This window comes from Lonchura striata, chromosome 2, assembly GCF_046129695.1.
Source record: "Lonchura striata isolate bLonStr1 chromosome 2, bLonStr1.mat, whole genome shotgun sequence".
NCBI classification, from domain to species: Eukaryota; Metazoa; Chordata; class Aves; order Passeriformes; family Estrildidae; genus Lonchura; species Lonchura striata.
The window spans coordinates 113,771,652-113,912,360 of NC_134604.1; the positions used below are offsets into that span (position 1 = coordinate 113,771,652).

A 140,709-nucleotide genomic window follows, 5' to 3' on the forward strand; every position below is an offset into this window, starting at 1 on the left:
ATTTTAATTCTTTAAATAAAAATTAAAAGTTTATTGAAGAAGCTTAAAATGAAAAAAGACCATTCCTGTGACAAATAAACATTGTTTCTTTCATCATCAGTGGTCAGAAGTGGGGGAGTGATCTCAGGTTACACCAGAGGAAGAGAAATCATATATTATGACCATTATTAAACACTTCTCAGGATCTTCCTGCTGAAAATATTTACCCTGCTTTTCAGACACAGGCAAGTAAAATGAGATGGATGGATGGATGGATGGATGGATGGATGGATGGATGGATGGATGGATGGATGGATGGAAAGGAAGGAAAGGAAGGAAGGAAGGAAGGAAGGAAGGAAGGAAGGAAGGAAGGAAGGAAGGAAGGAAGGAAGGAAGGAAGGAAGGAAGGAAGGAAGGAAGGAAGGAAGGAAGGAAGGAAGGAATCCTTCTTTTCAAGGTAAAGAAACAATAAATAACACCAAAATAATAAAATCTGTTTTCCTGTCTCTTCCATGCTGGGTGTCAGATCCCCTCAGCTCCCCTTGGGAACAGCTCCACTTTCACTGCTTTTTGGAAAAAAACACTTCACAGAGACATTATAGGCATTCCATGCTGATAACACTGACCTTGCCTGTGCCTGCAGGAAAATCAAACAGCACCACTGCATAAGGGAGGATTTCTGAGCTCCCTTCTCCCTCCTCAGAGCCCTGAAGGATTTTTCAGCATCTGCTGTAAAGAACCGTCTCCTTATCTCTGAAACTTGTAATCATCCCAGAGATTTCATGAGTCTTTGCTTGGGAATGAAATAAGAAATAGGGCTCCCAGCCTGAATGATTACTTGAGCACATTTTCCTATTAGGTCTTGTTCAAAAGAGAAAAATCCTCCTGTCTTCTCCCTCACACACCCAGTTTCTCTTTGGAAAAAGAATGTCTAAATCACTCTAAGTGACTCTAGTTTAGCCTCCGCAAACCATTCACAGCAGCTCTCAGGCAATCAAAGTGAGACACAAATATAAAAGATGTCTCCATGGTCTATTTTAATAGGAAGAGCAGGACACACTGCACTGGCTTCACCACAAATTATTTTCAGCAGGAAGCACACACAAGGAAACAGCTGCAGCAGCTTTTACACCTCCAGCAGGTGACCTGCAGTGCCCAAGGTCGTCTCGAGAGCATTGCATGGGCAAATTCTACCACCTCTGCCAAAAAAATTGGTGTAGACTGAAGGAGGGATCTGTGCCAGGCTGCAGCTCAGCCCACTCAGAGCTGGCTGCAAGGGCAGGGCTGCAGCTTCCCATGCCAGGAGGGAGCATCCTGACAGCTACAAATATCATTCCTCTAAGTGCCTGCACAGATGGGTGCAGTAATTTGTCAAGGGCAACCAGGAAGATGGTGCAGATTTTATTCTCTGAACAAAAGTGCTTCGACTTTTTTGTTTGGCACAGCAGAAATGTTCCCAGGCCTCTGGCAGCAAGATTTGGAGGGTGGGTTAGCAGGCCTGGGTGTTTCAGGAAAAAAATAATAATTGTAATGTTTGTAGAGAAGGGATGCACAGAGGTGGGAGTGAATGGGAGAGAAGGAAGTTTGCATGTTCCTGGGCAGAAATAGGGATTTTTTTTTTCACAGAAAGGGTGGTTAAGCACTGGAAGGAGCTGCCCAGGGAGGTGTTCAAGGAATGACTGGACGTGGCACTCAGTGCTCAGGTGTAGTTAGCAAGGTAGTGTTTAATCAAAGGAAAGATTTAATCAAACTCAATGATCTTGGAGGTCTTTTCCAAACTCAACAATTCTCTGATTCTGTGATTAAAATAACCATTTCTAAAGTCTTTAATGGAGCTGGATGGAGTTAATTGGGAGTGATGGAGCTGGAGTTAATTGGGATTTTGCTGGAGTGGGGAACAGCCCTGTAAAAGCAGAGAATTTCAGTCTGTGAAGTGGAGGAGGGTAGGTGCTAGAGCACTCCTCCTTGAGTTGCTGCCACTAAGTGGTTCCAGTAGCTGAGCTGCTCAGATAGTTTGATTCCATGGCACGTCACGATTTTCCTAAAGCGAGGAACAGAGAACCTGATCCTCTCTGGGAAAAACGTCTGCTCCGAGTGGAGCTCCTCCAGCTGGATTTTTAATTTGTCGAGGCACAGCCCTATGAACACGTCCTCCAGTTTAATGAATGGAACACTCCCAGAAATTTTATAGATCTGGCTGGCTACGTCGCTGGATAAAACATATCCAGTCCCGGAACAAAAGGGTGGGTAGGTGGTTCCTGGATACTCTTCCCTACTCACATACCACTTACTCCCTCTTGTCCTGATGGGGTACTCGTGCAGTTTTAAAAAGCCTGTGAAGAATCCAGTGCTCTTCTTTTTCCTCAGGAGCAGCTCAGTGAGGTAAAAAACGTTGACAAACACGTCCGTGTCGGTTTTCATCACGAAGCTGGACTGGGGGCAAAACCTGTGGATCCACTCCATTCCCATCATGGTCTTCAGGGTCAGGTTGTAATAGGTGTCTGTGAAGTTCTTCTGGATGATGTCTCTGTAGCTCTGGCTCTCAGCAGCCATGTCAGCCTGCTGGCTGGCATTCCCAGGGCTGCCCAGGAGGAACAAGGTCACCAGGCGCTTCCCAGCCACTGTCCTCTCCTTGCCCCAGGTGTGCCGGATGACCATCCTGGCATCCAGCTGCTGGAATGAGCACGCCACCAGCAGGACAAGGAAAGGAGGGTTCTTGTGGCAGTCAACATCTGGGAGCTGGGAGAAGTTCCCTTCCATCCTCCTGAAAGTCTCCGTGGGGAATAGGTCACCCTGGCTGCTCTCACAGAACATGCAGAATTCGGTCCAGGCGTGGAAAACCCAGAGGCTGGCACTGCTGAGCCCCACCAGGCAGACAAACAGCCTGAACTTTCTGCAATCCACCTGAAAGGAACAAGAAGGAGCAGCACATCCATAAAAATAATCTCTGGTTCTTCCTCTCAGCACTCCAGTGCCAGCTCCCTGCTCAGGGATTTGAAGCCAGGTCAGCTCTAATAGAAAGCTGCCTCTTTGAGGGCACTCAGCCACGTGCATTTCTCCTCCTGTCATCCCCACGAGATGTTCTGCTGGCAGATTCACACTTGGGCTTAACTTGAATCTGCCCTCCAAGCCAGTGTGTCCTCAGAAATCCACACAACCGTGCCCACTGACACCAGCTCACCCAGCTTTGATGCTTCAAACCTCCTCCCCATTTTCAGCATCCTAAAAAACAAGTTGAGACCCACCAGGGCCAGAGAAGGAGCAGATTTATGTATCCATTTCAGAGGGCTGAGAATAACAATGATAGTCTTTTTGTTTCTTTGGTTTGTTTTGTGTTTTTTTTTTTTTTTAAATACCATGTTTCTCCATTTGTGCCCGTGTCCCAGAGCCAGCAGGTGTCCCAGGGACACACCCAGCCAGGTTCCTCTCATCTTCATCATTTTTGTGTCCTGTGGGGCTCTTGCACCAACCCAGAAACTGCTCCTGATCCTTTTGCTGGAGGGGACATGAGTCACATTTTTTAAGTTGGGTTAGCTGCTCTGAAAAAAAAGAAAATAACCAAAACAGCAGTGGGTCACATTATTTGGATGTTTTACCTTGTGCAGAGTTTGAGTGACTCACCAGGACACGCTGGGGTGAGAAGGGGCTTCTCCTATTCCCCTCCCCTTTTTAGGTGAGAAAGATCCAAACAACAACAATGCTACAATGCTCACTCATTTAACCTCCTAAGAGATTAATGAGCTGGACATGTGGTTATAAATCTAACAGAAATTCTGAGTGAGAGAAAAACTATCAAAGCAAACCCCAAATCCTTACAGTGCCAGAAGTATTAACATCTTCATAAATTAACCTGGTGAGAGGAGTTTAAGGCTTGAGTTGCTCATTCCATAAGCCACAGGCTCTCCTACTGCTATTTTAGAGCACTAGGATGGAGCAATTTTTACCAGGGGAAGGGCAACCCTTCCACCTTCCCCTTTTTTAACAAAGAATTGTATCTGGCTCCCCAGCTACAGCACAGCAAACCAAGTTAACCATGCCCAGAGCTGCAGATTTCAGGGAAATTTGATCTCTGCCTTCTGACCAGGAATATTCTGTGCAGACTCCCCCAAATCACTTTAGTGCCTTCCTTTTGCTCAATTTCCTCTTTCCAGGCAACCAGAGGTTTTGCATTGCAGGATTTAAGCTCATTTGAAAGTCCAGCCAGGTGTCCCTTGAACCAAATTCAGCTCATTTTACCCCCAAGAATAGTCCCATTGGCTTCAGTGGGAATTCTCAAAAACATGAAATGAGTAGAACTGGAGTCTTGGTTTACTGGAATTGCTCCCATGGTGAAATGCATTTTTGCAATGATTCACTAATGAATTTTGAAAATATTTCAGAAGTTCACATTTCTTCTGGCACTTATATTTAAATTCGCTTTATCCTTAAATAAAGTATTCTTCAGATCTGTTTTTTTTTTTTTCTTGTATTTATAGCTCACAGTAGTCTTGTAATTAACTTTACAACTGCTTTAGTTAAATACGTATGTAAAATTGTGTAAGATTATACCTATGCAGTTATATTATATGTATACACAAAAGATTAAACAAAAGTTTGCTCTGCACCTTCTCACATTCTTCAATGGCCTGGGAGGAAGAACGTGAATAACCTGAATTGTGTTTTCAGGACAGGAAGGTGTTTTGAGCTGGACAATGGAGATGTACAGAGGTTTTTCCTGTTGCCAGCTCACAAAGACTGTTTGAAAGTCTGATATTTCTCTGTTACAGAAATTCCAGAACATGTACAAACCAGACGCTGAACTAAGAAAACAATGGAGATTAATATGCTGTTAAAACTTTTCCACAAATATCCAAGTGCAAGGTGCCATAACACACAACAACCGTTTTACAAGATTTCTGTAGAATCAGACCAATGTAACGTGGCCATTATTTACTTTTGTTTCCAAAAATGGTAACAGATCTAAAAAAATCTTTTAAAATGTCCTTGTTTTGGACAGCTGGGTGAGCAGCCTCCCACCTTTACCATTTTTTCTTTCCAAAGCCAGATTCCTTCCCCTTTCAGCCCACGTGTGAAGGAGTGGAGCTTGTACACAGACATAAACACGCACAGCTGGGAAATGCAAATGATTTGCAAATGCATGCAAATTGTAAACAGCATTTTAGAAGTTCTGCAATTGGCACACATGGCCACGTATCCTCTCCCTGTGTAAGGACCAAGGGGTGGGCAGTGGCCTTGATAAGAGGAACCACGGAATGGTTTGGGTTGAAAAGGACACTAAAGCCCACCCAGTGCCACCCCTGCCATGGCAGGGACACCTTCCACTCTGCCAAGCCCAGTGTCCAACCTGAGAGAACTCCAAGGGAAAGGGGGGACAGACACACAGGCTGCTTCCTCTTGCCAAGGCCATTTTTCTTCAAAAAAACATCCATTCAATCCTTGTTTTCAGATGAACAGGGAGCATTCTGAACACTGAAACCACTTTACACTAATGCAGGCAGTTCCTTGGAGCACTGAAGTTTCTGTATCAGGGAATTAAATCATCCTGGTATTGTCTCCTTACTCCTGAGATGCTGAGCCCCCCTCCCATCCCCATTGTGCATCAAAACAAATATTTCTCCTTTTATATACAGTCCTTTTGCATGATTAAATATTTTATTTTTCTCTGTGATCTCAGCCAGAAATCATAGTTTTTAATTATCTCAACACTATTCCCATCTCTTGTTGTTCTGACTGCAAAATATTTGATGAAGGGCATTGCCAAAAAATTGCCTGTTTCATATCCTAGAGACTTTTCTTAAACTGACTGGCATTTCATGGGTCTCTGCAGCTGTGGCTTGCATGGAACCCTGGCACCAAACCATGTGGGAGTTGCAGCCTCTTCTCACACTCACCTGAAATGAACACATTAAAAAAAAGACTCTGCTCTCTCCCAGCAGCTTAAAGGGAGCTGAAATGTTTTATTCTCTTTGTTATTTACCAAATCCCTCCTTTTTCTTGAGACTGTCTCGTTTAGGCAAGTCACAAACCTTCATTTTTTCAGCACAAAGTATTACAACAACTCTGACATTGAACACAAACAAGTAAACACTCTGCAGTGGTTACAAATGACTGCCACAAATGCATTTTGTAGCAGTCCCCAGTTTGGTAGCCATGAGTTAAACCAACCTCATCAAAGAGTTTTCTTCTTTCTACCACTCTTCTATTGCTCTTTCTGTCAATTTTTGTCTGCTGGGCTTCAAACTCATCCCTGATGTAAGTGCAACATTCTTATCCTATAATTATCTTTAAGGCCATGTGGTTCTGTGGAGCCTCATTCCTACCAACATGCCTTGAGAACTTATCCAGCAATTAGTTACATTTAATATTTTAGCTACTTGATATTTTCATACACATTTACATGACTAATCCCTCAGTGAAACTCTAAAGGTGTTTTTGGCAAAGATTTTGGTGAACTATTGAGATACATCTTACAGACAATGAGCAATATTTCAGTTGCAAGGTTATTCATTCTTTTTCCTCCATTTTATTCTGCTTGGGGATAATAATTTAAGTTTAATAGGGTAGTTCATTCTTTCTGCCTTTCCACTGGCTTGTGGCCATCATGGAGTGTGTAAATCCCTCTGGATTCCCAAGGCCTTGCACATTTATCCCACTATTCCTCTGGATTCCCATACCCTCTGTCTGATGACATTCCTAGAGGAGTTCCAAAGTATGGAAATAATTGATTCAGAAATATTTTCACTGCTTCTTTTGCCATGTTGGTGCAACAGGGAAATGCTTCAGGCCACGCAGAACAGGGATCCACTAAAAGAAATTTACAGCTGTCTTTGCATGGAAGTTCTGTAAAGTCAATTTGCCAATAATCTCCAGGAGAGTTTCTACATTTGACAGCCTCAATCACTACTTTATTCTCTCAGAAATTATCACTTGTCCAGCAGAGCTGACTGCCCACCCACTAGGGTGAAATTTAGAATATAATGCTCTGATTAATTGACAAATTTTTGTGCTATATTCTGGTTTAATATCTGGTTGTGCAGCTCCATGGCTGGGGCTGCTCACAAACAGCTGGGTCAACCCTGGCATAAGGGAATAATTCAAAAGATTTCACAGGATCAAGGAAGCCCAAAGCTGGAGACCTCATTAGGGCTTTTTAAGTTTGAAAGCACCTGAGTATCATCATCATATAATAAAGTATTTCTGTGTTTAAAAGTATTTATGTATTTAAAAGTATTCATGGCTAGAAACTATATATGGCTATTACTATATAATATATTTAGAATTCCATACAAAGGGTGGACCAATAATCCAAAATTCCTTTAAATCTCTTACAGCGAGCCATTCCAAATTTATTTATTTCTTTGTTTACTTTTTTTTTTTTTTTTTTTTTTTTTTAGTGTGGCTCTTAGTATTTTGGGTAATCTAGCAATTTTTGGGTTAGTTAGCAATTTTATTAATTGCTCTTGAGTCTTGTACTAAATTATAATCTTTATAATTCATATTTTTGTCTGGCAAAATTGGACTTCACCAACAACCTGTACCTTAAAATTTTCTTAATCTTAGGTAATGATCCTTTTCAATGTTTTAATTTTAAAGGATATTGGTTTTGTCTTACCAGGTCTGTGTCTGATTTAATTTGGTTCTCACAGATTCTGCTCTTTCTGATTTTCCAGGAATCTCCCTGGCCCACACAATGGGGATTACTGCATCCTTAATTATCTTTGGGATAGGTTTAGCTTGGGAAGTCAGTGTAATATAAAAATTGAAGTTTACAGGTATTTAGCCTCAGGGATTTTAATTTGAATGTCTCTTCCTGAAACTTGATTTTTGCACTTAATTTTTCCAGTAAGTTTTTTTCCTTAATAATACTTTTGGAGAGTTAGGCAGGGACAAAAATTGATGTGTTATTTATCATTTTTCTACTTTGAACTTAACTGGTTTGAAAAAGAGGCACAGTTCACGAATTCCAGTGGCACCAACAATTGTGATGGAGGCATCCCTAAACTTCCCTTTCATTTAATACTGAATAATTGGTATTTTAATTGGTATTTAAAACTGAATAATGGTTCCTGTGCCTACTAAAACTTCCAGGTTTTCCTTTCTTGTTGTGGCTGTTACCAGAGACTCTGCTATTGCCATGAGAGGCTTTGGTGGAGTCCTGGGTTTTACCTGAGCATACTCCTGCTTCCAATATCTATATTTATTTTGTAATTTTTGTATTGATTAGTTCCCAGTCTTCCTAATGAAGATTGAGGAACTGAACAACTTCCCCTGTTACAAAACTCCTCCCTGGGGGTAAGAATTTTTTGCTGTTTTCTTTCATAATTTGCTATCATTTTATGTTTAGTTTTTTCCTGTTGTTTCTTTTCTTTTCTTTTTTTGGATTTGCACATTTTGATACACTGCCCATGCAACATCAAGCAGTTTACCTGTATTAAAACCACCCATTTCTTGGCTTTTCAGTACTTTTATTCTAATATCATCTGAGGATTGTCCTATGGAAATAGGAGCCAGGCAACTTTTACCTTCCTCCCAAATGCTTTCTTATCTTTATTTCTCTCTTGTCTATGCCTGTAGCTGGCCTTTCAGTTCTCTATGCACAGGACTTTACAGCTACATCTTAAACTTCCTTTTTCCATTGACAATCTGAATTCTAGTAGCTGTTCCACCAAAATATTAGAATACCAGGTTTCAAAATCTCTGTTTTAAACTACCAGGATGCCAAATTTTAAAATACCAAACACATGTTTAAAATTTTCAAATACTAAGTTCCAAAATACCAAAGTAACCCAGTTTCAAAATATTAGAATACCAAGTTCCAAAATACTAAAATAATTCTTCTTCAAAATACCAGAACATCAATCTTCAAAATATCAAAGTAACTCAAGGTATTCAGTATATTAAATTCTAAAGTACCCAATTCTAAAATGCCAATTTCCAGGTGTCTCATGTGGGCAGGATTCCCAAACTCAAGAGAATGCCTCAGTGTCACAGGAGGATCCTACATGTGTCCCAAATGAATGTGGGGGAATCTGTGATTTTCTCCAGGAAAGTCCTGGTGCCAGCATGGAAAATCCCAGAGGCCTCAGGAGAGACCAGTCCTGTGTGGGTTCACCAGAAATGGCACCAAAATTAGCAGGAATAAACTTTTCTGACTTTCTTTCTCTTGCTTCTTTTTACAGAATTTGCCAAAAACCCACTGGAGGCCTCTTTATCTATTTCTCCACTGGTCCCAGACATGTTTATCATCCTCTGGACATGCCTGGACATAATTTTATCTTTTTGTTTGCCAGTTGGTGTTTAAGCTCTATTCAGCAGCCTCATGGGAGGTGGAATTGTTTGTTCTCTACGTTATCAACCACTGGGACCCTCTGAAGAAGGTGGATCCAAGGTCTGGGATCCAAATCCCAAACAGCAGCACTCTCTGTTTTGCAAGTCCCTTATTGTAAATGCAGGTGAACCTGGTGGGAAGAAATGCTGATGTCTGACTCCAGTTCAGAAGGGTGAATGATTTCTTTATTATAACTATACTATAATACATTAATATACTAATTAAATGAGATACTAAAACTACATACCTACTTTTCTAACTCCAATATCTAATTCACAACTCGTGACCCTGAGAGCCCAGCCCCAGGTGGATTGGATTGGCCATCAGGCTCAAACAATCCTCACCAGAATCCCCCCCAAGGGAAACAATTCTCCAACCACATCCCACATGGGAAGAACAAGGAGCAGAAATAGAAATTGTTTTCTCTTTCTTTCCTCTGTGCTGCTCTATGAAAAAATCCTGAGAGAAAGAAGAATGTCTCTGCTAGAGTCCCTACTTCCACCAGTGGCACAAACTCCCTCCTACACCCTGCCATGGGCTGGCTTTAGGATCTCTCTGTTCACACCTCTGACCCTGGTGGAACTCCTTTGTGTTTCCCAGAGATCAAGCCATGGTAACTCCTGTGCCAAAGCCTAATTACTGCATCAAAATTAACCTGGCTTCTCCTTTAATGAGTGGAATTATCTGAACAGTGCCAAGAGATGAGGGCTGTGTGCTGTGCAGTTCAGGGAAAGCAGCCTGGCCTGAGGCACAGACAGGGAAGTAGGTCTGGAGTGCCCCTGAGGAACAGGTTGGAAATATCGATTTAAAGAAGTAAATTTCCTTACCTTTTCTGGGGCAAAGCTGCAGTCAGGTTCAGCGGATGGTTGCTGATGTTTTGCATTGAGGTCACACACAGCAGGGCAGGGAAAAACCCAAACCACAAATGATCAAAGTGCTTTGGGCCACCTGTGTGGGAACCCAGCACATCCCTCTGGCTGCCCTGGCTGTCTCTAGACCCTGGCAGGGGGCTCAGAGACCCTGGAAAAAAGTCAAAAACACCTGTGGCTTCTATTTTAGCCTGTGGAAAAAACTTCCAACTCTGTATGAGGAACTACAAGCCACAAGGGTTTGAGTAGTGTGGTAGTTGAATTAACACAGGGTGAAAAAGTAGAATTTTGGGGCTTTTTAGAAAAAGGTTCAAGGGGACAAGATGGAGGGATTTGGTCATGTCCTGACCTTCTTCTCTTTCTTCTTGCCCTCCATGTCTTGCTGTGATGGTGACAGTTTTCTGTTGGTTTAAGGTGGAGACACACTGTCTAACATAAATTACTCATATTGGCATGTTATTATAAACATAGTACATGTAGTTTTGAGTATAAAACGCAAACACCACCCTAGAGGACAGACAGAATGCCATGGTCTCCTTGCTAGACAGAGCTCAGCAGGTCAGAGAAAGAATGTTATTGATAAAAGAAAATAAAAAACCTTCAGAAGCGAACCCTACTCATTCAGATTTCTTCTTTGGCTGTGCCAGCTGGGAAAAAGGACTTTTATATTCTTGGGGTCACCTCGATCACCAGACCCTGAGACACCTCCAAAATCCTTGCTTTGTAACAAGACTCAAGCAGCTGCAGCCCCAAAATCAGAGGCACGACTTAAGAGTGGGACTAGGAGCTCCTGCACAGTTAAAGTCAGCAGTGTTATTCCCTCTTGCCTTTCCTGATCACTGAATGTAACACATGCCTTGCTGTAAGGACCAGTAAAAGCTGCTAACTCCCAATTTTCCTTGGAATAAAGCCCCTAAATTGCTTTTTCATAAGCTCAGCATGACACAGAGAAGGATTAAGTGCACATAGATAATAAGAAAATGTCAAGAACAGCGGGAAACATTTAATTTTTTTCCTAAATGCAAGAGTTTCAGAGGAGCAGGGGCCAGGAGCAGGAGCTCTCCAAAATGACATCTCTGGTGATGCAAAGGCTTCAGCAGTACCTGGGTTACAAGTTTTATGTATGCTCACCCAACCTAGCAGGCAAAAAGGGTGGAACCCAAAAAAAAGTGCAGGACAAAGGGAAAAACTTTTTGTGCTGTACTCTCTGAACCTTTTCCCTTTGATCCCTGCAAGGTGTCTCCTTGCAGTCCATCAGCAAGACAGAGCAAGGCACTGTTCCTCTTCTCCACACTCACCAGTTTCTATCACTTAGCACTGAGCTGCTGAGGTCATTATTTATGGCCAGATCCTCTCCCTTTTTTCCCTTTATTTTTTTCTTCTTTTTTTTTTTCCTTTCCTTTTTTTTTTTTTTTTTTTTTTTTGTTCTGGTTTTTTTGTGGGTGTTTTGGTTTTTTCAGGTTTGTTTTTTTTTTTTTGGCTTTTTTTTTTTAGTTTTTTGGGGTGGGTTTTATTTGTTTTTTGGTGTTTCTTTTGTTTTATTTTGTTTGTTTGGGTTTTTTGTTTGGGGTTTTGCTTGGTTGTTTTATTGCTTTTATTTTTTCTTGTCTCTATTATTTTTGTCTCTTTGTTTTTTCTCCCATTTTTCCCACAGTGTTGGGAAGGGGCTTGCTTCCCTAGTTCCTCCCAGGCCTGCTGTGATGGGATCTGCATGGAAAAAAGGGATCTGAGGGCTGGGCTGTGTTTTAAGCTTTCCATGCTTAAAACGAGCCTGTGGCTCTCCGGAAATGTTTTATGTCCAGGCAGTGACTCTGTCACAGACCCAGAGCAGGAGTCCCTAAGCCATCAATTAGAGAACACATAGAAAAGGAGCATTACTCTTGTGGATTTGCAAATCCTACTGCGTGGCCTGGCTGATGCTCTGTCTTTATGTCACTAATACCCATTTAGCTGATTGACCCTGTGACTCCAACAGCAGATTGAATTTTCTTTGTGAAAGGTTGGGCTGGTTTTTATTTGCCACGTTGGGTTTTAATAAGGAGAGAGTTAAGAATAATTAAAATAAAAAGATGTATAGTAAAACCAATTTTTACTATAGAGGTTTTTCTTTCTAGAGAAAGAAAAATTAGAGCGAGATGTTACAATCTAGATTAATGTAAGCCAAATGAAATACCATTTAACATATATACAGATATATGCATGGCCAGCATGGCCTAAACACTGGCACAGCTATAATAAGAAAAGAAACATTTTTCATAGCAAGTAAAGAAAAACCACGGTCAAAAAAAGGGAGAAACTTTAAAATAGAAATTGCTTAAAAATTCAATATCTGAGCAAGAGTCCCTCCAAGTTTCTCTTCCTTGTCCTATCATGCTATGAGGCTATTTCAGAAGAGCCGCTTGACACACAGTAGTTCCTTAACCTCACCCCTTCAGAGACAATTCTGCATCATTTCCTCCTCTGAATTGTATTTTCTGTGCCATAGAATTACTGCTGGTTAACCACAGTCCCAGCAGATTGTACAAACACAACTCAAACACGGCCACCCTCCCGGGGGCAGAGTACGGGAACAGGGATTGTTCTGCAGGTGACACTCATCCATTTAATAGCTGCCTCTTTGTTTTTACAAGAAAAACAAACATTCCTGGGCCTCATCCGCTCATAAAAGTGTTTCCAGCTCAGGTACAGAGTTGTCACCTCGGATGTGGAAATTCCCATTATTAAAATTGTTGCAATGGCCCAGACCAAGGGTCCTTGGGTTCTGCCTCTGTCTCTACCCAGATGCCTAAAGGAGAATCAGGATCATGGCAGGAGGGAAGGCCTTCGTGGCACAGGAATCTTTTGAACCAGAGGATGCATCTTCCTCCTTATTAAAAACAAATCAAGAGCCATTAGCTCTTAATGCATTGATCTCATCCACCCAATATGAGCACTTGCTCATAACATCTGTTCTGAAAAGCCAAAAAAGCATCCTCAGACCAAAATGCAATTTTGCTCTCAAAGCCAGCAAAAAGTTTGTGTCTTGGAGTGACTTAAACTGAAACAGTTTGGCAAGAGGTGCCACTGCTCTGGTAATGTCACAGGAAATAAGTGCTGCAACTGAGGAGTCAAAAAGAAATATATTCCCAGGGACTTTAGCCAAGCTAAGGAAGCTTGCTTCTATTTTAAAATATCAGCTTGCTTTTCCGAGCCACCTGCAAAATTCTCTGGATGAATCCTGGCCCTTAAACACCCACAAAAATGTTCAATTTGGGTATTTAGTACAGCCAGGTCCTTTTTCAAGGATGGAGAAGATGCTGCAGTGGGGGCTGGAGGTGTCCTGTTGGAGAGCTCAGACCATCAATGCTGGGACACTGTACAGGACACCCAGTGCACTCCAACCCCCACTGCAGGTGCTTTGTGTCCTTTTTAGGAGCATATTTGGACACTTTTGGCTAATTCCCCTTGCACAGGGGATGGAAACACAGCTGGCAGGCAGCCAGCCAAGGGAATCCTCTCTCACAAGCAGGGAAAAGAGCAGTGCCCTGGGGCACTCCCTCCTGCTCTCTCATCTTGGTAGTATTTTTTTCCCAAACATTCAGCCTAAAAGCCTTCTTCTCCTCCTGTCTCTGTCCTCCCTTCACCTGCTGAGTGGCAACCACCCCTCTCTGGATTTCTCTCCAATGCCAATAGACTCTTCTTCTAATGCTCCCTCTATTCCTACAATACCAGCATGTTCCTTTTATCCCTGATGCTAATGGGCAGATTTAACTTATTTCGGAATGGCCTCATGAATCAGCAATTTTATCCTACTTGCTCTATTCCAAACCCCAGATCTCAGCATAGATAAGCAATTGTCCACAACGGGATGAATCAAAGCAACCTGACCCTGTGTAAACCCGTGTGCTTCATTGTGCTGAACAGGAATAAAATCCAACTCTCACTCCTTTTATCTTCACAAACAAAGTAATGAGGAAATTTCTTCCTTAGGCTCTTGTTGCTTCTGCCAGGACTTCAAAAGTCCAGTTCTCTGAGAAATTCTGTGCCCCCCAAACCAAATTATTTATTGCACCTTCATTTACAGGTAGTACTGCAAGTAGTACTGGTTGGTTTTCCTCATCTTAATGCAGAAGGGAAATAAAACTGAAAATGGTATTTCAGATAGAATGAGGATCTTGCTCTTCTCCCTTGGAAACAGTCACAAGATATATGAAAGAAGAAGTAAAATAACACTGAAGAAAAGTGATAATTATGCAAGTTAAAAAAAAAATTCAAAATGGGAAAAATTGCCAGTAAAGGTATTCCAATACCACTCCTAAATCTTTGACTGCTGCTCAGTCCTGATGATATCACTGTAGGATGAGGACCTGTCAGGATGTTACAGTTGCAGATGGTTTTTCCCCCCTTTTTAAGCTGGGGAAGCACTTGGAGCAGGTAAGCCTGGTGCTCATGCTTTGCCCTTTTGTTTCATTCTGCCTCTTGGCACAAGCATTTTTTGGTGTTTGGAACTTTATACTCCTCTAACAGTTAAATTAAGTCTTTGCATTCATGTGTCTTTTCAAGCATCAAGTCTGGTACTTTGGGAGGAAAAAATCTTCCTGGGCAAAGGAGCACAAATCCAACCATTGGGCCCTTATGCTGGCAAATTCTTTGTCAATAACTATTTGGCTTTAAAAAGTGCTGATTATACACAGAAATGTTTGTGGGATCAGGGCCAGTGGCTGCGTTTTTAATTACTTACCTGTGCCTCGTGGATCTTCCATTCTTCAGCATTTTATCCGAGCAGGACAGCGAGGAGAACGCTGCCCTGGTTTTGTCCTAACTGATCCTGCTCTTTATGTGGGGCTGCCAAAATATTCCCCCCATTAAATCTGGCAAATCAGATAACTCATTACCACGTTTTCACCCCCACATCAGTGCACGATACCCGTTTTACCAGGGGAAGGACATCGCAGTCCGGAGCTGGGGACACTCCTGCATTAGGAGGTCTGGATTTTGATCCCGATTTCCAGGCGGGCTCACACCTGCATACCCCTCTCCTCTCCCTCTCCCCACCCACCGGAGAGTTTGGGAACGTCGGAGCGGCGGCTCCGAGGGCACATCCAGGGCTGGAGGCAGCGAAGGTAATCCCTGCTCCCGGTCCTACCTGGAGCTGGCCGAAGGAAGAGGCGCCTCCTCAGCCGGAGCGCCCGCAGCGCATCCTCCGGCGGCTCCGGCTCTTCCCAGCGGGATCGCCGGGATCTGCGGGGCTACAGCCGCCCGGCTGTGCCCCTGTCCCCCCGCAGCCCGGCTGGCCCCAGCCAGGGGCTCATCCCCGGCCGCGGCTCCGGAGCCAGAAGCGAAGGAAGGCGGCGATGCTGCAGCGTAACCTGAACTCTCTGCCTGCCTCTTCCCTCTCTTCCCTCCTCCCTCCCTCCCTCCCTCCTCCCTCTACCCTCAGTGGGTAACCTCAGCGGGAAGGGCACGTTAGGAGCTGGCTGTAGATGGTTTTGTTCGGGGTAATTCGGATGGGAGGTGGGAAGCAGCGTCCTGCCAGGAGCTGGAGCTGGAAATGGTGTCAGAGCAGAGGCGGCTCCTCCCGGCGCTGGCAAAGTTCGGCTGGGCTCTCCCAGTTTCCGACAGCACAGCCTCGGTTCGCTCGTGGGACAGAAATCTGCTCCAAAACCCGCCCTCAGGCACCCTCGGAGGGGTTTTTTCTGATGAGGAATGACTGACAAATGCAAAACCACCACCCCGGGGAAAGGGGAAAGCAAGGGAGCAAAGCTCACCCTGTGCGCGCCGCCGGGGTGATTTGAGCATCCCTGACCGCCCTTCCCCGACCCTCCGTCTGCTTGACCCCCGGGCTGTCCGAGCTCAGGACAGCCCCCAGCCCCGAGCCTTGGCTTCTGGGCAAAGGACGAGCCCAGGCAGGACACCCGATCCCTTCCCAGGGCCGCTTCCAATACTTGGAGCACGTGGAGAACTGCAGCGCTTTTACCTTTATGACCTGTCCTCTGCTGACAGCAGCTTCGCACCACAGCAATTATTGAAGCAAATGGCTCCGGGGGAAAGACATTTCTCTTCTAAACGCTGCAAGCTACAGCAGGGAAAAAAAAAAAAATCCCAGACAAACGTTACGGATAAAGCTGCACATTTAATAGCAAAATACCCAAGGATGATCCAGGGCACTTTGAATTTCTAGCCAGAAAATATTTGCTTCGATTTGTCATTGTAAATTTTTTTTTTTTTTAACAGGTTGTTAGAGCGCAGCATAAGAAAACACGAGACAAATCAATCACTGAGAGCTGCTGGCAGCTCCCTTTCTCCTCCCCCTCCACTCCAAGCTGGAGATGAAGAGATGCAGTTAAGGAGACACACAGAACGCTGTTTGCTTGGTCTACTCTGCAGGAGAAACACAAGTGAGAAGAGAGGTCCAGATCCACTTCCAGATTTGCTGCAGAAAGGACTGCCCCAAAAGCTTTTTCCTTTTAAAATGATTCAAAAAAAACTCTCCCGGGTGGCTTTAGTTTCCTATAATGAGGAAGTATTAGCTAAGGCACCCAAGAATGCCTGTGCCTCGCTCTGCCCGCATTACTCTCTCCTTTGTACTCCAAATTCCTAAAAAAACCTTGCCTTTAGTTTTGGGAAAGTGCTAACATTCCTTTGCCACAGTGTGACCTACAAAGTCCAACAGTTACTGAACACACAAAAGCTTCTGGATGCCAACGATCTGCCCTCCAGCTGGAAATGGGGCATTTTCCCATGGAAAACAGGAACACAGTGTTGGAGCTGGAGCCCCAACCTCTGCCCACATCGCTGCTGAACATCACACTGCTGCTCACTGGCTGCCATCAGGGAGCCCTAAAATGAGAATCATGGAATCACAGATTTGGTTGGGTTGGAAAAGACCTTAAAGCCCACCCAGTGCCACCCATGCCATGGCAGGGACACCTTCCACTGTCCCAGCTGCTCCAAGCCCCAAATCTAACCTGGCCTTGGGCACTGCCAGGGATCAAGGGGCAGCCACAGCTGCTCTGGGAAACCTCTGCCAGGGTCTGCCCACCCTGCCAGGGAACGATTTTTTTTCTCATATCTATTTTAACCTGCCCCACTTCAGCTCAAGACCACTTCCCCTTCTCCTGTTACTCCATGCCCATGTGAAAAGCCCTCTCCAACTGTCTTGCAAAGCATTAACTGAGAGGGGCTCAAAGGTCTCCCTGCAGCCTTCTCTTCTCCAGGCTGAGCAATCCCAGCTCTCCCAGCCTGTCTCTATAGCACAGGTGCTCCATCCTTGTGTCCCTGCTCCATACTCATTCCAGAAGCTCCCTATTTTTCTCATGCTGGGCTCTGGATGCAGCACTGCAGGGGGGGCTTACAGGGGCAGTGTAGAGGGGGAGAATGCATTATCAATCCACATAAAGCAGTTTCCACTCCCTCCAGCCAGGCCAGCCACCTGCAGGTCACTGCTCCCAGCCTGCTCTGTGAGTTTTAGCAATTTGCTTCTCCACGGTTTTTAGGCTGCCCAGCTGTCAGCAAAAGCTCCAGGGCACTCAAAGCACTCACTGCACGGGCAGATTACACAGCCCAGGGTCTGGGAGGGGCACAAGGGGAGAGAAAATAAACTCTGGAATATCAAGCCTTCATGCTGGGGAATAAAAAAAAATCCAACAAGCACAATCTACTCCTCTCTGCCTCTGATTCAGAGCTGTGTTTGCTGTGTGAGTCCACCCCTACCCCAGCATTTCAGCAGAGTAATGCACACATGTGCCTGCATTTCACCAGCAGTAAATTTAAGCCAACATATATCTACATGAAATCAGGCCTCAAAGAGTGAGTCAGGGCCTAAATCAGTGTTGCAATTGAACTAAAATAATCTAAGCCTGCTCTAAATGCACATAGCTTTAACCTGTCACATCAAATGAAAATTATATACTTAAACTGTAATCTTCCTGTTCCCTTAGTCATCAAAAGAGGCCAGATCAAATTAGAAAAAAAAAAAAAAGCAGAAGAGAGTGTGGATGCTGTTCAGAGGATGAGGAGGAGGGGTTCATGGAGCAGGATATTCCCAGAATCATCAAATTTGGAAAAGCCCTCCCAGCCCATGGAGTCCCAGCTGTGCCCACCTTGTCCCCAGTCCAGAGCACTCAGTGCTACCTCCAGGTGCCACCTGCAGGAATGGGCACTCCAAACCTCCCTGGGCAGCCCCTGCCAATGTTTAGTCACACTTTTAGTGAAGAAATTCTTCCTGATGTCCAACCTGACTCTCCCCTGGCAAAACTTGAGGCTATTCCCTCTTGTCCTGTCACTTGGGAGCAGAGGCCACCTGGCTGCTCCCTCCTGTCAGGGAGTCACAGAGAGTGACAAGGTCCTCTCTGAGCCTCCTTTTCTCCAGGCTAAAAAACCCCTAAGCCCCTCCTCATGTGACTTAAAATTCCACTTGAACCAAGGGGTGTTTCTGCCTTCCAAGCCACACTCAGCCCCAAACTCAGCTCCCCCAGCACTCCCATCCATTCTTCAAGCAGAAATCTGCCAGCTTGAATTGCTGGTGGCTCTGTGTTGTCATCTCCTCTGCCAGGTCTGAGTTGCCAGTAAATATTTCCACACCCCAGTTTTTCGGAGTTTGAAGCAGGCAGGGATAAGGTCAGGCTGCAAACACCCACCAAAAGATGTCATTGTTTGGCTGGGGCTGAGGGTTGCTGTGTTTTATTTTTCCAGCAGGATCAAAAGATGTGAGTTGGAGCTGTGTCCTTGGGTTCCTCTGAGCACACGTGCTGCTCAGGCAGCTCTGGGGGCAGGCACACGAGCTCTTGCAGAGGAAGAGGTCACAGATTTACACTCTGCCACTTGGTGTAGGAATGGGATGTTTTGGTGGCTTCACTGTCTGACTGCACTGGAAGCTTTGAGGATATTCACTTTAATGCAAAATCAAACCCAACCTTCATGCAGAGCTTTTCAAGATTTTTTCCTACAGAAATCTACAGAATCACAGAATGCTTTGGGTTGGGGGGACTTTAAAATTAATCTCATTCCACCACCTTCCATGGGCAGGGAACACCTTCCACTAAGCCCAGGTTGCTCCAAGCCCCATCCAACCTGGCCTTGGACACTGATAGGCCAAGAAACACTTATAGTGCATTGTAATTAGGAAAAAGTTGGCTTCTGATTGTGATAACATGAATGGTATCACCTGTATTATCTCACCCTCCAAACGAAACTAAAAATAGAATAAAAATTATTTAAATACCTCTCAGTTGCCCCATCTCTGAGTCAGAAAAGGGCTTAATCCAGCATGCAGAGACAGGGACTGGACACAGCTGAAGGTGTCCATGCCTGGCTGGGTACAGTAACCCCCTGAGCTCCCAGAACTGTCCTCTCTGCCCGCAGGCATGCAGCAGTGCCCTGGCAGTGGTGGAATCAAATCACATGCTCCAGGGCTTCTGCCTGAAGGAATAAGGAAAGCAGATTATTTTTATTGGTCCCTGCCCACTGCACAATGAAGTGTATGGTTGTGAAGGCTTCCTATGTGTTTCTGGGTTTTTTGGTTTTTGTTTTTGGTTTTTTTTTTTCCCTGTTGGCAAAAAAACTTCTTCATTTTGAAGGAAAAAAAAAAAAAGGAAAAGAGGAGGGGAAGGGAAAAGAAGGGGGAAAGGAAAAGGAAAGGGAAGAATAGAAACAGAGGGAAATGGGAAAAGGGAAAGGAAAAAGGGGGAAAGGAAAGGAAAAAATGGAAAGGGGAAAAGGGAGAGGGGAAATGGGAAAGGAAAAGGGGAAAGGGAAAAATGAAAAGGGGAAAAAGTGAAAGGAAGAGAGATAAAGGAAAAGGGGAAAAGAGAAAGGGAAAGAGATAAAGGGGAAAGTGAAATTGGAAAAAAGAAGAAAGGGAAATGGAAAAAAGGCAAGGGAAAATGGAAAAAAGGAGAGGAAAAATGGAAAAGAGGGAAAGAAGAAAGAAAGGAAAAAGGGAAAAGGGAAAAAATAAAAAAAATTTAAAAGGGGGAAAAAGGGAAAGGGAAAGGGAAAGGGAAAGGGAAAGGGAAAGGGAAAGGGAAAGGGAAAGGGAAAGGGAAAGGGAAAGGGAAAGGGAAAGGGAAAGGGAAAGGGAAAGGGAAAGGGAAAGGGAAAGGGAAAGGGAAAGGGAAAGGGAAAGGGAAAGGGAAAGGGAAAGGGAAAGGGAAAGGGCCAGCAGTGATCTCTTCATGAGAAGCCCAGGGAAGGCTGGGGGTCACCCTGGAGCTGTGCAGATCAGAGGATGGAGCCCAGGCGTTGGGATCTGCTGCAGGAGCAGCACGGAGCAATCCATGCCTGGCCCCTCTTTGGGAGCAGGGAATCTGCAGCCTCCCCTGGGGAAAGGGCAGAGCTCTGTCCCCTTAACCCCGAGGAAAGGACAACACCCAGCCAAGGATGTGACCCCCAGGAAATGAGGATTGCAGCCCTGGTTTGGCAAAATTCCCACTCCTTCCCTCCAGCCTCATCTACCTCCAATGTTTTCTCAGCCCTGACTGATCTGAGCATCTTTATCTGGAGCAGGGATGAGATGGAGGTTGTGATGGAGCCTGACTGAAGCACCAAAAAATGTTCATTCAGTTATGCCTCTAACAAATGAATCCTTCTGAGCTGCTGAGTTTAATGTGCTTTTTTTAAATTATTTTTTTTCTCAGCCTCTTCCTGTTCTGGGCCAGCAAGAGAGCAAAAGGTGTCCAAGTGGAATATTTTTTGATCTGGTTCAAAGCAAGGGCTTGTCAGCAGGGAAGTTTCGGGTCATTTGGGTTGAAACCAAGTATGCCAAAGTTTCCAAATTCAAAAAATAAAGCCCACCCTGCCTTGTACAAGTCCTGCAGAGCCCTGTGTAGAGCAGAAGGCTCCAAATCCAGCTGATCATGAGTTCATCTGCTGCTGGGCACGGCACTGGTATAAAATGGGATGCAAAGGAAATGTGACACAGTATTGCCTTCAAAGAAATTGGAAATTCAAAAAAGTTCTACTAAAAGCTCAACAGAAATGAAATATTTTTGATATCATGACTCTTTGAAATGTTTCCAATCTGTTTCAAGATAAATTCCAAAGGAGTGAAACATGCTTTTCACAAAAGGAAAATATGACATTTGGTGAACATTTATTTCTTATTTATATTTATACTATTTATAGTTATATTCTTATTTTATTTCTTATATCCAGAACTAATCTATAACATATTCCCATGTCAGCATCAGAAATAAAATTGTAAATTTTACCCTATTTATTTTTTAGGGGAAACCATGTTTGTTAGTACAGCTGTCCATCCACTTGCCCTACCACACAATTATCTGTTCCCTCAAAGAAATTTTTGCAATGGTTTTGTAAATTGAGTAATAGCCCTGACTCCACAAATACATATCAATGCTTTTTAAATCCTTATATATTAAAACAACCCCTTTTTTTCTGTGTTGGGTTTTAGACTGAGTTTTTTTTTTCATGTGGGTGACAGTGGGTATTGGTCAACCACATGTCCATCTTCTCCATGATTTCCTGGGTGTTTAACTCACACCTCATATCCACTCTGTGGTCAGCTTCTGACATTTTTTCTGTGTTTCTTGAGGGTTTGGCAGGTACCTGGGGCAGGGATGTGGTGGGTGAGGGTCCAGGCTGGAGCAGGGGGTGTGACCCTGAGAGACGGGAGAGGCAGCTCCTGCAGGAGCTGCAGTGCTGAAACCCCCATGCCAAAGGTGCCATCGCTGTGCCCCCACCTGTGGCTAAAACACAGAACCATGGAACCACTGGGGCTGGGAAAGGCCTCCAGGATCATCCAGCCCAAACTTTGATCCCCGTATTGTCCCCAGCCCAGAGCACTCAGTGCCACCTCCAGGGGACACCTTCAGGGATGGGCACTCCAAAGCTCCCTGAGCAGCCCCTGCCAGGGCCTGAGCACCCTTTCCATGGGGAAATTCCTGCTGCTGTCCCAGCTGAGCCTGCCCTGGCCCAGCCTGAGGCCGTTCCCTCTCCTCCTGTCCCTGTTCCCTGGAGCAGAGCCCGACCCCCCGGCTGACCCCTCCTGGCAGGGGCTACAGAAGGATTGTTCCTTTCCTAGGCCCTCTCCTCCTGATCTCTTCTTTCCAAAACTAACAAGGAATCACTGAAGGATGACAAATCCTACATGAATATTTGGGACTGGAGGTTCGCCCATTTCTTGTGTCCAAGTGTCTCCCTCCTCCCTTGCCCCAAATCCAACAGCACAGAGTCTCTGGGCCAGCATTCTCTCTGCGGGAGCAGCAGGATGGAAGTTTGATGACTTTCGACCCACAAGGACCTCTAATTATACCAGCTTAGTATTTACGATGTCTTTTCAAACCAGTGTAGGATAGAACAGTGCAATCAAAAGTGGTTTTCTATCCCAACGAGACTGAAACATTCATTTATTTCTCCCAAGCAGACTAAAGCCTGTGGGTTTAGTGTCCCATCTCACAGAGCTCGGCCCTGGAGCGTTGCTGCCGCGGCCGAGCGCAGCCCCGGGGCCGCTGTGCGGGTGCATTGGACGGGCACGGACACAATGGCAGCGCCGTGTGTCTTTGTGCTCCAGGTTTGCACTGCCCGTGCGGGCGGAGCGGGGCTGGCGGGAGCCGCGCTCCCCTCAGAGCCCCTGAGGGCGGCAGCGATGGCGGCGCCGCTCCCTCAGCGCCCGGCCCCGGCCCCGGCGGGCGGGGAGCCCTCGGCAGCGCCCGGCCGGCAGCAGGGAGCGAGCCCCGGCCCGGCCGCTGTGCCCTGGCGCCGCAGGGCCGAGGGGAGAGCCGCAGGAGCCGCTGCCTCGGGCCCTGCCCCGGGCCGGGGGCAGCGGCCGGGCCCCGGCCCCGCGGCAGCGCAGGAGGCTCTGGCGGTGCCGCTTCTCCAGCTCGGCCCGGTGCCCGGGCACGGCCCCGGCCTCGGGGCTGCCCCTGCCCCGCTCGGCTGCCCGCGCCCTGCCCGGCCGCCGAGGCCGCGCTCGCTGCCCCCGGGTGCCGCTGCTGCGGGCAGGGCCGAGCCCCGGGGCCCGGGCACAGCCCTGAGGGACACCCCTGCTCCCCGGGCTGCCGCGGCTCCTGGAGCCGCTGCCCACGAGCCCCCGGCACGGCCGTGCGGCCAATTCCTCGTGCCCTGGGCAGCGCAGCCCGCACGGCCAGGGCTCGGCACTGCGGGGCCGGGCTGCCGTGGGCCAGCGGGGCCAAAGCCTCGCAGGGCTCGGGGCACAGCAGGGCCCGCCAGGACACCGCTCCGGGGATGCTCCCGGCCGGCTCCTGCCCGAGCCCCCGGAACCCGGGCTGGCTCTGTGCGCTCCGGCAGCCACGGCGGGACCGGCCAACAGCCGGGGACTGGGCTTTGCCCACGGCTGAACCTGCAGAGCTGCGAGCTCTGCCCTGCACGCTGTTACAGCCACGGCAGGGACCAGGCCAGGGAGGAAGGAGGAGCCTCTTTGCCTTCAGCTTCCACGGGGAAAGTTTATTCGAGGTGCAGGGAGCAGGATAACAAAGAGCCCCTCACCCTCGTTTGCAAGGGGTTTTGCTCAGATCCAAGTCAGGCGGTGGGCACAAACAGCGAAGCAACAGGGAATCCTCAGGGCAGGAGTGAGGGGATTGCATCAACACTGTGGGACCATCAGGATCAGGGGAGCAGAGGGAAAGGCACAGGGGCCAATGGGGCATCCTGGATTAGGGGATTTCCAAATGGGGGTTTCAATCAGGGGCTGGCCCAGGGGCTGAGTGGCAGGGAACATTCAGGAAAAAGGGGCAGGGCTACCTGGATAGGCAGGGAAGGGACTGGGACAAATAGAGGGGAATAACTTGAGGGACACCTTTAAAGAGAGTGTACAACTTAGGGAAAAAAACAGCTTGGGGAAAATGTGGGGGGATAACAGAATGAACCATTTAACAATAAATTAATGAAATAAACATAAACCGCAACAGGTTCCTGTCTGCTCCAGTGCCGTTGGGGTGCCGGGGGTGGCCCTTTGTGACACGGCACATGGTGTCACGGCCCTTTGTGATGTGGGCCGTGATGGTGGCCAGAGACCTTTGTGACATCAGGGAGCCCCGCCCGGGCTGAGGCTCTTAAAAGGGCGCAGAGCCCTGGGGTGCCCAGTCCCAGGAGAGCCGCTCTCTGAGGAGGACGCAGCTCCCTGGCTCTGTCTGCGCCAGACGCCGACAGCGACAGCGGCCGACAGCGACAGAGAGTGACAGCAGCGAGGAGAAAGACAACTCCACCTCCTGGTCCCACAGCACCTTGCCCAGCTGGCTGGAAGCACCAGCGAGCCGTGGTCAGGGGCAGTGGGCAGCTCAGTCCTGCCACTGTCACAGACTGAGGAGGAGGAGAGGCCCTTCGCTGAGATGGACTGTGAACTTCCCCGGAGGGAAGATGTGGAAGAGAACCGCCAGAGAGGAGTTCCAGGACACCAAGAAGTGTCCTGGCGGGGAGCCTGGAGCAGCCAAGAGCTGTGCCAAGGCCAGGTACATGTGGGAGTTTGGGAAGTTTCCCAGTACAGAGGTGGGACACACCAAGATCTCTATGAACGGGAAGAAACCATCAGAGCTCTGGAGCTGTCCCAGTGGGAGGAGGACAGTGAGATGTACCAAGAGGGGTGGGAGAGGGAAGAACGTGTGACAACCCAAGATATTTCCCAGTGGGAAATAGATGTGAGTGGGCGGCAGGAGATGGGATGGGGAGAAGACGAGAGGTGCCACGAGCTGTCCCTGCAGAGAGATCTGAGTGTACCAGAGGATTCCCAACGGGATGATGCCCAAGAGCATTCCCAGAGGGAAGGTGAGAGGTACCCAGACCTCTCAGCATGGGGACAAGGTGTGCACTCCCACATGTCCCAGTGGGAAGACAGGAGAGAGCTGGAATTGTCCCAGGTGAGAGACAGCAGTGTCAGGGAGCTGTGCCAAGAACCAGACGCTGCAGCCCAAGAGCTGCCCCAGTGGGACGATGTGAGTGAGCGAAAGCTGTCCCAAAGGGAGGAAGATGTGAGCAGGCAGGAGCTGTCCCAATGGGGACACAACATCAGCTCTGAGATCTGGGACAGACCCTCCTGCCCAGTGAGGGACGAGGAGCCTCAGCCTTGTCCCCCAGAGGGGCCCAGCTCTGCCAGCCCCGTGGGCACAGAGGTGGCAGCAGAGGCAGCGCCTGTCCTAACCAGCCTCTCTCCTGCCCCACAGAGTCCCATGGAGCAGAACATCTACTGGGACATCCTGAGCCAGGTGCTGCAGGAGGTCCAGGCACTGAAGCAGCAGCTGACTGCCCTTCAAGAGGTGTTGGCTGGGAACAAATCCCTAGTCACAGCCAAAAATGAAGAGAGCTCAGTGCTTTCCCCACACAGCACCTCCAGCTCCTTGCCTGCCCAGCTGAGTTCCCAAGCCCCCAGGGAGCAGCAGCAGGAGGGGGCAGCATCAGCATCTGTGCGGGCAGAGCAGGAGAACGAGAACGGGACCTTGTCTGGGGAGGACACAGACTGGGATGATGACATCGATCCAGAGCTTTACCAGTGGGAAAATAAGGAACAGGCGGAGGTGTCCCACGGGGAAATGAACAACTCCCAAGAAGTGTCCCAGGGGCAAGAGTGCCCTGAGCAGGAGCTGTCCCAGGAAGAGCTTTCTGACTGGGAAGTGAGCACAGAGGAAGATCTGCCCCAGGGAGAGGTCACAAGTGAGCGTAAATGCTGCGCCTGTGAAGGATACGTATCTGATGATGACCTGTCCTTCACGGATGTCACCAGCTGCTCAGACCTCTCAGACTGGGGAGAATGCACTGAGAAGGGGATCAGTGGAGGAGAAGGAGGAGTAGAAGAAAGCAGTTGTGAAGATGAAGAAGAGTGGGATGAGCTGAGCCTCCTGGAGCTGCCCCCAGAAGACAGCACAGACCAAAACCGGAAAGTCTGTGTGTCAGAGGGGCTGGCAGTGCCCGTCCCTCGGGAGGCCGGGGCTGAGTGCCCGGCACAGGAGCCGTGCAGCCGAGGGCCGGCGCCTGCCCCGCACAGCCCCCCCAGCCCCCGGCCTGCCCGGCTGGGAGCCCCGGCCCTCCGCGGGCAGCCGGCTGCCCCCAGGAAACGTCCCTCCCGCTTCAGGCGGGCGCTGCGGGCGCTGCGGGGGCTGCTCTGCTGTTCCTGCCTCAGGCCACGCTCTGAGGAGTAAAACAGACACGGAGAAAGGTGAAGGACAGGAAGACAAAGAAGGCGAAGACAGTGAAGAAGATGAAGAAAACTAGGATGAAGAATATGAAGAAGACAACAAAGAGGAAGAAGACAAAGATGAAGACTAAAAAGACAAGACAGAGAACATTTATTTAAGAATAGATAGAAGAAGTATAGTAATAAGTATTTAGAAATACTTAGAAGAAGACTACTAGGAATAGGAATAAGAATTTCAAAATACATAGAAGAAGAAGAATAGGAATAAGAATTTTAAAATATGTAGAAGAAGAAGAAATAGAAGAATAGGAATAGGAATAAGAATATAAAAGTACGTAGAAGTAGCAAAGAAGAAGAAGAATAGTAAGAAAGAGTAGGAAGAAGAAGAACCATAAGAAGAATAAGAATAGAAAATTGAAGGAATAAGTAAAATTAGCAAATAATTTATTTTTATTACATATTGTATATTTCTATTTCAGTCTATGAAATAAAAAACATTAATCTACAGTGTGTTGCAATTACAATATATTTTATTGTCCCCATGCTGTTCCTGTTATTGAAGAATCTGTGTTTTTTTCCCAATAAAGTCTGTAGGGCACCAGAGCAGAGTGCCCGGATCCCATGTCCTGTCTCCCCGAGGTGCCGATGGATTGTCCCAGCCCGAGCCCCGGAGCGCCCCGCGAGCAGCGCGGGCTCAGCCCCGGCGGCAGCGGGAGAGTTCCCGGCCGGGCCGGCGGGGCAGGGCTGTCGCTGCTCTCTGCAGGCAAACGGGAGGCGCAGGCTGAGCCCGGCTGGCAGAGAGCTGTGCCGGGCAGCCCTTTGCAGCAGGGCTGTGCAGCCAGCACAGCGAAGGCAGCAGAGCCCCGCTCTGCCGCTGCCCGTGGCCGGGGAGCCGGGCCGGGGCTGTTCCTGCAGCCCTGCCTGCCTCCAGCAGCCCCGGGCCGGGCGGGAGGGGTTCCCCCGCTGCAGCCCCAGCTGAGGCAGCAGCAGCAGCTCTGTGCTGCTCCTGGCACATCCCTGCGGCAGCAGCTGCACGGGGCTGGGCAGCCGCAGAGCCCAAAGCAGCGCAGCAGCAGCGCAGCAGCAGCGCAGCAGCAGCGCAGCAGCAGCGCAGCAGCAGCGCAGCAGCAGCGCAGCAGCAGCGCAGCAGCAGCGCAGCAGCAGCGCAGCTCTGGGGCTCTGCTGCTGCTGCTGCTGCTGGGCAGCCCCACAGGGCTCAGGGCTGAGCAGCCGTGCCTGGAGCCCGCTCCTGGCTCCTCCAGCCTCGGGGCTGCCCCTCTGCTGCTCCAGGGCAGGGCCTTTCTCCGGGATTGGCTTTTCTTTCTGCTGGGAGAACTCTCACAAACCCCAGGATCCCCGGGGCTGGAAAAGCCCTCCCAGCCCAGGGAGTCCCAGCTGGGCCCCATGCCCACCTTGTCCCCAGCCCAGAGCACTCAGTGCCACCTCCAGGGGACACCTGCAGGGATGGGCACTCCAAAGCTCCCTGGGCAGCCCCTGCCAGGGCCTGAGCACCTTTTCCATGGGGAAATTCCTGCTGCTGTCCCAGCTGAGCCTGCCCTGGCCCAGCCTGAGGCCATTTCCCCTTGTCCTGTCCCTGTTCCTGGAGCAGAGCCCGACCCCCCGGCTGTCCCCTCCTGGCAGGAGCTGTGAGAGCCACAAGGTCCCCCTGAGCCTCCTTTGCTCCAGCTCAGCCCCTTCCCAGCTCCCTCAGGAATTCTCCAGCCCCTTCCCAGCTCCGTTCCCTGCCCTGGACACGCTCCAGCCCCTCCAGGTCTCTCCTGCAGGACCAGAACTGGGCACAGCCCTGGAGGGGCCTCTCCGAGCCAGCCCAGAGGGACAATCCCTGCCCTGCTCCTGCTGGACACACAATTCCTCATCCAGCCCAGCTGCCAGCGGCCTCTTGCCCCCCTGGGCACCCCTGGGCTCGTGTCCAGCCCCTGTCATAGCACCCCCAGGGCCTTTTCCATCTCTCCAGCCCCTCTGCCCAGCCTGGAGCTCCCAGGGGTGTTGTGACCAACATTCCCTCTGTGAAGGATGTCTGGTTCTGGAGAGGATCTCCCTAGTTTCTGCACCTTGGGATGGTGCTGGCAATCCTCACCTTGCACAGGGGGTACCCTGAATAAATTTAAGAGTCACTAAATAAAATAAATGGGTGGTGGAGCCGACCCTACTCAAAGTTGAAGAGCCCTAGTCTTTTCTCCCTGCTCCCTTACAGAGTTCAGGTCGTCTTGCAGCCAGGGTGGCCACAGCTTTTGTGTTTTACTTCATCCCTCTTCTACTCTGCCCCACAAAACAAGACAAATAGGATGAAGAAGGTGAAATAGGTGAAGAAGCTCCAAGGTGTCCACCACAAGGGCAGTGTCCAGCTGAATGTTTATAGATTTATTTCTGGGGGCTTCCTTGCCAAGTGATTTTACATGGATGGCATTTCTTAAACATGAAAAATGATTCTCAATAAAGAATGGGAGGAAATGGCCTCAAGTCCTGCCCAGGAAAGTTCAGATTAGATAGAAGGAAAAAAGTTTTTCCCTGGAAGAATGGTCCAGCATTGGAATTAGTTGCCCAGGGAGGTGGTGGAGTTGCCAGCTCTGGAAGTGCTCAAGGGGTGTCTAAATGTGGCACCTGGGGACGTGGTTCAGGGTTGGTTTTGGTGCTTCTGAATTAATAGTGACACTGAATAATTTTGGATGTCTCTTCCAACCTCAATGATTCTGTGATTCTATCAAAAGAATATTAAAAAAAATGATAAATCTGCAGATAGTACAAGTTGCTCCGCTTATAAGCATTTTATCTGTTTCTAGTTTATATTCCCCTTCTCAACCCCTCTTTTTTTCCTGACCTACCCAGATCAGGGTGTGCTGTGCTAACCCAGGCACAGGGCTGTCAGAACCCCCTCCAGCTCCTCTTTAGTGTAAGTCAGGTCAGGAAAACTGCCTGCCCACAAGTTCAGAGCTCATTAATCTTTCATACATGGCAATAAAACATAGATGAGCAGTAAATATACCTGTCCTTGTTTCCTCTCGCCCACTAAATCAGCTCCCTGCTTTTAGGGAGTCAGTCAGTGTTGGGCTTCAAATATTAAACCATCAACTCTTGAAGCAATTGGACACTCTGGAATCTTTTATTGGGTTTGCATGGCTAAGCCTTGGCATCAGAGGAAGGGGCTACAGTAATTAGAGGTTTCCTTTTTGGCATCTTCTCAACACAAAGGGCGTCTCCCAGCCCTTGCACACAAAGAAAGAGGGGAAACAATTATTAAAAAAAAAAAAATAATCAGGCAAAATATAAGATGGTCACTGACTTTTGCTTTTGTGGAACTTTTCTTTTTTAATCTAACTCCTTTGGAGGAAATGACTGGTACAAAAAGTTTATCCAACTAACAGGAAAAAAAATTACTCTTGCTGGAGTAATAGTTTCTGACCAAAAGGCACCTGTTGGGGTTTTCTTTCTGTGAGAAAGAAATAAAACTGAGAATGGCACTGAGAAATGCTTCCAGGGATAGGGCATCCAAAATTCCTCTAGGAAACCTGTTCTAGTGCCTTCTACTGTAACAGTAAAATATTTCTTCCAAATATCCAACCTAACTCTGCCCTCTGTCAGTGTGAAGCCATTCCCTGTGTGCTGTCCCTCCATGCCCTGGAAATTGTCTCTCTCCAGCTTTCCTGGGGCTCCTCCAGGCCCTGCCAGGCCACCCTGAGCTCAGCCCAAAGCTTCTCCTGTGCAGGTGAACAATCCCAGCTGTGCCAGCCTTTCCTGCCAGCAGAGCTGCTCCATCCCTCTGCTCATCCTGGAGCCTCCTCTGGGCTCTCTGCAGCAGCTCCAGCTCCTCCTGGGCTGGGGCAGGGCTGGGGCAGCTCTGCAGGTGGGATCTCACCTGAGGGGCTCAGGGACACAATCCCACAGGTGATGGCCCCAAGCAAGGCAGAACTTCCTGAGTTTCTGCCGCCTGTTCAGCATCTAATTTGGAAACCAAAAGTACAGCCTGACAGGGCAGCCTGCAGGAGTCTCTGCCCTTCATCTGTGGCATGTGGCCAAGCCCTGCTGCCAGCCTGGGTGCTCTGGGGTGGGCTGTGTCCTCTGTCCCTCACCCAAAGAGGCTCCGTCACCTCCCGAGGATGATCCCGGCACTGACGCCACAGGGATCGAGTGTCTGCCCGGTTCTCTGATCTTCCAGTAGCAGATAGGATTTCAACACGACCCCTTCAGGCAGCAGGCACCAAAATATCTGTGTTTTTAGCTCTTCCTCTTAGGCAAGAGGGTGATGCTGAGGTTTGGAATAGTAACAGCTGGGCAAAGATCACCATGGGTTAAAAACACACTGCTGAGGACAGGAGTGCAGGGTAATCTGCTAAGGACATTTAGCACTGGCTGAATTCCCTCTTTCCAGGTGCCTCTGGCACACTCCAGGTACTGCACACCCAGTATTTGCTATCTGTCCTGCTTTACATCCCATGTTCCTCCTGACACTTGCAGTACTCAGTGCACATCTGCCAAAGAGATGATCCTGCTCCTTCCTCTGGAATAAATTCCTTCCCCAACTTTATGTTTTCTCTATTCCTCAGTATGAAACAACTTTCATTATCCACCATTTCTGGGAATTTCCAATTTGGAAATGTTGCTGCTCTACACCAGCCAAGGTCCTGTTGCCTGCTCTTATAAATTGGACAGTGCCAGAGTTGGATAACTGGAATTTCTTCTCCCTGATCTCTTCTGTGTGGATTGAACCTTTCTGGTCAGGATTAAAACACTGCACAGGACCTGCCCCAAAGGAGGTGCCAGGGCAGTGCTTTGCAATGTGACTAGGTGTCCCCTTTACTTCTGAAAATAACTCCTTGGGACAGCTACTCATCACATTCCTCTTTGCCACGACTGCATCACATTACAGCTCCCCACAGCTTGGAGACAAACCTGTGCACACAAAATTCTGCCTCCTGCCCATCCTAGGAAGACAGGATCCCAGTTTCTAGCAGAAATTCTTATTAGACCCCAAAGCAAGTGATGCTGGGACTCCATGCCACCAAATTTTATCTGGTATCTGCACTTGGGGATCTTCCACTTCTTTCTGGGACGCTGTCCTGTTTTCCTCCACACTGGCAATGCTCCTCAACTCCCTGCCAGTTCACGTTTCTTTGGCACAGGCAGTCTGGGCTGGGGCTGATGTTAAATGTGGTCCCAAGACCCACCCTTGGAGGTTTTCTCTACCCTGGGCATGTCCCTCCTCCTTGCCCACAGCTTCCCTTCTCCCAGTGCTGGGGATCAGGTGGAGGTGTCCTCACCAGTGTCTGGTGGCTCCCCACCCAAATTTTGGTCCTCCAAGAGCTGCTTCCTCCACTTCCTGTATTTGTCTCTGGATTGGGCACACCAGCAGCTCCCCCAAAAGCAGCCTGAGGCTGGTCAGAAGCTGAATAGCATTTTCTTATAATGATTTATCTGATTAACACCACTCAGATACCAGTATCCAACCCATTTCAACTGGGTGCAGCACGACCCATCATTAAAATCCAGCCAGACTCAAATGCTCATGGAAAAGTACTGGAGCCCACAGAAAGCCAGTATTCCTGCTCCATCACTGACTGCTGGGAATCACTCATGTGCAGTGCCATGTCATCTTCCTGGCCAGAGGGGGGCTGGAAAAGAATGTGTCTGCTTGTTTTATTTATTTATTTGGTGTCGAAATCTGTGGTATTGATGATTCCGAGACTATAGAAAGTCTCTGTCTGTCAGCCCCGCTGCCAAAGCAGAAGCCATAATTGGTCTGTGCTGGTTTCCAGGTTGTTTATTCTGTTTATCTCTCACATGTTCTGCTGCCCTGCCCAGCTCTGTCCTGCAGGGCAGCGTGTGGGGCTCTGCCCTCAGTGGGATGTGACAAACATTAAATACCAGAAACTCCCTGGGCTGGATTTACAAGAACGTGCCAATATCTGTCACCTACGTTGGACAGTGTGTCCCCAGCCTGAACCAACAGAAAAATGCCAACACCACAGTGAGACATGGAGGGCATGGAGAAGGAGAAAAAGGACAAGGCACACCCAATTTCCTCCATCTTGTCCCCTTTGGACCCCTCATCTAGAATCCTAAAATTTTACTTTTGCACCCGTGCCACACTTAATTATTACTGATATCAAACACTCAGAGCTGGTAATTCATCCTGTAAGACTGAAAACTCTTTTCCATGGACAGAGATCACAGCCAGTGTCTCTGGGGGCTCTGTCCAGGGGGTTCCTGACCCCTGCCAGGGTCCCAGACAGGGCAGCCAGAGGGATGCCCTGGACTCCCACAATTTGGAGCCTATTGTGGAGGTGTTTCACTTTTTTTAGAATAAAATATTAAACAAACAAAAAATCCCCATGGTGAAGGGTAAGGGAAACACAGGCTGGGCATCAGGAAAGAAGGCAGCTCCTCTGCTTGGTGCTGCCTGGAGAACTCCAGGACTGTGAATTTTATCAGGGTAATGTGATTTTGAAGGCTTAAGCTGGCAACAGCCAGGCTCAGCATTGCTCAGCACTTGGCTCCAGCTCACCTGTGGACCCCACCAGAGCAGGGGACTGCAAATTGGAACTGACAGGACAATGGCACACATCCAGGATCCCATCCTGGAGTTCAGCAGAGCAGAAACCACCGTGCTTTGACCCCAGTCTCACAGCTCAGGGCTTAGGATTTTACAACCATCCTCATCTTTGTGCATTCTGAGCTCTGATGTGTCCTGATATCTGACTTGGAATCATGGAATCATTTAGGTTGCAAAAGGCTTTATGGTCATCAAGACCAACTGTTCCCCCAGCACTGCCAAGGCCACCACTGCCCCATATCCCCAAGTGCCACATCTGTACAGCTTTTATGTACCTGCAGTGATGGAGACTCCAGCACTGTCCTGGGCAGTTCATCCCAATGCTCAACAACGCTTTCCTTGCATAAATTTTTCCTCATATCCCACCTAAACTTCCCTTAGTTCAACTTGAAGCCACTCCTTTCTCCCTTTCCTTTCCATTTCCTTTCCTTTTCCTTTACATTTCCTCTCCTCTCCTCTCCTCTCCTCTCCTCTCCTCTCCTCTCCTCTCCTCTCCTCTCCTCTCCTCTCCTCTCCTCTCCTCTCCTCTCCTCTCCTCTCCTCTCCTCTCCTCTCCTCTCCTCTCCTCTCCTCTCCTCTCCTCTCCTCTCCTCTCCTCTCCTCTCCTCTCCTCTCCTCTCCTCTCCTCTCCTCTCCTCTCCTCTCCTCTCCTCTCCTCTCCTCTCCTCTCCTCTCCTCTCCTCTCCTCTCCTCTCCTCTCCTCTCCTCTCCTCTCCTCTCTCTCCTCTCCTCTCCTTTCCCTTTTTTCCTTAACTTTCTTGTGGAGAGGGAGAAGATCCCTTCTTTGTGATTTGATTTCTCTTTGATCCACTGAGCTCCACTCTGGTGCTACAGTGGAAAAAAAAGGAGAAAAAAAGAGTTTAAAAAAAAAAAAGTTCTTCTAGGTTCTTGATTGTTTTGTGCCTCCAGGCCTCTTTTCCTGGGGCTACATTCTCCTGAGGGACTGCACTGCTGAGGAAGGAGAGGTGCTAACAGTTTTTTTCCACACCTCTCAGCAAAATCCCAGCTAGATGGCACGAAGGCACTCTGTGTGACACTTTCCTCTACATAAGTAAGGAAGTGGCCTCTGCAGTCTCAGAAATGTGCTCCAAACTTTTTCAGTGAAGTAGGAAACACAGATAAGTTGTGTTCTGCTTCAAAACATCACAGAATCACAGAAACATGGAGGGTGGAGGAGACCTTCGTGGCCATCCAGTGAGCAAAAAGGAGTGAAAGGTGAGCATATTCTCAGCCATTTCTCCTGCAGGCTGCTTAATAGGAGAGTTTGGTGAGAAAGCAGTGAAAATACCACGTGAAGGAGGTTTGATATCTGTCAGATATCAGTGTGATGGGGGGGAAAAAAGTTATCATTTTTCAACGGGGAATGGACAACCCAGAAGCAAATAATCTTATCAAAGGACGAAGGTGCAGTTATGCTTTCATATTTTCATCAGTGAATTGATATTTTGACTTTATTCCCACAAATTCTCTGCAATATTTTCTCACTTTTCTCATAAAGGTGAAAGAAAGTGAACTGGGTATCTGTCTCAGGTTTGGCTGGGTGTGTGTTCAGTCACCATCTGTCAGAGCTGGGGCAGTTCTCTGCTGTTCATTGGGCAGGTTTTTCTTTATCTCTCCCACAGCCAATCCTCCCTCCAGGAGATCTCTTCCGTTCATGGGCCATTAATTATTAATTATCTTCTGTTCATGGCCAGTGAGTGTCCCTGCATGGCTGGGAAAATTCCATCATCCCATGGGGAGATGCTCTGCCCAGGGGAGGAGCCAAACATTCCTACCTGGATCCAATCTGACCTGGGAACAGCACAGCAGCCTTTGCCCCCTGCATTCCCAGAGGAGCAGCTTTCTTCCCCCTGCATTCCCAGAGGAGCAGCTTTCTTCCCACTGCATTCCCAGAGGAGCAGCTTTCTTCCCCCTGCATTCCCAGAGGAGCAGCTTCCTTCCCCCTGCATTCCCAGAGGAGCAGCTTTCTCCCCACTGCATTCCCAGAGGAGCAGCTTTCTCCCCACTGCATTCCCAGAGGAGCAGCTTCCTTCCCCCTGCATTCCCAGAGGAGCAGCTTTATCCCCACTGCATTCCCAGAGGAGCAGCTTCCTTCCCCCTGCATTCCCAGAGGAGCAGCTTTATCCCCACTGCATTCCCAGAGGAGCAGCTTTCTTCCCCCTGCATTCCCAGAGGAGCAGCTTTCTTCCCCCTGCATTCCCAGAGGAGCAGCTTTCTTCCCCCTGCATTCCCAGAGGAGCAGCTTCCTTCCCCCTGCATTCCCAGAGGAGCAGCTTTCTTCCCCCTGCATTCCCAGAGGAGCCCAGGCCCATCTCCCCCAGCCCTGGAGCTCCAGAGGAAAACTCCCCCCTTGTGCAGGATCCTGCTCCAGCAGAAGCACAGCTGGCACTGCAGGAGGGCTGAGCCACCCTGGGATGGGGCTGAGCCACCTCCCTGACCCACAGGGGGCCAGGACTCTGTCAGTGGGTTTTTTTCTTGTTGATGTTTTTGGGTTTTTTTTTTTTTATTACTGCATTTGTATTTTTAATTTTCCTAGTACAGAACTGTTATTCCTGCTCCCATATCTTTGCCTGAGGACCCCTTAGTTTCAAAATTATAATAATTCAGAGGAAGGGAGTTTGCATTTTCCACTTCAGGGGAGGCTCCTGCCTTCCTTAGCAGACACCTCACTTTCCAAACCAAGACAGTAGTCCATGGCCAAAAATGGGCTTGGATGAGCTGGCATCAAAACTCAAGTTCTCTTAAATCCAGTGACAGAGTTATTCCTTACAAATCAAACATCCTGAAAGAGAAAGGTACAGTGCCTCAAAGAAACTGTGGTCTCTAAAGCAGTCACAGGTGTTCTCAGAGATTCATCCTTCATCTCTCCACAGTTCCTTCCTACTTTTATCCCTGGAGGTATTTAAAAGTGAAGATGTGGCTCTCAAGGAGGCTTTTTTAGTGGTGGGGTTGGCAGTGTTAAGTTTATGCTTGGATTCAGTGATCTCAAGGGTCTTTTCCAACCTAAATGATCCCAAATTCTCAGTGACAGAAAGGTATTACCACAGTTCTCCACACCTAATTTGGACTCTTGTGCCCTTGATTTGTGTCATCCAACTCCCCACCTTGAGTAACCAGTAAGTTCCTTTCCCCTGAGTTAATTGGAGACAGAAACTCATTAACATGAGCCTCAGCTGAGATTTGTTGCTCCCTCCCTGTGCTTCTTGCTTGGCAATGATGGGAACAACAAGCAGCCTTCAGGATATTTGACATCAAACCTAAAATTCACAATCTGCTTCCTGAAGGAATAACTGCCTTGAGTTCTCAGCTTCCCAGATGATATGTCAAGCATATTTCCAGCCTCCCAAAGCTGCCAAAGGATGCAGACAGACAGACTTACCTCCTTTAACACTGATATTCTGACATTAAAGAGAAGGCTGTAAGCAAGTTTTATTACTTGGAAGGTGGATGAAGAGATGTGGTGGCTGGATAAGTGGTCAGAAACCCTGAGTGGGGGCTGGTGCTGCCCTGGCAAAGCTCCTGAACTGTTTCATTCCTCCCAATGAATTTCACAAAGAGTTTTCTTAGGAGAACATCTCTCACACAGTTTGTGGGCTCAGAAGTGCTCTCATCTACGGCCCAAGTTCCCTTCTGGACCTGCCATTCCAAACTCTTTATTAGCAACACAGTGAAGCACTTCATATTTATTTTCCCACAAAACAAACAATTGACTAACCCTATCCACTCCCTTGCTTGCCATGGTACCCGAAATCATGTCTTTTACACTTCAGCAGCAGCCTGTGAAACTTGACAATCAATCATCCTGAAGTGCCAACAGCCACATCCTATGACATATATGAATCTGTAGGAAGCATAGCTTGAAGCCTTTCTAATTTTAGCTTGTTTAGGATACGAGAAGTTTCAAGCATCAATCATCCAAGGAAAATTCTTTACATACCAAAGTGTCACCACAAAAAAAACAAAAATAAAAAAAAAAAAATAGCCTGCTGGTTTGTATGTAACTGGGGTGCATTGGAAGGATTTTGCATCCATGAATTCCTGAAGCCTGTGAAATGCCAAGTACTCTGTGTTAACCAGCTGCAGTTGCCTTCTCCCAATAAAACAGGAATATATACATGCAGGCAGTATTCCTCCAAGTGCATTTAAGACAACAGCTCACAAATTTCGTGCTACTGATTTTCATTCAGCTGCAGTTTAGAAAAGATTGAATTCGTTGCCCAGTTGCACTAAATTACTGCAGAAAGTATTAAACTTATGTAAGCAGAATTAACATTATGGCTAAAACCACCGAGCAGCAGCCGGCCCCAGTTTATCCTTGGCAATACTCACAGCCTCCTTTTCTCCTGGCATGAAGGATGGCCAGCACATGCTGATCCAAAGAACGCCCCAAATTTCTGGCTGTAGGATCTTTGCTACCCCCTTTGCTGCTGTTTTCACCCCAGTCACCAGCTGAAGACCAGGGCAGTGTGTCCCTCCCACGTGGGAGGCTTAGCATTCCTCACATTCCCTCCCAGATTAGACCCTGTCCAGAAGATCACTGCTGTAATTTCTGCCTCAGCAAGAACGTGCAAAGTGTGGTGGGTTTTGTCTCAAACCCAAAAGCTGCAGCCCTGCCTGATGTCCTGAGTACTCTCAGGGGTTTTGTTCTGAGAGGAAGAGTGGAACCTGTGGTTCACCAGCCACAGGAAGCTCAGGCAGCCTGGGAATACATCAAGACACAGCACACATTGGATTTACCACATTTCCAGAATGATTAACAGTTCTGTGTTTATATTGTCCACCATGCTCCCAAAAGTCCTTCTGCTCAAAACTTCTGCAGCAATGACTGGTGTCCTGATTTGGCTGCTGGTGAGATGGGGAAAATTTTCCCCAGGAAGAGGAATTACCTGTGGGAACATAAGAAATGCTAAAATCACTCACCTAAGCTGGTACTCAGTCTTTGAAAGTGGAAATGGGCAACAATATTTAGGATTAGCAGTATTTATATCCTTTTGCCCCCAGCCACCAGCATCTGTGATTCCTTGGATTCGGGATGTTGTGGGCACATCCCAGGCTGTAGTATCCATTTATAACCCTCCTGTTCCTGACATTGCCCAATCCCTTCACGTTGTCATTGTCAGCTTCCACAACATCCTGTGATGACAAATTCCAAAATTTCCTGATTCACTGCATAAAAACATTCTCTCTCTTTTCTCTTTCAAGCCGATCTGTTCATTTCATTGTGTCTGCTAATTTTCATTATGGTTTTGCAGGATTTTCTGACTCACTGTGCTGCATTCATCTTTATGTTTTTTTTGTAGCTTCCTTGGCTTCCTCTCCAAATTAGAAAGTCTTGTCAGCCTCCTCATGGAGCAGCTGTTTCATCCTCTCCAGCTGCTGTTCTCTCTGTATTTCTCACATCCGTGGGTCTTCCCTGAGACCAGACTGCACAACCTGCTCAAGATGTCAACACAGCCAGGTTTGTACGGCTGCAAGGCCCTGCCATCCTGCTGACAGTGCGTTTCCCTGGGTCTTGGCCACTGCTGCACCTCGGGCTGATGATTTTGGAAGGACGTGGAGCTGCTGCAGAGAGCCCAGAGGAGGCTCCAGGATGAGCAGAGGGATGGAGCAGCTCTGCTGGCAGGAAAGGCTGGCACAGCTGGGATTGTTCACCTGCACAGGAGAAGCTTTGGGCTGAGCTCAGGGTGGCCTGGCAGGGCCTGGAGGAGCCCCAGGAAAGCTGGAGAGAGACAATTTCCAGAGGATGGAGGGACAGGACTCCGGGAATGGCTTCACACTGACAGAGAGTAGGGTTAGATGGGATATTGAGAAGAAATTCTTTATTGTGAGAGGCCCTGGCAGAGGCTGTCCAGAGAAGCTGTGGCTGCCGCATCCCTGGAAGTGTCCAAGGCCAGGTTGGATGGAGCTCTGAGCAACCTCAGATAGAGGAAACTGGATGATCTTTAAGGTCCATTCCATGATTCTATGATTCCATGACTTTGTCCCTAAGAATGGAGAAAACATCTGCACACAGAGTGAAATGACTGCTTTTGCAGACAAAAGAGCAGATACAACAGAAAACACATTTATTTAAACTGCTGCACAATGGGAACCTCAATCATTTTCAAATGCCAGCTGAGGGAGAAGTGACTCACATGGCTTGTGTGCAGGAAGCCTCTTTTGCAGTTTTCAGTGCTGAATTTCTTTTCCTCTGAAGACATCAGTGGTGTGAGTGCAGTTGGCTGCTGAGTGGCAGCAGCGTGCTTGGCAGTGCTTGGACATAGAGAGAGACATGGTTCCTGCCCTGGAGAGCTCACAATCTAAATGTGACATGGACAAAACTATCCCAACACAAAACAATTGACTGAAATACCATCTGTCAGACGAGATCCATTTTAAAAAGCAACTGGAATACCAAATATATATATAAAGGTTACAGGTGGGACAGAGTGGTAGCTGTGTCCTCTTTGTGTTTTTATGTTCATACAGGCACAAAAGGTGCTTTGCTTGGGAAAGGGATTTTCTTTTCTTTGGTGGGGTGGCTCCAGCTGGTGCTTCCTGAACAAAACCAAAGAAAAATAAATTAGAATTCAGCATTTCTTTGATGTTACAGATCTGAACTCTGGACAATGCTGTGATTAATTAATTCCCATGCAGCAGATGAACCCAGATTTGGCAGAGGCAGCATGAAAGAAGTGATGGATTTCCTGCCCTGTCGAGGTGCTGGGAAATCTCACCTGCACCTACTTGGTGAAACTTTTGGCAGCTACCTCAGAGTCTGAGGAATCCAGCCCAGGACAAGTTGGATGGGACTTGAAGAAACCTGGGATAGTGGAAGTCGTCCCTGCCCATGGCAGGGGGTTGGAACTGGGTCATCTTTAGAGTCCTTTCCAACCCAAACCATTCCATGAGTCTGTGGACCCTAGGAACAGCACGTTGTGTTTGTGATCAGGAGCAAGTCCCATCCCCCAAAGGAAAACCTCCTGGAAATTCCAACTCTCTTGTAAGTTTGAATTTCTCTGCAGTAAGTGACTGTCTGATCTGCATTTCAGTGCAGGGGAGAAGGAACAGAGGAAGGAGAAAAGCTGAAAATTAAAATTCAAAAGTACAGGCTGACAGAAACTGGAGCAATGCTGGTGTGCTCACACACATATACTGGACAAACTGCCTTCCAGGTGCTTCCTCTTTTGTGGTTTTAAATTTGGCCTATTCTCAGTAATTTTATACTGAGTCATATTTCTTGTCAGGCTCCTCTCTCTTACCAGTATTTTAAGTTTTCATCTAAATTTAAGAGAGGAATTCATGTAAGATATAGAGCTCCTAAAAGCTGCAGTACAATCAGCAACTGAGTAAGAGAAAAGAGGGAATAATTCTTATTCCATGTGAAAAACAAGCTACAACAGTTAAATCTACTTTTGAGTTATCAGCTGGGTACTTTGTGTGTGGACACTTTGCCTGTCCACAACAATGATTACACAAATTGCAAGTTTATGTTACTTTAAGGGTATTTAGAAACTGTGCTTGATGTCCCAATACTTACCTGAAAACCTGTTCAAGAAATATTGTGTCATAGGGAACTGTACTAAGACTCTTCTTGCTCCTCCACCTCTTCCTTTTCTTCTCCCTCTCCCTGCTTTTCTTCTTCTTCCTTTTTTTTTTTTAAAGAAAATATTTGTAGTTACCGTATAGGAATTGAAAGAAAAAATAAACAGTCTTGAAATGCAAAGCTCTGCTTTTACAACTGTTCTATTTCTAGTAAATGCAATATTCTTTGAGATTCAAAAACAGAGTTAATGTATAGAGTTTTCATCTCAACATGGCAGGGCTTTATTTTGTGGGGTTTATAAGCACATGCTGGAATATAAGAACCCTCTTCTTAGTGAGGTTAGAACATGTGGTTAAGCTGCAAATAGGTGCTCAAAATCAAAATGAGAATATGAAATACATGTGAATATGACAAAAAGTTTAGTATTTTTAATTATACACTTTCCTGAAGCAGTAAACCACTAAAGATTCATGGCACAGGAACTAGACTCCTGAATGATCTAAAAATTACCTAGAATTTACCTATCCCTAAAGTTCTTATTTCTGTCTTTTATGCAGGAGAAATGACACAATTGAAAAACAACAGCCCTTTGCTTCAGTCAGCAGTTATCTGAAAGCTTGAATTTATGTGACACAGACAACAATCTCTGCTTATTCACTTTCTAGAGTAAATGAAACTCTACTCTGAAAAACAGCTGGAATTGCTTTGTGGGCTCTTCTGCTCCTCTTCCAGCCATCTCTTGCCCAAAGGCACTGCCACGTGTGAAAATCAGCTTTATTTCAATCTGCCACCCCTTCACAAACTGCTTGGACTGCTAAAGTGACGTGAATTTCTTCCTGGCATAATCAAATAACCAATCAAAGAATCAATAATGAGCCTTCAGTCAGGACTGCAGGTCATACATGAGTAGCACAGATCTTTGTTTTCCCTCCCAGGCACCTCCTGTCTGTGCAGGAGCCACACCTGAGTTGCTGAAGTGAAATCCTGCTTAAATATCTGTTTGGGAATGGAGCTGATGGAATCAGATTCCTGGTTTCAAGTGTTTTTCAGGGAAAAAACATTGCACTAAAGAATCATTCTGTAAAGCCAGAAATGTAATACAAACATCTGTGGATTAGAAGTTCTTATGCCAAAGGAATATTGCCTCTCTGGACATTTTCCCCCAGGAAAGATGCTTTTTTTGTCTCATGAGAACTCTGACACAGGGCCAGGAGAACACACAGACTAGCCACATCTTTCAGGTATTACCAACTTCCATCCAAAATTCAAGTCAATTAACTTTTACAGGAAGAAAAATTTATTCTTTCTCTTACTTGAAGCATTAGTTAGGGGTGTCAGGGTAAAACTACCCAGGCTTGGTGGCCCTCAGCAGCCTCTCCAGGAACCTCTGCACTTTGCTCATGGGTCCAGGAGCTTTAGGGTCAGGAAACACATCCTGGGAGGAGCAGCTGAGGGAGCTGGGGAGGTTCAGGCTGGAGAAAAGGAGGTTCAGGGGGGACCTCATTGCTCTGCACAATCCCTGACAGGAGGGGCAGGGAGGGGGGGTTGAGTTCTGCTGCCAATGAAAGGACAAAGGAAATGGCTTTAAATTGCATCAGAAGAGGTTCAGATTGGAGATTAGAAAATTTCCCTGGCAGAGTGGTCAGGCCTTGGGATGAGCTGCCCAGGGAGGTTTGGAGTCACTGGAATTGTCCCAGAGGAGTCTGGATGTGGCCTTGGGGACAGGGTTTGGGTGATGCTGGTGGGGCTGGGTGGGACTGAATGATCCTGAAGGTTTGGGCAAAGCAGAAAAGTCTTTGAGGATTTGCACTTGGGTGTTACAAATTCTCATGAGGGAAGTAACTCCTTTACAGGCAGAACTGCCTAAATTGTCAGAATTAGTCTTTCACCCTGAAAATACAATCACAGCATGGTGTCAGTCATGATTATAAAAGATGGACTTGGCATGGGAGTCCTTGGCAAATTTTATTGAAGACTCTGTGACAGACAATTTCCCTTCCATTTACACCTTTTAATGATTAAAGGCCCATCTTTGTTCCCAACCAATAACACCATAATAGGACCAATCATTATCTCTAGCAGAATATGACTGTGGTGAGTTTACTTTCATGAATAAGAATTTACCAGCTTTTGAGTGAAGCAAAAGGACAGAAAAGGAATTAAATACACACAAACAAAAGATGATAATAAAATATCCAGGTGTACTATACCCCTGTTGCTGCATGTTCTTCCTTGCCTTCCTACCAAAGAGATACAAAAGAAAATGTTAGAAAGATAAATTAAAGAAAGAATATCAGAAATGAGACAGGGTAAACACAGCAGAAGTTAAACACTGAATTAAGGAAAATTCTGTGGAATTCATTGGATTCATTTGGAGATAATGTCCTCCAAATTAACTCACAAAGCACATTCAAGCACATTAACTTCTATGTTGGAAAAGAATATAAAATCATTAAATTGAGTTTCCTTTTCCTCACTTACTTCCAATCAAAACTGCTTCATTGGCAAGCAAAGATTTGGAGTTGGGTTTTGTTTCCCTGATTAGGTAGAGTTCTTGTGGGTTTTTTTTGTAAATAGCTCATCTATAAAATGAAAGTATAATCAGAATTATAGAGTCTTATCTATGCTATATATCATCATTCAGAATCTGGCTTGTGATTCTGTTAAGTGTTGTAGGCTGCAACAGATGCCTTGGCTCAACAGGGAATAAAAAATAATACAAGCTGGTTTTAGACTGTAGACTGAGCAGAAGTGATGAGAAAGATAAAAAAGAGAAAAAAAAAGTACAGAGTGAATAGAATTTAATGTTAAATCCTAATCTGGCTGTTGGGGGAAAGAGCTGATCCTACACAAAATCCCAAAGACAAGAGGCAAATGTCACAGTGCCACACAGAAGGCAGAGGGGTTGATTTGAGTTCTCATGGAATGACTTAGGGGAGTGAGTTGTAGTGCCAGGGTTTAAATATGGCTTGGGGAATTGCTGAGACACGATACAGACTTGCATTATAATATGATTTTTGAACATGTTTCTAAAATAATTTTGCCCTGAAGGAAGCCTAATCTGTACTGAAAACTGATTTAACTGGGACACCACTTAAAAAACACTCAAACCTCCAAGCCTAAATCTGAAGTCAAAATCAGACAGAAAAACTACAGAAAATGTATTACCAGCACATGGAATGACCAGCAAGGTCCATGTGAGCTGGAGCTCAGTCTTCTCTTCAAGAAACTCAAAACCAAAGAGACAGAAAAAGCAGGAAGGGGAGGCACTGCATCCATGCAGACAAAAACCTGGAGTTTCTGGATTTCTGCATCTCCCAGCAAGAGCAGAAGAAGCTGGAGAGAGCTGCAACCTCCACACTGAACATGTCCTGCTACTGAGCACTGGAGGAGCCTCCTGAAACCTGGACCCTCCCTGCAGCCCCAGGGCTGAGACAGCCCCACTTGGTTCTGGTTTCTGTCCTCTGCTCACTGGCAAAGGCTGAGGTAACTTCCAGAATTTCTCACATTCCTCCTGCAAAGTCCCTGGAGAAAAACTGGCTTGGCTACACCCCACAAATGGGAATCATTTTGGAGGTGGTTTGGAGCAGTGCTAAATAAGGCCAACATTTCAGTACTAAATTCCCACTGGTATATTAATTCAGCCATGGAACATAAAACTGCCATCTTTCAAATGTTTATGTTGAAAATATCTCTATCCTTTAGGGCTTAACATCCAGTGGAGGTACTCTGATGGCAACCTGGCAGTCTTTGGGTGTATTTGCTTTCATCAAACCCTGCTCAGGTAAGGAAATGGTATTTTTACTTTCTTTTATAAGCAAAAATTGAGATACAGAGACAAAAGGTGGGGTTCATCTCGCTGTAGCTGCCTCAGAGTTGCTCTTCTCATCTAACCCTGTGCTCTGTGTGCTGTCTGTAGTGAGTGAGAATAGCAGAATTCCTACAGAATGATTCATGCCATCCCAACAGAAGTGATAATTGGGGTGAACTGTAGCAAGGCAGGCAGATGCCACAGCACTGAAGTGATTTGTCCTGGGTGACATGGAAAGTGGGTGGTGGAACAGGGCAAAAAGTGTTTTCTGTGCTCTCTCCTCTGCCTCTCCCCTCCCTGAAAAACTGCAGAGAAATCTGTTTTCCACTTTTAACTCCAGTCTTTTCTGTGAGAAGTGGAGCAAGGTTCTGGTTGTACAGGAGTGGTGCTGCATGATGTCAGTGCAAAACCTCTCCTGCACAGCTGCCTGACACATTTGCAGACAAATTCCAACATTCTGCTCTCATCTGAAAAACATTAAAGCAGAATGCCAGCCAGAAGGGCAAGGCACCCAAGCCAGGCAGCAGTTTTGGCTCCTCTTATGAGCCAAAAAAAAGGAGTTTGATGGCACTCACCTGCCAGCTGAAAATCATAGCAACATGAAAAGTGCTTGGATATAATTTTCCTTAAGGAGAAATTCAGTTCCCATTGAGGACTGTCTCTCCTCATCACTGTTTTGAAATTATAAGTGGGACTTCCCAGTGGCTGAGGATGTGTAAAAGGGGCTTTTCCAGCCCAACAGTGACCAGATCAGTCACTATTAAAAAGGGCAGTGGGGAAAGGCCTACAGAGAGGTTTTCCTCTGGAGAAACATTGCAGCTAGATGAAAAGAAAAAAAAAAACATAAAACAACCAAACTCCATTTGTTCTGATCTTTGATGTACGAGATGATGCATTTGGGCTGGATATTCTCCAGGGACCATCTGATCTCCAAAACCAGAAGAACCTGACAATCTGACTCCCTGGGAAGAGTCAGCATCCAAATAAACCCGTCCTTAAAGGACAACCTGAGCTGCAGTTTGAGATCTGTAGTACCAGAGCAGGAGAAGAAGGAAGGAAAACATTGGCCTCCCTTTCTGCACTGCCCAGGGGATTCTGCACGGCCTGGAGAAGTCAAATCTGTCAGATCTGCAGGAAACATTTACAGGCAGATTTATGAGCACTGCACATGCTGGCCATTGAGAGCAGCAATTTGGTTTTTCAGGCAGGACTCAGATGTCTAGTCCTAAATTACCCTCCATAACTAGACTCTGGTTCCCAATGGCCATCAAGATAAAATAAAAAGCTTGTGGTAACAAAGGGCAAAAGGCAGCTGCTGTTACTCAAGAATCAGAACAAAGTTCCCTGGAGTTTTATCTAAGTTTGATATCACCCTGATATAAAAAATAAAAACACATCCAAAAGACACTCTGCAATCAGTCACCCTGGGGCACACCAGGAGGGCTTCTGGGTTTATGTTCCATATGCTTAGCACAGGTAAAACCCTCAGATCACAAAGAGAAAGGAAAAATTACCTGTTGACCTTCTGGTGGTGTCTGGCCAGATTGAGCCTCTTCAGGAGCTCCTTCATCTGCCTTGTCTTCTGCGTGTGCCTCAGTTTCATTTGTGGCATCAGATTTTTCATCCTTGGAATCAGATTTATCTTCTGCTGCTTCTGGTTTCTCCTCTGTGGCATCAGACTTCTCCTCTGTGGCATCATCAGACTTCTCCCCTGTGGCATCAGACTTTTCAGTCTCCTGGCAGTAAAAGCAAAGTCATGGTAAGCTTCAGGACACAAAATCAACAACTCATTTCTATAAAATTCTTGATTTTCTTATTTTGGGAAGGTGTTTTTCTATTTTTGCTTCAGCTCTCAAATGAAAATACCCCCTTTTAGGGTGTATTTCTCCTGTGAAAAGAACACTTGCTGGCATGTTGACCAGGTGGGATTTGTGTGGGGAAAACATGAATTCAAGCACTTCTTAGCATAGCAGATTCCCTAACCTTCCTCTGAAAGTTCAATAGAAGCCAAAGTTCACCCTGATGGCACATTTGAGTTTCAGGGGAAAAAACCTTTTTCCACCAGCATGAATTCCAATTAAAATCCTCCAGAAGCTCCAGGAAAACAGAGATAATAAAGGATTTCACATTTAGTCTCTTAACTTTCTTGCTTAAAACCATCAGGAAACTCTTCCCACATCAATCACTCAAGTCCATTTATTCCAGCACCGTCACCAAGCACCTCCTGGGAAGTTCTTTATTTGACAAATATCCTGGTGTCCTTTCAGCCAGGTGGCTCTGAAAGGTCACAGTGGCTCCCACACTGTGTCAGATAAAAGGAGTTCTTGAGTGGCACAGCAGTAATATGATGAAATGCAAGAGCAGGAAGTGCAAAGTCACCTTATTTGAGACAAGCAGTTCTGGGTCAGACATTAGAAAGTGATTTTTCTATTGCACTTTAGGAGCTTGTTAGTTAATGATTATCAAGGAAGAAAAAGATGGATGTGTTTAAATTAGCATGGGGTAACTGAGCCATGAGGGTGATGTGAGAGTGAAACGGGTAAAAAATGTGATCCTGGGGTGCATGAGGTGAGGCAAAGCCTCCTGTGGATTGCTCTGTGCCATCCCGGTCACTCAGGCTCAAGAAGGAGAAACTCAGACTGGAGCAGGTGCAGAGAGGGCTCCAGGAGCATCTGAGGGAGTGGAGAGCCTGTTTTATGAAAGGGGGACAAAAAAAGCTTCATTGCTTTAATCCACTGAAAGTGATGCTGAGAGGGGACGTGATGGCACTCCCAAAATAGACCAGAGTAAACAGCAGACAGGGATAGGACAAGGAGGAGTGCTGAGGGAAATGCAAAATGAGTACAAATTGGCTGTGAAGAAAAATTCTAATCATCATCAGTGGGAGATTTCAGAAGTGGTCTGTAGCAGAGAAGCTGAGGTAAATGACCTTATTCATTAAAAGGAAATTTGATCCCTTCTGACAGGTGTTATGTGGGGTGGGTTCCTCTGGCACTCAGGGGAGGTCCTGTCCTGTGTCATCCTGAGCCCCACACGCTTTGGGAAGAGCAGCACATCCCTGAGAGGAGACAAACTCTTCCCCATCCCTGGGACCAAGCCCTTACAACTCAGCCACCTGCTTGCTCTGGGGTCTGCTGCTTTTCCATCATTTCATTTGTCCCTACAGTTAAAGAGAAGCCCTCAGTCATGTCCCCCTGTCCTTTAAACTTGACAAGTCCTCCTCCAGTGTCCTCAGGATGATTTCCTCAGCCAGTGCTCTTACTCTGCAGAACAGGGCATGTCTGGCTGGCTTTTATCCCCAGAGCTGACTGGGATCTTTGTCCCAGGATGTGCTGTGGGACGTAAGAGATGTCCTCCTGCTGACAAGCTCTGCTGGATGGGGACAGAAATGATAGAAAGGAGCTTAGGAATGTCAGGAAGCAGATATCACAGCAGTTTGATGGCTTTGCTGAAGCTTGGTGCTCTTTTGGCAATTTCCTCCCGAGTTGTGGAAATTCAGTTTTACATCCGAGTTACTTGCAGTGAAAAGAGAGTGGGCACAAAGGTCCCCAAGTTCTCCTTCCTCTGGAAGTGGAGAGGAGCTGATCAAAATGAAAGCTTTAAAAAGCAAAACGTTCCTACATCACAACACTTTCACACTCTGTCACACAGCTGCACAAGTGTTTGTGCCAGCACGTGGGGGATGCTCGGGGAGAGGAATGAGCAGCTGGGAGGGAGCAGAAGGAGCCAGAGGAAGGAGGAGGGAGAAAAGACAATTTCTTTTTCTGGCAGTATCATCTCATTTCAAGTGCACATAAAACTGTGGGCTCATTGCACTCTGATACTGGTGCCGTTGTTATTAAAACAGATCTACAGACACATTTGTTTGGCTTGGTTTATTGTTTACTTTTCTCCCAGAAGCCAAAAAATATTTGAAGATTGAAATATGTAGTAACACAAACATACATTGAAATTGTCTTGTGTAACATTGTGTTAATACATTATTTTCTTAAGGAAATGGCAACTTCTTACAGATACTTTCTCTGCAGAAGTTCCTCAAATGAAAAGGATAATGTTAATGAAGATTAAATTAATAGAATCACTGACTGTGATTTGGGTTGGAAGGAGCCTTAAAGATCCTCTCATTCCAACCTCCTTGCCATGGGCAGGGACACCCTCCAACAGACCTGGGTTGCTCAGAGCTCCATCCAACCTGGTCTTGAAATTGGTTAAATACTTATTTCCAGCACAAATATTAACATTTCATTAAAAACCATACACTCAGTATTTTTGGCTGGGACATAAAATGCATAAGAACCACAGAAAGCATCCTAATTAAAATGACCCAGTTGTGTGAATCCATCTCAGCTGAATCACATACTTATATCATAAGACACAAAAAAGGGTTGCAGCTGAAAGAACTAAACTCTAGAAGCAGCATATCAGCCAGAACACACACACACACAGTTCTTGTTAATTATATGGAGAACTCTGACATTCAGAATATCATTGCCACACTGGTTCTCCATAGAAACACAGAATTCAACTTTCAACGAATTCAAAATGAAGTATAGTTTCTGAAGATTGGCTGACAGGTCATTTTCTCTTTAAATAAAGTGCACATAGCACAAATTTGTAATTCAAAGCAGATTTTGGAGAAGCCTTCTTCAGCTAACTTAAGCTTCAGTATCTACAGACCTGGGGATATCAAGTTTCTGGATATTAGGATCAAAAATAGTGGCATTAAGGCTTCAAGTATGCACAATATTTGAAAACAGACCTTCAAATCACATAAATCAGAGTTCACTGAGTGAGACTAAGCATAGAAGTGGTGCCAACTTTAAAAAAATATACCCAACTTGTGAGGCAGCTGAGACTGACACACTTGACCCCAAACATAAAAACTACACCAATCATAGCTCAGATCTACACGTGTATCCTATTGGGATAGCACCACTCAGACCACTAATTCAAGATTAAACAGGACCTCTCAGAAATCTGAGTGATTTGAGTGATCTTTGGGTCAGGCACAGCTGCCCTTAAATCCCAGCCTGCCCTGAACTGTGTTTGGGACTATTCTAGAGCAGCTATTCCTTCAGGTAAGGAGGAATTTGGTATTAATAGATTAAATTACTTATTAACACAAGCACTACGTCTGCTGCTTCTCTCAGCCACAGAAAACTGTTCTGCTCAGCCCTGCTAAATCATGCTCTGGAGAACACAAAAACCATTGTGGTCAGGAGGGAACAGGAGAGAGGATGATGGGAGCTAACAGACCCTTGCTGAAGCACCACAAATATGGATTTGTTTCCTGTAAAGTCACTGAATTTTATGGGCACGTTGCACCCTTTAAGGCAATAGATGTCATCCTTGGTATGATAAAATCACAGAATCAGAGAATCACTGAATTACTTGGGTTGAAAGGGACCTGAAAGATCATCATGTTCCAGCCTGGGCAGGGACACCTTCCACTACCCCAGGTTGCTCAGAGCTCCATCCAACCTGGCCATGGACATTTCCAGGGATCCAGGAGCAGCCACATCATCTCTGGGAGACCTTTTCTAGTGCATCACTACCCACCACTTGCACTATTAGGAAGGAATTCCTTCCTAATGTCTAATCTAATCTTCCTCTCTTCAATCTGAAGCCATTCCCTGTGCCCTGTCCCTCCATCCCTGGAAATTGTCTCTCTCCAGCTTTCCTGGGGCTCCTCCAGGCCCTGCCAGGCCACCCTGAGCTCAGCCCAAAGCTTCTCCTGTGCAGGTGAACAATCCCAGCTGTGCCAGCCTTTCCTGCCAGCAGAGCTGCTCCATCCCTCTGCTCATCCTGGAGCCTCCCCTGGGCTCTCTGCAGCAGCTCCAGCTCCTCCTGGGCTGGGGCAGGGCTGGATGAAGCACTCTAATATATAGAATATACTAATATACAGAAACAACAGAACAAGAGAATCTGCAGAACTCAATGTGCATTTTGCACTCAGCAATGGCAATGAATTGACAATAAATTTAACTATAAGTATTTTGTTGGGAAGTTATAATTTGTTGAGGGAGCCCCAAAAGGTTCATTTGATTCCTTAGGTGGAAGGAAATAAGCTCAAAACAGTCCTGGATGCTGTTGGATTGTGCTGTGAAACAGGATCATGGAAGAACTTCTCTAGTCTTGGTGCAGTATGAGACAAATAGATGGATGGAAAAAGAAATAGAATGGTTTAAGACAAGTGTATCAAACAGGTATCAGCTTCATATTAATCTTTGTCATGTCTCAGCATGGTAAAAATCTTTCATGGGAAAATGCTTACTGCCTTGTGGTGATTCCATGCTTTTTCGTTTGCTTCTTCATTCCAGAAAAGAAAAAACTCAAAACCCACACAATTTTTTAAGAAAGGATTAATAGGAAACCTCGTCATATGTGTCACCATCACCATCTCTTCCACACCTGACTTATAATTCCAGATTTATGCTGCTGGGAATCAGCGTCACGAGCATCCATTGTGCTTATCTTTGGTGGAGTTGGCAGAGAATGAGGGGGAAGCAGAGGCAGAGGCAGAGCAGGAGAGTTCTTTGCTTGACAAAGCACAGGCAGTGAAGATGCTGAGAAAAACCCCTGCAAGAAGTGTGTCTGTCTCTCACAAACAGGAGTAGACTCTGAAAGGGAGACTATCAGAATTCCACATTTAACAGGGACTTTACAAACGCTCTCACTGATTTGCACTCTCTGGCCTGAAGCCACTACCAAGGCAGCAGTTAATCACTGTGAACAAGATTTGCCTGCTACCAATGGCACTGACAAACAAATCTGCCCAGCAGAATGTACCAAACATATTATTTTCAACATTTCCAAGGTTGTCACGAAGCAGGAACTGTAATAGCCTCTGCTGACAGCTGGGAACAAATGAATTCTAAAAAATTGTTACTTTGCTTCACAGATATGGAATCTACCAGGACCTTGCATGAAGAAGCAGATAATCTGAGGAGTGGAAAGGTGGAAAAATGCAATTTTCTTTATCTCACTGATTCTCCACATATCTTTTATAATGACTATAATATGTAATACCTGCAGTCCTTTAAGCCTTTCATGGCTTTGTGGATGTTAATTAAATGAATTCTCACAAGACCCTTGTGAGGTAGGCAAGTCATTTTTATTTCCCTGGGTGGGAGATGGCACAGCTAAAGCAGAAAGTTTAAATCACTCTCCTTATCAAGCAGGGAGTCTGTGGCAAAGACATTTATAACAACTGGGACATTTAAAGCACACCCCTGAGTGTGTTTTCAGCTGTGGCTCTCAAAGCACTTAGCAGAGACTCCTTTATTTTCCCCCTCTGCTTTTACAGAAGAGGATAAAGAAATATTTCCAATAGTGTTTCACTCAAAGGTGCTGCAGAGATGGACAAAAGGCAGAGCTCCTGCTCCAAGGCACTTCCTCAGCCAGGTCACCACAATGCAGCAGAGTTCTCCTGTCGCTCTGCCTCATCACTCTCTTGATTAATTTCTTTTGTTGGCTCACCCACGTTAAAGATGGCAGCATTTTATGAGCTCAGGATAGCAGAGCTGTAACAGTCTCAGATAGAAAACTTCTAATTAGAAGAAGATTCCAATAAAGACAAAAACACATTGGTTTCTGTAAAAACAACGTAAGGTAAAAACGGGGGAAATAAACCCGAAATAAAATGTTTTTTCTTTTGCCAGAAATGCATTAGAGCATTGTCAAAATGTGATGGAGAACCACAGGCAGGCTTGCCACAGGGACTTGGTGAGGGGCTGGGTGAGCCTTTTTCTCCTCCAGGCAGAGGGAATGTTCCAGGGTGCCAGTGAAGGATGGGATGGCTCTGATCCCAGCCCTGTGCAGGGAGCAGGACTAGCCCTGTCCAACGTGGTCAGGAACAAGGGAAGGCTTCTTGTAACCAACAACACCTAGAAATTGTGTGAGAGTCTGCATGGTTCAAAAGCTGAACATAATAATACACTGCTTTGTGTCAACAACAACAAACCCATCAGGAGCCATGGTAACGAGCCTGCAGTGAAAGAAGGCAACAAAGAATTGTTTTCTAGTATTTACTGAACCAGCCACTTTTCCTATCCCTAAGAACACTTTGCTGCTCCAACATCTAACATATTGCTTGCCACTGCCTCTTATGTGACATGCTGAGTCACTGCCTATGTTCATCTTTTATTAAAATCAAATAAATGATCCCCATGGAAGGACAGAAGTGCATACCTTTGTGCCTGGAGGAGGAGCAAGGCCCAGGAACGAATAAATAATATTTTCTTCCTTAGCAGAGAAAAAGGATTCAAAATCCTAAGAAAGGAACAAACAAACAACAGAGAATTGGTAACAAAAATCAAACAAAAAGAATAGGAGGAAGAAATCAGCCCGAGCAAATCTTACATAGATGAGAATGACCATGCATTTGTACAATTGTCTTCATTATCCAGGCCCCAGGAAGAAAACACAGATAAAGGGAGTTTCACACAGAGTGGCAAAATGAAGAAATGAACAAATCTCTCCAGAGACTTACACTTTAATTATATCCCATCAATGGCAGAATCAGGTAAAATTAAGTGTCTCATTTTAACGTGCCTCAGCTGTACACTCCAAGGCAAAGCTATTCCCTTTAAATTTTAAAATAAAACTTGCTGTGAGAAAGGGCACAAAATAGGCCCTCAAAACCCTGGAACTTCTTTATGGTAAATAAAAGACAACAGTCAACATGATAGCTCAAATGAAATGGTAACAAGGAAACTTCATTTTAGAGAAAGGCAGTCTGGTTAGAAAATGATGTTGTTTTCAGACAAACTTAGGAAAGGGTTATGCTGTTCTGTCTGATATCCATGTACCAACCAAAATGTCTTGTGCACTGGTGAAATTAAATTATAAATCATTCCACTGAGTGCCTGTTTTCAGTGGAAATGGAACTGAGAAGACCAGGGATGCCTCCTATCCCCAGCTACAGCTTACATGCTCTTTCACCTGTACAACACTCGTACCAATTAAGGAAGTTTGCAATCACTGTTGTTGTCACCGGGAACTTCACAGCTCACATCTTGCACAGGTAAAAAGCAACAAATATTTAAGTTCCAGCAGAATCTCCAGTCAGAAGTGACTGGCCCAGAATCACAGCCAGCTCTGAGACAGGGGACTGAACATGTCCTGCTGAGTCCCACACTACTGCCTTGATCATGTAATCATCCTTCCTCTAATCCCAAATAACTCCAAGAATAGAAGCCTGTAAATAATAAGGTGCTGAATCATCCTTGAGGCTTGTTTGTAAAGCTGGGTTAGGACCTGAGTTGTTTTATTGAACTGTTTGACATTTCCAGAGCACAAATTATCAGAAAGGCTGGAGTGGATGGTTTTGAAGTCACTTTAGTGCCAACAAGAATGGAATTGATGACATTTCAGTGCAGTTTGGAAGAACTTTAGGGACAGGACGAATGGCAGCCCATTTCTCTGATTTATCTGAGGGTCAGATTGGCTTTCACACAGTCACACCCAGTGGGAACTGCTCCTCTGGCAGAAGCCCTGGAGAACATTTTGCTGCTGCTCCAGGCCACCCATTTCTCAGACCATCTTCTCATCCATGCCAGGCAGTGTCTGCATCTGGCTCATGGATTTAGGATTTAGGATTTTAGGATCATGGATTTTTTTTTTTTTTAGCAAACAAGAAAATGAGGATTTTCTGCAATTTGAAGGGCTGGAATTTGACATGGCAATGCAAACACAGGAAATTTGTGCCCTCCTGCACACCACATACTCAGAGCAGCCTGAGCAAACCATGGCATGACATGGCAAAAGCTGGGGAACAAAGAGAAGACAACAACAAGGAAAGGCCATGAAGTGGACTTGATATTTTATATATCTTTTTGAGGAAAAGTAGGCCATGGCAAGTGCACTAAAATTCTCCAGAAATACAAAGCCTTGTAGGTAACCAGACCTGAGGACACAAATAAAATATGTGAATGACCCACTTCTTTATCAGAAGGGGATATAATCTTCTGTGATATCAGGGGCTCCTTGGCAACAGGGAGTGTGCAATCCTACAGTAAATTGAAGGTCACTTATTTCCTCACACTGAGGAGGAAGTTATTGTGTATTAAATAAGAGATAAAAGAATGACTGCAGTGATCATGGAATAGTTTTTTAAAGTGTATTTGCACCCATGATTTACTAATAGTGACTTGTTCACATCTCCATTTGCTGAATGACTAAAGATAAACGTTCCCAAGGCAGGCAGTAAGAAAAATAAGCAGGGACAATTTACTTCAGGTAAGCAATTATATTTTATCTGTATGAAAAGACATAAATGGTCTATGTGGTGCAATTTGTCAATGGGACATCAGCAGAAAATTCTTCCCCCAGTTCTAGGCACAGCACCAGGTCAGAGCACACAGAGAGAGCATGGAAACACCATCCTTGGAGTCTTTTGGAATTCAGATGGTCAAAGCCCTAGGCAGCATAAGCTAACTTTAAAACTACCCTGCTCTGAGTAGCAGGCTGGACTACAAACCTCCAAAGGTTCCTATATTTCCATAAATTTTACTTTAGTTGTTACATAAATTATAGAATCATAACATGGCCTGAGTTGGAACAGGATCATAAAGATCGTCTCATTCCAGCCTGGGCAGGGACACCTTCCAATGTCCCAGGTTTCTCCAAGCCCCAGTGTCCAACCTGGCCTTGGGCACTGCCAGGGAGGCAGGGAGGGCAGCCAAAACTTCTCAGGACAACCTATGCCAGGGCCTTATCACACTCACAAGGAAGGATTTTATCTTAATATCTAATCTAACCTAACTCTTTATTCCTTCATTTTAAGGTCATTCCCTGTGCCCTGTCCCTCCATGCCCTGGAAATTGTCTCTCTCCAGCTTTCCTGGGGCTCCTCCAGGCCCTGCCAGGCCACCCTGAGCTCAGCCCAAAGCTTCTCCTGTGCAGGTGAACAATCCCAGCTGTGCCAGCCTTTCCTGCCAGCAGAGCTGCTCCATCCCTCTGCTCATCCTGGAGCCTCCTCTGGGCTCTCTGCAGCAGCTCCAGCTCCTCCTGGGCTGGGACAGGGCTGGGGCAGCTCTGCAGGTGGGATCTCACCTGAGCACAGGGACAAAATCCCCCTCTCACCTCTGCCCACGCTGCTTTGGATGCAGTTCAGGACACAGTTGTTTTCTGGGCTGTAAATACACATTCCAACATCAAATAAAAATCTTACCAAATAATTCAGAGATGTTTTTTTAAGTACATACAATGGTACTTTATTCTACAGATCTCAGTTTACAGAAGAAAGCAGATATTTCAGCTTACAAAGAAAAAACAGAAGTTTACATTTCCTTTCTTCCCTAGTTTTCTAAGGGTTTTTGTTAAGCAAAAGACAAGAGCAACAGAGTGCTCAATATATTTAGCAAGTGACACAGATACAGACGTCTGTCTAGACATGAGCAAAGAAGCAGCTTAAGAAAAAGATCAAATAAGGATGTAATTGCCAGCACTGATGGATTAGAATGGATACTTGAAATTGGTGCTGTAACCAGGCATACAAAATGAATCAATTTCTAATCTATTTCTTCAAGTGGCAATACCAAAAATCTGGGAGAAAAATAAGATCTAAGCTATTTTATCAGCTATTTTATAGTTTTAAGCTTCTCTGACCTCGTGGAAACGCTGCTCCCAGGCAGTGTATCTTTATAAAAATCCACATATAAGAAACCTCCACTTTAAAGTGCAAGCTGTGGAGTAGAGCAGCTCTTCATGGTCACCCAGAAAATGAAGATACAGAAAATGTATCAGCAGAAAAGCAGAAGTGCAGAGGGACTGGCTTAGCTTTCTTATTATGTCATTCTATTCTAGCACAAACAGAAGACTCCTCACCTGTTCCCCTTTCCTTTCCACCACTCCACAAATTTCACTGAACTGCAGAACAGGACATTAGACAAGGTCCCAAAGGATGATTCCTCCAAGGCAGGAATCATTGCATCACTCTGATCCACTGGTTCTGACCCACCTTTAATGAGATAATGAGCTGATCTCCTGAAAATGACATATTTTCTGATGTCTAATTTGAACTTTCTTTGATGCATTTTCTTCTCATACAGCTCATCCCACCTGCAGTGGATGCAGAGCAGAACATATTTTACAAAATCCTAGATAATTCAGGTGGGAAGAAACCTCAGGAGACCACCTAGACCAACCTCCAGCTCAAAGCAGGGTCAATACTGAATTCAGACCAATAATTCACTTTTTGCTGCAGCCCTTAAAATCGTTGAAAGTTGTCACGTCTCTCTCAAAACCCTCTTTCTCAGATTCAGAAAGGAAATATTTAATCTTGACTTTTTATCTCTCAGGCCATCATGATGTAATGTGTACATACGTGCACAGGTGTGAATTATGGCAACCAAACATTGATAAGAACAACTGATAAGACCATTGATAAGAAGGGAAATGTGGGTAAAGAGAGATCCCAGAAAGAATAGGGGGAAATGAAATGTTACAGATTTGATAGCAGGAAGGAGAAAGGGAAAATATCTTATAAAAAATGAAAGAGGTATAAAGAGCTTGACTTGTTTAGCTCAGCAAAATGAAGATTAATAGAGGATACAATTCCCATTTACAAATATATTGGATTGGGGCTGTTGAAGCTAAAGGGTGATTTGGGCATAGCAGGAAATGGGTATGAACTGCCTGCATTTAGCCAGACTACAAATTCAAAGGTTTTTAGGTGCCACAAGAGTGAGGCACTTAAAAACTGATGAGAGCAAAATATTTTAAAAGGACTTTCATAAATTCAAGATACTGCACTGGAGTCACACAGACCCTTGCAATCCTCAGGGATATCTTTAATAAAATGGCTGAGGCCGAAGGAGTGGGACACAGGGGAAGATGTATCAGATAAACATTAAAAACAAGCCTAAAACAAGTCTGAATTTTGGAGCAATGGCCGTGCAGGGAAGCAGAATGCAAATCCCCAGGGTTTCGTTGTAGAATATGTCACTTGGGAGGATTTTGCTGCAGTCTGGCAGCCCCTGGCCATGTTCTCAGCCCACATCACACTCCCTGTGCAGCTCCCTGGAGGCAGCTTCCCCTGGGGAGAAGGGTAAGGCTCATGCACTGATATGAATCTCATTACCTTATTTATTTGGAAATAATGATGCCATAAATTAGTCTTTGTTATGCATCCACTGGGATCATTAGCTCTGAGCTTTGAGAGCTGGTACATTAGAATTCTGGAGACTTTAGACTAATTGTAAATTTGATTCAGTTTTTAAATCAGTAGCTGCAACTCCTTTCCCCATGGAGGTGTTTTTTGAAAAGGACTATTTCTTCACTTGAATTTAATTCAAGATGTAGATTTTCTGGCTCCCTGAAATAGCTTCAGACACGCAGTAATAACTGTGTATTTATCATTTACTGTCAAGACTGACCAGTTGCAAACATTATAAGGCAATTATTCTTTAATTCCTTATAGAACTTCTCCAAGGAACATCAGAAATATTTATTGCAGCACTAGCTGCCACAAAACTCAGAGTAAGATATATCAAATTACACTTTTTATTGGTGCACATTGGATGCTGAAATGCACATGAACTCCAACACACCAACTTCTCTTTTAGGAATTCTATGAGAAAATGAGGAAACAGCTGCACTCCAATATTCATATTATGAACTTCTGCTCTGAGAGCACTGAAGTTAATTCTGAAAACTCAGTGGCATGAAAATATCTGTTCCCCCAGTAGAGGCTTGCAGGTGTTTGCACTGGATTTGTGCAGGAACTCCAAACCAGGATCACTGTGTGCCCTGTGTTCCAGAGCACTTTGCAGGCTCATTCCAGCCATCAGATCCCAGCACTCTCCAGACTGGGCATTTCCACCCAGACTATGAGGAAACAAAAGGTCTCAGATTATCTTTTTTGATTCACAGTCCTAATATTCATGCTGGCTTGTTATTACCTTTCTCTGCTTTGAACAAACTGTCTAAAGAGGAAGAACCTCTTATAAGCACATATGAAAATATAAAAGCATCTGATGAGTGCTACAGTTGCTGTTATGAAGAGCTGGATATTTATTGAATAAGAAATATAATGCCAATAATTCTAACCACATTCTAGAACTATTCCAGTAAACAAACATTCCTATTTATTTGTATAATATAATGGAAAAAGAAGATTCCTATTCCCAGCCTCTGGTACCTCAGATATCTACTTGATGTCCTTGAAGCCCAGATAAGTCCAAACAAATAAAATACCAACATTCTCCATCAATGAAACTGAAACTTCAAGAACTTTCTCTAGCCAGTTTTCCCTCCATGCATATTTTGCTCTCAAAAATAAATAATCTTCTGTTTCATTGCTTTTCTGTGCTTCAAAACTGTTTCCCGAGAAACGTTCATGCACAGTGAATCTCAAATTGTTTTAAAGAGTTAGTTTGACGCTTCCTATTAATGGGAAAAAGTCCCTTTCTGTGAGAAGCCACTCTCTAAAGAGAATTAAACTTCCAAACAGCTTCTTACCCCACAGTACCGCTCCTCGTTGAAGATCTGTGGAGGGAGGGGAATTCCATTCTGAGGCTTTTTTTCACCCGGGACATTCTCTCTCATCCATTTCCTGTTGTCCTCATCTCCTGCTATGTCCATCTGCTGAAAGTCAATCTTGTTGGCCTCTAAAAAGCCCACGACTTCTTGCTGTTTCTTTTTTATCTGGGTAGGAAAGAGGGAGCACAGCATTCCTTCTTTAAAATGAAAATGGTTTTCTATAAGCAACTGCTATTACAGGAACTCAGGCAAGTTTGTCAAGTTTACAGAATCTTTTAGGTTGAAAAGGAACCCAGGATCATCGAGTCCAACCTTAGGCCAATTGCCACCTTGTCACCCAGCCCAGAGTGCTGAGTACCACATCCAGTTATTCCTTGGACACCTCCAGGGATGGGGGCTCCAAACCTCCCTGGCAGCCTGTTCCAACTTTTGACAACCCTTTCCATGAAAAAAAATTCTTTCTGAAGGCTGGAAGTTCCTGAAGTGGGATTCACTTCTCCAGTAGCCCTCAAACTTTTTGAAGCCGTGATTCAACCTTTTCTGTCACCACCCAGAGTGCTGCCACTGCATCCCTCCCACCACACACCCACCCCCCAGCTTCTTTCTTTCCTCCCTGGATGCAGTGACAACTCCAGCTAAGAAATGAAGCTCAGCAGGAAGCTTCCTCCTGTCTTCCCAGATCTGGGAATGTGGTGTACACATCCTTGAGGTGATCTTGCCTGAAGTGAGTAAAGGTCAGAAAATGTACATATTTTCCTCAGCATGTTACAGCCTCCTTCTTCCTCCCAGTCACAAGTGGCATTCAGCTTTCTGTGAGCTACATTTCCCTTGTCTCTGATCTTTAATGTTAGGCATAATAAATTTCACAGAATCAGAATCACACAGTAGTTGGGATTGGAAGGGATCTTCCAGTCCAGCTCCTCTGCTAAGGCAGGGTCACCTGGAGCAGGTGACACAGGAAAGTGTCCAGGTAGGTTTGGAATGTCTCCAGAGAAGGAGACTCCTTGTTCTCCTTGGGCAGCTGTTCCAGGCCTCTGCCACCCCCAGTGTAAAAAAGTTATTTGTCTCATGTAGAGGTGGAACTTCTTGTGGTTATTTTATGGCCACTGCTCCATGTGATATAATATATAAAGATGAGTTAAGGCTCAAGAAAATCCAGCACAGCTGAGCTCCTGTGCTTAAATAAATCCCCAATTACAGAATGACATTCCAGTTGGACTACGAAGAACATGTTAAGTACAAATAAAGCTTGTTGCACACAGCTTCTGTGACACTTAAAATTCACTCATGACCCTTTTATTCCCTATGATGATGGTTCTGTGCAGGCATTGAGCTTATAACCCATCCCTTTACTCTGAAAATGCAACACTCACTGTATTTCCCTACTAAACGAATGCTGCTCCTGAGCAGCTTTTAAAGAACTTGCCACCAGACGTAGCTGGAATGAGGCATCAAGGTAATTTTTATATCTTGTGATTTGAAACCATGTCCTCCAGTTGTCAGACATCTGAACACCTGAAATTAAAGTGACACCACACTAGTGTCACAAATCAGAGGGACAGGCAATGAGATGAGAAGTTAATCAGGGATTATGTATTTCCATAATCTAATAAAACAGAAGAGCTGAAGTAGAGTGATAGCCTATTATCCTGGAAAGATGAATTCTCATGAGCAGGGAAAAAAATTTCTTTTCCTTGTACAAACAAAGAAGCATCTATCTACACATATGCTTGCTTATAAAAATAACAAACATAAAATTCTGTACATTTTTGTGACAACAACAGAGGTTTGCAGTGAGCTAAAGAAAGTGTATCACTTTGAATGAAAACACTAATCCAAAGTGGTCAAAAGCAATGCAGTTGACAGAGTTCAAAGCTGCTTATTTCTATTCTTATTTTCTCTTTTTAAACAGAAAAAAATCTCATTACTGTCTATTTAGCTGCAGAGTTATTTGCACGACACATTCAGGCAGCAGAAAGGGTGGCTCAAGGGACATTTCACTGAAGATAATGTTTGTATAAATGGTTAATAAAATCTACACGGGCCAGCAGCAGGAGTAACATCACATGCTCTGAGAGCCAGGGCACTCAAGTGCTGTCAGCTGCAATTCCAGGGTCAGGAGATAGGGCTCCTGGAATAACTGCTGCTCCAGACAGACACTGCCTCTGAGGAGATAATGGAAATGGAGCCAGAGATTCTGTGCTCCCCTGCTTAGGAAAGCTGTCATTTTTAAACCTGGATTCATAATTTCTCTTCAGCTTGAGGATCATAGTGCTCAGGAGGGTCAGGCAACACCAGGCCCAAAAGCAAAATATTGTGTGAAAAAATTAATGCTGATGTAAAAATCAGTAAAATTTCATGGAATTATGCTGCTTAAGGAAAAGGCAAGGAGCTTCTGACTATGCCAATGAGATAAACAGAGCAGAAGATGTGCTGTGTCTTAGGGTTCACCATTATTGGGGTTTAGGCAGAGCAAAAGACTTGGGACACAACTGAGTGTGAAACCACAAAGCAAAGCTTTGCTGTGGGTGGCACTAAGTGGGCAACCAAAAAAATCTCTCCATGAAACAGCATTCACAGAAGGAAATGTAGGGTGTAACAACACAGAAGACATGCAAAGGTTTTCCCAGGATGGATGAGACTGCAGGATTTTGTTTATGTCCTCCTTTGTCTGGTGGCATGGGAAGAATTCAAATTGCTTGGGCACAGATTACTTGGAAAGTGGTGATGAGCAGGATATTATTTCAGCAATGCCAGTTTTTCTTTCAGCAAAGCTTGAGTTGCACCATCCCTAGCTAACAGTTCCTTAAAATAATAATTAAAAAAAAATAAATAATATCTAGATAAAGTGTAAGAATTGCCAGAGAGGTTGTGGACTTTGCATCCCTGGAAGTGTTCATAACATAACATAACAACAACATAATTTTTTTTATTATTTTCTCCAAGCCAAGCATTTAGTGCTATAAATAAGTATCTCCACTTCTGCCTGTTTTAATGAATAGTTCAATATCAGCTACGTCTAGAGAAGAAAGATAATAAAGCTGGAGATATTTAAAATAAATTTATGAAGCATCGAGGGGGAAAATACAGACTGCAGATTTGCTCCAGATCCACAGTGAATTATAACATTCCAGCATCTGATCCACAGCACCAGAATGTCATTGGGTTCACTGGATTCACTTGCACAAAGTATTTATTAAAGTGAAAAACAATTGCTGTGACTATGTAGTACATAAAATAGAGACTTTTTCTTTCTTTGCAAATGATCCTCTGCTGATTTACACCAGAGGCTGGCCCCATCTTAAACTGAATTCAAAATCAACACCTGGCACTTGATGGGACCAAATTTGAAGAGTTCACCAGTGATAATAGGACAATTTAATCTCCCAGTTTAAACTGTTTAGGGATAAAAGTAATTCCTTTCAGGAAAAGCTGTATATGCTTGATACAAAATTTCTGTTTAATAGGATTTTAGTGATATACTGAGATTTGTGCTTACTCCCTGTGTGGGTGAATTTTATTTTATATATACCAGAACTCATTAAAGGTTAATTGAAAGGATACCTTTCATCCATGTTCATCGGAAAATGTGGAAAACTACTCCAGGTGTACTTGGCATTGCAATTCAGAATCAATGATCTGAACACATGCTGGGATTGCTACAGATATACACACACCCAGCACACCAGAAAGGAGCAAATACAGAGGAATATTGCCCTGTGAAGATTCCAAAATTTTCTTTTGGAGTCTCCAGATCAAAACAGGTCAAACAGGAGCAAGAAGAGTGCACATGGCAATTTATAAAGCTACTTGAGCAGAGAATGTTTTATTACAAATTGTGAACTACCAAACCTGAAGTTCTCAACTTCCTCTTCTTTTATTTTTTTCCTTGTATCTGAGGTTTATTATTAAAAAAAGTTTAAAAGAATGCTAAATATCAATAATAATTTTAGAATGTAAGGCTTAGGAGCAGGCTGGTGAAAGAACTGCAAACTTCCTCAGCAGCATTCCAACTGGAACTTCAGTGAAAGAGCCTTGGCTTATTTCCTACAGATGAGGGTCCCATAAATGGGGGTGTTTTTTGGAGCTTTTCCACTCTGGAATCTTCTTAAAGAAATGCAGCTGGTGTCAGGGAGATAGAGATGTAGTTAGAGCTCTGTGCAAGCACCAGCCAGTTTGTTTAGCCGTGTCACTGAGAGGGAGGGAGGGAGGGAGTGCCAAGGGAAAACTGCAATCTGAGCTCATCTGGGAACTGGATATAAAAGGAAACAGTCCTTTCCCGGTTCCCACCTCCCACGGACTTCCAACCTCCCTACTATTCACATGCCCTTCCCTTCAGCTGATACTCTCTGCTGACAGCTACAGCAGTAGATCTCAATGCTAAAAATCATCAGTGTAGCATTTCAACAGACACACACACACCAAAAAAAAAAAAAAAGCCAACACAAAAAACCCAGCCCGACAAACAAACAAACAAATCCCCAAACCCCCAAATAAACGAACAAACAAAACCAAACAAAAACCCAAACAAAAAAGAAAACACCAAGTAAACAAAAAGCATCCCAAAATCCAGGAAAATTAAGGGGCTTGGGAAAGAAGTTTTTCTGCCTAACTTTATTCAGTCCCAGGTTCTTTCTTAGACAGAGTTCCCCCTTCACAGGAGCAGTGTCCTGAAGTCTCTTTTTAAAACAAACACTTTATTTTCTTCTGTAAACAGTCCAGTGTCGCTTTTGCACAAATGCAATACCCAGTGTTTCCTTCTTCAGGGTATCTATATTGCAAATACTTTCCCAAACAGCAGTAAATCTATGCAATGACAGGTCATTTAGATGTAAATGTAACTGTGGTAAAAGCTCGAAGGCAAGCCAGCCTGCACTGACAGGAATTCTCTACAACTTGAGCATTCCATGTCCTGGCATCCCCTCAATATCCCAAAATCCCACGCCCAGTCCCATGTCCTGGAACCCCCTCAATGTCCCACAACACCACACTGAGCTCCAAGTCCTGACAATCCCGACAATTATTTCAAGAATAAGGTGGTCAGGTCAGAATAAAACTAAGGTTTATTCCCAGTAAGAATTCCAGTGGGCTTTTTGCACGTGCAAACCCTTTCCTGGCATCTCCTGGGCTAATTCCCCAGCCTGATGCCAGCGGTAAGAGGAGGATGTTCAAGGAGTCACCTACCGCTGTAGACCCCGAAGATGTGGCGACGAAGACTTTGATCACCATGCTGGCAGCGCTGGCAGTGAATCAGCAGAGCAGCCCTGCTACCCAACGAGTCGATCCCCGGAGGAATCCAAATGTTCCACAGCTCCTGGGCTGAGCCGGGTGCTAAATGGATGCCCCCTCCTCCCCCCAGCAATCCGGCAGCTTTGCCCCGTCTCCCTCTCCCGGGGTCCCGGGTTTTCCCACTCCATTGGCTCTTGGATATTTTGGGACGAGGATTGGTCAGTAAGAGGAGCCAGAGCAAGGGGTTTGCACCTGCCCCTGGCCTTATTGCTTTAGATTGACAGGGTGGCAGCCCAAAAAAGGCAAGGGAGAGTAGTGCACCAATGAGACAGGGCTGGAGAAATATTTGGGAGAGGGGGAAGGGAGAACTGACAAGGGAGAAGGGACTGGGAGCTGGCAACTACGAGCTGGGGGCAATCCCAAAGCTGTCGAGTTGCATGGGAAAAATATTCTCCAGAAGGGTACAAGGCTTTGGAGTCGTAGCTGGAAATTTGAGGGGAAGGGGAAAGCAAGGGGAGCAAAGATGCAGCAGTAATTATAGCAGAGATCATATTGAAATAAGCCTTGGTGACAAACGCTCTCAGCTTTAAAGAATTCAGATCATCATCTACACTGCAGGGCTCAGGGACTTCCCTGACCTAAATATGTGTCTGATACTGCCTAATACTGATTTGCCTGACTTAATGTACCTAGAACCTATTTCTCCTCCTTTTCTCCTCCTTTTCTCCTCCTTTTTCCATCAAAGAAGATGTAAGAAAAGGTCCAGAATGCTCAGTAAAAAAATATTCCAATTCTCCTATATTATCCAGCATGCTCTTTATTTTCCATCTGGTTGTCACCTTCTTCAGGATGCTCTTTATTTTCCATCTGGTTGTCACCTTCTACCCCAGAAATCACCACAATTCAGTGCCTGCCTGCACATCCTTGCTAAAGGAGGCCTCTGGGCATGAGAGGTATTTGAAGAATGTTAAATGGTCACAGATAATTTTCAAATTTTAAGGGCCAAGTCTGTTTGTGCTGTGAGCAACATGAGCTTAGTAAAGCCAACCCTGTGCCAGAGGTTAAACTGGACTAGGTTTTAGAAAAACATATTTCACACATTAAGATTGAATACAGTAATATCTGATCCTGAAAATGCTTAAAATGGATTATAATAATTTATTTCCAGAATTTATTAGACAGGACTAAATACACTGTTACATAGCGATAAAGAGTAAAAATGCTGTTGAGTTTTTTTTAAAGAGTAAAAATTTTACTCTTTACAGTTTTAAAGAGTAAAAATGCTGTTGAAAAGAAGCTTTTTGTCTGTGTTAACCAGTGTGTGAAGCTGGAAATGCAGTACTCCATGTATGGAACCAGGATCCTGAAAAACTGCACTGAAAACTAAAAATAACAGTATGGGTAGTTTACTGTGGCTCACCATCTGTCATTTCTTTTTACTTTTGAGGGGTAACAGGAGGTCCAGCAACAAGCCTATTAGAAGTAGGTATTTTCAGAGTATTTTCCTGAAAAAGAACAGCAACCACAGGAAAAAAAACCCAGTGAGAAAACACTAATTGTTGCCTGAAGTTATTACACATGCTTGTTTCCCGGGAGATTTTATATGTGAGTATAGCCTGGCAAATAGAATTTCCATTTGGAATAAAATGTTTCCAAATTATTTGGATTTCTGTGCCCTGAAGAAGAACAACCAAAGGATGAAATGGCCCTGGGCTTCACAGCATACATGGTGTGCCACTATTGGACATGTGAAATCACTACGTGAGCCGCTGCTGTTGCAAAGGTGAAAAAGAAGAAGTTTATTTTCTGACTCCAGCATTTATACTTTTCCGAAAGTGACAGTGGATCGGAGGGTGAATGTGCCACCTCTCCAATGACATTGGACAAACTACTAGTACATCAAATTTCTCTGCCTCTATGGAGGAATGGTAAACAATAGATTGTTTACAGAAAGTTGTGTGAGAAAGTTCTCTACAAGAATGTAAACTCAGAAGGCTTTAGAAAATCTCAAGAATCAGGGCAACAATAATTATGTTAATAATTTATTAGAAAATCACAGAGTAAGCTGAGTTGGAAGAGATTTACAAGGATCTTCAATTCCATCTGGTGGTCCTGCACAGCACCATCTACAAGAGTCACAAAAGTCAAAGTGAAAGCAGTAAATATTTGTACCACCAAACATCCATGGTCAAATGTGGGACAGAATTGCCAATGAACTCTCACTCCTGCTGGCTTCATACCCAAAACCATAACATAAATTCTCCTTTGTTGGAATGGAGTTTGTCCATTCCAGCTCCTGCCTCTTTAATTCTATTGCAATATCTTTCATTTAGTATCTGTTTCTTCTCCTGTGCATGGAAAGGCCATTCCCGAAGGCTTTGGGTCATGGATCCCATTATGTGCAGCCCCCAAGGAAAACATGACTTCATTCTGAAGGGATTTTTCCCCTTTTTTCACTTAAGAATATTGAGTTTAACCCCAAGTTTGGAGCCTGCTGGGTCCGGCCTGGGCGCTCTGAGGGCACATCCAGGCCCTCCATGGGCAGGGCACAGCAGGACCCACATTGCCAAATTCCCGTTAAAACCCTGGAATGGTACTGAGATATGAGGGTGGGAATGCACACACACTGCTGGGTCAGGGAGGAGGGAAGAGGGAGGAAAAGGGTGAGACTCTGCTGGCCGGTGCTGCCGCCATTTCCCGCAGCAGCAGGGGTGGAGGCCGGTGATGGTGGCCGCTGAGGGGACAGCACACACGGGGGTGAAAGCAGGGAGACATTCCCAGGGAGGACACGGGACAAGGCGGGATCCTGCACTGGGGGTGCCTGGGGACAGGGAGAACAGAGAGGAGTGTGGGGAGGACACGGGGCTGGTGTGGGATTGTGTGTCCGGGTGGGCACTGAGGGGGTGCCAGGACATGGAGCTCAGTGTGGGATTTTGGGACACTGAGGGGGTGCCAGGACATGGAGCTCAGTGTGGGATTTTGAGACACTGAGGGGGTGCCAGGACATGGAGCTCAGTGTGGGATTTTGGGACACTGAGGGGGTTGCCAGGACATGGAGCTCAGTGTGGGATTTTGGGACACTGAGGGGGTGCCAGGACATGGAGCTGGGTGTGGGATTTTGGACACTGAGGGGATTGTCAGGACATGGAGCTGGGTGTGGGGCTGTGGGACATTGAGTGGATTCCAGGATGTGGGATTGGGTGTGGGATTCTGGGACATTGAGGGGGTGCCAGGACATGGGGCTGGTTGGGATTTTAGGATACTGAGGGGATTGCCAGGACATGGAGCTCGGTGTGGGATTTTGGGACACTGAGGGGGTGCCAGGACATGGGGCTGGGTGTGGGATTTTGGGACACTGAGGGGGTGCCAGGACATGAGGCTGGGTGTGGGATTTTGGGACATTGAGGGGGTGCCAGGACATGGAGCTGGGTGTGGGATTTTGGGACATTGAGGGGGTGCCAGGACATGGAGCTCGGTGTGGGATTTTGGGACATTGAGGGGGTGCCAGGACATGGAGCTCGGTGTGGGATTTTGGGACACTGAGGGGGTGCCAGGACATGGGGCTGGGTGTGGGATTTTGGGACAATGAGGGGGTGCCAGGACATGAGGCTGGGTGTGGGATTTTGGGACATTGAGGGGGTGCCAGGACATGGAGCTGGGTGTGGGATTTTGGACACTGAGGGGATTGCCAGGGTGTGGAGCTGGGTGTGGGGCTGTGGGACATTGAGTGGATTCCAGGATGTGGGATTGGGTGTGGGATTTTGGGACATTGAAGGGGTGCCAGGACATGGGGCTGGTTGGGATTTTAGGATACTGAGGGGATTGCCAGGACATGGAGCTCAGTGTGGGATTTTGAGACACTGAGGGGATTGCCAGGACATGGCACTGGGTGTGAGGTTGTGTGTCCACGTGGGACATTGAGGGAGCTGCCAGGACATGGGGTTGGATGTGGGGTTTTGGGACATTGAGGGGGTGCCAGGACATGGAGCTCAGTGTGGGATTTTGGACACTGAGGGGGTGCCAGGACATGGGGCTGGGTGTGGGATTTTGGGACACTGAGGGGATTGTCAGGACATGGGGTTGGATGTGGGATTTTGGACACTGAGGGGATTGTCAGGACATGGAGCTGGGTGTGGGGCTGTGGGACACTGAGTGGATTCCAGGATGTGGGATTGGGTGTGGGATTTTGGGACATTGAGGGAGCTGCCAGGAAATGGAGCTCAGTGTGGGATTTTGAGACACTGAGGGGGTGCCAGGACATGGAGCTGGGTGTGGGATTTTGGACACTGAGGGGGTGCCAGGACATGGAGCTGGGTGTGGGATTTTGGGACACTGAGGGGGTGCCAGGACATGGGGCTGGGTGTGGGATTTTGGGACACTGAGGGGGTGCCAGGACATGGAGCTGGGTGTGGGATTTTGGACACTGAGGGGATTGTCAGGACATGGAGCTGGGTGTGGGGCTGTGGGACACTGAGTGGATTCCAGGATGTGGGATTGGGTGTGGGATTTTGGGACACTGAGGGAGCTGCCAGGAAATGGAGCTCAGTGTGGGATTTTGAGACACTGAGGGGGTGCCAGGACATGGAGCTGGATGTGGGATTTTGGGACACTGAGGGGATGTCAGGACATGGAGCTCAGTGTGGGATTTTGGACACTGAGGGGGTGCCAGGACATGGGGCTGGGTGTGGGATTTTGGGACATTGAGGGGATTGCCAGGGTGTGGAGCTGGGTGTGGGGCTGTGGGACCCAGAGTGGATTCCAGGATATGAGATTGGGTGTGGGATTTTGGGACATTGAAGGAGCTGCCAGGACATGGAGCTCAGTGTGGGATTTTGGACACTGAGGGGGTGCCAGGACATGGGGCTGGGTGTGGGATTTTGGGACACTGAGGGGTGCCAGGACATGGGGCTGGGTGTGGGCTTGTGTGTCCAGGTGGACACTGACGGGTTGCCAGGACATTTTCATCTTCAACACAGGAATTTGGCCCTAATTATTTTATTCCCCTACTTTTTCAACATAAATTCTCCTGGAGTTTGTCCTGTCCAGCCCCTGCCTCTTTAATTCTATTGCAGTGTCTTTAATTTCCTATCTTTGCTTCTTCTCCTTCACTTTTGGGTTTCCTGTCTTCTTCTTTTCTATTTTATTTACTTCTCAACAGCTGCTCTGGATGAACAGATTCAGGCCCCACTTCTCATCAAAACAAATTAAAGCAGTAGTTTTAAATTTCATTTTTGATAATTTGCTTTGCCTAGAAAGTGTTGGCAGTGCCAAATCAAATTTTAACACAAATACAGATCTGTGAATCAACCTGGGCTTTGCCTAATGCTCAAAATATGATTTTTCATTTCTTGTGGGTTATTGCACTGCCTCAGATTTAGCAGGACTGTGGCATTCCTCAGTAATCCATAAGGAAAAACTGTTCATGCAAAGGAATTAAGAGTAATGAAACTGCTTTGATTCAGTCTAAAATGTTCTGTGCAATCCTGAATTACGTTTTTTAATTTTCTTTGGGAGCTATGTGATTCCCCTCTCCCATTTAAGAAATTTAATTTAAAATGGAATGCCAGCACAAAGCAGAAGAGCCAACAAAGGAGTTAGGAGGTTTTAGGAAAATAGTTTCATATTTTGTTAGCGTAGGGGACGTGTTAAAACTCATGTGAACTAAAACATCATTTTAACCCCCCACAAATTTCCTTTCCACAGTTGCCATGCTCCTTTTAGAACCCCAAAATATACAATTTATCCTACTACTGTGCAAGATTATTTGTTTATAAATTAATTTTAAGGGAGCAAAAATGAATTTCTGTGTGGTCCTGTTATTGCTATGAGATGAATGTGACACTGCCACTCTCAAAACCTCCTATTAGCAAATACTTTTCTATTTTTTTCTTCTTTTACGCAAAATATAAAAGTTGAATTATCACTCTGGGTCCCAGCATTTAACCTCTTTTGTGTTTTAATCTCACTTTCAGGTATGTTTAGAATATAATGCCTTTCCACAATTGTGGCTCAAGGCAAAACTTGCCTCTCCTCACCTGAAGTGGTTTGGAGCATGATAATAAGAAAATGGAATGGGTATCAAGCCATATCCCAAGAAATAATTTTTACCAGAACTGCAGTGTTTAAATAATTCTGCCAGGAGAATAAACTGAATAAAATTATCTGTTCTTGCACTTCCCAGTAGCCTCTGCAATAAAAAAAAAAAATAAAATTAAAATAAAAAAGGAAAAAAAGTAAAAAAAAAAGCATAACAATTATTCAGAAAGACCTAAAAAATTACTTAGAATTATTTATTTTATGCTAAATGATTTTTGCAAGCATATAAAAAAGTTTTAGGTCCTTCTCTATCCTCTGTTTAGAGTGTTAATCTGGAAGCTAAGGTGGTTTTTGTGCAGCTTTAAGGGATTAGTTAATTTTGTGATCTGATTTGCTGTCTAATTCTTGACAAAATGTGATTGATTATATTTTTATGACACTAAATACTATTGAAATCCCAGGTAAGGTGGAGGAGACACAAGTGAATATTATCCCAGTGATGATTCCAAGATCTTTGTCAGTGACTGACCCTGAAAGAGTCAGAGGCAAACCTTTAGAAACAGCAGGAACTGAAAAGAAGCAAACACAGAAAAAGGACAAGACAATAAAGGAAAGAAAAAAATATGGACAGTGTCTCTATGCCCAAGGTGATAAAAGAGGTAAATTTGTTTTCTGGTAGTATGAGATATTTCTGATAGTATGAGATTCTCTTAAGAAATATAATTGTTCCCTTTCTTTGGCATTTTTTTTAATAATTAAAAGAGAAGGACAACAGTTTTTCAGTGTAAGGAGGATTTACTGGAAAGTGAAAGGAGGATTCACATATATGTATTATAAATATAATGTAATATAATATAATGTAATGTAATATAATATAATATAACATAATATATCATAATATAACATAATATAACATAACATAAAATAACATAACGTAACATAACATAACAAACATAACATAACATAACAAACATAACATAACAAACATAACATAACATAACATTTTATAGTACTTCTGACAGCATTTGTAGAAAGGTATTTGCCCTTTTTTTCCATCATCTCAGTCCTTTCTGGCAAAATAGAATAGTAAGATAATGTAATTCTGCAAATGCTTATGTGACAATATTTGTGGTCTTATTGTAGTTTCCCTGCAGTGGAATTGTGTTGCAGAAAATATTGTATATAACAGAAATTCCTGTAAAGATCTGCCCTTTTGTTCTGGTGTTTTTTTAAGTCAGGACCTTGCCTGTTTTATCCATAAAATATGAGGTGATCTATAAATTACAATAAACTTTTTTAGCAAAATACTTCTTGAAATGTCATGAGAACTGTAGTAAAAATGGATGTGTGCCTGAAAAAGGGGAACACACTCAGATTTATAGTTTTTAATAGTTTTAAATTCTAATCCTGCTTCAGGAAAAGCAAATAAGAGTAATTCAGCAAGACTCCTGGCCACAAAGAGAGGCAAATGGCAGCAACACACTGAGAAGTAGCCCATTAATGTATTTTTAATTGCTGTTTAGAAGCCACATAGACAACTGCACACCTATTGCATGCAATGAGCATTTAAGGTTTATCTTAAAATGTAATTTAATTCAAAGTTGACTGGAAAACTGTAGAAAACTGGTTAGAAATCCCAGCTGCAGGGATTTCAACCATGTGCTGTTGGGAGCATGTTGGTTTTTGAGTCCTTGCAGACCTGTAAATTACTCTGCTGGGTTTTCTTGGTTTTTTGTTTTTATTTTGGTTTTTGTTTTTTATCATGCACCTATTCAAGGTGGAGATTCTGATGGGTTGAATTGGGTTCATCAGATTGTGGCTACATCAGTGAAGTGCATGATTTACAGGAAGAAAACTGATTTCCATGGATTGAAAATTGATTTCCATTGATTTATTTCCATTGGCTGCTAGCTGTGGCCTGCTGCAGCTGCAGAAAGACACAGAGATAAAAAAATATTTAATGCATTTATCTGTGAATCATTTCAATCACAGAAACCTAGAATGGTGTTAAAGATCTTGTCCCACCCCCTGCCATGGTCAGGGAACCTTCCCCTAGACCAGGCTGCTCATTGAACATCAGAGTTTTGGGGCATTTTGTGAAGAAACCACAATTCTGTAGCTGGATGAGCAGTTTAGGAGTATTAGTTAATTAGTAGTAGGATTTAATGCAAGCAGAAAAAGCACACAGTGATTGATTTGTCTCAAATAATTTCTGATAATTAACTCTGATTGCCAACTCACTCTGCTCTCCATGCAGGAGGGAAGAAATGGCCAACTGCAAAAACCTCCAATCTGAACACCTCCTTTATGACCCTGCAGAGCGGGGTGGTTTACCAGGACAAAAACGCCACGGCCCAGCGAATATCCTCAGCCAGGTGATACGCTGCTGAAAAATTAAAACTACAATTCTAATAAAGATTTTTAGGGAACGGTAACTTTTAATTTTTTCACACCAGGATTTCCCCTGCTGCAGGGATTTCCTTCAAGGGGCATGCACGCCCCTTGGGGATTCCCAATCCTTTTTACTATCTCGCACTAATTTATATATACCTAGAATCTTACAATAGGTTCGTGCATATTCATTCTGTTGATTTTGAGTTACAATTTACAGTTGGCCCTTTGTACAGAGAACTCTGTAATCCCTTTGTCCATTCTTGCAGACTTCTTCTCTTCTTAGTTTCAGAGCTCAAGGGGCTCTTCTTATCTCTTCACCTTGGAGATTACATTCTTTTCTCCTTGGCTAGGACAGTTTTATAAACACAGCAAAGTTAACAGACTAAACATCATATTTTACTCATATTAGCAAGCTACTACGCAGTACACTTAAATCCAGATAAATTTTCTATCCTGTTAAATTTTAGCCTTTTTCACAGGATCCACAAAATCAAAGAGTTGAAGAACGAAATATTCGACTTGCAAAGGAAAATCGAGACCTCGAGCTTCGAGAACCTGGCTTTGAAAGAGCTGAACCGGCGGCACGCCAGAGCCATCGGCAGGTACAGCAACGCGGAGAGCCACCTGCAGGAGCTGCTGGCAGGGCATCGGAAGGAGCTGGCAGACCTCATGAACCTCCTAAAAATGTCCCAGGAGGCCGAGAGAAACACGGCCCGGGAGCTGAAAAAAGTCGAAGCGGAGCTGAGGAGAACTAAAGGTGATCTGAAGACTTTGGTTGTGCTCTCAGAAGACAAAGCTCTGGCAAAGAGGGAGGAACTTCATCGCAGGTTGTCAGTCCTCAACAAAACGTTGGAAGCAAAGGATGAGAGGATACAGGTAATGCCTGCAAATGTTTGTATTTGTGGAATGTAGGGTCATAGAATATCCTAAATGTGAGGATAAAGGTAATGCCTGCAAATGTTTGTATTTGTGGAATGTAGGGTCATAGAATATCCTAAATGTGAGGATAAAGGTAATGCCTGCAAATGTTTGTATTTGTGGAATATAGGGCCATAGAATATCCTAAATTGGGAGGATAAAGGTAATGCCTGCAAATGTTTGTATTTGTGGAATATAGGGTCATAGAATATCCTAAATGTGAGGATAAAGGTAATGCCTGCAAATGTTTGTATTTGTGGAATGTAGGGTCATAGAATATCCTAAATTGGGAGGATACAGGTAATGCCTTCAAATTATTGTATTTGTGGAATGCAGGGTCATAGAATATCCTAAATGAGAAGATATAGGTAATGCCTGCAAATTATTGTATTTGTGGAATGTAAGATCATAGAATATCCTAAATTGGGAGGATAAATGTAATGCCTGCCAATTATTGTATTTGTGGAATGTAGGGTCATAGAATATCCTAAATTGGGAGGGAATCTCAAGGCTCATCGGGCAGGAGAGATTTCAGTGAAGGAATAGTGGAAAATTTGAAGCTGCTTCTTATCAGATGAATGATTCTGATATAATCCTGTAACACTGGATGCTGTTTAATCCAGTGCTCTCCTGAGTCTAAGGAAGCTCAAGAGGAGATAATTAATCTCCTTTTAATATCTCATGTTTCTTTACTCTCACTCCCCAGCACAAAAAAGATAGGAACACAATTTTTACTACAAAACTGGAAGAGTGAAATATCCATGGTCCTCCAGGAATTCATTTCTATTTCCTGTGGAGGTTTATTATGCATAGAAATAAATAAAGAACCAGGAAATCTTAAGAGAAACTGTAAATGTGAACAGTTGAATTCAGACTCTCTTTTAAAAACTTTCTGTTTCCAGGAGTGAGGAGCTATAAAATCACACAGGGTTTGGTGTCCACCCAATACTTTTAGGAACTGGAATTTCAGTGCATGGCCCTGGGTTCTGAAGATAAAGAACCCAATAAATCACCAAATTATCATTTACACTAAGCCTCCTTATTCTACTACAGTTCATAGGTCTCTGTGAATAGAAAGCCTTAATATTTCTCAAAGATGGTTGTATTAATTAATACATCAGAAAGGTAATGTATAGCCTTATTTTTATGATTGAAGGCCAAAACCTTTTCTTTTGTTTAGTGGAAATAGGTTTGAAACCACTTTTTTCTTACTTTGCAATTAATTTTTCAGATACTTCAGTATAGTTTAATGTATTGTTTACAATATATTTTATAATAAATTTATATTAATATAATTAGAATATAATAGCTGTAATTATATATAATTATGAGCTTACATTTCCTTATATTTGCACACTTATATTTTCAATCAGTCATGAACTGAAGTTTTCCAACTGTCACACTGAGAATGGTAAAATCTGTCACTTTTTTAAGAGTCTGGAAATGCAGCTGAAGCTGAACAGCAACACCTTTAGTCGTCAGCTGGCAAGTGACAGTAAAAAACTCCTGGAAGCTACAATGACCACAAAGAACTTGCTAATGGAAATTAACATCGTTCACCAAAAAATTAAGGTATTTCAGATTTTTTCCAGGTTTCTATCTCTACAGGAAAATTCAAGTATTTAATGTTACCTATTCCTTTTGCTTCTTTTACAGTATTTACTAATGGAATTTGGGTTCCTTCTTGTGTCTATAATCAACTAAAAAAGCCAGAAATGTCAAATTCTGGCATTATTGGGAGGTTTATTTGTTAGAAGCAGTTCTATAATGAACTGAAACAGAGATTAATACTAAAACAATCAGAAATTGAACTAAAATCCACACCAATGTGTTACCATTTTGCCAGTTCGGGGTCAGATATATTCATCTACTCACTTTAAATGAGGTCCCTCCCATAAACAAGTCAAAGTGAGCCAAATATCACAACCTGCAAAACTAGAGTTTAACAAAAATACCTGTGCAAATGTTTCAAGAGTTTGCTTAAATTCCAGTTTCATTTTTAGACAAATGGTTTTGGGATAAATAGGTCCAGTTCAGCACTTTTTGTAATGCTTGTAAATCAAACCTACAGGAAAACTAAATGGATTTAAAGCTAAAACTGCCAGGAATGGGATGTATTATGAGTTGTACTGAATAAAACCTTTACACATTCCAGAAAACCTGGAATCCTTTGTGGCTTTTTCACAACTGTGTTTGTAACACAGTTAAAATACACTTATTTCTATATTTCCGTGTCAAGGTGATCCCATTGGGGAGCTTTCTCTTCCTAAATGGAATCAAATATCTGCGGAAGATGTTGTTGAGGGGAGTTTTCCCAGACATTGTGAAGGGCAGGACAGGCAGTTCCTGAGGGTTCCTGGAGGTTGGGATTGCTGCACAGGGGTGTTGTTTATCCCTCTTCCCTGTGTAGCAGGTGCAGAAGTTTCCTCCTGGTACTTGGCAGGGCTTTTTTCCATGTCAGAATTTGATCTTCTCCTGAACATGCAGATCTGGGAGATGGGAACAATTATAATCTAAGGAACACTAATATAAAACTATCCCAAAATGCAAATTATTCCAAATTATTCTCTTCTCAAAAATACTTCTGTTTCATCTCTTTTCCACACGGTTTTCTGTGTGTTCAGGTCTCTGAATTTTCTATTTAGATCCACAAGATCTTCTATTGATTTACCACAAAGAAGACCAGACATGATTATCAACCTTATTTCTGTACCAGAACAGAGTTTATCCTTAAAAATTCATCATTTTAGGCACCAGTCTTATTTGAGGCCATTCCATTTCCAGGATAACTTTTAATTTTCCCAAATAAATGAAGCTCCTATTTTTTTCCCCACTGAAAGCTGAAGTGGTGAGAGTGTAGCTGAGATCTGTCTTCTGTGTTTAAGAAGGATTTAATTAAGAAAAGAGGACTTTTGCTAAATAAATGTCAAAATGTGCCTCTGGTTTTCATGTCCCAACCAGAACAGGTTGTGAACCAACTGAGCATATGACAAGGACACTGAGCAAATGATTTTTTTTTTTTAAATCAACAAAAAAGAGGAAGCAAAGACCAAAAAATATTTATTCTGGAAAAATGTGTATGACAAAGGCCACGTGGGTCTGGTAAAAGGTGAAATCCCTAATGGATTTCAACCAGCATGGGAAAATTAAGCAGGTAAAAAGTAATTTTTAATGCATATTAGAAGCTTAACAGTGTTTATTTCTTCTCAGGAAAAGGATCGGCAACTTTTCATACAGAATATTTATGCAAATCGGATGCCAAAAACCCTGAGGGACAGAAGTGATTGTGTTCCTAATGACCAAAGTATGTCTGTAATCATCTTCTTCTCTTGTTTAGTTAAGTGACACTTCCACTGTTTTAGCACTGGGAGGTTTATTCCAAATTAAATGCCAAAATAAATGCTGAAAAGGTGAAAAGGTTCAGGAAGTTCAAAGGTTTGAATGACAGCAAATAACAACACAAATTAAGTTCTACCCAGGAAGAAAGAGCTCTTGAGTAAAGAATATTTCTTTCACATGGATGCTCATAGATGTTGGGGAGAAATATCTGTTCCATGCAGCCTTGGCTATCCAGCATTCCAAGGGCAGCTGCCTGGAGTGGGATTCAGCTGATTAAAACCAAGCAGCACTGTTTGAGATGCCCCAGTTTGCCTCCACTACACCCAGAATTTAGGATGGAATGATCTAAAGATGGATTTCCCTGGCTGAGGCACCTCTCGAAAACACTGATCAGATATTGCTGCTCCTAAAGTGAAGCAGCAATCAGGACTTTCTTCATGTGGGTACCAAAGAGTCCTCAGCAAACCTATCTGCTGGAAATGCTTCCCGCAGAATTCCTCAAATCATGGCAGCAATACAAAATCTTACCACATTCAGTTGCTTATTTCTTTCCTCTTCATTGCCTTTGCAAACCCATTAACTCTGCCCAAACCTCCAGTGAACTACAGGGAAAATATTGGTAATTCAAGGTGTTAAATTAAGAAAAACACATATTCCTGGTTCTCATCCCAAGTCAGACACATTTTTTATGAAACTCTGAATTCCTGTTTTAGTTACACCACATAACTACCATTTTTTAAAATTTTACTCACAGATGGCCTTACATTCAATAGAAATTGAATATTGCTGTTCAATTATGGCACTTGAAACTGTTATTATTTAAATTCTTCTTTCCTTTAAGCGAGATAAGGCAGCATAGTTGGAGAGAGACGTGGTATTTTTTAATTAAAAGTTTCAAAGCAAAGTTGCCTGATCCTCTGGAATTTTTAGAAAAATGTTTCTTTCTCTGCCAGCTAATGGATTTGGAAATCCAGAGCTGGAATTGCTGACAATTAGTTTTCCTTTTCACTACTAATTCGAATTTTCCTTTAGCAGATTTCTGAGGAGTTGCCTCTTCAGGCCGTTATTTTCTAGTGGACGTTCACCAAAGTTTTTATAGCCAGCAGGAAATGTGGAGCTGGGTTTTTTAGCGATGCTGGTAAAGGCTGGAGGGTGGCTTCCTTAGGTGGCCCGAAAGCTCTGTGCACGTAACCGGAATGGATTTTTTGGCTGGAGCCAGGGATTGCCCAGCTCCGGCCGGGGGCAGCGCTCGCCTGGGGCGGCAGCGCCCTCTGGTCCCGGCCCCGGGGAGCGCCCGGGATCCCGGCTGGAAAAGCTCCGGGAATGCCGCCCCCCGATCCCGGTCCCGCGGATCCCGGCTGGAAAAGCTCCGGGAATGCCGCCCCCCGGTCCCGGCTGGAAAAGCTCCGGGAATGCCGCCCCCCGATCCCGGTCCCGCGGATCCCGGCTGGAAAAGCTCCGGGAATGCCGCCCCCCGGTCCCGGTCCCAGGGAGCGCCCGGGATCCCGGCTGGAAAAGCTCCGGGAATGCCGCCCCCCGATCCCGGCTGGAAAAGCTCCGGGAATGCCGCCCCCCGATCCCGGCTGGAAAAGCTCCGGGAATGCCGCCCCCCGGTCCCGGTCCCAGGGAGCGCCCGGGATCCCGGCTGGAAAAGCTCCGGGAATGCCGCCCCCCGATCCCGGCTGGAAAAGCTCCGGGAATGCCGCCCCCCGGTCCCGGTCCCAGGGAGCGCCCGGGATCCCGGCTGGAAAAGCTCCGGGAATGCCGCCCCCCGGTCCCGGTCCCAGGGAGCGCCCGGGATCCCGGCTGGAAAAGCTCCGGGAATGCCGCCCCCCGGTCCCGGCTGGAAAAGCTCCGGGAATGCCGCCCCCCGGTCCCGGCTGGAAAAGCTCCGGGAATGCCGCCCCCCGGTCCCGGCTGGAAAAGCTCCGGGAATGCCGCCCCCCGGTCCCGGTCCCGCGGATCCCGGCTGGAAAAGCTCCGGGAATGCCGCCCCCCGATCCCGGCTGGAAAAGCTCCGGGAATGCCGCCCCCTGGTCCCGGGGAACACCCCGCGAATCCCGGCTGGAAAAGCTCCCGGAGAGACTGGGAACCCAATTCCAGGCTGGTCACCTATTGTAAATGCAGGCGAACCTAATGGGAAGAAATGTCTGACTCAATTCAGAAGGCTGAAATATTTATTTATTATAACTATTTTAAAATACATGAATATACTATATAAAAAGAAAATACTAAAACTACATACTACTTTCTCTGATTCTAACGCTAACACAACTCGTAACCCTCTCTCGTGAGTCTAAACACAGGTGGATTAGATTGGCCATCAGGCTCAAACAGTCCTCACCAGAATCTAAGCACTCACTCTAGATAAACAATTCTCTAAACACATTCCACATAAGAAAAACAAGGAGCAAAAAGTGTTTTCTCTTTCATTTTTCTCTGTGCACCTCTATGAAAAATCCTGAGAGGGAGAGAAATGTGCTTACCACAGTCACCAGCATCCCTTTCACCGCCCAACACGCCGAGGGCACCATTCCTGTGTGTTTTATCCTTTGATTTCTGAGCCCAAAACTGGGGAAAAGGGTGAATGTGCATATGGGTAAGATCCCATTTTTGCTGCTCTAGTGCCATACTTGTGTCAAAATTATTCCAAAGTATACTCATCTTCACCATTTCATATCCATATTTCTCTGAACATCTCATTCAGTCACTCCCTTGGAATCTCTTCAAAGATCACTGATATTTCAAACAGTGTTAAGCATTTTCCATGAGATGAGTTCCATAATGATCCAAATTTAGGAAAGTGAACTCTGAGGCTTCATAGCAGACCTCTCAAATTTACACTAGAGTGGTACCAAGAATTATGCCCATGTGGGTTCTGGGGCATAGACACGTTTGTCTGACTTTACATGTTCTATCTGAAAATATACTTAGTAGTATATTTTATATAGACATTTATGTATATACCTATGTTTGGGGTGCACTGATGTACAGACAAAAAGGCTCAGAAATCCAGGTTTGTGTCTAGTTTCAGCATTTATAGATTCAGTAGAAAAAATTATTTATTTTTTTAAAGGGCATTAAGATATGCATTAAAAAAAGAGAAGTTAAAATTCTTGGTGACATACCAGTATTGTCAGTTGTCAGAGATATATTTTATTTATATCAACAACCTAATTCCAGAAATTACTGTATTTCTAATGTTTGTCCTATTCAACAGGTCTGAGAGTAGACAGATCAGTACAAGTAGATAAAGAGAGTTTCAGAGAACTGCTGCTGTCTCAGCACCAGGAAACCAAAAAAAAACCAATCCAGCTAAAAAAGGTGGGAAAGATCTGGATCCAAATCCAATCCCCTGTTTAAACTCTCAGCTAAGGTGTGTCTTATTCCCTAAGTTGCTGTAATATGCCTGGATAGCCTGATCCATCCTCTAGGATGTGGATTTTGCATGTGTGATTACAGTACAGAAATAATGCTGTGATGCAAAATATAATGTAACAGCAATAGAAATTACTCATCTTTTTATAAGTATTGCACTGATTGTGTTCTTTTAAAAGTTGCTAAACAAGCATTCCCTCATTATTTTTACCTTTAATTGCCAATTGTAGGAGAAAAGAGGAGATAAGGGTGGAGAAGTTAAAGCAAAGGAAGTGTGTTCAGATGTCCGGGGTAAAAAAGAAAATCAAGCAACCAAGAAAGTACCAATGCCAGAAACTTCTAACAGGACACACAGAGGTAGGTTTAATGTTTCTCTCAGAAATTCACCTGATCTTTGCAAATTACCAGAAGTCCTGGTAATTTGTGTGGTTCTGACAGCCCTTCACTGGCACCTGGCTGACAGGAACTAGTTCCAAATGATGAATGAGGTGTCACTGAAATCACAGCATCATCTGGGCTGGGAAATGCAGCTGCTGGTGGTGCTGCACTGGGAGCAGGATGTGGCATCTCCACCCTGCTGTTCTTCCCAAAGCTCAGGGTGGTAAAAATTCAGTGTTCTGTCTGTAACAGGATAATTAATAGTTGTTAGTCCACACTAATCAAACATTGATCTCAAAGTGGTAGCTGGGAATCTTCATCACTCATGTGAACATATTTCCATAGCTGGAAAAGGACAGTGAGGACTGGGAGCAGTTCCTCATTAGTGATCTCTGGAAAGAGATTTTATGGAAATCTCAGACACTGTGTTCTCATGGAAAAGTTATATGGAAGGGACTCACCTGTAATCATCTTTATTCTGAACAAATTCCATAGAACAGAAGAAAGAAAAAAGCCACTGCTGTTTCCTCATTCACATTTTTCCTTCTAGAAACATTCCTCTTATTTCCTTTAAGGCTTTTAGGAAGAGAAAATGTCTGAGTGCCACCACTGTAGACATGTCACAAATGGCAGGAGACCTCCAGGTCACACATTTGCCCCGGTGGAACAGGTGATGCCAGGTCACATCCCTGTAACCTGGCATGTGCTAACTCCTGAGGTTTGTACTCTGCCTTTTCAGCCTGCAGCCTTTCCAGAGCCCCCCAGACAACCAAAGTCTGCATTTCTCTTTAAAATGCCCTTTTAAAACTGGGAAAACACAGGTCTTACAATGCTCCCTCTGAAAAATCTGTGAAATATGAGTTTCTCTCACTGATAGTTGACTTTTATTGAAGACTTACATGGCTTTTTGAGTTCCTGCAACTTCTTACTCCTCCTTTAAGCTTGGAGTGTGTCTCATTTTGGGTCTCTGCAGAGCATAGGGCTGATTACAAGTTGTTCCCTGAACAGATAAATGGAATTTCTGCACACATGTTCCTTTTCCTGCTGAAATTGGAACCCCCTCATTCCCAAGTGAGGCCAGGGTCCAACTCACTTCATTCCCAGATGAGAGAGCTGCTGTGTATTCTGCTCCACACAAGTAACTCAGTTGTGAATTAAGAGAACAGAAATCCTGCATATCTCCAAATTCCACTTAAAAGCCAGAAAGTGACAATTAAGAGTTCAGATCTCACCTGGTTTCTCTGTTCCATTATATATGACTTTTGTGGCACTCTATTTAGCCATCACTGTACATAATGGCTGCTAAAACCATTTAACTAAATTCAACACCATGAAAAAAAGTAAAAATAAATATATGAATCTGGATTCAGTGGCAGAATTATGTTGTTTAAATCTTGCCCCATGCTGTGGTATGTATTAGAGATGGTATTTGAAATACCATCAATAATGAGAACTGGAGCAGTGAAATTAGGATGTGACACTTGCTCTTTTTAAAGCTTCATAACTCTTCATGTTCTTAAACCCTACAATATTTCAGGGGGCAAACTACTGATGGAAGAATGCAAATTTTCTGAATTTATTAAAGAAATGGAAATAGAGACAGAAGTTCTTAAAAAGGAGTTGAAAACTCTGATGAAATCTGAACAAAATCCTCAAAGAGTAAAAGAGAACAATCAAGAGGGAGAGACAGTGGAAGAAGTTGAAAAAGAAGAGAAAACCCACTATGAGCAGCAAAAAAAGAAAGCCAAGAGTGAAGGTGCAAATCCAAGCAAAGACCCCACTAGGCTGAAAAAAAAATACATTTTCTCAGAAGCTGTTGAGAATTTGCATCAGGGGCTCCACACTTCAGGTGCCAAATGCAAAGCAGGCAGCCAGAGAGAGAGCTGCACTCACACTGCTGTGCCCAGGCAGAAAATCTCCTTCGGGGCTTATGAGCCCTCTTTTGGGCAAACCCCGCCGGGCTGGCAGGACAGCCCCTCTGCAGTGGAAGAAACCCCTGATGAAGGAGCTCTTTGGGGAGGAATGTTTGCAGGGAGACAATTCCTGCAGTTCCAGCAGCACAAGGGTGAAGGCAGACAAGCGAGGGGGGCAAGGCAAATCCCAAACTCCATGCCAGGGTCCAACTCTCCTCATTAAATCAGCTCCTGAGAATACACAATTGTTCCTGATAGTTAAGTACATCAGCTTACCTTTGGAAAGTTTAAACATTCAGTTACAATCCAAATGTTTTACTTTCATTAAATGTTTATTAAATCTTACAAGCAATGGCAAATTGCTTTCCATGATTTTTCCAAAACAATCCAATCAATTGTCACAAAAAACCCATTCTGTGTTTGGTGTGTTTCCACAAAAATGTTTTGTATTAAGAATTCCTTATCATTCTTACCTGTTACCAGGTGAAAGTTAGTCCTTGTTTGGGAACTTCCAGGTTTTTTGCATTCCCAAGGAGCTGGAATTTGGAAGCTGGCTGGTTGTCAGCTCGCTGAGATGAGCACCCAGCTTTCATAAGGTTCACTGCTGCGTGAAGACCAACAATGCAATAAAAGAAAGCACTTCTTCACTTCCTTCAATCCCCAAACAGCTTCCAGAATTCACAGATAATAAAAATAATTTGCTCCTACATTGTTTTCATGAGCATTAGAAACCTCTAAAGCCTCATTCTTTCCCACTGTTAGAACTTATCAAAGCAGCTTGCCTGGTAACTTCCCCAGCTGACATCCAGAGATGAATGTGCAAGAGGAAAGCATTGTTTTGGACAAGTCAGGCATAGCCAGTCCCCAAAAAGCCTCTAAAAATCCTTGTTTAAGGTTATGTAAGCGAGGGGAGGAGGATTGTGCTTTGTTCCTCACACTAACTTATTAAATACTTGCTAAATCCGTGTGAAGTTTGGGAAAATTAGGGGCATTCTGTTAATTTTTAAAGGCAGTAGCACTTTAAAAAAATGTCCAAAATTACACCACAAAAGTTTTTAAAGATGACAAAGACGTTCAGAGCTGAACCTGCTGCAGCAACATTTTAAGGGTTTAGAAAAAATTTTAAACATAAATTAGTTGAATTGATTCAAACAGTATTTCCTTATGTTGTTTTGGTGAGTTTGGGGTTTGTTTTGTCATTTTGGGTTTGTTTGTTTGGGGTTTTTGTGGGTTCTTCAGGAAAACTGCAGTTAACATTAAAAAAAGAGATGAAAAAACCTAAGATGAGTTGAAAAACTTTATTTCCTTAATAAAATCACAATTATACATAACATTCAATCACAGCATTTTTTCCTTGATATTTATTTTCATGTTGGCTAAATGCAATTCCTAATATAAAATCCCAATTTTTAAATTAACATTTTAAAAAAGTTAATTCATATATATACCCACAACATAACCTGACCTATTGAATTGGTTTTTAAAGGCAATTTTGTCACCAATTTTGGAGGGGTCCTGGTTCCTTCCTTCCTGCAGGGAGGAAAAGGCTCTGGAATAGCAGAAGAGATCATTCCTCTGAGAATTCCAGAGTGGGAAGCTAAATCAGCATCCCCTCTGCAGGAACAGCACTGTCCTCTGCTTCATTGACAGCAGCCTGTGCTTGGCAGCTGAAGAAACCTCCTAAGAGATAAAATCTTCATTAAACTCATCTATTTTTTTAGGAGAGCTCAAGAATATTCTAATTTTAAGGTAAAAAATCCCAAAGAAACTCTCTTTTGCCCCAAGCCAAGCAAACAACCTCCCTCTGCCCTCTGCACCACCCAACATGGTCCCACCTCGGGGTGAAGCTACCACATTTTACAGCAAAAACCATCCAAACTCCCAAATTAATTCCTAAAGCCACCATATTTCCAATTTAAAACCACAAATCCAACACTTTTAGATTTGGTGACAAAAGGCCATGACAAAACCTTACGGTTCTGCCATGACTAAACCCAAATTGAGGTCTTACAACCAGTCATGCTACTTTTTCCAAAATGAAAGACAAACTCTGGGAAGCAAAATCAAAAGGACTGACAGATATCCAAATGGAATAACAAGGATTGTCTCAGACCTTGTCTCATGAAAGATAACTGTCCCTTTTTGTTGCAATTAATTTAAAGCAGTGATTATGTAAATGCAGCTGGGGAGTCCATGGATTGCTGGGATTCTTTCAGCTGAAGGGGTGCAGCATGATAGCTACAACTTTATTGCAGACCACGAGCCAGCAGGTAATTCCCACACCTCCTGGAAAAGAGGGAGAAACCACAATTTAAATTGTTGGATCAGTAACCCTGAGGAACCTGTGCAGCTGCAAACATCCTTGGAAGTGTAAAAAATGAAACTCAGAACTCGTGAGGCCAACAGGAACTAAACTCTTTATATACAAAAGGGAGATGCAAGAGATGGGAGATAAATCAATGCTGGTCCCAAAAAATTCTGGATTGTCTTGGGAAAAGAGCACCAAATACACAAATATGAGCTGAAGTGTGGTGAGTGCATCCCAGAGCTAAAACCTTCTGCTACAGACCCAAGAGAAAATATCTAAGTTTAAGGCTCAGCAGAATGCTTTGCTTGAACTTAAATTCAGGATTTGAGAGATGTAGAAAGTAAATTTCTTCTGAAGTTGAAATCAGCTGTTTTATAAGTACATAGCTGTTCATAGCACACCTGTGAAGAAAACTCCCTTTTGGGTGATTTGCTGATTTTCTAATTTAAATCTTCCCCAGGGTCTATTCAATACAGAGAAGGGCAACGCTCTGTTTGGGTGGAAATAAAAAGGACAAAATTTCATTATCACTTCAAGAAACCAGAACTGAGCACACACAGAAGAGCTGCTCAAATACTTCAGCCCTGTGCTCTGGCAGTCAGAGAAGCAGCTGCTGTTAATCCCTGGATGCTCTGGGGCTTGGGAATGTCCTTTTCCTCACCTGCCACTCCTGTAGGGAAGGCCACAAGGCGCTCCAGGGGAGCCAACCATTTGCTTGGAAGCACAGTGACAGGCTCAGAGTAGTACTTCCAGATCAGAGAGATCATCAGGGCAGCCTGGAAAGGGGATTTTTATTAGTTTGGATAATAACACACATCAAAGTGCATTCCCAGTGCTACCTGGAAACAGCAAATAATAAATTCTAAAGGAAGGGAATTGTTTTATTTTCTTCAAAATATTTTTAGATTTGGCACGAGCTTAAATTTATACCAAATATTACAAGGTTGCAGGGAGAGCTTGTTTTCTTTCAAGACCCTCTTTCCAATCCAACAGAGTTAAAGAAAGTCATAGCATTTGTTAAAATTCTGATGATCCTTTTTAGCCTGAATTTTTGCCTACAAGAAGTCCAACTCACTATAACAGGCCCCTAAGGAAATCTTCAGGCTGACCACTGCCATCCTCATTAGCAAATTCTTGTTAGCAAATTCCTTGGCATCACGTCAGAACTACTGAGACAATCTGATGAGGCACCGTGGGGAAATGTGTGGCAGCTGTAGGTGGAGATTTGCATCCTCAGCAGAAGTATATTTTGGTTTCAAAGCCACAATTATATTTACATGTAGCAGAATTTTCCTGGATTTGGGGGTCATATATAAAAAAAACCCAGTGATAAAAGAGCTAAGACAAACTCCAAACTCTTGTCCCCCTAAAACTAGCAACAGAGTTGAGATGAAAGTTAAACTCCTTCCATACTCAGCTACCAGATTTTATCAGCAGCATTTCCCTTCCAGTTCCAGAAACTTTCTTTTTGAGAAACTCTGTGTCCTTGGAATCCCAGAATGGTTTGGACTGGAAGGAATTTAAAGATTCTCCAGTGCCACCCCTGCTATGGCAGGGCCACCTCCCGCTGCCCCAAGCCCCAGTGTCCAACCTGGCCTTGGGCACTGCCAGGGATCCAGGGGAATCTGGGAATTCCATCCCAGCCCTGCCCATCCTGCCAGGGAACAATTCCCAATTCCCAATCTCCCATCCAGCCCTGCCCTCTGGCAGTGGGAACCATTCCCTGTGTGCTGTCCCTCCATCCCTGGAAATTGTCTCTCTCCAGCTTTCCTGGGGCTCCTCCAGGCCCTGCCAGGCCACCCTGAGCTCAGCCCAAAGCTTCTCCTGTGCAGGTGAACAATCCCAGCTGTGCCAGCCTTTCCTGCCAGCAGAGCTGCTCCATCCCTCTGCTCATCCTGGAGCCTCCTCTGGGCTCTCTGCAGCAGCTCCAGCTCCTCCTGTGCAGGGGGAGCCCTGAGTGACCAGCTATGGGCCAAAAAACCAGGAGAGAATTGTAACATTACTGAGGATTTGGGTTAAGTTGTATCCATAACAAAATATTTACTTACCTGCAATATGTAGAATACAATATTTATGACCCACTTTATTTTGGCTAGTTGGGCAGTTCGTGCTTTCACTGTTAAAGAAAAAAAATATTAGTTTGCATTATTTATAATAATGAATTATTATTGCATTAAATTAATAATTTTTTAATATTTCCCTCTTTAAGGCTGGACATTACCCTGTTTGAAAATATCTCTAAAAGATTTCTAACCATATTAAAAACACCCTTCTACAACAAACTGCCAGCTCTATATCACACTGTAATTTCTATCTTGACTTACTCAAAAGAGGATTCAGTGATGGGCATCACTAAGAATAAATAATTATACAGAGAAGGAAGAGAGGAGAGGAGAGGAGAGGAGAGGAGAGGAGAGGAGAGGAGAGGAGAGGAGAGGAGAGGAGAGGAGAGGAGAGGAGAGGAGAGGAGAGGAGAGGAGAGGAGAGGAGAGGAGAGGAGAGGAGAGGAGAGGACTGAAAATGGGTGAGATGGGGAAGGTAAGTTTGAAGGATAAATACTTAAAGCTGAAAACAGTCCTGACAGCTTTTCAGAAACAGAAAATGTTTTTCCTTTTGGAACAGGGAGCAGACATGGAACTGTACCGTGGGTTTTGAGCTTGTCAGTCATTTTGTTAATCTTCCTCTCCAGCCGGGCATATCTGGCAAACTCATCCATCATACTGATGGTGGCAAGCTCCTGCTTCATGGTCTGGATCTCAGCTCTCATCTGGGATTCCTGCTCTGCATCCTTCTGTAACAGCCTGGATATCTAAGAAGTGAAGGAAGTGACCAATTACTGATGCAGAATCCCACTGATTTGCTTTAGTCTGTATAAAGTATGATCTCAAAAGCCTCCCATCAAAAAGGCCCTTTCATTGAGATGCAGGAAATCCTTGGGCAACAAGCGAACAAGTGACAAGATGAGAGTAAACAGCCTCAAGCTGGACTCAACGATCTTGAAGGGTTTTTTCCACTTTAAACGATTCTGTGATCATTCCCATTTCCAGCTCCAGCAGCCAAGTATTCCAATATTTTCTCCCTTCCTTTTACTTTCCTAATTTCTTTTATTGAGGCACTACCTGCTTGTTGGCTTGTGAACTGTTTGCCATAGAAATGCAGGCACAAAGAACATAAAATCTTTTTCTTGCTGTTCCTTAGCAAATCTTCCCCAAGACACATGTAATTTATTTCCCCAGGGATGCTATTCTCAGGCCTACAGACAGTGAGAGCATTTACACCATCTTCAGCCTCAAACCACAGCAGAAAGCTGAGCAGACATCTTCAGAGAATCTTAGAATATCCTGAGTTGGAAGGGACCCACAAGGAATTGAGTCCCACTCCTGGCCCTGCCCAGACTCCCAACAATCCCACCTGGGCATCCCTGGCAGCGCTGCCCAAAGGCTCCTGCAGCTCTGGCAGCCTCGGGGCCGTGCCCATTCCCTGCGCAGTGCCAGCACCTCTGGGGAAGAACCTTTCCCTAAAACCCACCCTAAATCTGCCCTGGCCCCCTGGCCCAGTTCCAGTCCTCCCTGGGTGCTGTCCCTGTGCCAGAGATCAGAGCTGTCCCTCGGGAGCAGCTGCAGATCCCAGCCTCAGCCTCCTCCAGACTGAACGAACCAAACGCCCTCAGCCTCTCCTCCTATGGCTGTTTCATCACTCTTCTCTAGCAGCACCGAGTTCAGCTTCCCAAATTGCTGAGGGTGATTTAAGGTTTAAAGGATTTTTGTCCATTTTTGAACAGTGCACACTGATCTCTGTGCCAGTGAAGTTATTTCTGTGGTAGAGCAGAGCGACAGGGATTTCAGCATCTTTGTACACACGTGAGTTGATCTGGCAGCCACAGCATTTATTTGTCCTCAAATCCATTATCCACGCTGGCACAGGAATGCTTCAGATCAGCTCAGGGGCACCCTGATCAGTGGCTAAGATTATAAAGATTTATTCCTACATTGACTTAATTCCTTAATATCCATATCCACTGATCTCCCACCTCAACAATGGGCATCTGTTGAAAACATGCAAGACTGAGCAAAGCTGTATTTCCCATACCAAAACTGGGGAGCTGTGGATGCCCCATCCCTGGAGGAGTCCAGGAGCAGACTGGACGGGGCTCTGAGCAGCCAAGCCCGCTGGTGGGGGGCTGGAAGCGGATCATCCTTAAGGCTCCTTGCAGCCCAAACCATCCCGCGATGCACCCAAGGGCTGCAGGCTCAGGAGCACCACTGACCTCACTTCTGTGACACTGTGACACTGGAAGCGGGGCTGCGGGAGCCACCCAGCCAGCAGCATCAGCTTCTCTGCAAGCCCAGCAGCAGCACCAGGCCCTGCCCGTCCCAGCCCGGCGCTGACAGAACCCCCTCAGCGCCCCGCCGGCATCCTGGGGTGCCCTCACTGCCTTCCCCGGCAGCGGCATCACTCACCAGCGAGGAGCAGGAGGGCAGGAGGATCTTGAGCGCGTTGCAGAGCAGCACGGCGCTGAGCACCAGCAGCCAGGCGCCGCTGTCGGCCGCAGTGCCGCCGTCGGCCATGGCCGCGGCCCCGCCCGCGGCGGGCGGCGCGGGGCGGGCCGATGGCGCGGCGCGCCCCGATCCGGCTGGATCCTGTTGCGGCGCCGCTGGCGCTGCTGGGATGGGGAGGGGGGCGGCTCCGCTGCGCAGCCGGGCTGGGGCTCGCAGGCGGCCGCGCTCGCAGCAGCCGCGCCACACCGGCAGCCGCCGCCGCGGGGGTCGCGGCCGGGAGCCTCGAGATGCCGAAGAGGAAGGTGAAGGCGAGCGGCGGCAGCGGCGACGGGCGGGAGGCGAGCGGGCTCGGCGGGGAGCGGCCGCGCCGCGGGCGCCGGTGCGGGGCCGGGCGGTGCCGGCGGCTGGCCCTTGTGCCGGGGAGGGGGCCGGGGCCGTGGGGGGCTCGGCGAGGCTGGCGGAGCGGGAGGGGGCGGCCGGGGCCGGGGCCGCCCCGCCCCGCTGACGCCGAGTGTGTGTTGCAGGTGACGGTGGCGGACGGGGACGCCCCCGAGGAGGTAAGGAGAGGGCAGGGCGGCGGGGCTGCCCCGGCCCGCCCGCCCCTCACGCCCTTCTCTCTCTCTCGCTTTCTTTCTCTTTCTCTCCCTGTGTCTGCGTGTGTCTCCCCCCGCAGCCCAAGCGGCGGTCGGCGCGGCTCTCCGCGGTAAGTGAGCGCCGAGCGGCGGGGCCCTGCCGGGATGGGTCCCCGAGGGCTGGGTCCCCGCCTGACTTGTTCTCTCTCCTCAGAAACCCGCGCCTGCCAAAGCGGAGCCGAAACCCAAAAAGTTACCGGCAAAGGTGAGAGGGAATTGGAAGAGGGAAGGGAGTGCTTGGGGGCATCCCGCGTGGTGTCCTCCGTGCACCGTGCTGGAATGGTTTGGTTCCTTGTGGGAACGCTCCCTTGCCATGTTTTGATCAGCTTTTGCCAGTATTTACAGGTACATTCCGTCGCGGTGGCTGTAGATTCTTGTTAAGCTCCAGGCATTGCATGGAAGCGTGGGCACGGATCCATGCGTGTTACATTGTGCTTTGGTATTGGGTGGAACTACCTGACTGTCAAAACAACTGTGCGTTAGGACATCAGGAGGAATTTCTTCACAGAAAGGCTGGTCAGGCACTGGAAAAGCTGCCCAGGGAGGTGGTGCAGTCACCATCCCTGGACGTGTCCAAGGGTAGGCTGGGATGTTGTTTGCTCTGCTGTGGTTGACAGGGCAGTGCTCTGTTAAAGTTGGACCGGAGTATCTCGGAGGACTTCTCCAAAATGAATGATTCTGTGCACAGTGTTGTATTTCACCTGTGTAACAAGAGGGGATAAAATACACCTACTAATATTTTAAAGCAGTGTGTTAGGACAGGGAAAAAAATTGCATTAGCCACTTAAAAAACATATGAACTTCTACTCATATGGTCAAGATTTCAAGTGTTTGTAACAAAGTGGGTTTGTGTGATCTTTGAATTTTTCAGCACAGTTTTCACAGTGAAAATAAGCGAGGTGTAAAATTCTTTGGGTTTTGGGAGAATTGAAAATGGCCTTGTGTCTGTTGGCTTGCTGCTGTTTGTGTTGTTAAGTGTTCCTTTGTCATCATGAGCTTTTCTCGTGATGTACTGACTAAAAGCTTTGGGGTGACCTCATTGTGACATTTCAGTACCTGGAGGGAGTTGATAAGAAAGAGAAAATTTCCAAGGGGTGGAGAGACAGGACACAGGGAATGGCTTCAAACTACCAGAGGGCAGGGCTGGATGGGAGATTGGGAATTAGGAATTGTTCCCTGGCTGGGTGGGCAGGGGCTGGGATGGAATTCCCAGATTCCCCTGGATCCCTGGCAGTGCCCAAGGCCAAGCTGGACAATGGGGCTGGAGCAGCCTGCGACAGTGGGAGGTGTTGGGAGTTGGATGAGATTATCTTTAAGATCCCTTTCAACCCAAACTGTTCTGTGATTCTCTAATTTCAGATAAACTCTTAATCTTTGCAGACTTCCTGATGGTTTTTTTGCATTAATTATGAGGAATCTACCTTTATTCCAGTGGTTTGAGTATCTGTGTTCCCACTCTCAGGGCTGTAAGCCTAAAGGATCTGGGTGATGTGTGATACTGATTTTCTGCTGAAAACTACTTCAAGCTAACTGTCAAAATTTTTTTATTTGATTCATCAAAAAACACCTTTTTTCATCAACTTTGTCAGTTTTTAAAACTTCCCTCACAGTATTCTTTCCAGTTGTGTGAAATTTGCTCATTATGGAGTTACTTAGTGGGCTTTTTAAGTAAATACTAGTGAAGAAAAATATATTATGCCATTCAAAGTACAGAATTGTGTGTTGCAATTATGTAATTCTGAAATATTTGGTAAGTGGGTGATCAGGGGTTGTTGGTAGCTTAGCAAATCTATCTTGGTTTTTTGTGTTTTTAATTGTTTTCAAGAGCTACCTGGAAGCTCATAACAATTGACTTACTGGAAATATATTTGATTTTAGGATAAATCTGAGGACAAGAAAGCTCCATCAAAGGGGAAGAAGGGGCCTAAAGGAAAACAGACAGAAGAGACAAACCAAGAGCAGACAAAGGACAACCTGCCTGCAGAGAATGGGGAAGCTAAAACTGAGGAGGTGAAGTTTGGAGCGCTGGGTTTGGGTTTTGCTGTTACTGAGAACTTGAGGGGTTTTTCCCTACCAAAGTTTCTTGACAAGTGAAATACTCTTTTTTTTTTTGTGTCTGGAAAGAGTCTTGAGTGAAAACCCAGAGCTGATTTTGGCAGAGTTGAGGTGGTATTGACAGACCCTGCTGGGAGAAGGGACAGGTGGGTGTAGGGACAAAATACAGCTATTAATGAGTTGTTGTTGCTGGAGAAGTGACTGTGCCAGGTGAGTCTTGGCTACACCTCAGTGCCAGAGTGGCTGAACTTTTTGGAATCATTGGTCAGGTCACTCACAGCATCCTCCACTCTGTATTATATTCCTGGAATGCAAACATAGTCAGTTACAAATAGAGGCCAAAATCTGCAGGGATGAAACACAAATGTGGTAACGGGCCTGCAGTTGCTGTCAGGTTTCTGTGATGGAAACATTTTCAGGAGTTCAGTGGAATATTTTGGTTTTGGGTAGATGATGGGATTTGGTGGGCAAGGAAGGTAGAGGATGGTGCTTGGCTGAGCAGGAGGATTTACTCTGGGGTAACTGTCATTTGCAAGCTTGCAGTGTGAAAAAGTTGTGCTCTGACTGCAAGTTCTTCAGCTGACTCAATTTTTTGGCATTATTGCAGTCTTTCAGCTTGTGCTTGTAATATTTCAGCAGTGGAACCAAATTTGGCAGCATTCCCATCTGGGGTCCCTTTAGTTCACTGGTGCAGAGATTATGTAAATTTACAAGGAATGGACCATGACTTGGTCACACCACCCAAAATCCAGGTGTAATTTTATACCAAAGTCTGGAAGAGGCAGAGGCAGTCTGTCCTGTTGGATGTTACTGTTTGCTAAGAATTAAAACAGGCTTAAGATTTGAAAAATACTTTAAGTGTGGCACTGAAATTTAAAGACATGAAGTGTTACCTCATAGATTTTCTAAACACCTCCTATGTAGTAAGCTGTGTAAAAGCTAAAGTTTCTTCAGTTGTAAAGGCAGTCATCCAATGCAAATCCCTTGCAGTGTTGTTTAGTAAGAAATCAACATCCTGAAATGCATCCTGGTGGATCCAAGGAGCCTTTTTGTCACAGCTTGGTTTGGCAGGTCATGATCCAAGAGAAATCTGCAAGAACAAGTCAGGGTTATTCTCTGCATGGTTTAATGTGCATTAAAACCACTCCAAACTAATCAGAACCATTAAAAACTTCCTGCACTGAAATTTTCTGGTTTTTTTTTCCCTTTCCAGACCCCAGCACCTGATGCAGCTGCAGAGAAAGAAGTGAAGTCTGAGTGACACCTGCTCCCACATCTGTAACTGGTGGTCCTTAAACCTTACTTCTTGTACAATTCAGAGGAATATTTTTATCAACTATTTTGTAAATGCAAGTTTTTTAGTAGTTCTAGAAAACACATTTTTAAAAAGGAGAGAATCCCGACTCAACCCATTTTTTTACATATTTAGATAAGTGTAAATGCTTTTTTTAAGTGGTAAAGTCATGTACTGGTTGTCTGCTTTCTATGAAACCAGAAATTAACGGTGTGTTAATTAAAGAGAGGGCTTTGAGGCCTTGATTAAGCCTCACGTTCCACAGACTCCAAGGGACAGTTTTCTATCCTATAAAATGAAGCATAACACAGATCAGACTTTGGAATTCATAATGATGTGTTGAGAATGTCTTAACATTTTAGTTATTTATCTTTCCTATGGTTGTACCATCAGTAGAATTGCTTGTCTAATAAAACTGCTCCCTAGTGGTGGATTTCTTGCTGAGTGATGTTTATCAGTGACAAAGTTATTTTTGGTAGTTGCAGCTTTATTTTTTTCCCAACAATTTGTAGCTGTGATGCAAAAGATTGGAAACTTTTATTTTATATCTTTAAATACTGTCTTAAGTTTCTGCTTGGCAGTTGGAACTTGTTATGTCAATTTTGAGACACTGGGACTTCACATCTAGTTTTCAAGGACAGCTTGTCTACAAAGACTGAGTGAAAAATATTTGAAATAGTGCTAGGAAAAAAAAACAAAATTAGTTTTTAGATTTAAAAAAGCTCTGTTGATAAAAACAATTGTAAAATTGTTGATAGTGTTTGTGATCACCAAACAAAAGCCAAATAAATCTTGATTATGAAAGGATGTTTCCATAGCTCCTGTATTGACTGAGAACTCACAATCCGAGTGCTGTGGTTTGGATTTTTAACTGTGTCCTTCAGAGTGTTAAAACAATACTTTTGAAGAGATGGGTGGCAGTTCAGGCAGTGGAGAATTGTAGTGTTAGTCTAAACTTGCACTTTGAGAGCTTTGTGTCGCTGCTGTTTGCTTTAAGAAAAGTCAATAATGAGTAAGTCTCAGATGCCAGCCAGACAACTGTCACCTTGTCCTGGGAGGAGCCAAGCTCAAACAGTAACGTTTGTTCTTTGTTGTTTTTTTTCTCCTCTCACCCCAGAACTTGTTTATGCTGTTAAGTAACACCTGCAAGCCCAGTAGCTGCTTCCTGTACATCTTTAGTGTCTTTTTCAAATTGTTGCAGTTATCTGTAAAAAAAAAAGCCACTTTAGTTTCACCACTAACTTGCTTTCTTAATCAATACTCTCATTTCAGGAAGAATTTTACCATGTTTACCTCTTCAATACTTTAATAATCTTTTGTATAGGAAGTCTCCCAACCTGTTCTGTTCATCACAGAGCACACCTGGCTTTGGCTTCAAGTTCTTGGATATTTCAAAACCGGAAATTGATGCCACTTTTTCTAACTCCTCCCAACATCCCCTTCCAGGTACCATATTTCTTAGTTTAATTTAATAGTAACACAGTCTAGCTCCATGATGTTATTTACTCTCTGGTTTTGGCAAGCTCAATGCACCAGTTAAATAAATAATAAACTTGCAGATAAATCCCCCAAAATAACCACTCATCCCTGCTTTTACAGAATGTCTTTTTTTCACATGTTTTGGGTCTCTGGTGCTGGGATCTTGTGGACTTTCAGCATCTCCCTCACATCTGTTACCCACTGCTTAGTTTACTGTAACTTCTTGATCTTACTCTGTCCTGTGTGATATCAGATTTATTTGCTCTTCAGCTGAGGACTGCAGTGAGAGCTGAAGCAGATTTGCATCCAATGGAGCACAATCTGATTCAAAATACAATAGCAGGAGAACAAAACTTGTTTCTTGGAAGATAATTCATTGTCTTTGTATACTGCTAGTAGTTGTTTGGGTTAAGAGGATGAGACATAAAAGTAATTTACTTAAAGGTTCCAAAAATGCATTTTAAGGTACCAGAGGTGGGGAATGAAATAGGCAGAGTTTGGGTTTCAAATGTAACACAAGTACAGCCACTGCTGTTTATCAGTCTTCAAGCTGGGCATGGCTGGGAAACAACTGTGGGAAAGAAAAAACATTAAGAATGGTTTGGGTTAGAAGGGATCTTAAAAATCCTATTTTTCCCCACCCCTACCATGGCAGGGACACCTCCCACTGTCCCGGGCTGCTCCAAGCCCCAGTGTCCAACCTGGCCTTGAGCACTGCCAGGGATAATTCCCAATATCCCATCTAAGCCCATTCTCTGTCAGTTTGAAGCCATTTCCCCTTGTCCTGTCACTCCAGGCCTTTCTTGTCAGCTCCTCCAGGCCCTGCCAGGCCACCCTGAGCTCAGCCCAAAGCTTCTCCTGTGCAGGTGAACAATCCCAGCTGTGCCAGCCTTTCCTGCCAGCAGAGCTGCTCCATCCCTCTGCTCATCTTCATGTCTCCAGAAGCCAGGCTCAAGATGGCACAAGCATGGGGACAGAGCTCAAATTTTTTTGAGTGGTGTGGGAAATACCCCTCCCGAGGCTGGTGTTTGGGGCAGGTCAGGTGCCACCCAGCATCCCCAGCTCCGCAGCATGTGGAGCTCTGTTGTCACAGCAGGAGGCTGGGCCATCCCTAAGCTCCAACATCATTGATGCTTCCAAATCTCTGCAGGCATGGCACACCCCGGCCACCACGCGGGGCAGTGCACTTTGAATCACAGTATCACAAAATCATTTCGCTTGGGAAACAGCGCTGAGATCATCGAGTCCAACCTTTGACTGATCAACACCTTGTTAACAACCAGAGAACATCCAGTTGTTCCTTGAACTCCTCCACGAAAGGCGACTTCACACCTCCCCGGGCAGTGCATTCTAATGTTTAATCACCTTTCAGCGAAGAAATTCTCCCGATGTCCCAGCTGAGCCTGCCCTGGCCCAGCCTGAGGCCGTTCCCTCTCCTCCTGTCCCTGTTCCTGGAGCAGAGCCCGACCCCCCGGCTGTCCCCTCCTGGCAGGAGCTGTGAGAGCCACAAGGTCCCCCTGAGCCTCCTTTGCTCCAGCTCAGCCCCTTCCCAGCTCCCTCAGGAACTCTCCAGCCCCTTCCCAGCTCCCTCAGGAACTCTCCAGCCCCTTCCCAGCTCCGTTCCATTCTCTGGATAAGCTACAACCCCTCGCAGTGAGGGGCCCAGAGCCGGACACAGCACTCGAGGCAGAGGCCCTGGCGGCACAAATCCACTCCGTCACCGCATCGCCGCCTGGGCCCGGCTCTCTGTGCCTCGCTGCGGGTCCCGGGAGGGCTGTCCCGGGCTAGGAAGGCCGAGGCAGCGGCGGCAGCCCTGCCGTTCCCGGGGCCGATGGAGCAGCGCCGCCGCCTCTGCCCCGCCGCCCTCAGCGCTGCCGCGCTCAGCGCCGCCCCCGGCCGCGTCACCGCCGCCTTCCTCGCGCGATCCTTCCGCGCCTCCTCCTCCCCTTCTCCTCACCCGGCGCCTTCCCCGCCATCCCCCCCCGCCACCCGCCCCGCTGCCTTTCGTGTATATTCCCCGCGGCCACACGCCTTCGCCGCCGTTCCCTCGGCGCGCCCAAAGCGCCCGGTACTGCGGGAACTATTTTACGCCGCCCCCCCGCAGGCGCTCCCGGCGGAGGTGGCGACGGCGGCTCCGTGGCGGGTGGTGCGGCGGCGATGGCGGCGGCGCCGCCGAGGCTGCGCTGAGGGGGGAGAGGGAGGGAGGGAGCGCTGAGGGGAGCGGGGGGGCGGCCGTGAGGGGAGGGAGGGAGGAGGGGAGGCGCTGACAGCGCCGTGCCGAGCCGGGCCCGCCGCCCTCAGCCCGCCATGGCCGAGCCTGCGGCCTCTTCCAGCTCCGGCGCGTCGCTGCCGCTCATTGAATCAGGTAACACCGCGGGCCGGGGTGCGGAGGTGCCGCCGGGGCCGCCATCTTCCTGCCCCCCCCACCCCGCTCCTCGGGATGGGTCGCGGCCGCCCCCCGGCTCATCCCCCGTGTCTCTTACAGAGCTTTACTTCCTCATCGCCCGGTTCCTGAGCACCGGGCCCTGCAGGAGAGCGCTGAAGGTGAGTGCGGGGCTCAGCGGGGCGCGGGCACCCCGCGCTGCCCGCGGAGGGTCGGGGGGAGGTGGGAGCAGCCGCGCCCCCCGCTCTGGAGGAGCCGAATCCTGCCTTGTCCCTGACTCCTGTGTTTTTCCCCTTCCCTCTGCAGGTGCTGGTGCAGGAGCTGGAGCAGCACCAGGTCTGTGTGGGCTCTGATGAAATCTTGCTCTAGTCAAAAGTTTCCTTTGCAAGTCATTCAAGTTTCTGCCGCTGGCTCAACTTTTCCCCCTCCCCTCAACACACATTGTTTTGGATGTGGTCTGTAGTCCCTCCTTTCCCCTTTAACCGCTCACGGTTTTTCTGTTTGTTTTTCCTTTATTCAGTTGCTTCCCAAAAGGTTGGACTGGCAAGGAAATGAGCATTATAGAAGTTATGAAGAATTGGTGAGACTTTTCTCTTTAAAAAACCCCCTTTTATTTGCGGTGATGACATTGATGTTAGACCCTCTACCTTTAAGAGTAGGCCCAAATCTTCACCTTCCTGTACCATCCTGGCTCTGAACACTGGAGTTACTTTAGAAAGGGCCTTTAATTTCTTTACATCGGACTAACAAAAACACAAGTGGTGGTTTAAATTGAGGATATTGTTTACATAGCAGAGGTGGAGCTTGGCGTTGTGCAGTGGTACATGCCGCTGCCTACATGCAGGCAGGAGCCAATCTGCAGCGAGGTTTCATTTCGGAGTTCCAGGGACCAGGTTGTGAGGCACGTTGTGATTTGTCGGTATTTATTTTCTGGTTGGTTTCTTTCAGCCCCCTCCAACAGATTAGGAAATGAAGTCGCTGTTCAGAAACCGAGGGTTGGCACTTGTGGTGACTGTGAATGTGCTCATGTCGCCGGCTCCTCGCTGGTCATGGCTTTGTTTCTAAAGTGCTGCAAAGAGGGAGGTGATCTCTCCACAAAATGTGCTTTCTGCCCTTCCACGGCTGGTGTGGTGTGTTCTGATTTGTTTTTACAGTAGGCAGAGCTGTGTTTTGGGGCTTAATTTTGCTGTTTCTTAAGTGGCAAAGAGTTTGAATGCCAGTGGGTGATGGCATGGTGGTGCCTGCCCTTCCCAGTGTGATTTTTATCCTGCTTTATTGTATTTGATAGTGTTTCCTTTAGAGAGTTGTTTATTCTTGCTTTTTCCCACCTAAGGTTCAGGCATTCAGGGTTAATTGACTGATGGTTGCAGTGAACTCCCTCTTGTGAAGCACTTAAAGATCTCAGGATGATATTTGCATAGAGAAGGAATGAAATGTTGTTTAAAACACTTTCTTAATTATTTAAGTATTGCTTGAAATGATAAGTGTGATTCCATTTCCTCTCTTTGTTCTTGTGGCCAGTTGAGCAAGGAAGGTTTTAGATCAGTTTTTGTAAGTCACTAAGAAGCCTGGCCTTGCTAAACAGGAATATTTTCAAGCTCTGACTTGAATTTAGGCAAGATGAAAGTAGCATTAAGCTTAGAAAGAATTATTGGGAGGGTTTCTTTTTGTTGCTTCATTGTTGGTTTCTTACCCCATTTCTTCTGGCAAAAAGAAGGGTGTTGGGAGATCCCATGTGTGTGTTTTTCTGATTTCAGGGCTGCTTTTTAACTGTGATTAATCTGCATATACAATTGTCAAACTAATTCTTTAACATGTGCTGCTTCTATCTCTTTTTTCCCGCACAATTTAAAGGTAATCTCTGCACAGAGCAGTAGTGTTTCAGAAGATCTAAATTATTCTCAGGGTTTTAGTTTCTGTTTTTTGAGGGGCTCTGGGAACCTCTTGTCCCACTGGTCTCACTCTGAATTTGCAGAGACCACAGACAAATCAGTCATGTGCTGTAATTGTTTCTATTCCACTTTGCTCAGCATGGAATTGCAAATCTTTAAAATAACTGTTCCTTCCAAAATCTCAGCAAAACTACTTCAAAAAGAAAGGAATTGCAAGGTTTTGTATGCAAGGGTTGCATTTAGAAAATATATTAGAATATATACATATTGCTGATTGCATGCAAACAAAAAGGGTTTTAGTGTTTGGCAGAAAGCAGACTGGCCTTTCTGCCCTGAATGTTGTGGCTGGTACTGCTTTATACCAATTCAAGAGTCAAAATTGATAAAGAAATGATGTCAAACTGCATTTTGTAGTCTTTGGGCTACCAGATATGTTTCTCATAATCAACCTTAAGCATCTGATGGGCTGATTTGCTTGGACAGATTTGCCTGTGGGGTAATGGGAGTTATTTTACTGATGTTATCACCTCCCACCCTGCCAGGAATACAACCTATGCCCCACAAGCTTTATACCTGGATTTTATTCTAAAAAACAAGTGCAAGGCTGTGACTTAATTTGTACCTTTTGAATGCTCAGTGTGTATTTGGGAAACTTTCTGGCAGCGTGTGGTATTTTTATTTTTATTCCCACTGTTGTGATGAGCAGATCAGCCCTGTTGGGACACTTTGCTCATCCGAGCTCAGCTGTTCAAGGGAACAGCATCAGCAGCACGAGCTTGTTCTGCCTGTGTTCTCAGCCACCTGGGCAGGAGGCCACATACCTGAGCTGGTGTGGCCCTGAGCCTCTCCTGAATGGATTGGCTGGGAATTCTCTGGCTGCTGCAGGAGCAGTGTGGCTGCTGGGGCTGACTCGGTTGGTCATGGCCAGGTCACACTGGAGGAAGTGTGGGGCTGTCAATCCCACCTGCTTCAGACCTCCCCAACAGCTTCAACTTTTGAGTCTGATGGCTTGCTCTACTCAAGGCTGCTTAAACTCCTACTTTGTGTCTTTACCTTCTGCATTATTGTGGTTGCTTTGATAAGAATAAGGAATTTTTTAGATTGAACTCCCAGAAAGAGAAGGGGGAAAAATAATCAAAATCCGCATACATCTGTTCTTGTCTGAGACATCTGACTGTGTGTGGGGGTGTATTTCTTTTTTTTAGGTTGCTTGATGCAGATAGTGTGGGATCATTCCTGAGTGTAGGGATGAATGGTTTGATCCTGGTTTAAGGAAGTAGGGCAGACTTAGGTTATGTGGTACTGGTTCTTCAAGGAAACTGTTTCCAGAGAGATTGTACTCAAACCTGCTGGTTTGCAGTTCAATGAGCAAGTACAGGTAATAGCTGCTTAAATTCTTGTGCTTGATTGCAACCCCATTCTCCATGATCTTGAGTTCTGAGGGTTTGTATTTTATTTCTTATTTTTAGTACAAATCATAGGGTGAATTGGGCAAAGACACTCAGTGTAGGGTGTCTGACAAGTGGGTGCCTCAGGGGTGATTCCTGCAAACTTCCAGTAATAAAATACTGATCTGCAGGAGTAACTTTACTCCAGTTATTTTTACTACAGTTCTCCCTAGCTTGCAGAGTACCCACTGAAGTTACTAGATCAGAGCTTAACAGAATTCATTATTCTCTGTAAGTTGAACTTAAAAAAAATCAAATATATCTGTGCATATTGATACTTTTAGATCCAACTGTCCTGAATGTACCAACCTAATTTTTAAACCTTGAATTTCTGTCAGGTGCTGGCCAACAAACATGTGGCTCCAGATCATTTATTACAAATTTGCAAACGCATTGGCCCTATCCTGGATAAGGAGATCCCACCCAGCATTTCCAGAGTGAATTCCTTACTTGGGGCAGGGAGACAGTCCTTGCTACGGACAGCAAAAGGTAGGATCTGTTCTTTGTTTGAAATGGGGATGATTCATTCTTGTGTTCACAGAGTTAGGATTTGGGGAATAGTGTGAGAGAGGCAGAACTGACACTTTGGAAGTGACCTCTTGGAATCCCAGAATGGTTTGGGTTGGAAGGGACCTCAAAGCCCATCCAGTGCCACCCCTGCCACGGCAGGGACACCTCCCACTGTCCCAGGCTGCTCCAGCCCCAGTGTCCAACCTGGCCCTGGGCACTGCCAGGGATCCAGGGGCAGCCCCAGCTGCTCTGCCCACCCTGTGCCAGGGCCTGCCCACCCTCACAGGGAAAAATATTTTCCTAGCATCCCATCTAAACCTGTCATCCTTCAGCTTGAGGCAATTCCCCCTTGTCCTTTCACTCCCAGACTTGGTTAAAAATTCCTCTCTAGCTTTCTTGTAAATCCCCTGTAGTTACTGAAAGGTTCTTGAGATCATCTCGTGACATAACTTTGTATTATTAACTACTCATTACATTCTTGTATAAATATTCAGGAAAATGGTAAAGATCAGTTGGAGTTTTAGTTTCGTGTCATGTGAACTGCAGGGGTACCATCAGTCAGGAGAAATTTCAAAGTTTGCTGTTTGGTTTTTCTCCTTCTGTTACTATTAAATAATTTTTTCTCTTTAAATCTTCATTGTTTGTGAGAAGTTTTGGGGCAGTTGATGCCTGGTTTTTGGTGGGTTCAGTCCTGTGTTTGAGACCAGACTAGATGGGTCTTTGCTGTGTTTTGGAGCTGCAGCTCTCTTGACATTTTTAGAAAGTATTTATGATGAACTTCAACTGTTTCTGCAGATTGCAGGAACACTGTTTGGAAGGGCTCTGCATTTGCTGCTCTGCATCGAGGCAGACCCCCAGAAATGCCTGTGAACTATGGCACCCCACCAAATCTTGGTAAGCTCCTCTCACCTCTCCTCACTGCTGCTGAGCCCTTTTAAAATACTGGCTTTACACACAATAAAAATTGCAGGTACCACAAAACCTGACTTTATGAAATCTGAAAGTAACTTCTAGTAGCTTTTTAATATTAATGGCAATTGAATAAACCCAGGTTTTAGAACAGACATGTTTGAAACATGATGTGATTCCTCTGTGTTCTAGTGGAGGTGCATCGAGCAAAGCAATTAACTGGATATGCCAAGTTCAGCACTTCATTCCCAGGAAGTATGTACCAGCATGTCAAGATGCACAGGAGGATCCTTGGCCATCTCTCTTCTGTGTATTGTGTTGCATTTGACAGGACTGGACACAGAATATTTACTGTAAGTTGATGAAAATACATCCAACTCTGAATATACTTTTAGATGATGCTTGGAAACGGGTGTTGTGCTAAAACTTCTGGAGATAAATATCAATGCTGGTAAAATGTAGCTCCCTTGCTATGCTTAAGTGGAACAATTTGCTGTAATTAAAGGTCAGAAGCATGTCAGAAGTTGTCCTTAATGAATGTTTCTCTTCAGGGCTCAGATGACTGTCTGGTGAAGATCTGGTCCACTCACAATGGCAGATTGTTTGCCACCTTACGAGGACATTCAGCAGAGATCTCTGACATGGCTGTGAACTATGAGAACACCATGATTGCAGCTGGGAGCTGTGACAAGATGATCCGAGTGTGGTGCCTGAGGACTTGTGCACCAGTTGCTGTCCTCCATGGGCACACAGGGTCCATTACCTCATTGCAGGTATGGGGCTTTTGAAGTGTTTCTGCGTATTAAAAACTGAAATTATTTATCTATGCCTGCCTATGGGAGTAGTGAAATCTGAATGTGTAAATATTTATGGCAAAAGTAAGTCAAATCACAGGATAAACCTGCTTAAAAACAAGTCAATTCCTCGTCTCTCTGGGAGTTAAGTATTTAACTGAAGATAATGCCAGGAATTCTTTTTCTCTTAAAGATCACTGCATATAATACTTGAGTTGTTGGAACAAAAGGGAGTTTCTGGGAATATCCTGTCCTGTTGTCTCTTACTGGATTCATAATTTGCTATTCGGTGTGAATGTGTTCTGATCCAGTATATTATTCCTACAACTTTTGGGATGTGGGTATTTGTTTTAATCTCAAAAATAGGAGTAATTTCAGAAGGACAAAGGTGTAACGTGAATATTTAAATTTAGAGGTGATTTGATGCATGATGTGCTCTTGGTGGTCCTTTGAATTCAGTCTGGTTTTGGCCTTTAATACCTTAATTAACACAGAAATTAGTAGCTCATTATCCAGGTTTCGGGTGTCTTCCAGTGAGACCAGCAGCTTGTCTTGAGGGGTGAAAAATGGCTTGTGGAGCTTAGTACAAACAAATAATTCTGAATTTTTCTCAAAAATGCTGCCTCAGAGAGTAGTCTTCATACCTGTGACATTCACTACATTTTTTAGTTTGGTTGGTTTTTAGTGTCTAAATACTTCTGGTGCTTCTTGTATTGCATTGTGCAAATTCTTTAATTTAGGTTTTCTTAATAATACCATAATTGCACTATGTACAATTTATATGACTTTCCAACGTTAGTAATTGATGAACAGTTTAAACAATCTGTGTCTGTAAAGTTTTCTGAAGGGTAGCTCTGTGCATAGCAATAAATCCTTCTCTTAAAGAACTATTTCTAAGGAATTCCCATACAATTTCTATAAAATTACATATGATAATTTGCATAAATTACACATTCAAACTATCTCATATCTTGTGCTCTGCTTAATTATTTTTGGACTACACCTGTCTATTCAAACTTCCTTTTTTCAGTCTGCTGTGCTCATTATTTTATTCATTGACAGGCTTTTCAATGAATGATTGTGGTCAGTGGAAACATCAAACCCAAACCACTGACGGAATTGGGTTTTTTTAATACAGTAATTGAAACACAGACCACAAACTTACCTTAAAGTAGGGGAGGTATTACCTTGTAAACACTAAAAATGAGTTTCCAACAACTGCTCCAGCAGTTTGAGGTGAAAAATCCAAAATAAATCGAGCTTTTACATTAACTTTTTGAAGTTAACATCCTGAACAGTTCTTAAATCTCTATTCCTGTGTGTGATTTTGCTTTCCTCCCTGCAGTTCAGTCCCATGGTGAAAGGCTCCCTGCGATACATGGTCTCCACTGGGGCAGATGGAACTGTTTGCTTTTGGCAGTGGGACACAGATTCCATGAAATTCAAGTATGTGAATGGTTTGCTGGTTAACCTTAATGCCATTCTGGGCTTGAGTAAAAAAAAGTCAGGTGGTTTTCACTCCACTGGGTTTTTGTGGTTATAAAAATACTGTGCAAATCATGTATTCAGTAGTTATTGTAAAGCACCATCACCAACTATATCCTTTACAAATTAATGTTCTTCCATTGACTTGGGAGATTAGTTGGGATATATATTAATTTATTCACTAAAAATTCAAATGTAGGACAGCAGGACTGACTGGAAATGTAAATATTTTGGAAAAGAGAATAAAACTTGGTGGTGGTGTTGGTTTTCCAACAGTTCTGTAGTTTTAGGATGTTTCTTACAGAACTTGCATGCAAGATATGTATTTTCAGGATAGTTTGAAGTGTTCAATATGTGATTACTCCTTGTTTGTACCCAAAAAATTAATTACTACCAAAAAGAACTCTAGAATGATCAGTGTATGTCTGATGGTATGCCACATCATGCATAGTAGTTGGTATAAAATGATCCCTGTTTAAAGAAACATCCCTTTATGCTTTGAAATGTTGCTAAAAGCCAAGTTTAGGGTGGTGTGGCCTATTTCTAACATCTTTTCTTTTTAAGCACCAAGCCAGTGAAGTTCACAGAGAAGCCCAGGCCAGGGGTTCAGATGCTTTGTTCTTCCTTCAGTGTGGGTAAGTCAGGTGGAGTTCAGTCTTGTGATTTCTTCTTTCCTCTCTTGTAACACTTGATTGTGACAGCTTTAAAATGCACAAAACCTGCAGTTGTGAGTAAATAATTGCACAGATGTGCACTGTTAGCTGTGACATAATGAAATGCTGGGGCTTCCCTTAGCTAACAGTTAAAGACTGTTAACAGTTAAAGACATTGTGATTTCACAGAGGTAAAAGCCACCTAATGTCCGTTTGCTTCTATCCATCTTTAGTGGAGGTTTTATTTTTGTTTAATCCCCTTGTACAATGTCAAGGGTAGGCAAAATGGCTTCTCTCACATCCCACAGTCACCAGCAGTGGAAGTGGGTCCTGCCAGCAGGAGCTCCTGACCCAGCGCCAGGGGTGCTCATAAAGATTTTCCTCTTAAGGATCCAGAAATGGATCTTTAACGTGCTTCACTCCTGCCTTGTTTTCTTTCACTCAGTTCATGTGAATTTCAGAACTAAAAAGCAAATAAAAATCAAAGTGTAGCTTGTTAACATTGTCAGGATAGAACCCTGGCTTGTGTTGAGAGGGTGTTTTTGACATTTTGTTTTGTTTTGGTTTTTCTTGACAGCACTTAGAGGCAGCTCTTGGAATTTCTGCCACCTCAGCTAAATACTGATGTGCTTACACTGGGGTACTTCACTTGACTGGTTTACTCACATTTCAGCCTAATTTTGATGCAGTTCACTGGCACAAATGAGGCACAGACTACAGTGAGAGTCATCTACATAATTCTGATTATCCAGAGCCATATTCCCCACCAGCGAAGGCTTCTCTGTGCAATTTAATGTTAAAAGTTCCACTACTTCCCTAAAGATATATTTTAAAATCTTTCTAACACCAATTTATTTTTACTATGGCTGAGAACACTTTCTGGGGCAAGAAAGGGATTTCCTTCCACATATGTGTGTCAGTGGAAGAGCATAAAAAATGTGCCATTCTCCAAATAGGTGTGGAGTTTTTTTATTTAAACCAGGCCTCTGATAAATGGTGGTGACCTGTTTTAATTTCTTCCACAGCAGGTTAATTATTGCTTGATTTTTACAGGTGGGATGTTTTTAGCAACTGGCAGCACTGACCACGTCATCAGGATGTATTTTTTTGGCTCTGAAACACCTGAGAAAATAGCTGAATTGGAAAGTCATGCTGTAAGTAATTAGTTAATTAGTTCATTTGAAGCAGCACTGAAGTCACAAGATGATTTTATGAGTGGATTTTTAGCAAGGCTCTTAATTAATTTTCTTTGCATTAATGTTTCCTCTACTACAAAATCTGACTACTTTTGTTGCATTGATAAGGCTTGATCAGTACTTAGTTTTTTTATGTAGAGAAGACTTTTCTGCTGTAAGACAAAGTGTTGTATTTAGTTTTCCTGCAGTTTTTATTGTGATAAAAATGAATCATTTATTTTTTTTAAGGAAAGAGTAAGTAGGAGTAGGAACAAAAGATTCCTCACTATTGTAGTTGACTTACGGTATTGGAAATATATTTAAATATTATTCAGTTGTCAGCCAGGTTATTTAATTTGTTAATCCTTCGTGTTGTTAAATTCAAGCTGTTTTTAAAAGATACATTTTAGATACATTAATGGTTAGTGAGTTCTGGAAGTGTTTGGACTTGGTTTGCCATGCAGTTGAAACTCTTAGAATTACACAGCATTTTATTTTTTCATTATTTCAGCTTTTACTAAACTCAGAATTTTCAAATAATGTATTTCCTGTTTAAAAAAGAAAACTTGAACAAACTCTACTTTTTTCTTACAGGATAAAGTTGACAGCATTCAGTTTTCTAATGGTGGGGACAGGTATGTTGAAAAATGCTGAAATATGGCCAAAAAATACAGAATTTTTGAATTAAGAATCATCCATTCCTGGATGTTCCCAGTAAATAAAAATCTATGTGTTTAGACCTCAGAAGGGAAATTTTGGACTGATGCAGGAGCACAATTAAGCTTCAGCTGTTCCAGCTTTCTGTTGATCTGTGTTAGGTGATATTTTTTGCCTGGCTGAGGTTTTATTTACCTGGAGGAATTTTAACCACTTTTTAATGTACCCAATGTGTTTGTAGCTTCATGAATCTCCTTTTCCTCCTCCTTTCCTTTCAGTTTCACCGAGTATTTTATAGGAAATAGGAGAAATGCAGTGAAAGTGGTCAAAAATAAATTAGAACCTTTTCATCTGATTTGTTCTTGCCTCTTCTTCAGTATCTGAAACTTAGCAATTACTTAAAATACATTGAAATCCTGTACTGAGGAGGAGATGAGGATGAATTTGTGAATTGAATTAAACTTTGGAACTTGCTTCTCTTTTCTTCGTATTTTGACAACTTTATTCAGTTTTCCAGTTCAGAAAAACTCTTTTCTGCTTTTCTTGAAAGAAAGTTATTGGAAAGAATTTTCTTGAACACAAATTGAAGATTTAATTTCTGTCAGTCTTCCACTGCAAAATCTATGTTGTGGTGGTGTCTAACTCTAAAGATACTTTAAAGCAAATGTTTGGGAAGATAAATAAATGAATTTTTACTACTTGTTCAGGTTCATAAGTGGCAGCAGAGATGGAACAGCTCGGATCTGGCGTTTCGAGCAAGCAGAGTGGAGGAACATTTTGTTGGATATGTCTGATCGACTGCTGGGGTAGGTGGAGTGCTCATTTCATGGTTTGTGTAAATTCAGAAAGATTGAAAAACTCAATTACTCAAATGTGAGTGAGAGCAGCATTCTGGTCAAGTTCTGTGGTCTTGGGAGGGGGTGAATTGAGTGTTCTGGTGATGCAATAATTGCTGAGTTTGAGTCTGTGCTTTCATAAATTCCTAAGTGTTGAGAAAGCTCTCAAATGTGCTCTGTACCAAGTTAATTTTACTGCCTCTTTTCAGGAAAAAAAGTGAACAGAAAGAATCTACCTTCTTTATCTGGGTTTTAGTCTGACACCTGGTGTGTCACGGGAGAAATATTTTTAGATTAGTAAAAGTAAAGTAGGTGGTGACCTATTTGCAGGAGAGGTTATGACATGGAATAGGTGGCTTTCCTCAAGGACTTATCTTGCTGACTGTTCCCATTTTCTGCTTTTAAAAAAAGTGAATTAATGAAATGCTGGTGGCAGCCAGTCTGAATAATGTTATTAGAGATAAAAATCAGGGTATTATGTGGTGTTGGGTAAACGTGAAGGGGGAGTGACGTACAGAAGCTCAGTAAGCTTCCACAGACACTGAACAGAAACTCATTTGTAAGTGATTAAATGAGAGTTTGATTAAATAATTTGTAGGTGATTAAATAAAAAGCCAAACCTTGGGTACACTATTTGATTGGAGGGTGATTTCAGGCTTTTCCTGTGATGAAAAAGACCGTGAAAGAAATCTGATTTTAGAGAGGAGGAGTTAATAATATTTGAGATTTGACTGTGGCTGTGTAGTTGAGCTTCTTTAGGCCTCTACTTGAAGTGGAATGAAGATAATCCCATGTGAAGGTGTTTCAAGGAAAACTTACTCCTTGCCTTGTCTGGAAAATGACTGAGAGGCAGTGTTACTGTACCTATAAATTTATTTTGGGGAGAGAATAGGGAAATAGATTGAGGTTAAAACAGAATGTTATCTTTACTGTATTTCTGTTGGGGCTCATTAAAAAATGCTTAGCTAATGTAGAGATTGGCTTGGGAATCAGTTGGAAAAGCTGACTGTAAAAAGTCCAAAATTTTGCAGGATTTATCTTAGAACTCTAATTGTAGAGGAGCCAAGATTCCATGAAAAAGGGAAGCCTTTTTGCTTTGCATGTCAAATGAGAAAGAGATTATGAAGTCCTTTTAAAATGTAAAAATCCAGATTTGCTTTAAATGAAGAATTTTGTGAACAAAAGTTTCAACCCAGATTTAATTCTTCACTTCCTTTCTGTTGTCTGATTATTAACACAGGAAAAGAGATTACTGTGTTTTGATATAGAACTATTAATTAAAATATCAAAAGTTAACTAAAATATCAAATACATCTCTGACCTGTTTGATTTTTTTCAAATAGTGACACTTGTGCAGAAGAAGACAAATTCATGAAGCCTAAAGTAACCATGATAGCTTGGAACCAAAATGACAACTATGTTGTTACAGCTGTGAATAATCACCTGCTCAAAGTTTGGAATTCCAGTACAGGGCAGTTGCTCCATGACTTGGTGGTATGGAATTTTCCTTGCTTTTCAAAGATTTTACTGAAATTGCAGTGGCATATGTATGCTGAATTTATAATTAGAGCTGATTAGTCTTGAAAGCTCTGTGTGGATGGTACAGCAAGGTTGGTGTTCCTTGGAATTCTTCTAACCAAAATTTGCTGGTTCCTCCAGCTGTGGACTTTCCCTGTAAATAGAAGAACAAATCAATGTGGAATAAATAAAATTCTTGTGCAGTAATATATCCATTGAATATTTCACCATCCTTTGGCAAAAGCTTCATATTTCTACAGCTCTTGCTTGAATCTAGAAAAATTTTTACCTTTGGAATGTTCAAGTCTTTGGGGTTTAATTTTCCAGAGAGGACAGCGCAGGCTTTGGGCTCTGTTGCGACTATCTTGCTGCTGTGGATTTCCCTGGTTTCCCTGTGATGTGCAATTTTCAATTGCAGGGCCATGCAGATGAAGTGTTTGTCTTGGAGACCCATCCCTTTGATTGCAGGATAATGCTGTCTGCAGGCCACGATGGCAACATCTTCATCTGGGACATCACCAAAGGCACCAAAACAAAGCATTATTTTAACATGGTGAGAGCTTCTTTAAACACCATTTGTTCTCAGCACACAGCAGCGTGTTCACTACCAGCCTAAGGAATGCCATCAACACTCACACCCTTGCATCTTAGGGGAAAAAAACCCCAACCCAACAGGAAAATCTTAAACAGCAAAATTTGTTAATTAATTTTATTTCCTTAGAGCTTTTTACTGTAGAATTTGCTGATTATTGTGGATTTTGCACTCTTTTTTACTGAAGATCATTGTGCACTTCATTCATACTGTTTTCCTCAGCTGAGGGGAGATGCCATCTAAAAGGCTCTGTTTTGTGTCATTGTTTGAAGATAATAATGGACAGATACTTGTATTTTCCACAGGCTTACAAATTATTTTCTTAATATTGATTGCCACAGTGCTTGAGGGCTCCATTTGACAGCTCATTATTAATACTTTAAATTAGGTTATTTTCTGTGAGACTTAGGTTTTGATCTAATGTACATATAAATTTTTAATCCTTTTTCCCTGGTCAGTCAACAGCAAAGAGCTTTTTTTATTTTTAAGTTCTTAAATTCTTTGGGTTTGTCTAGAAAGTTGTTTAACAAAAGCAATCTGTATTAGCTTCTGTTTATTTCAAGCAGTGTGCTGACAGCTGTAAAAGCTCAGAAAAGCATGTTTATTTGTTTATTTTGGGCACTGAACAGTAACTTTTTATACCTTTTAGTGCAGCTTTTAGAATTGGCTCAGGACTTTAATTCAAGTGTAAAAGAAATATATGAAGTAACTAAATTATGTGTGCTTTAATGGAGGTATTTAGGGAAATGATGGCTTTTGATAGAGTAATTTTGGATGCTTATAGTTTGCTCTGAAAAAATGGTGAAGTCTTGAAATTTTTTTCCTTCAATCCAGATTGAAGGCCAGGGACACGGAGCTGTTTTTGACTGTAAATTTTCACCAGATGGGCAGCATTTTGCATGCACAGATTCCCATGGACATCTGCTGATATTTGGCTTTGGCTGTAGCAGACCTTATGAAAAGGTAAGTTCAGCTTTTTATCATATCTCTGTATGAAGTTTCTAACTGAAATTGCATTATTACATTAACTAATTTAAAAGTTCATATGTAAAAAATAATTTGTGTGGTTAGAAGATCTAAATATAATGGATTCCTTGATGTCTGTAAATTGTCTTGCTTATATGATCCTGGCACAGCAGGAAAAAACCAATGTCTTAACATTCCCATGGGAGTAGCTCCCAAGAATGTTCCTGGAATACATTTTCACCTTGGAGACAGCTAATTCACCTCAATTGTTCAACCTCAAAAATGCTTCTGTTTGTAATTTCTGCTGCTTTATCTTGCAGTTCTTTAGGCCTTTTCTCACTCAAGCCTAAATTCACTGTAGTTGATTAAATTAAGCAAAAATAAATTACTGATCCAACAATTTATCCTATCCTAAATTTTTGAATTTATCAGTCTGCTTCCTTTTTTTTTTTTTTTTTTTTTTTTGATAAACACATTTCTTTTTCACTTCCCCTCATTTTTTTTTTCAGGTTGCATTGCTAGTTCCATGTATGTCATTTTAAAGAATTACTTCTCCTTGCTCTACATTCTCAGCTGAAATTGAAACTTGTTTCCTTCATCTTTGCTATCACTGCTGGAAGCAAACATTCTGACTGTGGTCTAATAGTTATGTAACCATTTCCCTTCAGCCTCGTGGACTTTCAGTTGTAGAAAAAAAACCACTTTAAGTGGATATAGATTAAGAAAGAAATCATGATTAAGAAAACTTTACTTGAGCTGATGTTGAGCTTTAGCCAAAGATTTCCTTGCAAGGAAACTTTGGGGCCACTCACTCACAAGTTGGACTTGGTGACCCTTTTGGGTCCCTTCCAACTCTGAATATTCTGTGATTCTGATAATTGTAGGGGGAAAATGCAGAATGAGAGACAAATATTTTTGAGTGTAAACCAGTACTTTTGCATTAAGTTACTTCAGCTTTTTGTTTTCTGAAAGAACTCTGTTGCTGCAAAAGCACTGTTGGAAGTTGCAGTACTGCAAAACCCATCCAGGTTAACTGAAGTTACACATAAATCTTTCCGGTTGGGAACTTGCCCTTTCTTTTACCTTTAAGTAGATTTTAGGGACTTTAGTGCTTGTTCTTTGTTCTTCAGCATATTCTTTCTTCCAAATTGCTAACATAAAACTTAAATTTCCTTTTAGATTCCTGATCAGATGTTCTTCCACACTGACTATCGGCCGCTGATCCGAGACTCCAATAACTACGTGCTGGATGAGCAGACTCAGCAGGCCCCTCACCTCATGCCCCCTCCCTTCTTAGTGGATGTGGATGGAAACCCTCATCCAACAAAATATCAAAGATTGGTGCCAGGAAGAGAGAACTGTGCAGATGAACATTTGATTCCTCAGCTTGGATATGTGGCAACAAGTAAGAATATCATTAAAACTCGACATTTGGAAGTAGGTTACTCATTAGATTTTAAGGGGATCAGCAATTTGAAAATACCTTTTTTTCTCTTGATATTTTGTACTTATATTCAATAAAAATGCTGGAAGGTCCTACAGTGAATACAATTTAAGCAAGCAAAAAACAGTTTTTCAAATGGATGTTGCAGTTCTTTTCTGTCAGCAGAATCCATTTGATTGTACATTCCATAAATGTCTTACTTGGAAAAAATAATTGGAATAACTTCTTTCATTTGATCTGTTTGACACTTGCAAGGTGATGGAGAAGTTGTTGAGCAGGTGATTGGCCAGCAGACGGTTGATCAGGATGAGCCAGGCTTGGAGCCCAGCATTCTGGATGGGATGATCAGACAGCTACAGCTGGAACAGGATCAGAGAACTGGAGCTGATCAAGAATCTGCTCCAAGTGGCCCCCAAAATGGGGAGGGAACACCCAGGAGAGGTTAGGACTGCTGATAAATTCTTCAGTAATTGTTCTGTCTCTGTCTTTCATGTGCTGTGTGAAATACTGAAACAGGTTTTGATTTCAGTGTAATTCTGGGGACTGAGATTGCTTTAGCATTGTGATACTTGGTTACTTTTATTCATTAAAACACTGCTGCTCCTGTGATTAAATTACAAAGCCTTTCACTTTAAAAGGAGAAGGTCATTAATAATATGCAAAATATATACAATAGAATTTTTTGCAAATGTTTCCCAATATAAGTTATTTTTGCATTCCTTACTTTTTGGAAAGTAGATATTGTGCCATAATTCAAACTGGTTTCCCCTGTCCCTTCTTTACAGATTTAAACAAGACATTTTCCTAAGCTGTGTCTTTGTAGTTTTAATTATGTAGTTATATAATATAGATGAAAAAATATTTATTTTCTTATATAATTATATATTTAATTACATGCACTCAGCTATATGAAAAGTGCTTTTTAGAGCCTTAGTGGCCTCACAGCTGTCTGAAATAGTTCAGAATTGCCCTTCTGTCACATCACAATTCCTTCCACTGGGAAGTGTTTAGGAAACCACTGGAATGTGGCACACAGTGCTCTGGTCTGGTTGACAAGGTCACTGGTCAAATGCTTGGAGGTCTTTTGATCTTGGAGGTCTTTTTCAGCCTAAATGACTCTGTGATTCTGATTCTATGAAAACAGCAGCAGAAATAACCATTTTAAAAGTCCTTCGTATAATCTCTCTGTGTTTTCTGCAAGACACATAATCCTCCAAAACTGATGCCTTGTGAAGGCATCTAGAGCAGAGCTGGACAGAGCTAAAGGATAAAGCAGGGATTTATTCAAGGATCTCCTCATGGATCCACCTTGGGCAGCTCCAGAGCCCAGCCAGGGCTGTACCCAAATGACCCAAAATGGTCCCAAAATGCACGAGCGCTCCCGGGGCTCTCCCTGGGATCAGTTCTGCTCCATTGGCACCTTGGAGTTCATTGTCCCATTCCAGCTCCAGCCCATCAGTCCCACCCTGCTTGTTTTTCTCTCTCCAGCCCACACTGTTTGTGCTCCTGGGCTGAGGTTTGGATCATTTGTCCTTGGTGCCCAGCTGGAGCAGGAATTGTTTTGTCTCTGCTCTGTGCACAGAGCTCAGCATCCCCTCATATGAAGCTCAGAAGTACACATTAAAGCAGCACAGAATCTGAAAAATAGAAAATCTAAAACCTAAGGCATCACTGAAGGCTCCAAGTCACATTCTTAGAGATAAAAATCCAGCCTTTTTTTGTTTGTTTGTTTTATTTAATCTTTCAGCAAGAATCTTCCAGTTCCCTGCAGCACTGCAAGACCGTTTTGATTTGTGTGTTTCAGCTTTCAGAAGGCCGAGCTTGGACATCCAGTCCCCGCCCAACATCGGGCTGCGGCGCAGCGGGCAGGTGGAGGGCGTGCGGCAGATGCACCAGAACGCCCCGCGCAGCCAGATGGCCACCGAGAGGGACCTGCAGGCCTGGAGGCGCAGGGTGGTGGTGCCAGAGATCCCCCCCAGCTTGCTCAGGTCTGTCTGCAGCTGCAGGTGATGGCTGGGGAGGCTGCCTGGAGCAGAGGCTAGGCAGAGTGCAAGAGCCTGGCAGAGTCTATGTCCATCCACTGTGGATGACGGTCATGAGTTTTTTGGGCAGATAAATGTTTGGTCTGTGTGCGTATCAGAGGTTAATTGTCCAATTACAGCTTCTGGTAATGAAGTCATGCCCCCTGGTTTGCTTCTCCCCACAATTCACTCTTGTTTATACTTTTGTTCCACCCCCAACTGCTCTTGGGCAGTGCAAGAGCCTGGCAGAGGCTATGTCCACTGTGGACGATGATCACAAGTTTTTTTGGCAGATAAAAGTTTTTTTACATATCAGAGGTTAATTGTTCAATTACAACTTCAGGTAATGAAGCCGTATCCCCCTGGTTTGCTTCTTCCCCCAGTTCACTTTTATTATACTTTTCAGGGCCTGAGGCAGGTGGTGTGACCTTGGTTTCCAGGCGCAGAAAGATTGTTTAGTCTGACCAAAATGTGAAGAGGAATAACTAGCATTCTGTATAGAGTTCAGCACTAATGCAGTACACAATCTGAAAAATATAAAAGCTACAACTTAACAGCACTAGGGACACCGCAGCAGTTTGCTTTGTCTAAATTAAGGGCTGTTACACCAAATGTAGAATGAATGCTGTTGGAATAGTTCAGCGTTGTGGGCAGATGTGCTAAAAACTTGTTTGTAAGGTCCATTCAATGAGAAGAAAGGGGAGTTGTCCAGTTGAATGATTTTCCCCTATTTCAATATTTTAAGTCATTTCCAGGCTAGCTAGGTCCCCTAGATTCTTGCTTTCTCCAAAATACAAGATACAGATTGAATTCATTTCCATGGAGGCGCTGGGTGAGATTGTGCTCTCTGTGAGACTTCTGGAGGTGATGAGTTATAACCCCTTGAAATGCTAAACCAGTTGCTTTCAAAAGTACTACCAGTATTGATCTGTGAAAAGGAGAATTAGTAGCTAAACATCTGTGTTTAAAGCCACACCCATGGGTGCTACCATGTCTCTGAGGGTTTTGAGAAGCATTCCCAGTGTTGGGAGGTAGAGTGATTGCAAATGGAAAAATGTGAATTAAAAATGAGGTTGAAAACATAGATGGTATTTTGATGTTTAGAAGGAAGACTTTCTTAGCATCCATATTTTTTACTCTTACCTGGAAATGATAAGATGGTTTAGAATTAATTGAGCAACAAAAACATCTGAAATTAAAAATGGAATGGAATTGGGTGTGAGAGAGATCCCTTAAAGAGAACAGCATTGTCAAAACAGGTGTGGAATTAGATTTTCATGGCTTTCTTGTAGGAAGCAGGAAGAATATCGGATTGCAAAAGGGGAAGAAGAGAGAGATCTTTATGCAACAGAGAATAAAAAGTCACTTGAGTCACTGGAAAAGGTACGTGGTAGCTTCTGGAAAAGTGAGCATTCTGTGCCCAAAGACAAGTGGTGGTGTAAAAAATGAAAGCAGAGGTTTCTAGTATGATCTTCCAAGGACTCTGCTGATTCAGCTCCCAATTACTGCAGAACAAAGCTTGATTTATTTTTATGGATACCTGGAATTCTTTTTGCTTTCAGTCTTGCCTCCCTCTATGTGAGGTATTTGGGAGTAATTTTTCAAAGCAGGATGGCTTTCAGGCCATTCTGGTTTGACTGCAGTTACACAGCTATTGCAAGTCCTGCTATAGCACTGAGAGCATTCAAGGTCCTGTACTTGAGGAATCACAGGTTATGTTGCTGTTCCTTGTCAATTCACTTCAGACGAAAATGTTTTGTGTGTGGGTGAACTTCTTCAGACTTCTCTCAGGTGCTTTTCTCATCACCTGTTTGGTGGGAGAGATTAGCAAGAAGGAAACATTGGTTATTGTGCTGTTTTTACAAGCTTGTTGCCTGATTTGCTTTGTCTTATAGTACAAAATAATTTGACACAAGAATTTTACTGCATGATCCCCTTTAGTGAAGGGAGCTGGGGGTTGAAACAAGGTGGTCTTTAAGGTCCCTTCCAACCCAAAGCATTCTCTGATTCTGTGATGGAACACTTTAGGCAGTTAATGTCTTGATTCTGTAAATACATTTATCAGGTGATGTGAATAGAGCTGTCACAGCAGTTTATAAAGAACAATTTCTTAGAACCACTAATAAATCTTAAATTTGGAACAGTTTATACTTTGGGCTTACATGAAAATTATTTCTTGTGAAAGGGAGTTTTAACTTAATCGTGCTGTTTCAGTTTTTGCATTCAGCAGTGCTTTTTGCCACCCTTTCCCCCTCATAAAAATTTGTCAGATAAATATTTTTATTTAACTCCTCGTTTATCCCTTTATAAATTAGAGTGATTCTGAGTCTTCATTAATTCAATCAAAGCGTCGACTGCACAGACGGAAATATTCCAACTACAGAACACGGAATAACATTGAGCAGCTGGAGTCTTCTGAGGAGGAGAGGGACAATTGCTTTGTGATAGAACAGGTGAGTTCTCCTCTGAGTTTAGATTTTCAACTTGAAATTTCATGTAGATGTGCCTTTTCTGTTGAGCAAGCAAACAGAAAAACCCCACCCCTCCTTTTTCCAGGGAAAGTATTCCTGTAAGCATCATCATTGTTGGCACTTGTCAAACCCGTTGTGTTGCTTTAATAAGGACAGTATTTCCTGTCAGTTTAGAAATGGCTCAACTGGTTTTGCTGAGAATCTTCTAAAGCAAATCCACATCCCATGTCAAAAATATGATGGACAATTGGTTGGCTTCACGTGACATACGGAGTTTAGATGTGTTTTAATGTTTTTTTATGGAAATTTTGAAGGTTCTTGCTAATATGAGTCATCCACAGACTCTGTCCCTCTGGCCTGGGGTGACACAGGACTTTTTGTGTAGCAGGAGCTTTTTGTTTGTGTCTGATGTATTATCAGACTGTAAATAGGTGATAGGGCTGCCCTTGTCTTGCCTTGCCACAAGGAAATAGTTTTAAAGTGGGAAAAGGAGAAGTGGAAGGAGCAGAGAAACTCAGACTTGTTGGAGCAGTCACTTTGTTAAGAAAGAACAGTGAACAAAAGGGAACATGCTCAGGAGATTAGGAAATCTTGGAAGTTGAGGACTGGGATTCATTGGAAATGGACTCTCCTTACCTCTTAATAAATCATTTCAGTGTGGCTAAAAACAATAAATCACTTAAATTGAATGTAAAATTCAGTGGGTGTTGAACTTTGATGTTTCATTGTATCATCTACACAGTGATGAGCAGGTTTTAGTGAGAAGGCTCTCACCTTTGTTACTCTGAAAATGACAGTTGGACTAATTCAAGCATTTGAAGCTACAATTGAAATCTCATGGGATTTTCTCCTATTTTTAATGTTTTTGCTTGACAAAATACAGCTTCACACGTGAGCTGTGCATTGTACTGACTCAGTTATGAAAAAGACATTTAAAACATTTTAATCAGTGCAAATAGTTGATGAGCGACAATCAGGAAATTAGCAAAGTCATAATGTATTTTGGTGTATCTCTACTGTTTAGTGTTGCATTTAAATACATGCATGAGTACTCTAGTACTCAGTCAATCATTTGCTACTAAAAGGAGAAGGGCAAAAAAAACCCCTCAACTTGCATAACTAAGGAAAAAAAAATCACAGCAGTGAGAGAACATCCCCTTGTTGTGTTGAGAGAAAAGATGTGATTGTTTTTCTCAATCTGTTCCTTTTGTAATGTAAATTATTCCCAGTCAGATTTTATTATATACTTTACATGGTCTAATTGCTTTTATTTCCATTTTAACAACTTTTTACCAAACTTTTTAAAATGTGATAATATGAACAATATGTTTTTAAGTTTCAGATTCTTAAAACATGGGTTTGGCTTGAGTTTGTATTTTTAAATTTAGGAAGCTGAAGAAAGTGAGGGCTCTGGTTCGTCTGATGAAGAGGAAGAGTGGAGAAGTGACAAGAAAAGCAACAGCAATAGTTCTAGGTAAAGTGAAGAAAAACATCCCATAATGAGTTTTACTTGAATTTTGACAAATTAAGAGTTGTATGAAAGCTCTGTTGTGCTTCAGATGTGTTCATATGATAATAATAATGTAAATAATCATATAAGGTATAATCCATATACTCCACTGACACATTGTATTGTTATTTACTGTTCCACTTTACCAAAACATTTCTATATTTTAATTTAACTCCAAGTCTCTTTGTCAGATGGCAAAGAGATAAAAGTCTGTAATATTTCTATAGTATGTTTTGGTCTGGTTTTGGAGGGATGAAAGATTTAGTTTGGGAATTTTTTTTCCCAGTTTCGTTTGGGGAAGTTTTTTTTCTTTGCTCTTAAGAAAAAATTCCGATTTTTCAATCTGAATTTTTAAAAGTTTCTGGTTTTACATAAATAAGTTTTTAATCACTTCTTCGTGGCTATTTTAGATACTCTTTTAGAATTCTTTAGTACTAGAGATAAAAAATATTCAGAGAATGATGGTACTCAGAGATCCACTCAGAGTGAATGTGTAGCTGAGATTTGGACAAGTGTAACAAATTTAAGCAGCATTTGATTTGTGTATTCCTTAGGGAGGGCTCCTAATAAGTCCAGAATTCCATTGCACACATTTCTTGAATAAAATTACTGATTTTAGAATTCACCAGACTATTTGTTTAAAGAGATGTGCTTTGAAATCCTGGATTCTCACAGAAATTCATGTTAAGCTGTGAGTGAATAATGGTTACAACAAGAGGACAGAGCTGTTTTCAGCAGCACAGTGTGGTGTTTTTCTGGGGGAGTTGAGTGTTCTGAAGCAGTGAGAGCTGTGTTTGTGTTTCCTGGCCGGTGTGGGCAGTGACTCCTCGAGCAGATATTCCGACTGGATCGCCGACACCGGGATCAACCTGCAGCCGCCGCTGCGCACCTCGCGCAGGAAAGCGCTGCGCTACTGCAGCACCTCCGAGGACGAGGTGTCAGCTGAGAAATCCTCTCCTCCCAAGAGGAGAAGGAGGAAAAGGAGGAAAAAACCCAAACCAAAAAAGCAGGAGGAGGTACAATTTTCATTTTTTTTCTACACAATCTTCATTTCTCTCTTATGGCCTTCATTAGAAACTACTAAAATAACTGTTACTGCCATCAGGCAAGGATCTTTTTGTCAGCACACACAGGGAACATGGGATTGATTTGGGATCATTCCCAGTGTGAGGGATCTGCTGATTGGTAGGGAAGAATCTGCATTCCAAGTGAAGGGGCTTTCATTTTCCAAATGAAAAGGGTTCTCGAGGTTGATGGTTTTAAAGGGGAAATGTGTTCAATAAATATCAGTACAGAATATCAGTCCTTTCCCAAGGGATAGAACAAGGGGGAAGGCTTTAAACTGAAGGAGAGCAGGGTTAGATTAGATTAGGGAGGAATTCTTGACTCCGAGGGTGGTGAGGCATTGGGGCATGTTGTCCACAGAAACTGTGGCTGCCCTGTCCCTGGAAATGTCCAAAGGCAGCTTAGTCAGGGCTTGGAGGAGCCTGGATAGTGAAAGGTGTCCATTTTTTTTTGTGAGTTACAATAATTCCTCTGTTTTAAGCTACTGATTTTTTAAGTTAATTTAAATAATTACCTTAAGTTACAATAACTACTATTAGTTGTTTTCTCACATAAAGGAGCAAACAAATTCTCTTTTTTGAGCCTGGGATAATTTTGATTTGTTTGGTCCGTTTTTCTCGGTATCCTTTCATTTCCTTCTAAGTAGAATCAGTTGAATAATTTTTAATTGGGTACTGGGACTGTCACCTAAATTATAAAACCTTCTGCTAAGGCCTACATGATAATGATCTGCTCACTGAAATCCCCAGACAGGAAAGGAATGTTTAGTATTAGAATCACAAAAACAGTTAAACTCAAGCAAAGTCTTGGAGGAATTCTGCTGATACTGTTTGGAAATGCTGTGGATTAGTCCTTTATAAGATAAGGTGTTGTCTGCCAAACCAAAATGGAATGATCTGTTTAGAATTCATGTCCATTATGTCTGGTTTTTGTAAAGACTGATGCTGCAGCACAACCACTGAACGTGGAGCTGTCCTATGACTGGCACCCTCCAGTGTGGATCACAGACACGGCTCTCCGAAGGTCCCCGTTTGTCCCTCAGATGGGGGATGAGGTAGGAACAAGGATTAAAACCTTCCAATGCTTGTGATTATTGTAATTGCTAAATACAGGAAAACATTCACTGTTTGGGCTTGTTGGGGTGTTTTTTAGGTGATATATTTCCGACAAGGGCACGAGGCTTACATTGAAGCAGTGAGAAGAAATAACATTTATGAATTGAATCCACACAAGGAGCCTTGGAGAAAAGTGGTGCTTAGGGTAGGTCTGCACTGAAGGTTCTGTGGGTTTCTAACAGAGCCTATGACTGAAGAGTTTTATTATTCTGTTTGCAAAACATGGATTTGTGAGGTTACTAATGTTTCTCTATGGGGAAAGCATGTGCAGTTATCAGATTGTCTTCAGAATTTTCTGTAGGAAGCCAAATGACAGACCTGTGTTAAAATCCTAAGGCTGACAGACTGCCTTCCATTGAAATCTCAAATCTCATTTCAGTATTTTGCATGTGGGTATAGTTGGTTAATTCATGTTAAACCAACAGTTCTGTGCATGGTCCCTAAGACAAAACTTGCTGAAGCTGTTTGTTGTTACCTGTAGGATCAGGAATTGGTAAAAATTGTTGGAATTAGATACGAAGTTGGTCCTCCCACGTTGTGTTGCCTCAAACTTGCCTTTATAGATCACGCCACTGGGAAACATACAGACAAATCATTTTCCATCAGGTATGTGCAGTTTTAGTTTCCTGAAAAGTGTTTAAGAATATGTTTCTCTTCTTCCTAAAGCCCTGAGGCACATGTGAGTGATGATTTTTTTTATCCAGATACCATGACATGCCAGATGTTATCGACTTCCTTATCTTACGTCAGTTCTATGACGAAGCCCGGCAGAGGAACTGGCAGGCCTGTAAGTGTTTGCTGAGTGTTGGACTGAACAGTTTTGAAATCACAAATGTGTCCTTGGCTAATTGCTGCATGTGCTGTTTGTAGAGGGTTCTCTGGTAGGCAAGAGTCAGAAAATTGAACCTTAGAGGGACTGCAGTAGATGTAAATACAGTCACCAAAACACATATCCAGACTCTTCTGTTCCCTTTTTTATTTTAAAGCTTAATAACAGACTTACATGCCAGTGAGTCTAGAACTTGAATTATGGGGAGAAAGCAGAACAGTTACCAAAAGTTTTTCTGATTGCCTGTGGCAGCCACAGAGTGAAATCCTTCTCTCAGCAGAATGTCTGTGTTTGCTGCAGCTGACAGGTTCCGCTCCATTATTGACGATGCCTGGTGGTTTGGGACAGTGCTGGGTCAGGAACCTTATCAGCCTCAGTATCCAGACAGTCACTTCCAGTGTTACAGTGTCAAGTGAGTACACAAAGATTTGATTCCAATGCTATTAGAGTGCCCTTGCTCTCACACAACTGCCTCATTGCTATGAGAATGTATAAATTGTTCACTTAAATTATTTTACTTCTGGTATTGTCACTCTTTAATGGTTTTAAATTGTTGCTGTGGTGCAGTGTGGATATGTAATAACTTGTGGCAACTTGTTAAAGAGTAGTAATATGGTAAAAACAGTATTTAACCTCTTCACATTTCCTTTACTGTATAATACTGGGTCCCTTCCACAAAGCAAGCAATGCAGTTTTCTGTGAACATTAATTATTGGTCTGCACTGATAGTTGGTTTGGGGATGCTGAATCTCCTCTGATTGCTGACATCAAGGCTCTTATGCCTCAAGTCCTCACACTTTGTCTTTCACATTGTGCACCCTTTTTCATACCAACAAAGAGGCCTTCACACAAAGGAGGGGAATGGTAAACAAAGATATCTCTAGACTTCAGTGTTCAGACTCAGGATATTGACCTTATTATGCCCTGACCAAACTGTCTGGAATAGAATCACAGCACGGTTTGGGTTGGAAGGGACCTTAAAGATTGTCTTGTTCCACCCCCTTGCCATGAGCAGGGACACCTTCTGCTATCCCAGGTTACTCAGAGCCCCAGACAGCCTGGCCTTGGACACTTCAGGGATGAGGTAGCCACAACTTCTTTGGGCAACTTGTGTCAGGGCCTCACCACCCTCAGAGTCAAGAATTCCTTATTAGTATCTAATCTAACGCCTCCTACAGCTTAAGGCCATTCCCCCTTGTCCTTCATTCCATGCCCTGTGAAGGTCCCTCTCCAGCCTTCTTGTCACCTCCATTAAGCATTGAAGGGATAATTCTGGGAGTTTGCTTGGTTTGGTTTCCCCCAGCAAGGGAGGACTGTAAGGAGAATAAACAGTGAATGTTGAATATTCCTATTTCCATCAAGCCCAGAGATAGTTCCCATGTCTTGTACAGTGCATTTAATAGTCACAGTTTCACTGTTGGAGGACTTAATTGCTTTTTCACTCAATGGCTTTTTAACCTGTTGTTTACCACAAAGAAGGGAAATTTAATGGCTAATAGACAATCCAGTGACACTGCCAAGGCTGTGTTACATGTTTTGGTTCCTTGTCTCATGTACTTGTCTTCTCTTCTTGATTTTCCTTGGAGGGAAGGTGAAAGTAACTCCCAGACTGAAATTTTTGCCTGTTAACTTCCCTTCCATATTCCATCCATTCCATGTGTTTGGTTGTGTGCCACAGATGTCCCTTAGGAGCAAGTTCAGATGGGCTTTGGATTTTTCTTGGCCAGTTCCAAGTCAGGTTTCCAATTATGAACAAAAGCCTGGAGCCAATTTCCTGGGCTCCTTTCTCCTGTGAGACCTAAAGGCTATTTCAATATTTTAATGCATCAGCCTTTAACAGAAAAGTCTAGAGCTGCTTTGAAGGAAGGAATGCTGTGTTCCTTAAGATCCTTTTCCAGAAGGACTTTATTCTTCCTGGCCTCACAAACAGCTTTTCTAGAGCTGGATCCTAAGATAGGTGTGTGAAAATATCTGGAGTGCTTGGCAGCTCTGTTTAGATCTTGTGACTTGGATGGGTTGGTTGCTCTTTTTGTCACATTTACTTCAGTTTATCACTGTTCTATTTTATGGAAAATAAATTAAGATAATTTTCAATTATTTTGTAATTTTATTGGCAATACAATAATAGGTGTTTGTGTAGAAGCAGCTTTATTCCTGATAAAGTCTTACATGCAAAATTATGAATTAATATATCCATTTGTGAATATAATTTGTGAAGTATTGTACAATAACTGGGGAGGAGAGCTGAACAGATCAACTTTTAGGACTCTTAATTCATAAAAATCAAACAGACTGAGTGATCCAAGTTTTCCAAGGCATTGGGAAATCCAAAACAGTGGAGAGCTGCTCTTGCCAGAGCAGGGGTTCAGTTATAAAATACTCTGAGCATGATCACTGCAGTTTCCAGTTGGTTTGAAATAAATACACAGGAGGCATTAGACCAAATATCTGAATTTATTAAGGCATCAGAAGTAGACCTAGGAATTTGGAGAACTCTGGCAGGAAACTGCTGGCAAAGCTCTGGGGGGAAATGGGTGAACGGCAGTTTGATCTATTTGTTTCTGGTATGTGCTTGTAGGAAAAAATAAAAATGGGAGCATAAGGATTAACCCAGCTGTAGAAAAGATCCAGCACTCCATCTGTTCAGGGTGCTCCTGCCTGTCTGCATCAGTGAGGTGTGAAGCTGATCCAGTCAGACATTTCTTACCATGGAAATAGCAAAATTCGTTGGTATTTTATGTATTTTTAAAAACATGTAAAGATCTACCCAAATGTGTGGGATTTGGAGAGATCTCAGAATGATGTTCACACCTCATATTCAGTATCAGAGTGAATATCCAGATCTATCAAGAGCACTTGCTATTGCTTTGTCTTGGACCTTAATTAACTTCAGTTTCTTCATTTTATATTTATTCTTTTCTTTGTCTTAATGCCCTCTGCCTCATAAATTGAAGTGCTAATGCATGAAACGTCTCACTTCCTGTTCTTCCTTATCCATGGACTTGCACAACTCCTGTTGTGATCAGCAAAAAAAAATCTCCTGTGTTTTTTCTCAGATCTTCCCCTTGATCTTATCTCACTTTTCCATATGTTCAGCTTATTTTTCTTCATCTTCTTGATACAGGCTTTGTAGAATTGATTTATGTATTGGGTAAGTTGCATGCAGCCAAAATCAGGAGCACAATTTTAATCTGAAATTGATCAGGAAGAATGTTTCCTTTTTGCTGACTGTAGACCAAAGCCTTTGTTTCTGTACATGTTTGTACAGTGTATTTTGTCAATACCTACAAATAGCTGTCATTTAAATGTGCTTATAGCTGAAATTTAAATATGCTTGGAGGGAACACTTCTTAGTCAAGGTGACTTTAAATTATTAATTTTATTTTTTTTTTTACTTGGTGAATCAGATGGGACAATGGTGAAATTGAAAAGCTGAGCCCGTGGGACATGGAACCAGTCCCTGATAATGGTAGGTAGAAACCCTATAATAAAACAGCTTAATGTGCTTCTCCCTTTGTCCAGTTCCTTTGTGTCATGCAGGAAATGTGTGGACCTGAGGTGATTCCTGTCTTAAAGACAGTCTTTGTCTTTATCTGATTCAGATTTAGTAAAGTAATTTGAATATACCCTTTTTTTTTTCCTTTTTCATCTTCCAGAGCAATTTTGAAAAGAAAATACTTTAAATGTGTAGCTCTGGCTTATGGAATAAAACCTGCTACTTCCAAATGGCAGGTTTCAAAAAACAGCTCAGGTTTCAAACTATGAATTTGTTGTAGTATACTATAATACAAGGGGGTGTAAGCAGAATATAAATAAAATATTTCTGATCAGCAAACATTTGCTGCACATAATTTAAACCAAACAATTTATAAAGTTTGCTGAACAAATCCAGATTATCTGTAAATAAAAGAGCGGAATTTGTGGTTTGTCTTAATATTTCACTTTTCCAGTACTTGTCAGTACCAGCTGGGAGGGGGGAGGAACATTTGGAAGAAACTGAGGAAGTAGTTACTGAATAAGCTGTCAAAAGGGTAATAAACTTAACTCAAAACTGCAGAAAAACAGAATTTTAAACGTTTTGCTGTTAGTATCCATTTTGTATAATTTTTTTCTTCACAGCCTTAGCATTAAACTCTACTGCAAGGCAAGAATTCTTTTGTCAGTCGCAAGCATACAATTATTTAATAACTGTGAGTGCTCAACAATTTATCTTGTTCTCACTCCTTTTGCAATTTGCTCTTTTTAGTTGATCAGCCTGAAGAATTAGGAGCAAGTGTGTCTGTGACTCTGGAAGAGGTGGAGAAGCTCCTGTACAAACCCCAGGAGGGGGAGTGGGGGATGAAGTCCCGTGATGAGGCCTGTGAACGGATCATCCGTGGGATTGATCAGCTCATGACTCTTGGTGAGTGTGAGCTGAGCTTCAGCTGCTTTTCTCCTGGTGGTACATTTAGAAACACCCTGGAATATCCATGGCATCCTTTTAAAATTCCATGTGATAAATTCCTTCAATGAGCAAATGTTTTTCTGTGCAGTTCTTCGTATTGAGATCTCAATGTATACACCATAGGTTTTATAATACCCGATTCAGTTGTTATGGACCTGCAGGCTTTGAAATAGTTCCTGCCAACTCAAACCATTCTGGCATTCTATCCCAGGCTGCTCCACACTCCTAGCCTTGGGCACTGCCAGGCACCCAGGGGCACCCACAGCTGCTCTGGGCACCCTGTGCCAGGGCCTGCCCACCCTGCCAGGGAACAATTCCTAATTCCCAATCTCCCATCTAGCCCAGCCCTCTGGCAGTTTGAAGCCATTCCCTGTGTCCTGTCCCTCCAGCCCTTGGAAATTGTCTCTCTCTGCCTTTCCTATCACCTCCTTCAGGCACTGGAAGGTCAAAATGAGGTGAAACTATTAAATTTTGCTATTATTGCTGTTTTTTAACCAGACATCTCAGCAGCTTTTGCTGGCCCAGTGGACCTGTGCACGTACCCCAAGTACTGCACGGTGATCGCCTACCCCACGGACCTCAACACCATCCGCACCCGCCTGGCCAACAGGTTCTACAGGTCAGTGCTGCAGGGGAGCTCACCTGGGGACTCTTCAGAGCTAAAATAATCCCTGACATCCTTTCCTTGAGAAATCCACTACTGGAAATCACCAAGTATTAGAAAACTCGCCAAAGTTACCTCAGTGCTGATGACAATTCAGATTTTGAAGTGCTGTCCTTGAGTTACTTTGACCTTCAAGAAAGTTAAGCTCTTGCTATTTTCAGAAATGAGCTTAAACACAAGAGTTGAAATGGTAAACATTAACAGCAGCATTTTAAATGATAAAAACTTATAGAAGAGATAGAAGGAAAAGTGTAATGATGACAGAGCTCTAGTTTGATGGATGTGCTGGTCAGCCATAGCTTGAAAATAAATTCAGGTGTATTCTTCATCTGAAGCTGTATTCAGTGTGTCTGTAAATTCAATGAAGACACATTAACAGTGATTTTCCTCCTGTACAAGATGGAAAAAATGTTTTGGGAAAGCTTGGAAATTCTGTAGGTGAAGAACTGCAGACTTGGAGTATCTGCTTCACGGGTATAAGGTATTGGGAAAATGAGTTGTAAAAATGAAATTACAGGTTTGTGGCAGCTCAATTCTATCAAGTTAGAATTTCAATTTGTAGCAGTTGCTCAAATCTGTCATTTTACAGGGGGCACAGTTTTCAGTGGACAGTTGACCTCAAAGCAAGGTCTTTAAGGGAAAACAGAAAGGGATATCATAGCTGGCATTCTTCAAAAATGTAATTGAACAAAGCTCTTGTCACTCCTTTTTAACTACTTGTGCTTTGTATTTATTAATTAAAAGTTCTTCAGATATGACTCCAATTGTGTTGCATTTTTCAGGGCTTTGTAACAAGCAGCTTCTGATATTTCCAGAAGAAATGTGATAATTTAGAGTAGTGATTAAATTATACTCTTTCCCCTCCTTTTGAATAAGTCAGATGCAAGCTTTTTAAAAATCCTTTTGTTTTTAAAGATTGCAGGAAATCCACAGTCCTTGGAATTATTTCAGTGATATTTTATGATATATGGATAACAAATGCTAGTGCTTACTTGGCCAGCTGAATTAACTGAGTTTATATCACAAACTGTCTAAGGATGAACTGGCAATAATGAGTTGGGAAATGAGTGGTGAAAGATGTGCAATGCTGGTTTTGCTTCCTTGGGTTTTAAATGTGAAGGAAAAGTTTGAGACTGCCCTAAGGGGGGCATAAAACAGAGCACATTTAAATCTAATATGGAGAGAATATTACAGAGATACAATTTTTGCTGGTTTTAAGATTTTCTTTAGTATTTAAGATGCAATATTTTCTAATTTGAAGGAGAATTTCAGCATTGGTTTGGGAAGTCAGATACATTGAAAGCAATGCCAGAACCTTCAATGAGCCTGGGAGTGCTATTGCCAGAGCTGCAAAAAAAATCACCACCCAGCTCCTAAAGTTCATCAAGTAAGTGGCATTTTAATCTAAATAAGGCTTGAATCCTGGTGCTTTGGGACAGTGGAATGTAAAAACAGCTCAGTATTCCTTTGTGGTGAGCCCTGCTTTGACTCTTTCAGTTCACTCTGGAAGGCCAGGTGTCTTAATTCTGAGTGTTACCTTAAATACTGAAATGTTTAGCTTAGAAGCTTTTTACCTTTTTCCCTGGTGTCACAGTCCCAGAATGTCACTTGAGATTGAGTATGTTAAGTAGCTCAGCCTGTAAAATGTGCCTTCTTTGCTGTCCTGCGTAGAAGTTCCTCTTGCAGCTTGTCTGACTTAATTGAAAGGTTAAAATAAACTGAGAGGTTTATTTTGAAATGAGTGTGGGCAGCATTCCTGCAGCTGAGCAGGCCTCTTTCAAATCCCTTATCCTGATTTTTGTATTCCATTTAATACTCAGTTACTGTCTTCCCTTTTATATGGAGCACTTGGTTGTGGCTGAGTTTAATTTAGGAAACAACAGCTCTGTTTTTGCTATTCCAGTAACAGATTTAATTGCATTGCAGTGACCAGGACTGTACAAATATTTTTGAATTATGTAGTACAACAGATGATGAACAAGATTGTCATGATGCTGATCTGGTAAGTTGGGTTTTTTTGTGGAAAATTCCAGTAATTTATGGTGAGAAGAAAATGCCAGCAGCCACCAAGTATTGTTGGTAAAATTGCTGAGTTATTTACATAGCTAATACAAACATGGACTATACTAAGAATTTTTATTAATGTTTTATGTCATTTATTGTCAGTGAATTGCATTACTGGTAATATTTAGTCACTGAAGTTCAAAGCTGTGAGTAACTTCTAATTGCAATTTCTGATTGTGGTTTTTCCTTTTCTCAAACCACTGAAGATTCCAGACTCCAGCTCTTGTCCTTATCTAGGATATTGATTTCCAAGTCTCCCAGATGCTGTGCTGTTTTTTATGCTCATCCTTTGTTTTACTGAAAGAATTAAGAAGAAAATTTAATTTTACCACAGTCTCAAATCTAATGACACTTTTAGCCTCCATCACCTATTTTTTTCCTACATCACTTTTAAGATAATTCATTTTATTTTGTGCAGGATGATGAAAAATGTGTTCCTAGAACATCATACAGAAGAAGAAAAGTGAGTTGGCCAATCTTTACCTTATAACCCAAATCAGGTTGAATTTTTTCTTGCTGTATTCCAGAATGCTTTTCCTAACTTTTTTTTTTCCCTCAAGGGACGAGGCTTAAAAAAAGGGAAAAACCTGAAAAGTGGCTATGATGAAAACTGTTGGAAGAAGCAGTGCATGGAACTGGTGAATTTAATTTTCCAGTGTGAGGATTCTGAACCTTTCAGGCAGCCAGTTGATTTGGATCAATATCCTGTAAGTTGTACTTGATAACCTTGATAATTACTTGATAATTTAATTGATTGTTTTTTTCTTGCTGCCTTGTACTGTGTAAGGGAATTATTGTAAAAAAAATCTGTATTTTCTTAATTAAAACGAGTTTCTTGAAAGTCTAAAATGTGTTTACTGAGCCTGAGCTATGAATTTGATTTTTCCCCTCTCTTTTAGTTGTTCATGGTAATCTTACTACCATCTTAGTCTCTTTTTTCTCTAAAAACCCAATGAACTTAATCTAAAGGAAAAATTCTTCTTTACAGCAAATAACAACTTCTGGTGACTCCACATTTTGAGTTTGAGTCTCAGTCCAGGGTTTAAAAACACCTTGAGGTTCTCTAAAAAACCAAGAACAGGAGAGAAAGAAATATGGAGACGTTTTGATGGGGTTTGATTTGGGGTTTTTTTTGTTGTGTTATGGGGCTTTTTTTGGCTGCTTTTTTATACCAGATTTGTTGTTTCTCACAGTAAAATTCGTAGGATAATCAAAAAGATTTAAAATCAAACTGTCACAGCAAAAGTGTTGCTTTCTGCTGTGGTGCTTCTCTTTCCACTGCTGCTGAAGATAATTTGTGTTATATTAGCTACTCCTAAATGGGAGAAATAAAATGGAAAATGTTGGGTTTTTTTCCTTTATACTTTTCACATAAATCTTTTTTTCATATGTTTTTTATAGGATTACAGACATATTATAGACACTCCAATGGATTTTGGTACAGTGAAGGAAACTCTGGAAGCTGGGAATTATGACACTCCAATGGAGCTGTGCAAAGATATCAGACTGATATTCAGTAATGCAAAATCTTATACTCCAAATAAAAAATCAAAGGTAGCTGTTATTTTCTGGGGGTTTGTGAACATCTTAATGAAATAAATCTTATTTTGCAGTTTGTTTATCAGTACTTTTGCTAAAGCTGCTGGGTTGGGTAGCTAGTGGGGAGAAATAAGCCAAAAATACTTAAAATGTTAATTTCCTGTTTATTTGGTGTTACACAGGACTGCCTGTGCTTTTCCTATTGCTTTTCTGTGCAGTTTTTGATATTACAAATACTAGTTTTGGAACAAAGGCTCTGTTTTTAATAGAAACCACTCCCTTACCTAGATTTACAGTATGACCTTGAGATTATCAGCACTGTTTGAAGAGAAAATCCGAAGAATTGTTTCAGATTTCAAAAATGGGCAGAAACAGAATGAAAAGCTACGGAGAAACCAGAGGTACACAAGAAGATTTAATAATCAAAGCTCAGTGCAGCAGCCCACCAAAATGCTCAGGTAATCAAATTATAAAAGGTATAAAGATCTGTCTCACCTGACTGTTACTCATATTCTCTCTCACGTTTAGTCTGTGAAGAGGGAAACAACTGGGATTTTAAATGATTTGTAACCCCAGTGAGATTTTTAGTCATTTTCACGCAGTAGCAAAAATATGTTGAAAAAATAGGGGCTTTTTTTTATAGTATAAAACTGAGAAATACAAGGAGACAAAAGAGTAGAAAAGGTTGGGTTTTTCTTTAATATTTGAATCAGAAAAATCAATATTTAACTAAAACAATGAGGAATGAAACAAAGATTTACTTGCTGGATATGTTACAAACATGAAAATTGACATAAATTATGTATTTTGTTACATTCAGAATACAGTCAGTCCTGTGGAATTTCTAGAAATTGTCACTTGCTGTAGCATCCAGTTGGGAGCCAGATTTGCCTTTTCTTTTTTGAGGGCAGGGAGGCTTTTAATACAATTGCTGTTTGACATGATTAACTCCTGTTCTTAATTAGTATAATGGGACAAAATGTGGTAAATCGCTGAAACTGAGCTTTTCCCTTCTGCTGCTGTCCAGTCTTCATTCTCTGGCAGGGAAAGGGTAGGAGTAAGAATTTTAATTAAAAAAAAATAATTTAAGGGGATTACTTTTATACTTTAAAATAACCACCCACTAGGATAGGCAGAAATTGTCTTTTGAATCTCATTTGTGCTCATATCTGGAGAATTGTGTGTGACTGTTCAGTGGGGCACAGCAGAAGTGAGGTTTGGGATAGCAGAAATTACACACCTTGTGCACCTGGATGAATGTCTGAAAACCTGCACTGTAAGGAAAAAACTGACAAAACAGTTTTGTAGGTGAAAATAAAGGACTGAGCAAGATGGCATGTAGCACTCAGGCGTGTGAAAGTAAGGAAGGATCAAATTAGTGATGTTTTCTTTATTTTAAACTGTGAACTGTAAGGTTCACACCTTCTGTGTGTGTTGGGAACTCAGTTTATTGTGGAATAATGTTTGCCAGGATAGCATTTAATTGGAGGCTCATGTGCATCTAACCAGAGGCTGGGAATCCAACAGAAATTGAGGCTGCAGTGAAAATACGAGAACATGAATTGTCTGGAAGACATCCATCATTAAATTCTGTTTCTCAGGGCTGAGAAAGATTCTCTCCTCTTGTATGACTGCCCTAGGACTGCAGGCTGTTATTTAATGAAAGTAAATATTTTTAATGTTTAGTAAATGTTTATGTTTATCCTTGCCAGAGTTAAAATTGTCTCACACCACATTAGCTCATAAAACCCTCCCAGAAATACAAAATCATATTAAATGTTGTTAAAATACATCATTGCCTTCTCTCTCTTAGTTTTACAACCTCTGTTGCTTTTACTACTTTGACTCTCACTAGAAATCTGAAGCAGAAACCACTAAAGTCTCAGGCCAAACTTGAATCTGAGCAGGAAGATGCTTTTCCTCAGCCTACCTCAAGCAGAGCCGCCTGTGTCACAAGCCATAAACCCAGCACTGGCTCCTACAACCAGAGTTCCTCGGGAGAATCCTCAGATTCTGCCTGCCTGGCATCCTTTGAGAGGAATGGGAAGGCCAGATCCACACCACTGACCAATTGTTCTGCTTTATCATCAGGTCAGAATTTAGAATTGCTGCAGTTTGCATTCTGAGTTGTTAAACGAGCTTTGTGTTTTTAACACTTTTTTTTTTTTTTTTTTTTTTTTTTTTTTACACATAATGTTTAGGGTTTTTGTGTGATACACAGGTTCGTGTTTTACTGGATTTTGGACACATTATTTATAGTGAATGTTATAAAAAGATTTGTGTACTGTATGTAATTTTTGGCTTTGAAATACAGTAAGTTTGCTTTCATAAATGTGAAGAAATCTGTCAACAGGAAAGCATAGAGTATTTGATAATTGATACTATATAAAATACAGGTTGTATGCCCATATATATATGTTATATAAAACTTCTTATCTGCAATTAGCAAATGACAGAAGTTCCTTAAGACTTTAGACTTTAGAGCTTTCCTGTCTTTTCCTCTACACCTCACCTTAACAAAAATTCAGTTTATTTCAAGGAATAAGAATGCAAGTTCTGGTAAAATCTGTTTGAAAATATTCTGTGTTTTGGGGGTTTTTTTGAACATGCTTTTCACTTAAATTTGGTGTTTGAAAAGAGCTGTTTTATTTTAATTGAAACTTAAATACAAGTTAAAGAAGCTTCCTGTCACTGAACACTGTATGAATATGGATTTTGTTGAGGTATCAGTTTGATTCCTGTAAGACATTCAGGCATGAGAATTCATTTTATTTTAAGATAATGTGAGAAAATTCTGAAGATTCCAGGGTCAGCAAAATGTAACTCTTAACTGGAAGCTGTTTAGAATTGTCAGTTGCCAATTGCTTTTTTTTTTTTTTTAACAGAGAGTGAAATAGAAGGTTCTGGGGTTTCTTCATCTACTTCCTCTTCATCTTCATCCTCCTCAAGCAGCTCAGAAGACAGCAAAGGCTGTTCTGGGGCTCCTGTGTCCTCCTCTCCCCTGCACAACGGGGTGTGCAGGAGGAAAAGCAGTCGTAGGCTGACTCGGAACCGAGCTGCTCAGAGGAAACAGACAGGTGGGGTGCCACGAGTCTCTTGTGAGCAGCAAGAAAAGTCCAAATTTTTATATTTATAAAAAATAACTGTGTGGAGTTAGTATTTTTTTAAATGGTTGTATGTGTAAGATACTAATATTTTTATTGGTGCTAATTTTGAAGCCCTCAAATACTACATTCAACTTTTTAAAAGTTTTTTTCACGACTAGGGGAAGAGGGCAGCAGCCAAGAGCCTGGTGAGAGGGAATGACTTGCAACATATCTGAAGAAAAACAGCAGTAGTCCATATAAAGAAGTTCTAATTGTCACAAAACCAGAATGAATCTGAACTTTATGACAGCAAAAGCACCTGACTCTCACTAGGAATCTATTTTGTGCATGTCTGTGGGTTGAACCTGTTCCAGTTTGGACTTCACAGCTGCTATTTAACTTTTAAGATGCTAATCCCTGCTTTCCTTTACAGGAACTCTTCTTCAGGAGAACGGCAATACAAGGAAAACGGTCAGGAAGAAGTTATATGGAAGCGACTCTGAAAATACTTCAGCAGTGACATCCGAGTCCCTCAGCAACAGCAAGGGCAGGCACAGGAAAACCCCACGCAGGAGTGCTGCTGTGGCTGCCAACAAGCTGAGGCTGATGAGCGACGTGGAGGAAGAGGTGTCGAGCTCGGAGAGCATCGGGATCTGCAGGAACAGGAAGCTGCCGCACCGCAACGCCTCGGCCGCCGCCAGGAGAATGCTGCTGGAGGGGTCCGAGGATGAGGCTGGCCTGAAGTCTGAGAGTGACAAGGAAATAGAAGAGCAGCTCACCAAGAGGAAAACTCTTTCTCAAACTGGCTGCTCTGCTCCACGAAGGAAGTTTGTCAGCGAATCTGAGAATGGAAGCTCGGATTCTGAGCCCGACACGCAGAGCAAGCAGAAGAGCTGGCAGAGCAACGGGCACAAACAGTTCCGGGGCCCTGCCTGCTCTGTGTCTCCCAAAGGGAAAAGTCCCACCTTAGACTTATCAGAAGAGGACTCCAAAAGCCATAATTCTGAGGATGGGAGCAGCCAAAAGGTTTCTGACCAGTCAACACCTGCACATCACAAGCCTGCAGTGAGCAACTCTGAGGATGAGGCGGACTCTGGGTCAGACAGGTGGAATGGCAGGAAAGCCTCTGGGCTGCAGCTGTCTCCTCCTTTAAAAAAAGCAAAAGTCTTGAGTGATTTAGAGGACACAGCAGAATCTGAAGCAGAAGCCACAGAGGAGAAGAAGAATTTTGTATGGGAGAGCTTGGTGCCCACTAGGATTGTGAGGAGTCCCAAATCTGGAGCTGCCTCCAGCTTCCATCGCTCTTCTGATTCGGACTCGGAGAGCGATTCCAATAACAGCAATTACTGTGAAACTTCTGCAAAAGCAAAGATGAGGAAGAGGAAAGGAAAAACAAAAATAGTTAGAAAAGGTAACATTTTTTAAGTTAATTTCTCTATTTCTCAATACTGAGTAGATGACAGAGGAAATCTCCAAGAGACATCTCCAGTCTCTCTCTTTGTCCAGCTCCTTGTTTGGGGATTTATGTAACCCAAACCCAAACCTCAGTTCTTTTACCTTGCCTTAATTTCCTCATGAGATTTTCTGTGCTACAGCAGATTTACAACTGTTACTTTCAGTTTGAAGTAACTTTATGATAGTTTCCCAAAATTATTTGATGGAAAGGTCTTTAAATTATTCTCGCATCCATGGTGTTCACCAGAACCTGAAACTTGATTTCACTTTGAGATTTTATTTTGTCAATGATGTGTAGAGTCCTTAACACAGACAGGCACTTGTCAGAACTAAAATTTATATTCCACTTGTTTCAGAAAGTGAATCTCTCTCATTTTTAGGTTTTATTCTGTAATTTTATCATCACTCAGATCTTCGTGTAGTGGCTGATCATGATTTAGAGAGTTGGTTTGGTTTGGTTTTTTTTTTTTAAGCTTATGAGAATGATGCTGATGTTTATTAAACCAGGTCATGTACATTGTGCCTTCATAAAATCAGGGAATTGGTCCTGATTTGGAATTTGAAAGACTATTCAGAGGTTGGTGTTTGGTGCAATCCGTCCAATCCTGTCAATATACTTTAAGAATCTTAAGAAAATTACTGTTTTTTAATTAATTGCTGTGTCTGTTAAGATGACTCTGTCTTGACAGTTTTCCACAAGGAATATTTATTTGTTTTGTCCCAAGATCTTCTATTTAATACATATATAGGGGCATACTTGTAGAGTTCCTATTTTTTCAAATAAATATGTATTTTTATATATATATATATATACACACACACACTCAACCAGCTAAACAATTTATGTGGAAGCTTTGCTTTGCTTCTTTTTAATGTATATATAATATAAATATCACATAATCTATTTTGATATGTAAAACAGTCTGTATATAGTTCTGTAATGTAGATTATGTTATATATAATATATATTATAGGTGTGTAGTGTTTAGTATGGGATTTTATATATCAGAAAAGATTTAAAGAAACAGAATTTGTTTCAGATAAAATGTGCCAATGCCTTGTGGGCTGCAGTGCCCCCTGCAGCTGAGCTGGTTGGAGCTCAGGCTGGATTTTCCAGTCCAGTATTCCAGGTTTGGAGTTTGGCCTGAACTCCAGGACACCTGATGAACTAAAATTTCACATCTTTGAGGCTTTTAAAAGCTCTCCCAGTTTCTGGGGGTGCTTGGTTTAATGCTCCCTCTTTCTGCCTCTGCCACCTGGTTGTAGCTCTGCAGCTTTTATCTGTGGATGTTCAGTGGGGAATTTCAATACATTTTATTATAGATTTGTTCCAAATTTAAAATTTTGTATATAATTTTAATCTTTTGGCAGTGTTGCAGGCTGGATTTCTTTATTCTTTACTCTTGTATTCCAACTACTTAATAATATTGGAGGACAATAATATTTGTATGCAACAATAATTCTATAATATCTTATACAATAATATTGTATAAGATCTAACTCTTCATTTTAGCCTGTGGATTAATTCACATTTCATACAGCATTTTTCAGTGTGCAGCAGAAATATGCTGTGCTTTGGCCATAAAAATCAGACAATACAACTGCTACAAGTAGTAATATTCATGTATCATGTCTGGAAGCTCGTAACAAAGAAAAGAAATTAATTTTCCTTCGAAAACTTAAAAATAGGGATATACTGAAGTAGTACATAAAAGGATCTACATTTAAATAAGGACCAGATTTTTTATGTGAAGAGATTGTTAATATTGGTACTCAAGCTGGACATTTTTATTTATGCCTGAGAACTTTTCCCTCTGCTTGCATTTTTAAATTTACTTCAAGAACTTTTGATTTTTTTTTTATTCATATGTATGAATTGTCTTACTTAGAAGGGAAACACTGATCTTCATAGTATATGATTTACACATGGAATATTTGTTTTAAAACACAACAAAAGCAAGTTCTATATTAATTTTTAAAACAGTGACTGGAAGATTCACTGTTAGCAGCAATCTGAGTGTTAAAGTCACTAAGGAGCTGAAGGGTTTCAGTGTTCTCCACCTGAAACCATCCAAAATTGAAATTTGAAATCCACATGAAATTGGCATCCACATGAAATATTATAGTTACTTTTTTAGGATAAAAGGGCTAAAATATGTAATTAACACTGCAAGTTTTATTCTAGTAAGGAAAATACAACTTTTAATGATACAAGTATTACTAATATGACAGCATTTGCTTGGTGAGGGAATTTGTAATTTTTCAGCTAATTAACAGAGTAATGCTAAAGAAAGCCTTTCTGAGACCGTGAAAAGGTTTGAAAGTGACAATCTCAAGAGTTAAAAGTATTCCTGGGATACTGCTTGTATTTTTAGTAAAGACTTGAGATAAATTGCACTTAACAGTTGAATTCAAAATAAAATTCAATATTTGTGTATTTCATTAAAGGTGATAGGGTCTGGGCATAATAAACTAATAATTTCAGGAATGTAAGACATGAAAAAGAACTTTTTCATCTTTCTTTTGTAGAGCAAACATCAGAGGAGCCCAGCCAAAGTGGCAAAGTGCTGCGGAGCAGGACGTGCATCATCAACTACAAGAAACACATCAGGGTGTCCAGCGTGGGGGAGAAGAAGAACCCCCGCAGGTGTGCCACGCTGGCAGCCAGCAAGATCAAGATCATGAGCAAAGCCAAGGAGGAATTATCCAGCTCAGAAAGTGTTTACCCAGTCAGGAAGAACCGCAAGCAGCTCCAGGGCAGCGTGTCCTCAGCCTGCAGGAAGAAGCTATTTAACAGCTCGGAGGTGGAGGCTTGTTCCAAGTCTGAAAATGAGAGTGAGCAGGTCTCTGGCAGGAAAAAACCTTCCTGCCCTGAGCCTTCTGTTTCTAAAAGGAAATATATTATTGAGTCTGAGAATGAGAGGACTGACTCGGAGACAGAAACTCGGAAGCAGAGTGATGACCACACGCAGCCACACAAACCCCTCTGTGCTGCAGCTCTGAATAATTTTGACTATAACTCCTCAGAGGAGAATTCCACAAACCACAGGGTAGAAAATGGGGGAAACTGGGGAATTTCTAGGCAGGCAGCTTCAGCCCACAACCATTGTACGAGTAACTCTGAAGAGGAGGTTGATTCTGACTTAGCTAAACTTGAAACTAAAAATACCAGAGTAGCAGCAAATAAAAAACCCAGAGCTTCTTTCAAGAGATTAAAACGGGTGGATGACTTCAAGGAAACAACAGAATCTGAAAAGGGGGGGAAACAAGAGGAGAAAAGCTCTGTCTCCGAGGATGTGGAGGCACCTGGGACTGCAGGAAGATCCAAAGCCAACTTCACCTGTTTCTCCTCGGACTCTGGAACCGACACCACCGTCTGCAGCGACGCCACGGAAAGCAGGAAGCGCAAGAGGAAATCCAAACCCGGCAGGAAAGAAAGCCTCAGCCAGGACTCCCTGAGGCCTTGCAGGAGGCCGCAGCGCAGGAAACGGCGGAAAGGCAGCCAGGAGCAGGACTCGGAGGAGGTGGAGTTCGGCGCGTGCCGGCGGGCGCCGCGGCGCTCCAAGATCCGCACGCGCAACGGCGGCCGGCGCACCGTGCGCTACAACGACGGCGACGACGACGACAGAGCCCTCGAGGATGCCGCCTGCGAAACGTAACCTTAACAAAAGGATAGCCAGCCCATCTCTGGTTTTTTATTTTTCTTTTTTTTTTTTTTTTTTTTTAATGGTAATAGCACTAGAACTCCTGATGGGCGCTGGCTGTTCTTTGTCCTACATTTCAGGGAATATATTTATATTTTTCTATGAAAAAGTTATGAATGTGATTAGATGATGACTTTCTCCTTTTTCATATTTTGACTTGCACTTGCCTGCCCATGTAGCAGCATTTAGCACAGATGCCAAAATGTGCCTCATTATAGGGGCAATTTTTTGTCTTTACTGGTATTTTATTACATATAAACAAGAGTTAAAAAAATGTTAAAACACTGCAAACAGGTTAATAGCAGTATGTCGAGTATTATTGTTATGGGTGCTGCAATGAAATACTACCTAGGTCATGCAACATTCAAGAACAGATTTCAAACATCTCTAATGCTGTATGAAATCATCTACAATAGTAACAGGCTTCTAAATCATAGTACACACTCTAAAAACCTGGTGGATGCAAGCATTGCTTCCAAAGAGGAATGAAAAGGCTGATAACTTCACAGCTTGATTCAGTGCAGGTGTTCAGTGTTCTCTGCTTGCATTGCTGAGAAGCAGTTACCAGTGAAGGAGTTGATTTGCCAGTTCCAGAGGCTTTGGTGAACAGAGGGTTCTGCTGACAGGTAGTACATCATTAATGTGACTTCTATACTGTAAACTTTTAAGATTATGAAATGCAGGTGAACTCTTGGGCCTAAAGGGTTTTTGTGTGTTTTCTTTATAAAATAGAAAAACAAACAAAACACTTGTTCTGTTTTCTTTATGCGTGGAAAGCTTGAGGTGCAGGATTCCGACATTCCAGACCTTTTTTTGCTACGTTTCTGTTGTTCCTCCATATTTAAAGTGTTTGAATGTTGGATTTCCCATTGATTAAACCTTACCAGTTTCTGACCATTGTAGTTTATCTCCTGTTTCCACAATGTTTGAGTTGGCTCTTGTTGACAAGAAAGAAAATTTTGCCAGGAAAATATGTGCAAGTCTCTGATTGAAGACATATCAACAACAAAAACACACAGCAGCTCTGAATTCTTAGTTTTCCCTGGAACTGTGCTGGTGGGAGCCCCACGATGGCTCCCCCAGCCCAACATCAGGGAATCTCTGCTCCTTCCCCACTCCAGGGTTCCTCCTCTGTGCTGCAGCTTCCCTTCCTGATTTTGTCATTCAATAGAAGATGTGACAGAGTATCAGATGGATCCAAACCTAGCTCATGTGAACTGAAATAGCAAGTTCGGGAATTGGGTTGGTCTGATTGGTAGTGGGATCCAGAAGGATTTGGGGGGGTGAAAAAATTACTGCAGCTGCACAATCCTGGTGAATAATGACAGAAATCCTTGTACAAATGGAAAGGCATCATGGAAAAAGGAGATGCCATCAGTGAGAACAATTTCAACACCCTCACTGATAACTCTGATTTTACCATCACTTTTGCTATGTCAGATGTTAGCACAGAGAAATACTCCTTTTTTTCTTCTTCTTCCTTAAAATTTCCATGTGAAGTCCAAAAATAATTTAAATGGTTCTTGCCCCAGGAAGTTTTATTTAGAGCATAGTCTTTAATAGGATGCAGCAGAATTTTGTAAATTCAAGATAAATGTTTATCTGGATTCTATATTTGGTTTCTGAAATACAAACACATTTGTGTTTAGTGATAAAACTTGAAGGTGGCTTTGTGTTTTCTTTGAGGAGCAAAATTTGTTATAAGGTAATAAGTCCACTATTTTTTTCTATTAGCAGCTGCATATTCTCAATGTTCTCTGGAGTACAACTACTCAAATTTGGGAATAACCAAACTGAACATCAGAGTTTTTATTAATTTTCACTTCAAACAGCTAAAATTGGGCCGGTAGGTTTGAATTTCTAATCTAGGTTTAGATTTACAAAGCTGGTTTTCTTTCAGGTGCTGTATTCTGTCACTGCACACAGAGGTTCATGATCCCTGAAAGCTGGAGATGGTGCTGGTTTTTGGAGCTGCAGATCCAAGAGGGATCCTTAGGGACCCTGACACTTTTATTTTCTAGGCAAAGCATGTGATGGTCTGTATTTCCTAATTTTATACAGTTACTGGGAAGAGAAATTATTAAACTGGAAAGGTATTTTGAGTCTTCCACTCTTTAAGAGTATTTATTTTTAATTTATTAAAGGAGCATGGTGGCTCTTGTAGAATTGGCAGTCCTTTCACCTTCCTTTACGTGAGCATTTTTGGTTTGGTCTAGCTGTACTCAGGGACACGAAGTAGTAGACCTTTAAAAGTAGGATCTTTATTTAATGTGACTTTTGGGGGGTGTTTTGGTTTGTTTTAGAGCAGGACCTGAGTCTGTGATGGTGATCAGGCAGCATGAACAGAGGCAAATGTTCAAGTGCAGGACAGAATCATAAAGGAATCAGATTCTTTCATGTTACAGGCTTTGATGATGTACATATGTTAGTGGACCAAAGTAAAGCTGTACACACACCTAGATGTCACTGTGCTCTTCTTTGGTTCAACCAGGCCAAGGGACAACAACCCCGGTGGGGCTGGAGAGCTGGAAAAGGCCCTGGGGGTGCTGTGCCAGGGGCTGGACACGAGCCCAGGGGTGCCCAGGGGGGCAAGAGGCCGCTGGCAGCTGGGCTGGATGAGGAATTGTGTGTCCAGCAGGAGCAGGGCAGGGATTGTCCCTCTGGGCTGGCTCGGAGAGGCCCCTCCAGGGCTGTGCCCAGTTCTGGTCCTGCAGGAGAGACCTGGAGGGGCTGGAGCGTGTCCAGGGCAGGGAACGGAGCTGGGAAGGGGCTGGAGAATTCCTGAGGGAGCTGGGAAGGGGCTGGAGAGTTCCTGAGGGAGCTGGGAAGGGAATGGAGAGTTCCTGAGGGAGCTGGGAAGGGAATGGAGAGTTCCTGAGGGAGCTGGGAAGGGAATGGAGAGTTCCTGAGGGAGCTGGGAAGGGGCTGGAGAGCTCCTGAGGGAGCTGGGAAGGGGCTGAGCTGGAGCAAAGGAGGCTCAG

At 43.5% G+C, this 140,709-nt stretch overlaps 6 protein-coding genes and 1 long non-coding RNA gene across 8 annotated transcripts; 4 read left to right on the forward strand and 3 right to left on the reverse strand.

The window, feature by feature from the left end:
* Positions 1–1,678: 1,678 nt before the first annotated feature.
* Positions 1,679–16,532, reverse strand: B3GALT5 (beta-1,3-galactosyltransferase 5). 2 transcript variants are annotated; one of them, XM_031506284.2, is made up of 3 exons: positions 16,133–16,532; positions 3,336–3,518; positions 1,679–2,883 (listed from the first exon to the last, which is right to left on the reverse strand). In XM_031506284.2, the coding sequence occupies exons 2-3, from the start codon at positions 3,417–3,419 to the stop codon at positions 1,930–1,932; spliced, it is 1,038 nt and encodes a 345-aa protein (XP_031362144.2). In that variant the 5' UTR covers positions 3,420–3,518; positions 16,133–16,532; the 3' UTR covers positions 1,679–1,929. The 2 variants fall into 2 exon arrangements, with proteins under 2 accessions (XP_031362144.2, XP_021383150.2); XM_021527475.2 differs by lacking the exon at positions 16,133–16,532 and adding an exon at positions 15,302–15,793.
* A 22,339-nt stretch (positions 16,533–38,871) lies between these two features.
* On the reverse strand, positions 38,872–64,082 carry SH3BGR (SH3 domain binding glutamate rich protein). The gene is made up of 7 exons (XM_021527477.3): positions 63,832–64,082; positions 58,627–58,812; positions 52,355–52,435; positions 45,679–45,900; positions 42,564–42,593; positions 40,348–40,455; positions 38,872–39,365 (listed from the first exon to the last, which is right to left on the reverse strand). Exons 1-6 carry the CDS (start codon positions 63,874–63,876, stop codon positions 40,390–40,392), a joined length of 630 nt encoding a protein of 209 aa, XP_021383152.3. The 5' UTR covers positions 63,877–64,082; the 3' UTR covers positions 38,872–39,365; positions 40,348–40,389.
* Positions 43,761–51,247, forward strand: LOC116184253 (uncharacterized). Its single transcript, XR_004149014.2, has 3 exons — positions 43,761–43,839; positions 44,059–44,137; positions 51,066–51,247. It is a non-coding gene; the product is annotated as an uncharacterized LOC116184253 (long non-coding RNA).
* Positions 64,083–70,411: 6,329 nt separating the features above from the next.
* LCA5L (lebercilin LCA5 like) lies at positions 70,412–82,455 on the forward strand. The gene is made up of 8 exons (XM_077790905.1): positions 70,412–70,571; positions 72,170–72,287; positions 72,786–73,182; positions 74,659–74,796; positions 76,435–76,528; positions 79,784–79,887; positions 80,172–80,298; positions 81,857–82,455. The coding sequence occupies exons 1-8, from the start codon at positions 70,412–70,414 to the stop codon at positions 82,453–82,455; spliced, it is 1,737 nt and encodes a 578-aa protein (XP_077647031.1).
* Positions 82,456–83,516: 1,061 nt separating this feature from the next.
* GET1 (guided entry of tail-anchored proteins factor 1) lies at positions 83,517–89,134 on the reverse strand. The gene is made up of 5 exons (XM_021527478.2): positions 89,001–89,134; positions 87,184–87,349; positions 86,589–86,656; positions 85,202–85,316; positions 83,517–84,518 (listed from the first exon to the last, which is right to left on the reverse strand). The coding sequence occupies exons 1-5, from the start codon at positions 89,106–89,108 to the stop codon at positions 84,445–84,447; spliced, it is 531 nt and encodes a 176-aa protein (XP_021383153.2). The 5' UTR covers positions 89,109–89,134; the 3' UTR covers positions 83,517–84,444.
* Positions 89,135–89,237: 103 nt separating this feature from the next.
* HMGN1 (high mobility group nucleosome binding domain 1) lies at positions 89,238–93,827 on the forward strand. Its single transcript, XM_077781700.1, has 6 exons — positions 89,238–89,341; positions 89,564–89,596; positions 89,713–89,742; positions 89,826–89,876; positions 91,550–91,681; positions 92,940–93,827. The coding sequence occupies exons 1-6, from the start codon at positions 89,327–89,329 to the stop codon at positions 92,985–92,987; spliced, it is 309 nt and encodes a 102-aa protein (XP_077637826.1). The 5' UTR covers positions 89,238–89,326; the 3' UTR covers positions 92,988–93,827.
* Positions 93,828–96,745: 2,918 nt separating this feature from the next.
* BRWD1 (bromodomain and WD repeat domain containing 1) lies at positions 96,746–140,183 on the forward strand. The gene is made up of 41 exons (XM_021527472.3): positions 96,746–96,864; positions 96,985–97,043; positions 97,189–97,218; positions 97,403–97,462; positions 100,561–100,711; positions 101,528–101,626; positions 101,834–101,994; positions 102,193–102,414; positions 103,781–103,881; positions 104,485–104,555; positions 105,627–105,727; positions 106,343–106,383; positions 107,113–107,211; positions 108,585–108,735; positions 109,178–109,312; positions 110,186–110,314; positions 111,497–111,722; positions 112,017–112,202; positions 113,566–113,749; positions 115,075–115,165; positions 116,098–116,235; positions 117,642–117,727; positions 118,584–118,779; positions 119,766–119,882; positions 119,981–120,088; positions 120,425–120,549; positions 120,648–120,730; positions 121,073–121,184; positions 124,180–124,241; positions 125,019–125,174; positions 125,715–125,835; positions 127,142–127,267; positions 127,807–127,882; positions 128,363–128,407; positions 128,505–128,651; positions 129,346–129,498; positions 129,772–129,941; positions 131,339–131,574; positions 132,369–132,560; positions 133,003–133,980; positions 136,554–140,183. Exons 1-41 carry the CDS (start codon positions 96,807–96,809, stop codon positions 137,681–137,683), a joined length of 6,912 nt encoding a protein of 2,303 aa, XP_021383147.2. The 5' UTR covers positions 96,746–96,806; the 3' UTR covers positions 137,684–140,183.
* Positions 140,184–140,709: the final 526 nt, after the last annotated feature.

Bases quoted from the DNA above. Each gene is read 5' to 3' on its own strand.
- B3GALT5 (XM_031506284.2), bottom strand. From the start codon at position 3,419: ATGATGAAGATGAGAGGAACCTGGCTGGGTGTGTCCCTGGGACACCTG. The intron at 2,884-3,335 runs GTATTTAAAAAA...TGTTCCTTTCAG, and splicing joins GGCACAAATGGAGAAACATG to GTGGATTGCAGAAAGTTCAG.
- SH3BGR (XM_021527477.3), bottom strand. From the start codon at position 63,876: ATGGTGATCAAAGTCTTCGTCGCCACATCTTCGGGGTCTACAGCG. The intron at 45,901-52,354 runs GTATGCACTTCT...TTTTACTGCCAG, and splicing joins CTCCTCCTCCAGGCACAAAG to GAGACTGAAAAGTCTGATGC. The intron at 40,456-42,563 runs GTATAGTACACC...AAAAAAAAAAAG, and splicing joins AAGAACATGCAGCAACAGGG to GAAGAAGAAGAAAAGCAGGG.
- LCA5L (XM_077790905.1), top strand. From the start codon at position 70,412: ATGATTCCAAGATCTTTGTCAGTGACTGACCCTGAAAGAGTCAGAGGC. The intron at 73,183-74,658 runs GTAATGCCTGCA...CACTTTTTTAAG, and splicing joins CAAAGGATGAGAGGATACAG to AGTCTGGAAATGCAGCTGAA. The intron at 79,888-80,171 runs GTGGGAAAGATC...TGCCAATTGTAG, and splicing joins AACCAATCCAGCTAAAAAAG to GAGAAAAGAGGAGATAAGGG.
- GET1 (XM_021527478.2), bottom strand. From the start codon at position 89,108: ATGGCCGACGGCGGCACTGCGGCCGACAGCGGCGCCTGGCTGCTGGTG. The intron at 87,350-89,000 runs GTGAGTGATGCC...TTCACTTCTTAG, and splicing joins TGCCCTCCTGCTCCTCGCTG to ATATCCAGGCTGTTACAGAA. The intron at 86,657-87,183 runs GTACAGTTCCAT...TTTCTTTAACAG, and splicing joins TGACAAGCTCAAAACCCACG to TGAAAGCACGAACTGCCCAA.
- HMGN1 (XM_077781700.1), top strand. The intron at 89,743-89,825 runs GTAAGTGAGCGC...CTCTCTCCTCAG, and splicing joins GGTCGGCGCGGCTCTCCGCG to AAACCCGCGCCTGCCAAAGC. The intron at 91,682-92,939 runs GTGAAGTTTGGA...TTCCCTTTCCAG, and splicing joins GGGAAGCTAAAACTGAGGAG to ACCCCAGCACCTGATGCAGC.
- BRWD1 (XM_021527472.3), top strand. From the start codon at position 96,807: ATGGCCGAGCCTGCGGCCTCTTCCAGCTCCGGCGCGTCGCTGCCGCTC. The intron at 101,627-101,833 runs GTAAGCTCCTCT...TCTGTGTTCTAG, and splicing joins TGGCACCCCACCAAATCTTG to TGGAGGTGCATCGAGCAAAG. The intron at 101,995-102,192 runs GTAAGTTGATGA...GTTTCTCTTCAG, and splicing joins CTGGACACAGAATATTTACT to GGCTCAGATGACTGTCTGGT.